Source organism: Chelmon rostratus, chromosome 3, assembly GCF_017976325.1.
Source record: "Chelmon rostratus isolate fCheRos1 chromosome 3, fCheRos1.pri, whole genome shotgun sequence".
NCBI classification, from domain to species: domain Eukaryota; kingdom Metazoa; phylum Chordata; class Actinopteri; order Chaetodontiformes; family Chaetodontidae; genus Chelmon; species Chelmon rostratus.
Window position 1 is genome coordinate 26,422,877 of NC_055660.1, and position 125,808 is coordinate 26,548,684.

Sequence of the window (125,808 nt, forward strand, 5' to 3'; positions counted from 1 at the left end):
GGTGCAGACACCAATACGAGCAGGCGAAAGAGGGAGAGGAGAACTCAGAGTCAGAAAGGAGCCCACATGCCACCCAGGAAGAGACAAAGAGGGAGCCAGGAGGCCACAGGTACCTTAAAAGTCCTCTGAGGTTGGCCTGAGCACAAGGGTGTGTTTAAGAACCAACAACCTCATGAGCAGAAAAAAAACACTGGTTTTCCCATCACATGAACATACTGTGTCAGGTATTTCATTGCCAAACAAAAGTCATAGCCACAAGGAAATCACGACCTGTACAGACAAAGGTCCTCATCTCCAAACTACCAACGTCTTCAATATCTGCCTGGTTCTGGATCTTATTGATTATAATTACCTCATTAAAGATGATGGTTTCAAAATATCTAATAATGTGAACTATTTGGGTTGTTGAGGCTGTTCTTTAAGTATGGAAATGGACCCTGACATGTTAAAATCTGATCATTTATTCATTCATTTATCTATTTAGATACTTATTTATTTTTGTCTGTCTGTTTATCCTGTTTGCTTATCTTCATTATTACAATGTGTAATATATATTTGATATTCATTTGCACCACCATTTGCACCTTTTTATATCACTCACCTTGCCTCAGACTCTGTTCAATGTTTAACTGAAAAAATCTAAATAAAAAGTTCATAAAAAAAAAAAGATGATGGTTCCATGTTGTTTCTGGACCTCCATAAAGCGCTCGACTCTATCGAACACAATTTCATTATTAATACATTTAAACACTTTGGGTTTGGTAACACATTTCTTGACATGATTGCCATGTTACACACCAACATTAATAGCTGTGTTTCCCTCTCAGGAGGCACATGTTCCAGGTTTAGGGTCGAAAGAGGCATCAGACAGGGCTGCAGCATTTCACCTCTTTTATTCATTGGAGCCACTGAATTACTAGCTGTAACTGTTATAAATTCAAACATTAAAGGATTAGACATATACAATCACAGAATAATTATAAATCAGATCGCAGACGATACAACAATCTTTCTAAAAAATGAAGAAATTCCACTGGTCTTGGATATAATTAAACTTTTCTCTCAAGCCTCTGGTCTACACCTGAACCTGGACAATGTGAACTTATGAGTAGCTGTTCTGATTCTTTCCTGTATGGTATACCTGTCAAAAATGAGATCAAATGTCTAGGAATTTGGATAACTAAAGATGCAGAGGATAGTGAAAAGAATATTCAAAATACTATTGACAAATGCAAAAAAAAACTTTAAACATTTGGCTGCAAAGGGATTTAACATTGTTTGGTAGGACGATGTTAACCAAGATTGAGTCTTTATCGAGATGAATCTATCCAGCATATTCCCCAGCTCTCCCGCCAAGAATTATAAAAGAAATCAATAGAACAAATTTCAATTTCATATGGAAAAATAAACACCATTATATCAGAAATAGAGACTTGACAAAGGACTATGAGGACGGTGGTATAAAAGCAATTGATTTTGAACTTATGAATGGAATATTAAAGATCAAATGGCTCCGATCCTTCTTAAGGAATGATGATGATATTTGGTTTTCACTGCCTTCTCTTGTTTTCAACAATGTTAGAAGTATTTAGTTCCTTTTGGTATGTGACTTTGAAATATCCAAACTGCCCATAAAACTTTCTAAATTTCACCAACAGGTTATGTTAAATTGGAAAATGATATTCAAGCATAACTTTAGCCCCATAATGTGCCATTGTGGAACAATAGGGTGATATTAAGTCGGGGAAGATCTATGTTTATGGAAGAATGGACGTCGAAACGAATATGGTCTGTGATGCATTTAATGGATGGGAATGGAAATATACTTGAACCAAAGGATTTTAATGCCAAATATGGCATGAGCTGCTCCATCAAGATCTATACCAAAGTCTCACAGAATATCCCAAAAGTCTTTATCCAATCTATAAAAAGTAATATCTTGAACATACCAACTCTAAATTTACAGAAAGTGAGAATAGATGAGCTCAACCTAGTGAGTGAAAAATGTAACAATACATTTTAAGGAATTAAAAAAAAAAAAACACCTTATATCCAGGTAAAAGCTCACTTTCTCTTAGAGAAAACAAATCTGAAATTTCAAACATTCAAACAAAATACTTAAAATTCCCTATTCCCCCAAAGTGGAAAGAAATTCATTTTAAAACTATAAAAAATATTTATCCTTCAAATGAATTCATGATTCAGGATGTCGCTTCGAGGATGAGATATGGGCCTATAGTCTAATTGTCTGGCGCGCTTCTCCAATGATCCACCGACACAGAAATAACTTAGAAAAACGTGCTTTAATAAAAAAGATTATCAACTTAAACAACGTACCAACTTAACAAACAGCGATCAATGGACTTAACGTGCATGGTGCGGTCAACAAAAAATACGGCGACCCACTCCAACCTCCTCCCTCGTGAACACAGGTGAACAGGTGCTTGAATCAACTAAGTAATACCGCCCATATTCCTGTGACCCAGATTCCACAAATCACTGCCACCAATCACAACAAAAAAATACCAAAACAAATCAAGAGCATAATCAAACCTTTACCCTGCCTTCATGGCTCCTACAATAGCTGTTATATTTGTAAAACGCCAGACCAGGGGTCGGCAACCTTTACCACTCAAAGAGCCATTTGGACCCGTTTCCCACAGTACAGAAAACACTGGGAGCCACAAAACCCTTTTGACATGTCAAATAAAATAACGCTGCATATAACGTTTTTTGCCTTTATACTATGTACAAACAAACGATAATGTGCTGCATTTATGAAATAACTGAACGACTGCAGAGAAAACAAAAGGACATTTCTGCGTGCAACAACATTTTGAAGTCCGACAAAAAGACGTTGGGTTGAAGGTACTTTCAAGTAAAATTCTCAATGTCTATTAGAGTCCTTCTTGCATTTATGAAAAAAACACCAAACTTAAATTCTCCACCGGCAGCAAGGTAAAAATACCGTCCACTCTCTGCGTGCCGTCAGTCTTTTACTGACGCGTGCAGTCAGCTGTCAACCTGAATAATAAAAGGACTATTTCACTGAACGATGAAAAAATATGAATATATGCTAAAGAATAGGCAATTAAAAAATTAATCAAACGTGGTTAATGTGATTTCTGCTCCTGAACCTCAGCGCAGAGCGTCTGCACATCAGCGCTGTGCGCCGTCACCTGCATCTTTACGCAGGATCAAGCTGTCATCTGTGAGCGCGCGATGTTTGTTTCAAAACGAACGAACTAAAATAAAACACATTTTAATGAAATGCCATTAATTAATTAAATGCTCATTAATTATTTTCAGGAGCCGCATCAGAGGGATGACGCATGCGGCTCCGGAGCTGCGGGTTGCCGACCCCATGTAGTCGGTGACTCACTGGCAGGTTGGCTAAGAACACACGACACGTGAACAGGACAGCTTTGGAGTCAGTGGGAGTCGCTACAAATGACGACCTACTGAATTTCAAACTGTCGTTTTTTTCCACTGTCCCGAAAAAAGTAATCACATTGCAGTAACACCTCACTAAGTAATGTGTTACCTCTAATAGCTCTGTTTGTGTGTGTGTGTGTGTGTGTGTGTGTGTGTGTGTGTGTTGTTTAACTAACCAACAGACAGACGTGAAAGATTTTGCAAAAAAACAAAAGTGCGACCAATAACTAACGACAGAGGTGAGGTGATGATGTCAGAGGAAATGTAACCCTTGAGGCAGCACACGGCCTCCTACAGCACTGCAGGACGGGCTAAAATCCACTGATTCATTTCCTTCATGTAGATCCACTCACTCTCCATCTAGAGAATTAATTATGAACCTAAAAGCACCTAAAGCAAATCATCAACAAGTGATCAACAGAGGACACAGAACATTTAGGCCTAAAAACATCCCTGTGAAGTCACAGTGTGTGTGTCATGGCGTGTGGTTGAGGGTAAAAGTTCACTCAGAAGGAGAAATTGAAATGTTTTTTCTTTATTTCATTCATGTGAAATACTACTGTTTTGTTTAATGCTGCAGTCTTCATCAAGTAAGACACATACATAAAATACACCATTGCATTTATCTTAATTGTGGTTTCAAAGCACATCAGGTACATTAAGCATCACAATGACATTTGTTTTCCTAGAGGCACCTGTGTGTCTCAACTGAAAAATGAACAATAAATCACTCTGTGTGCTTGACTGCTGACATGAAACACGAGTCTGCCTCCGGTGCAGGTGGGGATCAGGCGTTCATTATGTTTCACAGGTTCACAAAATATGTATGTAGAGTAAACACTAAGACTTGTACAATTTCCATTTAAACAAAGGTCATGCTGACATATATAAATCCCATAAAAAGACCAAAACCTGCTCACAGATACTGTCCCAGATGTCACAAACTTGTGTGCCCATTGTATCCCTGGAGACCCACACTCCATAACCACAGTGCTGCTGCCATCCAGAAGCCTTTGGGTGACATTTGGCCGTCACCTGTGCGACACATGGAAAAACTTCCCAGTGTTTGCCACCCATAGGACCATGAAATGGTTAGTTTCTGCTAAAAAGTGTAAAAATTTCATCTTATTTTCATCAACTTTATGTTTTTAAATCCTTATATGTGTCTTTTTATATTGCCTTGTCTTCTATGTTTTGTTGTTTTGTTGCTGTCTTTATGCTGTAGGTGGAGCATTTTGAATCACCTTGTTGTTCAAAGGTCCTCTATATACACAAATAAATCAGCCTCATCTTCTCCATGCTCAACCAACCAGCAGGAGTTGACATGATCCCTCCCCAGCTCCCGATCTACAAACACAATTATACATTATATGTTTTCTTGTAATGGTTTGCATATTTGTTGAAGTTTGTGTCTTATGGGGGGATAGTTGTTCCTTGTTTTCTCTCTCTTTCCTTGTATGTGTTGCACATTGTAGCACACATCTCCTCCATGCCGGGGTCCTGACCAACCAGTAGGATTCAGGGATCCCTCACTGACATCCCATCCACAAGCCATGCTCTGGTGTTATCCCTCTATATGAATCTACACCTGCTTGTTTGCTGTAGGTTTTGCAGTTACCTTGCAGTTCCCCTTTTCTTACACTTATACTGCTTATTCAGCCCACCACCTTCACAAAATGTCCCAAGTAATCTGTCCTACAAAATAATTTGTGAAGTTTCACGCTGTTGAATTTTATTTCAACACATCACACATTGGTGTGTGTGTGTGTGTGTGTGTGTGTTTGTGTGTGTGTGTGCGCACGTTTGTGGTGTTTGTGCATGCATTGTTGAAAAAAAGACTTGATGTGTAAAGAACGGTTTGTAACTCCCAAATGAACTTTGGGGGGCAAAATACGGCCAAAGCCAAGCTGGAACATGTAAAGTCTGTAAGCTACAATACTTAAATGACAAACATGTGGAAGATTTCCTGCTGAGATCCCTGCGACAGTATGTGGTGTGCGCTTCTGATTTTGACTTTACCTACCACATTTTGCTCAGTTTTGATGCACACTGATCGGAAATTTACCAGAGCAGACAGATTTATGTGGCGCAGCAGTGCTAAAAAATACCCATAATGACATCTCCTTAGTTTGAGTGCACCCTTTGAAAGGGAAAATTTGATTAATTAATTAATCAATTAGTTTATCCATCTCAGTTACTATGGAGTCCTTGCCTCATGTAACTGTAATGCTGCATCTGCACAAACTCAAATAACCGAGTTCTTCAGAAATGAAATCACAACTACTTTATACATACAAATAAATGAACAAATATACAAACAAATATATTCAATAATATAATATAAAACAAATAATATTGCAGGGATGTCATTTTCTTTTCAGTTTTTTTGTCTGTTTATTGATTTATTGATTATTGATTTATTATTGATTATTTCTCTCCTGTCCTTTCTGATTTGAGGTCTCCTTCTTCTTTCACATCTGTGGTTTGTGGATTGTGTTGTCTCTGGGAGCTTCTCATCAGCGGCTTCATGGATTCCAGGGTGGATGTTGTACTGGTGGTGGGTGGCTTCTCCTCAGCGCCTTGAGCATCTTTCATGGGTTTGAAAGCGGGTGCATTAGGGAGGGATCCCTTTGCGGTTCATTCTCAGGCTTCTCTTCATGCCTGGCTTTTTTTCGGGGAGGTCGCCCGTCTTCTCTCTCAGCCTGGAGCTCGGTGGAAAGCTCAAGGTTGAGTGAGATCTCAGCATTGAGCTGAGTTTTCAGCTCCTCCACTTCTTTCCCGAACGATCTCTCCCTCTGAAAGACATGTTGCTGCCACAGATTCGTCCCCTCCGCCATCTTTTGGCGAAGAGCGTCCTGTTCAGCCCTCAAGGCGTTGATCACACGCCAGCCCTCTGACACTGTGTCAGCGTGAGACTTGATTTCCTTGTCCAGGGAACACTGAAGGGTGTCAGCCTGCTGTCTCGTGGTGATGAGATCAGATTCAAGCTTTTGGCTGACCACATAGATCTTCTTCAGTTCTTCTTGGAGATGCTTGTTCTTCTCCTTCTCCTCCTTTAGCTCAGCAGCGAACCTCTGCTGGCTGACTACATATGTTTGTTGGAGCTCTTGGTAATATTTCTGAAGGAGCTCCTTCTGCTGGAGTTCCTTCTCCAGCTGACAGCGAAGGCTCTCAGCCTGCTGTCTGACAATGGTGGTTCGCTTCAGTTCTTCTATGAGATGCTTGTTCTTCTCCTTCTCCTCCTTTAGCTCAGCAGTGACCCTCTGCTGGCTGACTACATGTGTTGTTTGGAGCTCTTGCAAATCTTTCTGAAGGAGCTCCTTCTGCTGGAGTTCCCTCTCCAGCTGACAGCGAAGGCTCTCAGCCTGCTGTCTTACAATATTGGTTCTCTCCAGTTCTTCTTGGAGAGCCTTGTTTTTCTGCTTCTCCACCTGGAGCTCAGCTCTGATGTTGTCCTCACTGATTGTCTGAGTTACTTGCATCTCCTTATGATCTACTTGATGATGTCTCTTCTTCTTCCTTTTCTCAGCACTATTTCCTGCCTGACTGTCGGTCTTTGCAGTGTTGAGAGGTTCTGGTTGGCAGAATGTTACTTGCCTCTCCAGCCCTCTATTTGTGTCCTTTCCCTCCTTCGTCATGCTGATACAGACGAGCGTATTTGCGGGTTCGCAAACATCTTTACGACAATCCTTCCAAGCCCTGCGTGGTCTTGGAAGGATTGCTTTCTCGATCTCTCTTTTAATCTTCATTGTCTTTGGCTTGTTGAATATGTCTCAAAGAAATTATGTTGTCTCACAGATTTTTATTTCTCTCCCTTGTTCACAGTGTCACTACGTGATGATCTACCTGAACAGCTGCTTATTCATAGAGAGACCTAATGACGTCATAGATCAGAGCGGCAGCGAGCAGCTGCAGCGCATGCGCAGTAAGAGACTGATTTGCTTTGAAAAGGCGAGGGAGCCAGGAGTCTCGAGGAAAGAAGACAGCGGAGGAAAGAGGTAAAAACTGAGCAACTATCGATATGTCTATCCGTTAAGACATGTAGTTATAGTTAAAGCACAGTGCCAGTATAGTTGCAATGCTGATTTTAAGATAATAACAATGAGGTTGAAGAACGCTGTTTTGCTAACTATGCATGTAATGTTAGCTAGGTCTGACGTTTTCGGTGTAAAGTAGGCTACAAAAGCCTCTGTTGATTCACCAGGCTAAAATGCCAGTGTATGTTAACACAGTCTGATGGTTATGCTAGTTGTTATATTGTATAATTAGTTCAGATGTAATGCACTTTGAATCTTTCCCCCCCTCCATCTTTTAGACGTATCCAAGTCCAGGTTTGAGGTACCAGCGCAGCCAATGCGAGACAGTTTCCCTCAGACCCCCCAGGGAGGAGCCAGAAGAAGCTTCCGCAGCGACTGCTACAAACTTCATCCCTGGTTAGAAAACTCACAATCAAAAGATGCAGCTTACTGTTTTGCATGTGGGCATTTTTCCAGACAGAAAGGAGACTATCGAGTTTGGCTGCACTCAGCATTGAATCAAAACGCACAAAAGCATCAGATCTCGATCAGTTTGTGGAGCGTTTTGCAGAGCAGCATGGAAATCACCACGTTCAGCTGTTACAGACATGTTAACTTCATGTTATGCTCACTGGTGAGGCTTTACAAAGGTCTTAAAATGATGACCTCAACAGAATCTGCACTTTTTTCTTCGTTTTTTTCTGTATTTATATCTTTGTTTTGGTAAAAATCTGATATCACCTTTAATAAAACCCAGAGTGAGAAAAAAAGTTACAAATTTGACACTGGTGTAAATGGTGTAAATCCTGCTGAACAGGAAGAAGTGTTGTTGTTGTTGTTTTTCAGTGTCTCTTCTTTTGTATATACATTATAAAATTGTCCAGAAAGGCCCTGTATGAACCACCTCACAAAATAATGTTGTCAGTGAAGAAAATACAACGTCAAAATAATCAGTAAACGCCTCATCTATGAAAAAAGAAAATGGTCAAGCTACAGAGGGAGAAATGGAGAGAATGTGTGTTCTCAGTAAAGAATAAAAGTGATGTCCAGTACCTTGTTTGAGTGCCGGGACCTATTTTTTTCCACACAGTGTATTCATGCTCACCTTAGTACAGCTCAGTCCATCGATCTTCAAAGATTGATAGATAGATAGATAGATAGATAGATAGATAGATATACTTCATTTATCCCAAGCTGGGAAATTGCAGTGCAGCAGCAGCATTACACACAGTGAAATAAGTGAAAATAAGACTATAAAGAACAAACTATACATAATAAAAATAGCGAGCAGTAAAAAGATTATATACATAACAATAATAATAAAATAGCCAAATAGTAAACAGTAGTAAAAGTATTGCACAAAAAAGAATATCAAATGCAAATGAATATCAAAATAAGAATATCAAAAGCAAATGGTAGTGAAAATTAAGTGTACCGTGACTGTAAGAACAAACTATATACAATAAAATATCGAAATAACAAGCAGTAAAAAATTATATACATAATAATAAAATATCAAAAGCAAACAGTAGTGGTAAGAAGTATTGCATTATTATTATTATTATTATTTTCAGCTGTTATTGTACAGTGTAATGGCATGTGGCAGGAAAGATTTCCTGTATCTGTCCCTTCGACAGCGGAGCTGTAGCAGCCTGTGGGAGAAGGTGCTCCGCTGTCTGTCCACTGTGTGATGGAGAGGGTGCTGATCATTGTCCATGATGGATAGCAGTTTATTCAGCATCCTCCTCTCCACCACAGTCTCAAAAGACTCAAAGTCCAAGTACAGAGCCAGCCTTCTTGATGATCTTATCAAGTCTGTTGGTGTCTGATGCTGCTGCCCCAACAAACAACAGCAAAGAAGATGGCGCTGACAACAACAGACTGGTAGAAGATCTCCAACATTTTGCTGCACACATTGAATGGGTAAGTTTTTCACTGACTAGTTTCTTCTTGTACAAATGCTGCCTGCAACGCTGCCACTCTGACACAGTCAAAAACTGTTTGCTTCCTTCAATGTCTTTCCTGTGATAATGCCCCACCTACAGTAGTGTTACCATACTTCTATCTCCTAATACAGGGATGTCCAAACTTTTTTCACTGAGGGCCACATACAGAAAAATATAGGAGGGGCTGGGCCACTTTCTAGAGGTGAGGAATATATCCTCACCTTTAGTGTATTAAAGCTAGAAAAATCAATTCACAGTTGGTCAAATATGCTATATTGAATATGATTCCAGAAAAACTGCCTTCATTACAGCTGGATGTTTGCTGATTTATTCAGAAAAAGGGTTGGGTTGGATCATCCAGCTGATCCGATGCCACACCGGCCAAAAATCCGGACAAATGTCACTTTGATGAAGGAGCGATCGAATCTGCATCAGTTGAGATGAGCTGATTTTGCGCAGTGTGTGCGCTGCGTACAGCGACGTGGACTCTAAGTCTTAAGAAGAAACACGCATTTAAGAAAGTGATGCGCAAAAGCAGAGTAGTGACAGAACTGATGCGGCATTATTGATGTTTGTCGCACGTGTACCTGCACACTATGTGCATGCATGCTTATTAACACACAGATACTGTGGAATATATTTTTAACTCAGCTGAAGTGGGAACGGCATTGCACTCAGTGGGAGCAGTGATGCTGCCTTGAAGCTCCCACCTTGCATTTCTTTGGTACTGCCATGTTTGGTAACCTGGGGCAAACTTGTTCTGTGATTGTCCTTTTTTGGTGGGGTAGCTGCCTTGTTCAACAGTATCTCCCCCTGGTGTTAAAACTAAGAAGTGCAATGCAGTCAAGCAAAAGTTTCAAGAGCGGGCCATATTCTATTCTATTGCTAAAATTTCTTGCGGGCCAGACATCTCAGCATCGTCAACATTTCAGCTCATTCTGTAGTTCAGTCAGCAGGAACATGGTGACATCAAGTTTATTACAGCAGTTAACGACAGCCAGTCTGATGGACACTGCAGGCTGAGAACATGAACTGGTATTAATGTTAGCGTTAGTCATAATGTTGAGACGAGATGGTGGTTGAAAGCATATAAAGCGTATACAGTATACAGTATGTCATGGCCATTGAAGGAAACTCCACTGCAGGTGTCTGTCATTACCGGCTGTTAACATAATGAGGCTAATCATCACGACTGGCGGCTGCGGAAGCTGTGACTGCGACAGGTTGTGGCTGCAGTTTAGTGCAGATAAGAGCTTTGCTGTTGCTGTGCTGCGGCTGTCAGACAGGTTTTTAACTAACAAACCTACATGCAGGTGTGATTGGCAGGATTGTGCTTCGTGGGAATACATTCCTGAGCACATCATCCGTCACATCTGATAAAAGCACCAGCTTTGAATCCTGGTGGGACTGTCTGCCTCTACAACACTGTCTATAACACCCTGGTTTATTTAAATAACAAGGAATTTACAACAGTAAGAGTATTGTAAATATTGATGATGATGGATACTCATATCATTTTTGTTTTTTTTTCTTTGCTTCTATTAATCTAGATTAAAAAAACTACAATATTTTAGATGATTTTTTTCAGCCACTTGATGTTTTTGTACCTGCGATGTTGTTCAGAACGATGGAAATGACAGAGTAACCCTGACAGAGTGCAGTCATGCTTCAGGTGGGAGTGTGGTGCCGAGCTCAGTGTGAAGGTCAGGCCTCACTGCCAGTCTGAAGCTCAAAGCATGGAAACAAAGCCATCAAATTCCCAACACAACAACAACACACAGTACTTGTCTTTTATTATCAAGCAATCACAATTCAGCCCTCTTTAGAAAAATGGACTGCAGAGCTGACTGTCAGTTCTTGACAAGTGGTTGGCTCCTGTCTTTACCAAATAGATCTTTAGATACACAGTGAGGAAGCTGCTGCTGAGTCATCCTCCTCATTGACAGCGCTGCACCACCTTTGCTGTAAGAGAAAATGAGCTGTTGTTTTGTCCATACATTAAAGGATATGTTTATTAATTTGATGTTTATGGCTCACAGGCATTTTCACCCCGTCTTCATTTAATAAGCGTGTAATTATCTAAACAAGCACAAGTAATTAGTAATACTGTAAGTTGCAACACTGTATTTCATTGTTCACTGGTGTAAAGATAGTAAAATCACTTTTACTATCTTTACACCAGTGATTCATGTACTGAGCCGAGGGCTATTTTCCTCTCCTGTCTAAACAGTGTGCTCGTCTCAGGCTGTAACTAACGGCCTCTTTCACTTTGTTGGAACTTGTCGACTGGAGCTATGAGTCAGACAAAGCCAATGCATAAACTCTCAGGCAAATGCAGCTCCCTGGCACTGCACAGTGTATTCCTTCAACACCTGGACCTTATACACTGCAATCTGGTGAATAGGATAGACTCATAAAGTTTTTTTTTTTTTTTTTCTGCTGGGCACACAAGGGGGGAGGGATTATTTTTGCACAAATGATTTAACAGGTAAGCAAAACCCGCTGCGGTTCTTTGTTGATGATGGAAATGCTTTATAAAGGCGCTAAAAATGTGATTGCTACAAAGGAGTTATGCATACATTAGTTAAGACTGACCTATGATTGTAGGCTTTCAAGCTGTTGTTGCGTTGTTGCAACATAAATCATGCAGCACATAATAATAATAGTTATCTTAATAGTTGTAAATAACAGTTACAACCATGATAATAGTATTAGCCAGTAATTGAAATGAAAGACGTATAGCTTGCGTGTTATTTGCCAGAGCAGAAGCTAATAGATATTCTTTAAAGAGTGTTTGTAACAAGTCAAATTTTATTGATGCCACGCAGGTTAGTTGATGGGTTTTGTTAGAAATGACAGTAAAGATAAGTACAATATATATCTAATACATACAATATGAAGTCTAAAAAATGAAAAGAAATGGTACAATGCTTTTTGAAGTATATTTAGACACGTGCAAAAACATATATCAGGAAATAAAGCAGTTGCAATCATGATTAAATGCAGAAATTGCACTTGAATTAAATTTGCATTGTATTTAAAGCAGCACAGATACAAAGTGTTTGAAAGTGAGAAGATTTAAAAGATAAATTAAAGCCCAACATCATATCCACTACCTGCTTAGACTGAGGTTTGCACGATAGTTGCCGCCTAAGAGCAGCAAGCAAATACATTCTGTGAAATGGAAATGTAATAATGTGGGATATTCCTGTTATTCTGTCCATCTACCAGATTTTTTCTTACACCTCCCTTCATGTGGGAGCAGGCTGTGTGGGTGGTTTGGGGGTGGTAACATACAGTGTATGGGTGACATTACTAACACTATTCCAGCCAATCAGCACAGAACAAAGGGCGGGGAATGGTGGGAGCAAGAGGGACAGCAAGTCTGACGTGGTAGTGTGTAATCGCACCATAAAGACGGAGGAATGGCAATAAAAAAACAATCTCTCTCCAGGATGACTCATCCAGCTTGAAAAGGGCTGACCAGGAGAACCAAACAGAACCGTGCCTGTTTAATCGTTAGTTAGTCCTAAATGCTGCCTCTGCCTAAAAATCTGGAGCCCCCCAGTGGCAGTATGTAACACTGTACACTGTAACAGACAGCAGTGAACAGTACTAGCCCCAAAAAACCTAAGATCCAACCCAGGGACACTGAGATAAGAAGGCTGAAAGCAGCACAAAGACAAAGAAACAGCGCTGTGACGTCAGAATAATTTAAAATGCTGTAATCATGTCAGCATTTTACTCATAGTGTCCACACATGCCTTCAGTAATCTGTTATAGGTTCATTCCATCTGTATGATGGCTGGCCAAAGATTATCAGTCAGCCCCTCCAGTGACTGAAACCCCAGACCTGTTCCAGATGACTTTCTGTCTTGATGTGCTTTTATACTATAGGTCCTTCTTGTTGAAAGGAAAGCCACATTCATCAAGTGAACAAAGAGCTAAAGTCTATTCAGCTTCAGGTGAACCCTTTAAATCAATGGCCTGCCGGGCTCTAAAGAGCCCTTTAGACAGGAAGCACGGCCACAAAAGACAGAACTATGACCACATGAAACGAAAAAACATGACTCGTTCAAAATGACAGCGTGTGCAAAGATGGCCAAGGATATATTCACAATAACATGCCAGTTCAATGCAATCAAGTTTAGTCTTCCATATTTCACCAGGAACAGGAACCCTTTCCTCATAAAAAAAACAGTGCATGCTCCGTTTTGTGCACCAGTTAGCTTTGGATGGACAATCTAATTACAGCCGCGACCGTCAGTTCTGGTGGAGGAAGTAGCAAAGGTAAGATCTGAGAGGTGTTGGCCCGTAACTGCAGCTGTTCTGAAAGGCAAAACCAGCATTGCAGTGATGCATATACTTTTTATTGATCTATTTAATTTATTTTGGATTTTCAGCAGAAGCATTATTATAGTTTAAAGAAGTTCAACAAAGCCGTGAAATGGCACATGCTATCAGTGACAACAGGACAGCATTTCAAGGGCAGAAACAGTATAACAGAAATAGCACAAGAACATCAGTATACACGAGTATTTGTATTTAATAATTTAGATCTTTTCAGCTGTCACAAGATCAGTAGCATTGACGCGACTTACATAAGCTGTGCCTGCTCATCTTTGTACACAGCATACATCACCAGCCACACATATTTAGATGATTTGGTTGCAGGGTTACACACATATCGAATGGTTCATTGTGTGAAGTTAAAGCTCCATGATCAATATGTTTCATATTAACAATGGCTCAAATGATTATCAGTAATGTGTAAGGGGTCACTTATAGAGACAAACCCACAGAGGACTCTCACCCCACCCTGCTACCTTCCTCAGCTCTATGGATCTTCTCACTGCCTTTAGCTCAGTGTTTTATTTTCCAGCTGTTACAGTGTTGGTTCAGTCTCAGCGCTCTCACCTCGTTTCCAGGCGGGGCAGGCAGCTGTTCTCACTGGAAAAGCTTTGACGGCGAGTTAGCTAGTTAGAACATAATAAATCATTTAGCAGCTAAAGAGACAGAAATTTTTTCTTTGAAGCAAATGGCGACCAAAACAGAGCAAAAAACTGTTGATACGTGTGTGCATGTGTGTGTGTGTTTACTAGAGGGAGCCAGAGTCCCATCAAATGACAGCTGTTCATCTTAATAGGCAAGAAAGTTTGTTACTCGGGGCAGCACCAGCGGCAGCAACTATGTTATTAGGTAGTGTCATAAATCAGTTTCATATAGGAGTGGAACGTATAGAGTAACGAGACACGTCCAGGCATACGACCAGGCAGGCAGAGGCTTACCCTGGGAATGTTATTTTCTCAGAAAAAACGCTGAAATGGGTGTTGTAGTTGAAACTGGATTTAGGCGGTTAGATGTTTGCTCTCTGCAGCCCCAGCATGCAATGCTGACTGAATATTTGATGAAAGCAGCAGTATGTCAGCATACTTAACAGCGGAAATCAAACTTTTTAATCAGGCTTTTAATTGAATTTTAGTTATTTGTTTGTCTACTTATTTTTGTGTTTTTTATCTGACAGCTTTTCTGTCAGTTTTTATGGATTGTTATGTGCATGAATGGGGGGGTATTGATATTATAGTGTGAAGCACTTACCTTTTGTTTGTATGAAAAGTGCTGTACAAATAAAATCTGATTGATTGATTGATCGGTTGATGAAGGCTTTGATAAGGTGTGCCTTTTAGAGATGAGATGAAAAACACGAGGGTGACATTTCAGTGAGCTCTGTAATTCATCATAACGAGGTGGTAGCTCCTTTCCTCCTTCATGTCAGTTTCATGTCTTTTCCTCCAGGTGATCTGTCTCTCAGTGTGGACGGGTCAGGTGGAAGACTTGCGTCGGGAGGCTCCAGCAGCTCAGCTGTGATCACATCCAACAGCCCCCACACTGCCAGCTCCGGTGGATCCAGAGCCAACAAGGGCACCGGAGGCCTCAGTCCTCTGGGAGCTTCCCCTGCTGCGTCCTCAGGTGGAGGGAGTCTCCGGGCAGGCTTTAGGGCTGCTGGAGAGGGGTCCTCCAGCATGTCTTCTAGTTTTACAAGTGGTGGCAGAGACGGAAAAAGGGAAGGGGGTCTAGGTGCCGTGACAGTTTCAACAGTGACAAAGACCAGCTACAGTTCAGGAGGATCTGGGGAGGCAAAGAGAGGATCGTCCTCAGCAATTACTCATTCACCTGTTCCAAAAGAGAGGAAGAGCATGAGCGCCATGGCAACAGCTCGCTCAGAGGTCTTTGACGGTTAGTCACAGAACAAAGGTCAATGAACTCATGCTGCTTTACTCAGCTGTCTGGTCTTTTTCACATTGTTCATAGTCTGAATGAAGGGCTGGCAGTGCTTCTTCACAACATGTCAGTAGGAGAACATGAACTGTAGGCTGATATTTATTTTGTCCCCATGTTTCAGAGAGTTCAAGCACAAACTCTTCTCCAGAGTATATCAGGAAGGAGTACGGTAAGTGCTGAATCTCAGATCACACCCTGGGCCGTGCACATGCATTCAAATTGTCAGTTATTGTTATTTTGCTTTAGGCTCTTCAGGTTCTGCCAGCAGAGGGAGAACTCAGAGCAGAGGTACGGTGACAGCTGGACACCGAGCACTCAAAGGGACAGCGCATTACAATACAAATAATCACATACCAGTGTTGACCTTCACCTGACTTACCTTCACTTAATGAGCCATCTTTTGTTTTTTAGAGAGTGAGATCAGAGCCAGGCTTCAGAGCGCTTCTCCTACAGCAAGCTGTGAGTACAACTCTTCATGGCATCCCTGCTTATCCACATATCTGCACCGCTGGAATGTTGCTAAGTACATTCACTGAAGTACTATCAGTACTGAGGTATCTGTACTTTACCTCTACCTCTACTCAATATTTCAGAGAGCAGTAATGTCCTTTTTAATCCATTACAATTGTTTGACACCTATACTTACTCTACTAATAAAGAACTGACATACACAATGTACAGTATGAAGACCCTTTAAAACATTAGAACAAAAAATACAAGACCTACCCAACAGTCTGTAAAAACTGAATTTGAGATGTTGTTAATTGACTGATAAAAACAAACAATAAATAAAAATAAATAAACAGCAGATTAATCCACAAGAGAAATAATCATTATTTGCAGCCCAGTATAGAATAGTCAAGAATTAGCTTTACCTCAATCACTTACAACAGATAAATGCAGCTGAATCATCAATGCATGAGCAATAATAATCTAATAATATACTATGTAATAGTACTCATAATATAATATATCATTAGATATACTATATACAGTCACAGGGGCCAAATACATTTTCCTTAAAATACTTTTGTATGTTTTGCAGGACTTTAGCTTGTAATGAAGTCTCGTATTGCTGCTTTTACTTAAGAGAATACTTCCTCCACTTGTCTGGTCTTAAAGAAAGCGAGACTGTAATCATGAGATCAGGTCAGTTTGAGTTTGGCATAAACTGTAGCTGGAGGAGGAGTGGTCCTCTGTTTGGTGCCCACTGTTAGCTCTGCTGTGCAGGGACGGAGCTGGACGACGTGAAGCGTCTGCTGAGAGGAAGCCCCCCCACCAGCACGAGCCCCGCCCAGTCCCCCAACAACACACTGCCCATCCCCAAGAAGGCCAGCGTGGAAACCAGGACCTTATCTGAGAGCTCCAGCGCAGGTTCAGCCAATCAGCTGTCATATTATCAAAATTCATAGTCATGTGGTCTGCCCTCAGTTGTTAATCTTGTCTGCCATTTTTCTGTCTTCCACACTAGACCACTATGGCAGCATTTGGTCTGGAGGAGTGGGCAACAGCTACAGTTACAACACCAACCCCAACAACCTGTCAACTACCTCCACCCTCTACCAGTCAGGTCAGTCATACATGACAACCTGTAACATGTTGCCAGAGGAAATAACAGATACAACTACTGTATTTGCAGTAAGTGCAGTAGTACAGAAGTGTACCTCAGCACATGGGCTGTGTGTTTTTTTTTTAGTTTATTTTATTGTCAGTACGATGGATGCAAATTAAATGTTTTGTTTGTGCTGCTCAAAGCATTTAAAATTACACATGCAAAATTTCAATATCAACGTGTTGCCTGAAACAATGTCATGTTCACTCACAAGCTGCTGCTTTCACTGGGACTTTTTCCACAGCTGAAAGAAGTTTCAATGAAGACTTGCACTTACGTCTGTGTATTACCAATAACATTATTCCTAGGATAAAGGAGAATATTGAGTTTTTCTAATGACATTTTAATGCTTTGAGTAGAACACACAGGGTTTGATTGACTTCCATTGTATTGGCTTTCAATGGTTGATTTCTCAAAACCTCATCAAAAACTCATGTAACTATCTGCATGAAAACATACCACTTGAAGAAGATGTGTCTTTTTTTGATTTGGGTGAACTGACCCTTTAAAGCCAAAGGTACGACTTTCTAAAGAGCCTTTATCAACTGAAAAAAAAAATTTAGACATGAAGAGAATCGCTCTTCATATACAGCTTGATCCTGTTGGAAATTAATCTAGATAAATGTGGGGGAATATGCAACATGGAATAAGAATAACAACATCAAAATACACCACTGACAGCAGACATAAGCACAGCATGTATTGTACTAGTGCTTCTACCAAAAGCCCACTGTGATATTTCAGTCTATCAGTCTTGTTATTTACTGTTGTGTGATGTACCATTCGACATGACCTAAATGACATAAATGTATTTCTACCTGTCGTGTGACATGGTGGAGCCAGAATTCATGATGTTTTTACCTTATTTTCCAACGTGATGGATGGAGTAAGACTGTGCTCTGTGCTGTCATGTGCAGGAGGCGTTCAGAACAACCTGACACTCGGCTCTCCCTCGTTGAACAGTGGCCTCTCTGTTTGCAGCACTGGTGAGCTTCTCACCGTCATGTCACAGCCCACTGGGACGCAGCATCCTCAGCTTAGCACTGACAGTAGATCACCATGCTGTTTCTCCCTCTGCCGCAGTTCCTGTGTACGGTGTTCAGAATAACCTGGTCACTACCAGCCCCGCTGTCCTCTCTCCCACTGGAACCAACGCGCATATAGGTACAGCCTCTACACATAGTCTCCATGCATGTGGTGATATACAGCCAATATACAGATATACAGGCTTTTCTTCTAATCACCTGATAAGATCTTACTGCAACAATGAAACCGTAAGCTGTTAAAATATCAGATTTCAGGAAACGTTATGGTTGAGGAGAAAAGTTGTGTGTCCTACAAAGTTTAGTACTATAACTTTTTTGTGTGCCTGTTTGTGCCTTCATAGTTTACGGTGTGCAGAAAAATGCGCCCAGCACTGGAATTAGCACAACCACAGGTGAGGCATTAGATATTTAGACAGATTCATTGGTGTGCCATCATCATGCAGCCATTATTGTATTATCACTACTTCCTCTACCATTGTGTTACTGGATGCTAGTTATGTACTGTACACTCAGCAGCTCTTCGTCATGTTTGTGGTGTCATGTGTTTGTTCACAGTGAGAGCCAGCAGTCCCGCTCATAACGAGGCCTCGGGCAGAGACTTTAAGTTCGTGCTGATAGAGAAGGAGAACGCTCCTGTTAACAGGGAGACAGAGCGGCTGGTCGTAACCAAAGACACAGGGAAGCAGTTCATGGGTGCAGCACCTGCTAGTGACTCTGGTAGTACTGAATACTACCACTGCTGCAGTAATGCTACTGTATACTGTCACATATACTACTAACAGCCTATATTTCCCCGCTGCCTCAGCTACATTTATTGCTCCTGCTATTTTAAAATCATATACTGTACATACTGTACACATGGGAACTATTTTCTGTGTGTGATGCCATACTTGTATTTGTTGTGTCTTGTAGCGGCCTACGCTGAGGACTCACTGAAGAGAGAGAAACAGAAACTATCATCCAGCACAGCGCAGGAAGTGACAGATGCTAAATGTAGACGAATACACAACAAATCCTGTTGGGTTTTGGATTCATCACATACGTTATATCTCTTGTTCACCATGTAATTATTTGCTGTTTCATATTTTTTAAAGATGCAACCACAAAAGTTGCCACCAAAGACAAAGCCACCTATGCAGGTAGTGTATATCGTCCCAATTGTTATTAGAATTTGTTGTGTGTCCAGGTTTACAGTCAAATCCCACTTGACCCCCACCAAAAACTAAAAAAGAATTGTTGAAATAGCTCTTACATAAGAGAAATTTCAGCAGGTTATATATCTATTTCTATTTTTCACCATTTTCACCCTAGTTTGACATTGTGAGAAATAGTGTATTTGTTTTCTTGATGAGAGTTAGATGAGAAGATCGATACCACTCTGATGTTAGACTGAAAAAAGCCAACTAGCCTGGTTCTGTACATATGTGTGTATATATTATTACTCATGGATTAATGATTAAGATGCATTAGTCTCTTGTAGTTGGTGGAGGTAAAGTTAATTTTAAACTGTTTCGTTTAGGGTGCAACTAATGATCATTTCTATTATGGATTAATCTGCAGTTTATTTTATTGATCCATCCATCTATTCTATATTACAGTCACAATGAAGCTCAAAGTGACACCTTCAGATATCTTCTTCTGCTCAACAGTCCAAACCTTAAAATAATTCAGTTTAATGCAAATTGTCTCGTTTGAGAAGATGAAACAACTGTTTCAGGCAGTTTTGCATGAGAAATATCTTCAACGATTAATCAGATTTGCTAATTCATTTTTTGATAATTGAACAATCATGTAATTGATTAATTGACAAATCATTTAAGCTCAGTTTTTATGTACTGTTGAGTAGTGATTTTTTTTGCAATCCATCATATCTTGAAAGTTCTTTGTTGTGTTTTGTAAGTAAAGTAATTTGTAACTAAAAGTAATTGCAGTGGAGTGAAAAGTATAATATTTCCCTAAGCAATATGGAGTAGAAGAATAAGTGTCATGAAATGAAAAACTACAGCACAATACTCGAGCCATCAATACTCAAGTAAACTACACATAACTCAAATTTGTACCTCATTACATTCCACACTGGGCCATGTGTAGTGACTTCCTTTAATCGTGTCATCGTCGGGAAGTTGCCAGGCAACCAGAGCTTACACCATGAAGTAAATGCACGCACCCAAGAAATTGTTCAGCACATGACCTTGCTGTTCAACCATTCCCTCCTGTTTCTGGTCTTATGCTAAGCTAAGCTAAAATAAGCTAATAACGTCCTGTCTCCTGGCTGTAGCTTTATATTTGGCATTCAAATATGAGGGTAGTCTTGATCCTCTCATCTAACGTTATCTTACTGTCTCCAGATGGGACAGAGATGTGTGACTTGTCTGTAATGGTCTTTGTTTCTCAGAGATCCGAGAAGACAAATCAGGCTTTGGCTTGTGCTCCTGCTGCAGCTGGTGGAAGTGGCTGCTCGGCCTGCTGCTCAGCCTGCTCCTCCTCCTCGGCCTCCTCTTTGGACTCATCGCTTTGGGTGAGACAGCAGAAAAAAACATTTGTTCTCATGTTATTTACCTTCGTACCTCACTGAAGGTGATTTGCACATGTCCGTCCTCGTCCTTCTGGCCTCACAGCTGAAGAAGTGAAACGCCTCAGGAACCGCGTTGAGGCTCTCGAGGCCATCACTGGCACTGCGTCAGCCAGGTCCAGCCGCTTGTCGGCCTCCTCTGGCGTCAACATCATCGACCCGCTGGACTCGTCGTACATCCAGAGGAGTCCTTCTGGTTCCACCCTGACCCGCTCTGACAATGGGATCAACCTGGGGGCCGCCGGGCCGGGGGGAGGTGCAGGGAGCGGCCTGGGACAGGACAGCGCTGCCCTGCAGAGAGCCGTCCAGCAGCTGGTCAGGGCTGAACTCCGCTCGGACGCTTTAAGAGGTACACAAATATAACACACAGATGAATCGATCTGTCAGTCAAACAACCTTGGGGATATTGATTGATCCTAACTTGTTTCTCCTTTCAGAAACACTTGCATACTCACTGAAAGGGGAGAAAGGAGATCCAGGACCTAAAGGCATGTGTGCACAGATTGTAAAATAATTTGTGAGCTGTTATTTTGTGGATGTCATTATATGGCTGGCTGTTTCTTTACAGGCGATCCAGGGCCACTGGGACAAAAAGGTGAGGGATTGTCGTGTTTATTCATATTCAATGAATACATATGTATATCAATATCAATCTTGAGCAGTATGTGATGTAAGAATAAAGCTCTATAAACTGGAATCAACGCCTATGACCTGGTCTTTCGCAGGTGATAGTGGCTTCCCTGGCCTGCCAGGTAAGACTGAGAGCAAATGTGTTGAAGCTTTTTCCCTCCCACGGAGGTGACGAACACTCTGCCCGTTGCTTCTCCTCTCGTATATCTTACCTCCAAAGGTCCTCCTGGGCAGATGGGTCACCCAGGATCGGATGGACAAAGGGGACCAAAGGGAAGTGCAGGTACTGTTATGATCATTGTGATGAGCAGACAACAGAAGAAAAGAAATCATGGGCTTAGTTTCTAGGTCTTTGTGAACAGGTGAACCAGGTCAGGAGGGACCACCAGGCCAGAGGGGCCGGGAGGGACAGATGGGCCCCCGCGGTGAGGCTGGACCACCAGGTTTTGGAGAAAAAGGTAGAAAATGTTTGTTACCCATGTTGAATCATGGAAGGCTATTTATTGAGGTGCTCATGAAACCTGGTTTTGACAGGATCTCAAGGTGAGCCAGGACGTCCTGGTCCTGCAGGTGCTGCTGGACCCATGGGGCCACATGGTAAGGTCATGACGGAGTTAAAGGTCAGATAGCATTTAAAGGACCATACCAATGTTTAGCCTATTTACAAACCACTTAAACTTTACAACATTGACAAACATTTCACACGGACAAAATTTTTCATTTTTATTTGTCTCAAGAAAATTAAAAAAATTCTGACTAATATACTGAATGGAAACTGTTGCCAGGTTAGTAAAACATATCAAAATTAGTGATCTGCTGAGGTACAAGTGCTTTTCACTCTATAAATACCATGTTTGATGTAGTTGCCAGTGGAGAGCAGGGTGCTACAGGAAGCCCTGGTAATGACACTCAACATTATTCCATTAGTTGTCTGTTCTTTGCTCCTGATTGGCAGTCCTGAATTAAACCTCTTTATCTGTCTGCAGGCGCTCCGGGTCCGAAGGGTTTCCAGGGTGAAGCAGGAGCTCCAGGAGCAAAAGGTACCTTTCACTCTTTGTCTTCTTTTCATTTTCATGACCCACATATGAACTAGAACACTTACTGGTTAGTTAACTGCAGTTATATGAGAAAGGATAGCTTTTACTAATTTAGACAAACTTCCTGTTTGCTCCATTGACACTTCTAGTTGTTTTTAATGCAGGTGATCGAGGGACACCAGGGCTGCTGGGAGCCAAAGGAGACCAGGGAGAGAGGGGACCACGAGGACCAGCAGGTGGGCCCCAGAATAACTCATGCACATAATGCATTGTAACATAGCTCCTATCACAGCTGCTGTCTAATTTAAGAGTAGTAAAAATGTTTATGACCTTTTTTTTAAAAAAAAACACAGAACCCAAACTTTCCAAAGAATAGAAATGTGTGTTTTGTGTTTTTGTAAGCCTTTAATGGTGTTTACTATGTGAGCTTCAATATGCTTGTGCCAACAACATAAAAAAAACAAACTGGGTAGATGCTGACTCACATAAACAGAGAGTGACGGCATCACTATTAAAATAAGTCTCTGTAACTTTTGAAAGAAACATGAGCACTTTCATTCCCTCACAAATGAAGACTTGAATGCATAAGCAGAAAAATGCACTCAGTGTATTACTCTCAGAGGTTTTGCTGCTACAGTCTTGCTTGGTCTGGTGTGACCAGCTTGAGCTTTTGGTGGCTAATGTTAGCTAGCATAAGACAGCATTATGCTCGCTAGCTTTATGCTGAGCAACTCCCTTTTCTTTACGCTTTATATTTTAAGTATTCTGATGACCAGAAAATAGCACATAAATATCCTTCAGGAGGATATTCAGAAATGTGTTGCTGGCTTGTCCTGCTAACTGTTTTTGAAAATGAGGCTAATCTTAAAGCTGGAGGTTTTTAATCTGCTGTGTGTGGTGAAGTCGATGCCGACGAACCATACTGCTGTGGTTCATGTCAACCAGCAGGCTTTGGTCTGTCAGAGCTGAAGAGGAGAGCAATCATAGTGACGAGCAGGCTACAGCAACTAGCACGGTGGAGCCCATGGGCTTATAACGTCAACAATGTTTGTGTAATTACTCTCACTGCCACAAAGGGGAGACAAACACTCTGCACTGCAGGTTTAATTGAAAATAACTGTAGGTGTATTGTAAAGACAAACATGTTCACAGATCCTCAAATGCCGATCTCAGACACCACCAAAATAATCGAAATATCTGTATCTGTGTAATTATATTTTGTAAAATGTATAATAAGAATGGGTTAGGGCTACTGAGCTACATTGAAAAAAAAACTGAAAAATGTTGGTTCTTGTTCTCACAATTAAAGGTGAAACTGGACAAACTGGACCACAAGGCCCTGCTGGACCAAAGGGTTCTAAGGGGACTGCAGGTGAGGAGAGAGCTTCACAATAGATGTAAAACAAAAATATGAGATCCAGTCATGTTTTCCAGTTAGATGAGTTTATTCCAATGGTGCCCTGACAGACTTACATGCTTGGATAACCACTGACATGATGATGTTGGGTGCTAGATAGAAATGTGTGCTGTGTGAGTGTTAAGATGTATGGATTTGTCATTAATAAAGGCAAGATAAAAAGTACAGGGGAACTTGGCTGTAGTGATGCAACAGCACAGTGAGTCTGTTTATGTCAAAACTGGCTGGATCAGCCTGTGAAATAGAGCCTCTGTATAAATTGCAGGTGACACAGGTTCTATGGGACTTCCTGGTGTGAGAGGACCTGCTGGACTTCCTGGAGATGTTGGTCCCCCAGGTACCACATCACTGTACATGATGGCAGCATACATAATCAACTGTGATGTAATCATTCATTTTCATCAGATATTGCCTGGGGAATTTCCCATAGCTTAGCGTGTAAACATTTGTTAAATAGCACTGAATGCAAACTAGAGCTGAGGATGGCTGTCTTTCAGGTGAACCAGGATTACCCGGTAAAGTCATCGCTCCATGTAAGAACAGCAACACATGTTGTGCTAAGTGTCCTGTGCTGTTGTTTTTCTGCCGGAGGGAAACACAGTGTCTTGTAAGTTAACTGGTGCACATTTTGTTTCTAGTTGGGTCTGATACTGTGGCCATCCCCGGTCCACCAGGGCCTGCTGGGCCTCCAGGCCGTGCTGGAGCCCCTGGTCCAGTTGGTCCTGCTGGTGTCCCAGGACAACCTGGTAAATCCAAGCTCTTCACCATGTTAAGTGTCTGAGACGGGTCGACTGTTACGTGGATGTAAGCACTGTTAATACATATTAGATTCATTATTTAGGTGCTAAAGGGGAACAAGGAGAGAAAGGAGAAAAGGGGGAGAAGGGAGACCAAGGACAACCTGGCGAGCCTGGTATCAGTGTCACGAGTTCAGAAACTGTCAGTGCCACCAGAACACACAGTGAGTGCCTCTCCATTTCTTTATTAGTTACTTAGGCACCATGATGGTAGTGCCAAGAATGACACTGTACCTTCAGAAACACACACTTCTCCCGCCTCTGTGATTTCACTTCTAACAGAACTCTCCTCAGTGGCTGGACAGCCTGGCCCACCAGGACCTCCAGGGCCTCCTGGAGCACCTGGTCCTCAAGGTCTTCCTGGTATGTCAAAAGCTATTTGCAAGATATGAAGGCCATTTCCAAGCAACTGGGACACTAACTTAGATCAAACTAATGATTATTCAATTGCTGTTGTAACTCCTGTTTAGGTGAGACTAAGCAGGGTCCTCCAGGACGCAGAGGTCCTCCTGGACAGCCAGGTAAGCAAGTATCTCACATTACAGACAGACAGACAGACAGATGGACAGACAGTGTCAGAATAAAAAGTTTCTCTCTCGTGTGAAGTTGATTTGTCACTGCATTGCTGTCGTCACAGGTGTTGGTGTACCTGGACCTCCAGGAGCAAGAGGAGAGCCTGGCAGTTTTGTGCCGACCTCGGGTTGGTGAAAGAAACCTCCTTTCAGATGTGTTCTAGGGTTTTGGACACATGTCATATTTAGGCTAAACTATCTTTACTTGGCATATTTCATGTTTTTAGAAACCTTTTTTGCTGGACCACCCGGACCTCCAGGACCCCCAGGCCCACAGGGTGCAGTAGGTAGGTTTGACAAATCAGATGCTTCTGATCATCAATGTGCTAATCTCTTGCAAAGTTGTTCAGAGGAATATATGTATAATGGATTCATGCATTAGGAAAAGTAAATAACTAGTAAGTGAATGCAGCAAATCTCAGGCCAAGATAATTAGAATTAGGATACTTCTTTGACATTATTTAGAACATCTGGTGCATAGGAATTTTCTTTCATCCTATCATTCATGTCTTCAGGTGCCCAGGGGATACAAGGGTACCAAGGTGAGAAGAGTGCAAACCCAACTGCATCCATCCTAGTGTTAAGAAACTACAGACTGTTAGAACAGACAATCTGTGGCTAAACATAATGCTGATTGTTTCAGGTGAACCGGGTCAACCAGGTCTTCCAGGGAGTCCAGGGGAACCGGGAATTGGTATGTCAAAAACTTTCAGATAAGTTGTATTTTTACAAAATGTTTTATAAAAAACATTATCTATGGGGGTCTTGCTTCATGTAGGAATCACTATTTGTGGGCACTGCTTGGTGGAAAATGAGTTTAGACTTAAAAATAAATACAAAGCAGGTGACAGGAGGTGTTCCCCTGCGGTTCACCCAAAACCTTTGGGGACATTGTTACTTCTTTTATCTGCCATAGGCTTGTTGAAAAGAAAAGGGTCAAAGGAACAGTTTGCAACATTATTTTGACAAAAGAAATCATAGCACAAGGTCCACCCGCTGGAAATCTTTAGAGCTTTCAGCCACATAATGTGGCCTTCATTAGCAGGTGGAATTTATTTAGTTGTTATGGAGATGTTTGAAGGCTCAACAACAAACCTCCAAGCTCTTTTACCATGTGTTAAATCTGTGTTTTATATTTTCATATATTTTCAGGTTTCCCAGGTCAGCCAGGACTTAGAGGACCTCAGGGTCCCCCAGGCCCAGAGGGGCCACAAGGACCTAAAGGTACGCTCAGCCAAATGTTTTGAATGACCTTCTTCAAATCCTTTTTACAGACCTGAAGTCTGCAAACACTGGCATTCGCCTCTCATTATGTTTATGTGTTCGTTGTAGGTGATGCCGGAATCTCTGGAGTATCCGTTGGTAAGACAATAAATACATCTAAAAATAAAAAATATAAGACAAATATCTTACTCCGCCATGTTTAAAGAGAGTATCATAATGATAATCTTCACCAGTGCCGTCTGCAGTGTTATGTGCAAGCAATAGCAACTAAGGTTGAAAAAATACAATAAAACACCTGTCAGTCATGCAAACATGCTCCAGAAGATACATCTTATTATTAATTCATTCAGAAGTTTTTGACCAAGAGGGGGCGCTCTCAGTGAGAGCTTGAGGGACTCAACAATACTGATCAATACAAATAAAGTTGCAAAAACTGCAGTGCACCCAATACCCTTTCAAATTCCAGGAAGTCATTTGACAGGATGGAGATTTAATCTCAAGGGGGATCTCAACTGATTTTACACAGTGGTCTACTTACAGATCTTGTGGATGAAGACTACAAGTTTGAAATTGGCACAAATGTGGGGATGTGGAGTTAGAAATAAGTATTCTTACCAGATTTCTGCAGCCTGATCTTCATCTCTGCTTGAGGCTAGCTGCTCGAGGCTACATTAGCAAATTTAAAGGATAACTTTCGTTTTTTACAACCTGGACCTTATTTGTAGCGTTAAATACGACCATTTACTCACCCAGACAACTTTGGTGGTATTTGGAGTCATTTTGAAGAAATTAGCCCCAGAGGAGCGGCGCGCATATCCGCTTAAATGATGCTGATCATAATTAAACAGTATTGATAATAACAGTTATTAATCTTCTTTCCATTTGTTATTTAATTTTTTTTTCCATGTATATGACATTTTATTGAAGAATTTGTGTTGCTGTACCAGGTGGCTCATTTAGTCCTGGCCGCCCAGGCCCACCTATTCCACCTGGACCTCACTCTGGATCATCCGATATGGGCCAGTACATTTCAGAATATCTTCAGAGTAAGCTATGTATCTATTTACTTTGGTTTATAAAATGCAACAATCAAATGAAACAAAGAGCTAAGTTTGAGACAAAATTGTTCTGATGTACAGGTGGTGACATCAGGCAGTACCTGGCTGGACCTCCTGGTCCTCCAGGTCCTCCAGGATCTCCAGGGCCTGCAGGGGATGGGTTGGTGGACAGTGTGGCCAACCGAGTTATAGCCTACATTCAGAGTATGACCTATTACTTACAACATAACAGTGCTACATCTGTTACTACACTGGATGCCCACATGAGAATCAACTGTTCACTGTTTAACTGTGGCGAAAGCCCTCTAATAACTTTTGCCCATTCAGGTTCAGGTGGAGGGCATGATTGGACTCCTGGACCACCTGGTCCTCCAGGTCCACCGGGCTCCATCTCTGTCAATGACATCATCAACCTATTACAACGTAAGCCTTGTTTGAGGGTGGTTAATATCCCCAAATCCCTGACAGTGGCAGAGACTTCATGTTTCAATGGCACACATACACACTCTGATGCAATGCACATAACCAAGTTATTTCTTCATCATTTTGTGCAATTGGTCACATCGAGGCCAGCAGTGTTTGTAGATGAATTGTAAGGTTCTAAATCTGTCATGCTTTAAACCCCATAAAGTCAGAGGATCAAGAAGCCCCATTTTCATGGTCTGTATTCAAACTGAGAACTAAGATCAAGTGAGTTTTTTGCCCCTCTGCTCCACAGGAGGTTTCAGTCCTCCCTGAGCTCGCCTTAGGACACATGTGTGACCGGTGTCCTGCCCCAGTCAAACTGCCCACTGTCCCCAGAGGAGGTCATCTGGGTTATCTGATTCAAATTCAGATACATTTGAATGGGACAGCCTTGTGTCATGTCTGTCTAATGATCTGTGTTGTGTAACACGCCAAGAACTAGCTTTGTCAATAACTTGATTTCTTCAAATTCTTGAAGTTTGTTGAATTGATACTCAGCTCTTGAGAGAGAAGCATTTTAGACTTTTTGTCAAAGTGTGTCAATTATTTGTGTCCAGGAGAGGAAGTAAGGAGACATGTTTCTGGTCCTCCCGGTCCACCAGGACCCCCTGGAGCTCCAGGCCATGGTAGCTACAGGTTCAGCACCCAGGAGGTGGCTGAACGCGTCCTCAGCCTCGTGAATGGTGAGTGTTACAGAAGGCTGTACAGGTTATTAAAATGGTGCTCTGTTGATGGAACATGACAATGATTGACTGTGGGTCCTGTCTGTCACCAGAAAGGGGGGTTGTAGGTGCCCCTGGACCCCAGGGACCTCCTGGGCCTCCTGGTCTTCCTGGAAATTTGTTATCAAGTAAGAAAACAAAAGGGACACAGATGGTTAGCACCCCAGTAAAATCAGCTTTTTGAGCTCATAGTGTTTATGTTCATATCATATTTTCTAAAAAAAAAAAAAAAAGATCTGGTAGCTTTCTCAAGCTTACAGATGTTCATTGTAATTCTCCAACTAGCTGGGCATCAAGCACTCGTGGGCCCTCAGGGGCCTCCTGGTCCCCCAGGTATCCCTGGTCCACAAGGTCCACAAGGTCCACCAGGATTTGGAAAGTACATCAGTTCAGACCTTCATGACAACCTGCAAAGTGAGTCAAAACATTCCCTTCATGAGAATTCATCTGAGAAAACATATTGGACTTAACATTTGTCTGCCTCCACATCTGTTTCACTGTCTTCCCAAAGCTGTTTCCTTCAGAGGCCCACCAGGACCCCCTGGTCCCCCTGGACCTGAGGGACCCCCTGGCCGAATCCTGGGACTTGTTTCCAATGCTGGGCATGCCAACAGAGAGAGAGCAGAACAAGGAAACACTGAAGGTGAGATTAAAGGTGTACTTCACCAATTTCAAAATGTAGCTTTAAGTGTGTGACTTGTGACTCAGCCTGAGCTAAATCCTAGCATTAGACCTATTTGAGCTTAACAATGTTTACACAAAAGTTTTGGGGAAACTTTTACTGCATGCATGAGGCTTACTGTCAACAACCATTCAAAAATACCACTTTGATACTTTAATTCAGGCACAATCTTACCATAGACTACTCTAATTTGTCACTACATTATATACCTTCTAGTCACATACAAGTCAATATCAGCTAAGTCATTGCTTCTTCTGAAGCCACCTTTTGCTGTATTGTCTCCAGCTGACACTTCAAGAGGAGCTATGTTTGGACTTCCTGGTCCACCAGGCCCTCCTGGCCCCCCAGGATACAAGGGAGAGCCAGGTGTGCCCGGTACCAGAGACTGGTACCTGGATAATGGAGATTACTCCAGTATGGCTGTCAAAGTAACTGATTACATCAAATGTAGGTGAACTAGCGGAAGTTTGTCATAAACCACACCACAAACAGCACAAGGCCAACTACTAACCTGACTGTCGTCCACATGCAGCCCATGGTCTTCTTCATGATCTTGTGAGAGACTCTGAACGTGTTGTTCAAGGACCTCCAGGACCTCCTGGACGCCAAGGATACAAGGGAGAGCCAGGTGTGCCCAGTGCCAGAGACTGGTACCTGGATAATGGAGACTACTCCAGTATGGCTGTCAAAGTAACTGATTACATCAAATGTAGGTGAACTACAGGAAGTCTGTCATGAACCACACCACACACAGTACAAGGCCAACTACTAACCTGACTGTCGTCCACATGCAGCCCATGGTCTTCTTCATGATCTTGTGGGAGACTCTGAACGTGTTGTTCAAGGACCTCCAGGACCTCCTGGACCCCAAGGATACAAGGGAGAGCCAGGTGTGCCCAGTGCCAGAGACTGGTACCTGGATAATGGAGACTATTCCAGTATGGCTGTCAAAGTAACCGATTACATCAAATGTAGGTGAACTAGAGGAAGTCTGTCATGAACCACACCACACACAGTACAATGCCAACTACTAACCAGACTGTCGTCCACATGCAGCCCATGGTCTTCTCCATGATCTTGTGAGAGACTCTGAACGCGTTGTTCAAGGACCTCCAGGACCTCCTGGACTTCCAGGAATGCCTGGACAAAGCTCATGGGTTGGCTCTCGTGAAAATGTCATGGATGTGGTGGAATACCTAAAATGTAAGTTGATATGAGCTTTGTGTGCTTTTAGAATTGAAGGGGTGCCAATATGTTGCAGAGCCCATGATGATTGTCTTGCAGGTTTAGTGAGTAAAGTCTTGACCTCTTAGCCAGACTTCTTTGCTGATGATACAGTACAATTTTCTTCCAGTCTGGTAATTTAGATAGAATTTTATTGTGGTTGAACGTAATTAGTGACAAAAAAGCTTTCAAATGCAACATCAGGTTTTCTCTCATTTACAGCCCGCGGTGTGCTGCACGATATAGTGAGGGAATACAACAGTCGTGTCTTCCAAGGACCTCCAGGACCGCCCGGCCCTCCAGGTCCCCCCGGATACAGCCGATGGAGTGGTTCTTATGGAAACACCACAGATCTGCTGGAATACATCAAATGTGAGCCACTGTATTATGATGTCACCAGTCAAAACCTTCAATAAAACACAACTGGTAGAGGCACTGGTTGACTCTTCACCTTGTCTGTTATTTTCCAGCTCATGGTCTGCTACGTGACATCGAACGGAACCACCATGGACATAACGTCCAAGGACCACCGGGACCACCTGGCCCTCCAGGTCCCCCCGGATACAGCCGACTGTTTGGTTCCCAGGCGAACGTCACTGATCTAGTGGAATACATAAGAAGTAAAGAAGCATTTGGCAGTTAAAATGTCGCACTTACCCAATACAGAAAAAAAACTGTGAAAAAGCTAAAGGGTGTGAGGACATGTCAGCATGACTGATAACAGTTGAATTTGTCCTCTGACAGCACATGGAGCCATTGTGGGACAACCTGGAAGACCAGGACAGAAAGGGGACATGGGATTCCCAGGGCCAAAAGGAGACAGAGGTACATCATTAAGAATGGAACAGCAAAAATGTGATTTTATTGTGACATCAAACATGTTACCACCCTTCGCCCGACAAACATTTGACTGGCTATTTGGATCTGACCATAGCAGTTACTCTGAAATCAAAGTCAAAACTGCAAATGTCTCTCAGTAGCTTCTTGGTTTCTAAAATCTATAATAACCGTAAAAATCATGCTCAATATGTTGTTGCCAGTAAGCACTCTCCTCTATGTGGACACAGGTGAACGAGGCCTTTCTGGTCCTGAGGGACGCAAGGGACAAAAAGGTGACAGAGGTCAGTCGCCACATTAGGAGCTAGACCCATTCTTCATACATGGATAACTGATTCAGTGATATGATTGCTGAGGAGCTGACCGAAGTCTGGATGTTAAGCTTGCTTCAAGTTTAGCTGGATTTGCTGCCAGAACAACGGCAACTGGATAAAAGTGACACAAGTGCAGAATTATTCAGCGTTAGCCTTCTTAAACTGAACCCATGCATGAGCTCATTTAGATATAGTCAACAATAGAAAACTGTTCATATGACCATAATTTTACATGTATATCTGCACAGTGAAAATGTATCAATTTAAATTAAGCGTGGACAACAAAGTTTATTGTATAGAGCAGAATATAATTGAAGGAGAGGTTCACATTTTTCAGGTTGTCTTAAAGCAATAGTTCGGTCATCAGTCCGCCTGCTGACCACTAAGAGATCCCTTCATGGTGAGCGTTCAGTGTTAAGTGACGGGGGACAATCCACAGTCCTCACACAGTGAACAAAAATGGATTACAAAATGTATCTGAGGCTAGAGTTAGCTAACTCCAGTTAGCTGAATCCCTCTACTGCAGCTCAAACAGGAAATGCTGTCTGGGGAAACACAGATGGAATTTTACTCTAAGACTTAAACTTTGGAAGATATTTACTTGATTTGTCCAACTCAGACTACTGAAGCCTCATTAACTCCATAAACTCTGGAATCCATTATTGCACAGAATGAGGCCTGTGGATTTCCCCCAGACAGACATGAAAACTTGTGAACGTCTCCTTTAAGATGCTCCCTCTGTGCAGCTGCAGTAAAAACGTGCTCTTGGGGCCACGTCGGCTAGTCATAGCTACAACTGTATGATCAGCACTGAGAAAATCATGAGCGCTGATCGTGGTCTCAGCTCAGTACTCATGTCTGAAGAACAGTTTCTGTGAAGAAAGGAGCCCTGCGGCATAAAGTTCTTTTGAATGTTCGATTTTACGTTATAACAAGCAGGAGCCCAATGATCAAAGCCGCTTCCATAATGCAAGCTTTTAATCAATCTTTATGTGCTGTTTTTCAGGAGAGTTCACACTTATGACTAAAAGGAGGAGGAGGGACGCTGGTGTTTAAGAGCCAAGTTACTGAATATGTGGAACTTTGTAACAAATATCACATATTGTGTAATAATACAGAGTTTGGTGTTCATAAAGGAGGTTACACATAATGGATGTCTTTCACCAACTGAACTGTTTTTATAAATGATTTGTGATTTTATTTTTATATTCTTGAATATCTACTGTACTGAGCTGTCTGTTTACTACTGCTGCTGAGATCAGGGGCTGGATTAACAGCTGTCATTCAGACGGGTGAGATCTTTTATTTTGTGGGATTGAATGAAATGTTGACTTTCTCTTACCTTTTCATAATCGTGGGCATTTTCAGTTTTCATTTGAAGTTTTGTAACTCATATTTTTCATGCATAATGAAACTTTATTTCATATCTTTTCAATCACTGCCAAATAATTAAAAGTGGATTACTCGATGGAATAACATCAAAGATGAAATACAACTGTAGTGCAGAGGAAAACGTTTATTTACAGCAGAATGAAAATCTACATTACACAGGCAGTCTAAAAACTATACATTTATTTTTAAAAAATGCATTATGATTTTCATATGGATATCATTTTTTATCATTCAGAATTTAATCAATTTACTTGTTTTTTTTGTAGACTCTAACTGACCAACAGAACGAAAACCGACAGGATCGATTCTGTAATTATGTTTTTGTCTGCTGCAAACCTCCAATAAGAAAACTACAGCACAGACACTGTATTTCCATATAAATAGCTACTGAGAGAGTTTTGTGCACAGCACCCCTTCATTGCATTTTTTGTACAGAACAGTTCAGTTATTAAATACCTTTGACTAACTGTAACTCTCAAAGCCAATCAAGGAGGAAAATGAGATGATAAAATGAACCAATCAGAAATGAAGATGGCCTAAACCAGTCAGGTCCATTTTTCGGAACATGTTTGTAGATAAAACAGCATCAATACATCAGCCCAAATAAAAAAAACTGCAAAGAGCTCATGTTCTGTTTTGCTTTTTTCTGAATAGATGCAATCATTCTGAAATCCTTAAAATGCATCATACAGTAACAGAACAGAACTTTAAGTTAACGAGCTGGCATAAAATCTGGAGTCTGACCTTAAAGGGCAGTCATGCTACGTATATAGTATATCCTTACAGCTTTTCTGACGTATTAAGGCTATTAGCTAGCATGTTAATGACAACAGTATTATCATATCAATAAAAAGAAGAAAAGCCATGCAGGCCTACTCATGATACACCTGGCAGCAAAACATCATCAGGAGGCATAGGAAGAAAACCAAGTAAATACAAAGGAGGCATCATCATCTGAAACTGCAGCGGATTTTTGTTTCAACTAGTGGAACTGAAAGCTGTTGGTGTTTGAATTTGCTGAGTGGGCTTCATGACACTCAGGCCTAGGAAACTCAAAAAACTGTTACATCATTTCCAGAATTTATGGACATCATTCAAACATTGCATTTTTAATTCATCCCTGAATAATGCTCCTACAGATACATAGCTTTTTGCTTGACAATAATAAAGTGGTGTCATCTAAAAAAAACCAAACAAACCAACAAATACATAAATGCTAGTTCCACAGTCTTTCTGCCACCACAGTGATTTCCTTAGTGTCCAATTAACAGTGATTCTGTCTCTGTAAACACCGTCTCTACTGTCTCCAACAAACAGATTTCCATCTTTGCTTGTTGCTAAATAGTAATCTCAAGCCTTATGCTCGAGACAGGAAGGCATTCTGAAGAAAAAACAGAAAAGACATTTCTGCTGGAAAAAGCTCCTGAAGTTTACTTTGAAACCATGCATTAAACTGGTTAGTTTAACCTCTAATGTATCACAATCTAAAATCCTAACACAGATATGTAATTTAATAAAATATACTGTTTTATCATTCCTTCAACAAGAGTGATATTAAAAATGTGCTGTCTGCATTATCAGAAATACATTCTATTTCATGATCAATTCTAAATGATAAGATTGCTATTTATAGTTACCAAATTAAATCATCAACGTTATGTTTAAGCAGTATAAAAATGCTATCGTTTGTTTAGTGCAAATGTCTAAATGAGAGAGCAATTGAGCAGCAAATAATCATCAGAAATTGCTTGGATTTAAAAGCCAAAAACAACAAATTCTACAGGCACTGGATTCTTTAAAAAAACAATTCAATCATAAAAAGAGGGGTGGACAGAGCTGCTTCGCTTTAGTGGTTTTGTGGTGATGACCAGAACACACAATCTGAAGATCTCCTTCATAATTCTCCTTCCAAATGACTATAATCTGACAAAATGAGCAGAATAAGGGTCTTGCAGAGCAGAACTGCAGACTGAGGAACGAAGTCCAGAAACAGAAATGCTTCTTACACCCTTCAACAGTTTTCAGAGGATGAGGGCAAGGCAGCACAGGCTCTGTCTTTACTGTCGGTGTGTGTGCTTGTTTCCTTGTGCGCTGTGTGTATGTCTCTGCATATGTACGCAGGTTTCCCCTAGAAACCGGTGGAGTGGACGCTGGGGATCGGGTAGAACTTGGAGATGCGGCTCTGGGTGGAGGGGTTAAGGCACTCCGACTCTCCGCTCATCTTGAAGAACACTTCCTGTTCCTGCAGCTTCCTGGCAAACTCTTCCTCCAGGGCCTGAAGGACACACATGAAAACATGTTGGTTTCATATGATCATTTATCAATTTAAGGAGCCTTTTTAATGGAATGTTTTAAGTAATCTGGCTTCCTTTATACATGGTACTAGTATGTGGAACAAAATTGTCTATTAGCCTTCACCTGATAAGGAGTTGGACAAACAGCCTGGTTACTCCACTTGGTCTCAGGCATTAGTGACATATGAATGCTCCTAAATGACACCTTTTAAACAAGATAAACCCTGATTCTGCTGCTCTTCTGACTGTAAATCACAATTTCAAGCTTACAAATTTGTCTGTCAACTCAAACATATCTAGACCAGAGACTGTAATCATGTAGACACATCCACACTTGTATTTAGTGACCTGCCATACTGACATCTGAAATGAGTGATCACACAAAACTGCATGGCGATCCATCCAATATATTTCACGAAAAGCCAAAAATGTCAAGCCAATGGTGGCCCTGACTGAAAAATGAGGGGACTGTAAGGGCTGCAGAATTCATCCTCTGGGGTCAGTCTGGACCGAAGACCATCTGTCCCCATCCATAGAGCCATGCTGGAAGGAGCCAAAGTTTGAACTTCTCTCTCAGCTCTCTTTATTTCATTTTTTATACAACTATTACTTACTATCAGTCAGTTTTCATGCGAACAACACTGAGAAACACCATGAAAGCCTTCCATCAGGTACTGCCTGATATTCCTGCGTGGCTGTTTGGAAGAACTACAGACACTTTTGATTTCTGATGTGGCTCACTGTTCAAAACACTTCTTTCCTAGTATAATCTGGCCCTTACTATCTCCTAGTGAAGGTTTATCAGATCCTCTGTGCTACTTTGTGATGGGATGATAAACAATATTTACTACACAGACAGTGGAGGAGTAATGTTTTGTCTGAGTGCACTGCGGAGGCTGATATTCTCATCCGGGTGGAACAGATGTGGTACCTTCTTCCTGGGTCGTAGTTTCTCCCTCCACTCCTTCAGCTCCAGGCTGTGCTCCTCGTCTAGTTCCTTCAGCTTCTGGGTCTCATGTTCAATCAGCAGGTGGCACTTCTCGTTCTGAAACACACGCAGGATAAAAAAAGAGAGGGTTTTAGATGTTATTTGGCTCTGGTTGCATTTTAGGCTGGGATGAGTTTAAAACAAGACTGCTTTTAATCACAGCTTTGTGTTTGTGAACATCTCTACCTGCAGCTGCTGAAGCTCTCGAATATTGGCGTCACACTGCAGCTGTAGGTCTCTCATCTGGTTTTCATGTTTCTGATGCTGATGCAGCCTCTCGTTCTTCTGTCTCTTCTCTTCCTGGGCTGCAAACTGAAAAACAGGGACAGGATTAGACTTCATACGTTGATATCTTCTAAGTAATTTGGACTCTCTGTGTTTCGTTTGGCTTTCCATCAAATATAAGACATACGAAAAATGGCTGATTCCATTTCTAGCACATTGCATTCCATATTCTCGTCACCTGTTTGACTTTCTCCCTCTCCTGCTCGGGGGTGATGGCAGCTCCGGTGATGCGAAGGCTCTTCTTGAACATGGCCATGCGGGTCTTGGCCTCACTTCGCTGAATCTTGGGCAGTCTGGCTCTCTCCTGTGTCTGCTTGTTCTTCATCTCCTCAATCAGACGCTGGTTGTAGCGCTGCATCTGCTCCATCTCCTGTACAGGGCACATGCAAGCAGATGCAGAAGATGGAATGAGCTGCCACAGCAACTTTTTCAAACTTTATTTTTAATTTTAAAATTATTTTTCAGAAATTTCTTGAAGCCAATTTTTGACAGAAACAATAACAACCAAATGTAATCCTGAGATTGTCCTTAAGTGTGAAAAAGAGCCACAGTAAGTGCCTCATCCAGCCTGTACCTTCTCATGTCTCTTCAGCAGCTGGTGTCTCTGCATGAAGTACTGGTCTTTGAGTTGCTGTTTGAACAGCTGGTGTTTCTCCTGCAGATGGCGCTCTTCCAGCTCCCACATGGCAGCCTCCCGTGCTGTTTGCAGACACATGAGAGAACAAAAGACAAAGATAAATGACTACACAAGAACCATTCAGAAGCTTACTAGGGGGAAATATCTCCTCAACATTATGCCACATTTTAAGAACATTCAGCTTTACTAGATGGTATGCAGAGGAGAGAAATAATACGGAGCAGAAGACACACAACAACAGTTGTGGGCTGAAATTACCTCATTAGCAGCCAATGGCTGAATGCTAGATACTCATGTCAACCAACACCAACTTTACTAATGAGGATTCAGGTTTGAACTATCTCACAAGTTCTATTCCCAGTGAAAGCCTTTGACAAGCACAGTTACAACCTCCCGTGACTCGGTTCAGTGAGCATTTCTGAGAAGTGTTGTTTGTGCAGCTCCTGGCACATTAAGCATAGGATTAAGTCCCAGGCAGTGCTAGCTGCTAACAGGCTGCTGTTCACTGCAGTCGCTGTTACAAGGAATGTGCTCTGAGAGAGTTCAGGCTGCCTCTAAAAGGAGCTTGTTTACTGCTGATACGAGTCGCTACATATGGGATGTTTATGGTCAATGCTGTAATGTACTAAACACACCTATGACTGAAAAAATAAAAACTATAGTACAAAAATTATACAAAGATATGTGTCAATAATGTTTGCATAAACCTGCTTGAGGTAAGTGACTGAGCTGTACTGTAAAGGACCGGTGTGCCATTTTATTGTGTTATCATCATAATATTCACTGTCCTTTGCTTTGTTTTAGTCTCCACCTTATTTTTAGATAATATATCCAGGTCTTTAGCTAAACTCTCCACTATGCTTACCAACTGGTCGCTAACTTTGTCTGTTTGGTGGCAGGTAGCATATAGTGGCTTCCTCAAAGTTGCTCCATAGAGCTGAGAGGATCTGCAGAGTGGGGTGAAAATTGTCTGAGGGTGTGAGCCCATGAAAGGTCCAGTGTGTAGGATTTAGTGGCATCCAGCAGTGGGGTTGCAGATTGCAACCAGCTGAACACCCTTCAGCTAACCCTCTCCTATGACGGCCGCAAAAAAACGCAAAGGCCCTCTCTAGAGCCAGTGTTTGGTTTTTCTGTTCTGGGGTACTGTAGAAACATGGCAGTGCAGCATAGTGGATTCTGTGGGTGAGGACTTGCTCCCTCTGTAGTTATAAAGAGCTCATTCTACACACTAATGAAACATGACTGTGAATATTAGGTTACATTTCAGCCAATAGATCCCGCTAAATCCGACACTGGATCCTAAACATAACAGAAAATTTTTTGATCCATTGATAATACAAAAATACTGATCTGTGCAGCTTTTTTTTGCATCTGTATTGTCTCTGAGCATCTGCAGCTAAACCTGTTCAAATGAGAATTAAGTAGCAGGATTTTAATGGATTAAAACAGACCATTTGTTGTGTCATGATTCATTTATATGAACCTTACTGCATTTATGTACCGCTATATGTTGGTATATAATGTATATAACAACGTGTTATTTTGTGCCAACTATATTTCTGATGGTCATATCGTACCGCGGAGAAGCTGCTGCTTGTGGTTGAGGCAGTCTCTCTCGATAGTGGCGAGCTCATGTTTGTGTTGCTGGATAATCTTCTTCAGAGCGCTGTCCAGATCCTGCTGCTGCTTCTGAAGGAACTCTTGTTCCTGGACGAAGGATGACAGAGATTATAAATGACGTGAGGAAAACAGGTCCAGGCATTAAACTCTGAATCTACAATACATAAATAATGTGAAAAAAGGCAGAATTTGAGAATCACTGAACCTCCATCCACAACACTAAAGGATCCATCTTAGCTTGGTTCATGAGACACTTCCACACTGACAGACAGAGAGCATCATCACCTCTAACAAAAACCTTTATCAATAAATTAAACAGGATAGGCCTTATGAGGCCAGCTGGGTGTATGAGTATGTCTGCTGGCCCACAGGCTTTGTGCCAAGTTCACTTCAAGCTGAGCATGACTTGAGCTGATTAACCAGACGCAACTGACAGAAAAGGCTGTTTCACCTGCTTGTCAGTCACATTAATCTGGCCTACTTGGCTCACCTAACACAGAGGCAACTGCCATTTCACAGGCTAATGTAGCGTTCAATGATATACAGTAAACAATTTCCAAGCTTTCCATTATCACACGTCTCCAAAAGTCACAAATTATTCTGCAGAATATTTATTGTGGGGGAAAAGGTAGAACAGAAGGAGCAACGTATAAAACTTTTTCAATGCCAAGTACTAAACTTTAAATACTGGTCCCTTCCTTGTACTGTTCTGATCCAGTAGAGAACAATACTTGTGTGCAAACACAGCAAAACATTTTATTTTCAGCAAAGATGTTTGAGAAATTAAAGATTTGTTGATAGCATAACACTACTTTACTATAGACTTGGTGTTGGCTCTTCTGCATGTATGGATGTAAAGAAAAGACAGCACGTGAAGTCTGAAGAGGAAGGAGTCATGCTTTAAGAGACACAAGAAAGAGGCCAGATTCAGCGGTTTCACTTACATTCTGCATAGGAGCATTGCACAAGGTGCAGGAGGACAACTGAAAGGACTGAATCATAACATGGGCCACTCCCTGTGGATCACAGTACACTACCCTCTTACATGTTGCACTAAACCAGTGCTTCTCAAACCTTTTCTGACATGCTGCCTGCAGAAGCTGAAAAGAGTTAGCAATGTTATCAGTCACTAACAGCGATAGTGGACGCAACCAATAAAAACATCCATGTTGAATTGTAGTGAAATAAAGGCAAACTCTTATATGTTTACTCTTTTTTCCATGCATAAATCTTCACTCAACTTAGTTTCACCCTATGCTTTTCCCTTGGTCATCTACATGTCCTCTACAGTAGCTCTATGCCTCCCAAGGGGAGCCCGTCAGCTTGAGAATCACTGCACGAAACACTGCACACACACGTACACACATACACTCTGAACCCGTGGTACTGGCACTGCAAACTCATGTAGGTGTAGAATATGAAAAAGTGAAAACACGTCATAAAAACTGCATCAAACGGTACAATAAATAACTGTTGGATAACTTTGTGCATGTTACGCTCACACAGTTTGAAGTCTGTTCCACCAAAAGACATGTAGAGGAGAGCTGACAGGAAGGGAGTGTGTGTGCCAAAGTTAAAAGTTCACAGCAAACCAAGCCCTTATTACCTCGTCTGGCGGGGCTTGGATAATATCCTCTTTAATGCGTTTCATGATAGCATTTGTCACATGCTTTGGAGAAAGTCCCACTTCCTGTTTGCCCTGTGTCAGGGCAGCCATGAGCAACAGATGGAAATAAAATGAGACAACAACTGTGGATTGATTGGTACTATGTGAGAAAATAAATGAGAAGTGGCAGCACAGACGGATTTAGCTCCTGCGCAGCTAAACGGTGGTTATGTAAACGCTTATAAGACAGATCAGAGAAGAGTGTGTGTGTGCATGTATCTAAGTATAAAACAACCTGCTATAAATAGGAGCTTTATAAGCTATCCCATCCTCCTCAGGGACAACATGTGGGCAAGGGAAGTGAAGGAAATGAAACGTGATGTGGTCTACATGCTAACCTCTTTCTTGCGGTTTTTTAGCATGTTCTGGTACTTGGAGAGTTCTTTGTCCTGCTCGGCTTTGATGCGTTTGGCCTCGTCCCTGAGCCTGTTGGTGTGCTCCTGCTCCAGCCGCTCGATGGTCTGCTTCTGCTGCCGCTCCAGGTTCTCCACCTCCTGGTCGTACTGACGCTTCTTACTCTGGAGGACACAGAGGGTCACATTATATCAGTAAAATGAATTGTTCTTTCAGTGTGGCAAATCTTAGAAGCCAAATGAACAAAATCACCAAATGATTAAAATCTGAGAATCCTTTTTCTAAATCTAAATCATCAAAATTCACAGGTAAAGGAGGAAATATGCACAACTTTTCCAGAAGCCTGACAAAACGACAAGGGCACTTGAGACCACAGATCTCCACTAAGGCCAATAGTCCACTCTCCTATCATATGGAAATCTGCGTGTGCAAACGTAATGGTCAATTTTTTTGCTTATTCGTGTGAAGTATGAAGTTCAAACATTTTTCATAACCACACCTTCATAACCACAGTGTTACAAATGTGGCAATGTTACAATTGTACTGGTCCTCCTGTGAAACTGGCTGTCCCCAGTGCTGCATAACAATTGCTTTCTGTATGAAAGTTGAGCAATAAATGTGTGAGCTACCCCTGAGGATTACTGGTTCTGTGAATCAGGCTTTTGTTATTGGAGTCATCATATTTCTGTTTTGTCACAACTGAACTTAACTACTATCTACTGGATTTTAAGATGTATGGCATTTAGTCCCTTTCAGAATGTAAACACAAGTGACAAATAATTTGTGTATTGGCTCTGTGTTTCGATCCTCCCCTACTCCTACTAGGCACTGCATGAATTGCTGATCAATTCAAGCACTTAAATACACACTGCAAATTACTTAATGCAATGGATGTAAAATAGTAACATGCGCCAAACTGCATAAGTTAAGTAAGAACCACAAAATCTGGATCTCTCTGCAGAGGAAGGCAGTGAGAGACTCAGATGAGTCATTGTCTTTTATACTTTTTTCTACATCTGGACGTGTTTACGTTTGTAGAAGGTCAAAGCAAACCTTCATTTAACAACCACAGAATGAGCTGCTTTTTTGTACATCCATGTGTCTTCAACATTACAACACTATTGCACAATAATGATACTTCAAGAGTGAAAAGCACTGAACCACCTCTCAGAAAAATTGTATAACTGACTGTTCAAAAAGCTGTTTGGCACAAAAACACTTTCTCTTCAGGGAAAAGCCATCAATGGTCTTGGCAAAATATATACAACAGATAGTTACAAGGCCATTTTTGTGTGCTCAGTTCCCTTAAATGGCTGTTTCAGGGCTAAGACTTCAAATCAAGTTTAGGTAAGGGTTGGGGTATGACTAAGGTTAGAGGTTAGGGAATACAAGGTTAAATAAAGTTTGGGAATGGCTGTTCTACTGGACACAGTAATTTGTTTGCACTTCAGGAGCCACTGTAACAACTGGTTCTGACTGGGCCACATTTTCCTGCCACAACCAGAAATTCATGAGTAGACCATGATGTAAAGCGTGGCTATGGAAGGGCTTAGAAGGTCAAAAAAATGTGCCAACCTGCAAAAGAGTACAGAGAAAATAACTGGTCGCTTAAACCTAAGACTGAAGTCACAAGGTTGCCTGCCATCCAACAACCTGTGGACAAGGTTGTTGGGTGGATTTGAGCTTGTAAGTCACTGATTTTATGACAAAGTTAGTCACTGCCTTGACATTTCTCAGCTGAGTGACTCACTGTGGTCTCCTGTTCAAAGCGCCGGTAAATCTGTTCTTTTTGCTGTTGCAGCTTGTTGCTGAGCTGCTGTTGAGCCCTCTGCTCCTCCTTCTGCAGGAGACGCAACTCCCTTAGCTCCTGGCGCCTGGAGAGGTGGAGGAGGAAAGAAGTAGGAAGGCGAGGGCAGACAAAAATGAGATATTGTGTTAACTATGTGTCTTTTTTCAGCCTAAAGCAAGTCACACATGAACACACATAACCTCTAACTGAGTTCTGACATGGTGTGCAAAGATTCAGTAGAGAGATTCATTTCACATAGTCAGGTTGCACACTAGGGTTCCTGATGCCCAGGATGTATTCAAATGAAGGCAGGTGAATACCTCAGGAATCTCAACTCCTCATTCTTGGTATCGTTGTCAGTGATGATCTTTGATGTAGTCACACTAACTTCCACTCCATCCACAATGAATTTGCGAGTCTTTTTCAATGTCTTCTTCTGACGCCTGGTGTCCTGTAAAAAACAAGAAAGAAGAGTCTATGCATCTGTAGCTATGTGAGGCTATAATACAGTTTCTAATAATTGAGTGTGTGGACTGTGTGTGTTACCTGTATAGAAACAGATCCACGCTCTTTTGTTTTGGACAGAAAGCTTGAAATAGACAGATTCAGGTCCACACTGCTGTTATCTGTGACTGAGCCACTCCCCGAGTCTGAATCTCTTTCTTTGTCATCCTTAGCTTTGTCTGGAACTCTCTTCTCGTCTTCTGCTTTTATTTGTTCACTTTCTGTGGGTTTCTCTCCATTCTCCTCTTTTGGAGCAACTTCATCTTGCTCTGGTAGTGTCACTGTAACTTTTAGATGTTTATACCGGTCCTCCTCCTCCTCTGCCTCTTCTGCTGCTGCAGTTGATTCCTCCACAACGGTCATCTTTTCTTCCTGAGGAGCCTCAGTGACCTCTGAACTCTCTGTGCTGGCCTTTGTATTGGCTGGAACTTCGGCGGTGTCCACTTCCTTTTCATCTTCAACAGCTAACTCCAGCTGCTGCATTTCCTTAGCAGGTGCCTCTGGTTCAGCCTCTGGCTCTGGGGAGACAACATCTACTCCTGGCTCTGGATGTTTTTCCTCCTCTGGTTTGTGTTCTACCTCTCCATCGTCAGCTAGTGTGTCTGCAGTTTCTTCTATGTGTTCCCCAGCTGCAGGGGCAGCAGGCTCCTCCACAACACTAGTGTTAACCACATGGTTGGCCACAGGCAGCTCAGTTGAAGTGGGCACGGGCAGAATTGGCTCAACCTTCTCAGGGACTGATTCCAAGATGGAGGGAGAGAGGGGGATCTTCTCATCTTCAGAGCTAGCAACACTGACGTCAGAGGGGGCACGTTTGTGGCCCTGAAGAGGACATAGAAGTGACAGCAAGAGAAGTCAGGAATGTTGGTTTCTTCAAAAGCCAGAACAAAATAGGGATGCACTGATGATTTTTCTCTAATTTGATTGATCATTAATCATTCTGAATATAAAATGTCAGAAAATTGTAAAAAAAAATTAACTGACAATTATACAGAGCCTTTGATGACATATTCAAAATTTCAAGTTTTCTCCAACCAACAGTCCAGTTTGAATTATATAAAAAACAGAAAATCAGTCAACCCTCCCATTTGAGGAGCTGGAAATACTAAAACTATCAATCATTGATTAATATAAGTGACTTACCATTTCAACTTGAGAATAAAGTCATAAATATGAGGCATAAGGCAATTTGTGGCAGAACAGGCATATTATGCATGTGAAAATTCAGCATGCACTGCTTAATCAAAACAAAACTATAAAAAATAAAAATCCCCAACTGTTAGCATTTTCCCCTCAACAGTGCAAATTCCTGTAGCAAACCTTTTGCAAACTGTTTTTTGCAAATGTTTACACACCAGATGTGCTTCTGTCTCCTCCTCCTCTTCTTCTTCTTTGTGCTCTTCAATCTCTTCAGTGACCTCAGCCTTTGCCTCAGCTATTAGCTCCCTCAGTGGCTTGTTGTCTGCCACACTGGACACAAATGAATGCTGTACAAAATACAAAAATAACATGACCAGAAAATAAAGATTTAATTCATATGTTAACGCCCAACGCATAATATATGTTGCGATAAGCTCAACATTTTCCTTCTGCAATAAAAGAACTTTCAATATATTTGGCAGCAGAGACTGGACACCCCAATGGCAACAAATCCTATAGATTTTGAAATATTCATTTTTCACAGTATATCAAACTATATTAGGGGGACATAAGTACATCCAACAAACACACATTTAACAATTCTTTCCTGCATCCTTCTGTTACTCTGTCTCTCTGTGGAAGTATGTCAGTCTGTCTGAGTGATTTCATGATAAACAAGTCAATCAGGAAACTTCTTTAAAGCAAAAAAAGATAAGACTACACACTGCATGTACTCTTGAAAGCCTCACCTTCTTCGGCTTAGAAATCTGCTGCACATATTCTATCGCTGGCCTGAGAATATGGAGCTTCTTCGAGATCAAAACCTTCATTGGTGGCAGACTGCTATTTTGTATTTTCAAGCCCATTGACTCTTCGTCTGCGCAGATCAATCCTTCAGCCACAGTATTCCCTGCGTTGTATGAATGTGTCCTATTGCCTCTGTGTAAGCAAGTCGCTCTGACTTGGAGAGCACTTTAAACCTTATGGAAAAAGAAAAGCCTGTACTGCTGACGTCAGCTCAAGCACAAAGGGATGAGCGTCAGTCTTGCCAGGACACATGGTTCAGTACCTGACACCAAGCAGGTAAACAGATGTCGTCTAGGTCTGTGCTACTTATACTCTGAATGGCAGGTGGTACGTGGGTATGGGATGGGGAACAAGGATTATCACTTGATTTAAGTGGCCAGATACAGGGCTGGGGCAAATTATGGATTGTAAAATAGGGGTTCAGAAAGGTACCTGTAGCAGCTGTGTCGGACTCCATCTGCTGTCCACATGCTTGTCCAGACATCGCCTTAAGAAATCACTGAATTCTGGGGACCTTAATGGTGGAGTGAGAGTGGTAAAAATCAGACTTCAATATAGTCTTGTCTTGAGTCTAGTCTATGATTAAAAAAATATACTGCTTTTGGATCTATGGATCACTGCATGTCTAAAGTGTCATGGAAACATGAAGGAAAACATTTACTCATTAGAAATATGCAAACTAATGCATGGTCATTCAAATCAATGACCTCAAGGCTGCTTCGCCCTCATTACTGACAGGCTGACAAAGATTCACGCTGTGACCCACCAGCGTGACGGCTGCATCAGGGTAGGAGGATCTGACTTGGCTATTTTCAGCAGGACTCTCATGGGGTTCATCTCATGATTGGGTGGCTCAATCTGTGCCAGCTCAATCAAGGTGACCCCAAGGGACCAAATATCAGCCTTGTAGTCGTATGGACGGTCCTTGGACGTCTCACACATCACCACCTCTGGAGCCATCCTGGAAGGAAACAAGGGAAGTCACTTTAAGGAGATGTTGAGTTGATGGATATTACTTATATTTTGTGCAAGGCAGGCAAAAAGGACAGTGGGCAATAGTGTACTTTTGTCAAAAAAAATTGGGTTTTCTTAACTATGAAAACATTTTTTGTTCTATATTCAACTCACCAGTAAGGTGTTCCAATGAAAGAGTCTCTCCTTTGTAGCGTTTTGGTGTTTTTGGCAGACACACCAAAGTCAGCTGGAAAACATGTGATTCAAGGCAAACCAGCAATTAGCCAGAGGAGCACCACTGTCATCATTTATTTTCCTAATATAGCCACACAAAGCAAACACAATTCAACTGCACAACTGCTAATCTCATCTGTGCATGAAATGAACACAAAGTAACACAGCCCAAGAAACCATTTGCTGTTATAAGACACTGACATCATGCTTTGTTTGGATCATGTGTGGGTAACGGCTCATCAGTGTCCCGGCAGGCAGATGCACAGGAGCCTCTGTGTGTGTTCCATCACTGGACAAAACGCTTGCTGTGTGTTATTTCACTGAGCTTGTTCCATCCACCAGCAGTGACTCATACCCCATACGTAATCCACGTTACTGCATCTGCTGTGGATAGATGTTTGTGTACACATTGAGCAGCAGCTGTAGGTCCAAACAATTGCTGATGTGCATTAAGGTCACTAGTTTATCTTGCCATGTCTGCAACGGTTATGCAACAGCAAGAGTGTGCAATCAATTTCACACAAGTGCAGTGAAATTGTCACAAAGAAATGTATCTATTTAGCCTGTGAAAACAGTTATATAATGTCTTCAGCAGCTCTGGAGGGAGCTTTCCAAAGTCAAACAAAATAACCCTCATGATGTCATCAGGGATGGATGGCGAGACATGTGGCAAAGATACTGTGTGAGATGAAAAAGGCAGGTGGATGTTGGTGTTCAGGAATTTAGTTAATGTAGTTTGGCCAAACTATTTGGCCTGCTTGTCAACATGGTTGACAGTTTAAGATACAATGGCCATCTGGGATAAACTTACATAAATCCTAATAGAAATATATAAGAATAAGTATGCCCCCTTTAACTCCAGAACTTGCCTGAGAATCATCCTGTTTTAAAGCTTTTCTCAGTATCAAAGTAATCCAATGATAGCTGTCTGTACATACATACAGCGAAATAAAACTGCGAATAGCTTATTCGTAAAACCTTTAATGGTGACAATGAGCCATAATGTAAACAAATGGAAGCTAAAGGGTTAGGAGTTCAAGCTGTACTTCACAGCAAATTAAATGACTCCATGGTAAGATTCTACTTCTTGTTTACATTCCCCAAAACCTTCAAATTATGGAAATTGTAGTTCTTATAACATGTTAATCCCCTAAATAGAACTAAGACAAAGAATAATAAAAAAAATTACAAATCCATTAACTTCATTAATAATGTATTTTTCATGTTACATGTTCTTTTTATATTCAATTATATTTATATATAACTTTCCTCTTTCCATTCATATACAGATTTGTGCACTGTGTTCAAAACCTATGCACATAAAGACCCCCCACCCCACCAACAATGTGTAAGACTACGGGTTTAAGCTGTACACCTGTACAAGTAGTTATACGAGAAGACAGGATATCTCTGTTTCTGCTGTTTTAATTCTGATATCTATTTTTAGAATAATTAATTTAATTTCTATCAAGTATTCTATTATTTATTATTACTGGTAGGAATAATGGCCAACCTACGAAAATAAAACTGAAGTTGTCATGTAAACTTAAAAGCTTCTTCCAATAAAGAGCTTAAAAATGAGCACAGTAAACTTCAAAGTGGCAGTGTTGTTTTTCAGATCTATATGATACTACATAATACTTTGACCCAACACAGTTTTTCTGTTAGAGACTTGTGTGTGAATGATGAAAACCAACACTATACTTAGATAACAGAACCTAAGAATGTGTCTGGGCTGCATGTGTGAAAGTGGCTATAAATGGATGGTATCAATGTACAGTAAATTCCTGTGCCATTTCCAGCACTTAAATTATGAGGAAACATGAGATTAATACATGGAAAGTCTGGCCAAAGGCACACAGCCTACATTGCCAGACTGTGAACTCATTCATGACTTCCCCAAGGAAAGTAAAAAACAAACTGCATAACTGAATATACTTGTAAGGCAAGACAATTCGTCCCAGCAATTCACTTTCACTTACACCCTGTCTGTATTATAAAGATTACAGTTTTCTTCACTCATCTACAACATCTATGGATTATTACTATTATATTATGGGTTATTATCTCTTGGTATTACAGGATACAGGTTGAGGTAGACTCTGTAGCTACCCTGTAAGGAAATAATGAAGCACTTTCTGGTATTGGTAACATCAGGATTTGACTTTGCCCTTACCCAGCTTGACGTCACCATCCAGCGTGAGGAGGATGTTGCCAGCCTTCAGGTCTCTATGAATGATGTTGTTGTCATGGAGGTAGACAAGGGCCTGCAGAGTCTGCTTACATACCACCCTGATCTGAGGCTCTGTCAGTGGTCTCTCCAGTTCTGCAGGGGAATGAGGGCCACACAAATACATATGCTTACAATGCTTAGCATTCCTGACGGTAAAAAAAACTAATGCACCCTAATAATAGATGATAATAAGGGTTAAGCTACATTCAGTGTGTTGATGAATAAAGAATGTATCATGTGGATTGTCAACAGAGGCCTTTTGGTGTTTTTATTTAGTTTAGTGCTGTTTTCTGAACGGCTTCCTTTTTTGACGTTACAACCTGTATGCAAATTGGAAATGCTGACTCACCTAGCATGACTGCATCCACAGCCCCTCCTGCACAGAACTCAATGAGGATCTGCCAACAAGGGGAAAAAAGGAACGCAGAGTCAGCATGCTGTTCCAACATTGGCAGCACAGGTTATTGTTTTTGTAAAACAACATGCATCTCATATGGTCAAATATGGTCTTCATTAAGTTCTCATTTTTAGCAAAAAGCTATGCTATCAAACAGAACTGAGTGCAGGCATGGTGGTGTAATGCTGTGGTTGAAACAGTGACCTCTCACATCTATTGTGGCAGTCTGGATGGTTCTAAAATTCAGACAGAAATCCTTGTTTCCATATATTTAGCCTGCTGAAACATGTATTGTATATGTACAAAACACAAAGGGACTCATCATCATTATCATGTAACCCAACGACTCACTTAGTAAAGGAAATTTGAGAATGAAACCCAACACAGCTAGCCTGCATGAATGAAGCACTGAGACCTGAAAGGCATTTAGAAGCTTTCAGTACGGCTGTTGACGTAAGAGGATTGGCCCAGTTGGGGCCACATTGTGGAAAAGGTTTCACACAGCTGCTAGGTAGCTATATTGCCAGACCTTGGGCCTTATTCTGGAAATAGGATTAAAGTTTCAATGGACACAGCAGCTCAGGCAGGTGGGAGTATGATTATGGCTGCAAGTTAGGGTAAAGCATGTGGAGCAGTGTGTTTTTATTGAGCTTGGACACAACGCCAGCCTTATTACATGAAGCTAACTCACTCCTCTATCCTGAGATTTGGGGAACATTGGGCCAAATGTCACACATTAAGGAAGAGGAAGTAAAGCCACAGTTCTGCAATTTAGTAACCATTGAGAAACTAATTGTGGTTGTTTCGTTGGTTAAGGCCCTAGCTTTTGTTATAGGGTCAGCCGGCAATTAAAATGACAGTTGACAAGATCTTCTAAGAGCCTACTTCTCAAAAAAGACTAACTCCAACTTTTAACCAAGGTTCAATGCTACTCCATTATTCATTTGAGCTTTTCAAGACTGTTCTACTTAGAAGAACAAAGCCTTTACAAGACATACAATGCCTCGAGTCTCAGAGCAGTCTTGGCTATTTAACACGTGCACCATTCTAATGTTTCTCTGTAGGCGCGCTGTTGTTTTAGTGGCTCTGCTGTTGTACAATGGCTCCCACAGTGGTTCATGGTGGCAGCAGGCAGAGAGGAATCTCAGGCCAGGGTCGTGGCTTCCTCTCCCACTTGTTTATTTGACACACACAAATACATGGAGAAGTATGCACCCACTTTCTAATCCCTTCATGTGGTCCAGAGAGGGAGGAGTGTGAGTTTGTACATGATCTCACCCACATGTTTTAAGGCTTAAAGGATGACAACATTAGCATCAGCGCAGCGTCAAATCTGCTTAAAATTGTTGCGAAACACAGCAAAAGGGAAACAAAGGATAACTGATGATAAAATTTAGTATGCAGTTATAAAGTCACTTCCCGACCCTCCTGGGATTAGGTGGAATAAAGCCTTTCATCTCTAGGAGGAAATGTCCCGGACACTCTCTCCTATTTGCACGAACAGGTGCCACAAAGGCCAAGATAAAAATCAACATACAACCTCCATTGGGCTATGGCCATTGTTTAGAGGACAATGAGGAGGAAAAGGGTTGAGTGTTGATAAATGAAATCCACTGAAATCAAATACTCAGGTAATCATGAACGTTCATAATGACATGACTGTCTTTGAGTATGGACTCAAATGAGCCAAGGCACAGAACTTCCAAGGATCTTTCCACAACAAGGGTGGACACATGCCCTGTTTCTAAATATGCCTTTGGTCTGTATATGTTATCAGTTTTTAGTTATGGCAACAATCAAGAAAACAAAAGTAGATGCGGAGTATCCTGCTTTCCAAGAGAAATTGGCAAAATGATTATTTTTGGTCTAAATAAAAGTCAAGTTAGTGATGTTCTTGCAGTGTTGAAAAAGGCTTATCTTAAGATTTATTACATTTCGAAACACACTATACTGGATTAGCTGCAACAACTAATGCACTTGGATAATGTTGACGCTCTTTGCAGTTTGGATGCCCAACAAGCAGCTTTAACAAGACCGCATTCTGACAGTGTTAAGCAGGCAAGTTTTGTGGTGAAGGAGCTAGCAATAGCAATGGCTAAGAAGCTGAAATCTCATTCAGAAGGAATTTGTGATGCCTTGTTGCTGTTGCAGATCCGCTAACACTGGACAAAGTAAAACTGTTGGAAAGTGTCAGTTTGTCTGGACTAATTCATTGAGATAAAGGGAAAACCTGTGTAGAATTCAGTGAGAGTAAGTGGTTTTGTGATCTGGATGGAGGCACAATTCAAGCCACTGCAGAGGTTAGTGTCATATGTGTGTTCAATAATTTAGTATGGCCCTCAAAGGACCCTTGACAGGGAAAAGGTTCCCCACTCGTTCTATACAGTGCACAGACTCCAATACAAGTATTGGGTAACGGGTCCGATACTTTACTCATGTACTTGTAATTGTAATCATAAAACTACTGCAATATAATGGCATCCAACTCAACTTTACAGCTCTGTGGCATTAACTTCTTGGAAGTTGGCCAGGCAATGGGAGGAGGAGCAATCTCAGCAGTTTCGAGATATTTCAAGATAAACACTGACAAAAGTAAAGCAGACCACAAGCTATACTCTGCTAAATTGTCAACAGGAGGACTGAAAAGTAGCTCCTTTAACACAATTAATGTATGTGCGGCCAGCCACAATATCATTACCTACCACATATTGATTTTCTTTCTTTCTTTTTTATGATTTAAAATGGGTAAAATCCTACTTCCTTGTTGAACTGTGAACGGTGCATTGTTTTGCTTCTGCCCCTTCTTGCCCTGCTATCGTTCACACTCTTTCTCACAAACACATTGACAACAGAAACTTCTGTGAACAGCCCCTCCTCTTAGTGCACAATGAATCAGAACATGATCACAGTAAAATAACTGCAGTCAAGTAAGCTGTCATTTGCAAAAAGCTTGGATTTTGATGTGTGTCTGGTTGCACTGTTACCGGTGCGACACGCAAAGTCTTTACAAAATATACAAACTGAAGTAATGGTGCTGTATGTATTGTTCAGTTACTTAATTGTCACCTTGGCAATTAAAAAATTTGCAGTGGAGCACCATATATACAGTATTATTTAATGCTATATTTAAAAAAAACTGCCTCCTTCTGATGCTTTGGCATCAAATGTGGTGCTGCTGTGACCATGCTTCAGAAACATCTGGCCAAAGAAACAAACAGGACCATGTCATCACAACAATGAAGGGAAGCAATTAAGAGATGCTTCACTGACCCAGAAAAACTCTTACTCCACTGCATTACAACTGAACCAGTTTGAGGTTTCAACCTTGTGGGTGAAGACATTTTTGGAAGGTGAGGCCATTTTGACAAAACCTTCAAATGGCTATTTGAAAGCTCAGACTTGGTTTTAAGGGTAGAATTAGGTTTATGTTAGGGTAAGGCTTGGGGTTGGAATGGTTGTGTTGCAAAGAACAGACAAAAGTTTTCAAAGATAGGTAATTACCAAATGTACATGTTTTTGTTTGATAAAAGTGACTACACTGAAAACTAGAAGCATTTAAAAATGAGCTCATATCAAAAGTGGCTGGGTTATGAACTGGTATGATGATTAACAGCTCTAAAAGCTACTTGTTTCTGCTGCTCATGTGAACTTTGGCCTCAATTTTTGATAACAATGTGATCACAGGAGGAGAACCTGCATATACTGGAAAAACACTGCAATAACGGTACAGTGATGAACTATTCCTTTAAACTGGCATTGATACAATTGTGAGGGCCCACTCTGAGCCCACAATCCCATTACCGTGACGACTAGAATAAAGTGTTTACAAAAAGACTCAATGAAACAGTTTTTCTTCTGTGGTTTTAGAGAACTAATTTTGTGGGAGGAAGTTTACCTTTGCTACCACATTCACTCTTGGTTTTGTCCAAATTGTAATCTGCTCAAGCCAAACTGCTAAAAACATTTATTGAATACTCCATCCATGTATTCAAGATTGATCTAATTTGTGATTCAGAAGGATGTTCTGCTAAATCAAACAGCTATATTAGGTCCATATTTTCCTCTGCTTGGATGGCATTTTGTAAGAAACACTGATTACATTTTCACTCCAGAGACCTCTTTCCTCTACTCACCCAGAGTTTGCTCTCATAATAGAAAGCATCAAGCAGTTTGACAATGTTTTGGTGGTCGCAGGAGGCCAGAATGTCAATCTCCACCATGTAGTCCTCCAACTCCTCCTCTGTCTTTGTGTCAATAACTTTGGCTGCAGCTAGGATGCCCGTCTGTTTGTTTTGAGCCTGTGGGATAAGAATATCATCAGTGTTGTATGGCAAAAGGACTCATGCAGTTATTCAGTTCAATTTATGTTTTGCTGGTCTTGTACTCTGATCTAGTTCAGAAAATGTGTGTTTGTTCTCATTTTACTGCACCAGATGAACACATGTACTCTCAGAGAATGACAGAAAGCCAAACTTGGTTGATTGTCTTGACCTCAGACCTGCTACAGACACCTCAAATTGCCATTAAGTGGATCTAAAACAGCAAATAAACACTCTGCTTTGCTTTAGGTCTGAGTTAGCAGAACATGAGACATGCATTGTTGAAGTGGAAATTTCTCCTGTTTGTTTTGGCTTCTCTGCAAGCAGGATGTGCTCAATGAAGTCGCCATTGAGTGATATGGGATGCAGCCACTTCCTGGTGACCTGCTCGTGTTCCGTGGTCAGCCATACACAGCATTTAAGAAAATATAAACCTTCAAAATATACATATACTCATCAGTACTAAAGCAGACAGCTTCTACTTCACAATGAATCAATAGAGGATGGACTATCCCAGTGATGCATCAGTGCAGTGGGACATTACAATTGCTATGAGCTAAAGCCCAAACATGTAAACACAACACTGCAGTTTACTATTCATAGATCTACTTCAGCTTGAATCTGGAGTGCCCCTGCTAGTAGGACAAACACAAACTGCTTCCATAGAATAACTATGATAAAGGATCTATACTGGTACTGTTTTCTTTTCTGGAACAGTAGGTCTAGTTGATGAGAGCCTTGTTGTGGTAATGCTGCGAAATTGGCAACCTGTGATTAAATCATTGTGCAAGGAGATTAGGCTTAATTCAAGTATGATATAAAGCAACACCAGCATGAAATCTTAGCTAAGTCCAACTACTTCAAAGTGTCCAAAAGTAGCATTTGGCAACAAAGAACAAAACAGAAAAAGCTAACTGTGTTTGTGAGCCACATATTTCCTGGTACTAGACTTGGTAGAGCCCTCCTGTGTGATAAAATTTACCGTCACTCATGCAAATGAAGCTTCTGGCTCTAGCTATGCATTAGGGTCAAACGAAACAATGGCACTATTAAAGGGTTGACAAGGGGGTTGCTTTGACACCGGGTCAGCTATCTGAGGAGCTACCGAACAGATACAATATAAACATCAGCCACAAGCTTCACAAAAGCACATTTTGCTCCTGCTTGCAGAATGCTACATTACTGACACTGAGACAAGTTGGGGAAGAAGTATCTTTCCAGCAATGAATGGATCTGATGACATTTGGAAGTTTGTCATGTGTCAAAAAACTCCCTCGGCAGGGAGAGGGTTGACACAAGTATGTAATGTAATGTAGCTGTGGAGAGGGACCTCAGGACCCACATCTCACACCACCACTCTGTCACAGGGTCGGTGCATTGGTTTGAAGATGGTGGGAGGGTCAAACAAGACTGAGGTGACAATGCTGACATGTGTCACGCTTCAAATAGAGGATTGGTGGATACAGAGAGGTTACAGAAGAGTGATGGCTATTCTTTACAAACACCAGCACTATAGGAGGCAGTACCTACCTTGAACACTTTTCCAAAGGCTCCATCTCCCAATTCACCGATTATGTCCCATATTTCTTCTGGATTTTCATCTCTACGGACGTGTTCATACTGTTTCTTCTTCTTCTCGGCTCCCAATTTAAATATTTTGCGGAAATTAAAAAATGACATACTGAATCCTGTGTCATTCAATTACAAAGTTGACAAAAGGATTAAACTTGAAAACGCCAAAGTAGCGTCGGTCCTTAAACAGTTTACTTTAGCTTTGAAGTAACATAAGTGCCCCGTTAGTTATAAATATCCGCTTGGTCAATGCAGAGGGTAGCTTTCATAATAGTTACGACCAAAAACCTAACGTTAGCTTAGCCTTTGACACTGTTTTGGCCAGTCCAGAAAACGGCTCTTTCGCACATACTGGGTCATTGTTAACGCCTAAAATAATAACTAAATGTTAACCGAGACATGTCCCAGCATTTGAAATCCGCCAAACAAGACTTCATATCAATGTAAAGTAGTACTGTAAGATCGTCGTTATTCCAACTCCTGGCGACCCACTAGCCCGACAACCCTGTGGGGCTCTTTCCCAACCAAAAGGGGAAAAAAGATGAGTAAGACGTCCTTCCAAATAGTTGTATTCCACAGAATGATTCAGTAGTTTCCTTGAGAATAAAAGCGGGTACAGCTGGTCTGTACATTAACATTCATTAAAAGGGTAAAACAATCATCTTTCTCTTGTCGTGAGACGGGTTTAGTAATCTAGCGGATTTAGTGTCGAAGCGCGTCCACGAGTGCGCGCGGCTGCGGTTCTTTCTCTTCGTGCCCCTCGTGCTTGACAGTTGGCGGGGTAATGTCAGTCTTCTGCTGCCCTCGTCTGTACAGGAGACCAAACACACCAATATCGGAGAAGGGAGTCTATTCACGGCGACACCGTAACTTATTTTAATTGAAGAAAACTACTAATCTGCTGTATATTACTTATTCGTTGTTTTATTTACGGTTCCACGTCCATCGGCCAGTCTGCTCAATAGACAGCAGTCAGTTTTCTTTGTGTCCGTTAAACTGCATTTCCCATGCACCATTGCGAAACATGAACGCGCTGTACAACAATAAAATTATAACACAGCATTTTTAAAAATATAAACATTTTTAATACTTTCCCGCAACAGTACAGTTTCTGACATCTACAGCATATTGCCAAGCTACCGTAAATAACAAATAGGTAACGCGAGCAATTTAACAAGAGTTAAAAGCGCCCCACGTGACCAATACTTCTCAAGACACTCCACTGCTGTTGCCTAGCTTACCACCTTTGCTAGCTAGTGTTTTCGTGGGAAAAAACACGAAAAAGAGGTAACGAGCTGCTCTCGCATTCATCATGAAATGCAGGCAGCTACGATGGATCCAGCGGATGAGCCCCCATCGATGCTGTGGGGACAGGACCCAATCTTTTCTGCCTTCGCCAGGCTGTTTGTCAGAGACATTCTGCAGATGACAGAGTCCACACAGGTTCCAGGTAACTTAAATAACACAAACAAACATTGTTTTGTTCACCGACTGTGGCTGAGGAGCAACATTCTCAGGTATCACTATATTTGCTCCACAGCTAGCTGAACTATAATAATATGACTAAGCTAATCAACAAGTAACTTACAGTCCATTACTGTAAGTTACAGTTCATCTTAGCAAGTTAGCTAATTACTTTGTAAATACTGCAGCCAGCTTTATCACATGGTTTGCAATGAATCTAACATTTCTCTAACTTATATATCCTGTATGTTATCACTTCATTTACGATGTTATATGAATATAATAACTGTTATACCACATACTACTACTTGCACTACTTTGAGTGATAAGGTAAAAGTTGCCCGTGGAAGATTTGGTGCGTGATGTTGATAATGATGCTTGCTGATGCATTGAGATTATTATTTTCGTCTCACAGGTATCTACTTCTACAACTTACATCCAATCTACAAAGTTGATGTGCTTGGGACAGTGGTTTACAAGAGAGAAAGAGAGGACTTCTTCTGTTATGGAGGTAATCTGTGCCCCTGTGAAACATCTGCTGATATTTCAACTACATGTACAGTATGTATGCGTGTATGTGTCAGTTATGTACTGATCATGGGTCATTTTGAGATCCACAACGGCAGTGAGAGCACACCACTGTTACTGTTACATGTTTTCGAGAAAGCTTTCTCTGTCTCCATCTGTTACAATGCCCCAGTTTTAATTTTCCATGATAAAAACTGACAGATATACTCATGTGATGACTTCCCAGTTGCCTTTCAAGCACAAAGATTCTTTGTCTTTACTCCTGTTCACAGTGGATGATGGTACTGGTGTCATAAACTGCCTATGCTGGAAAAATGACCTATTGAAAGAGAAGGGGGATCCTACTAAATGTGAGTTTGCACTTCTATGAATGTCACTATACACTGACTTCCAAAAGCAAAATGATTTGTGCACTGATGCCAGCTAATCTGGGCTCTTTCTCTATGTTGACATTGGCTTGCTGCTTACTTTGCCAGAGGACTATGTAGCAGAGGAGCTTCAGCCATACTATTTCACATGAAATACTTTGCAAGACTTCTTGCATCCTCCTAGTTCTGTTTGTCATGTAAATAAAAGACAAGCATATTGTCAGTATCACCAAATATATTTTCATTACTGCATAGTTTTTGTCATAAAGATAGCCCTTAAAGTCTTCTTCTGAACAAGCACAGCCATGTTTACAGTAAATTTGTTTACATGTCTCTCACTGAATGTGTGTATCCCTGAGACCTAACAAACGTGTTGACGGCATTTCTATTTTGCTAAAACATTTGCGAAGCAGATCTCTGTTTAATACACATTTTGAAATAGGCCTCGTTTACATGCTTGTGTCCTAGCATAGCTAGCAGTCTTCTTGCCTTCTTTTTGCTGGCACTTCGTTATGTTTCTTAGCATGCTATAGCCTCCAACTGTTGTTCAGTGGAAGTGTGTGCTCTACGAGACTTCCTCTGTGAGTGTTAGTAGGCATCGGATATGAGCAAAATGGGACCCGCTCATGAAAATGTTGTTCCATAGTGCCACTAGTCATTAAAAACTCCTATAGTTGAAAAGGACCTTGGACTCTGCTCGTTTCAATGAGCTATCTTCCTGAAGTCATTGTAAAGTTATATATCACAGATGTCTTGATCTCAGAATTTAGCGTACTTTAGCTTGAAGCAAGATGGTGGAGTGAGTTACAATGTGGGGTGTGAATGTTCAGAATTGTGCCACAGTTTAGAAATGCTTTGTCCATAATCTTAAACAGTTTTCAGCCACTACAATGGAGATGCCGCTTTAAGAGAAGGAAACAGGGGTTGGGATAAACATGATAACTATGCACCATCAGTTTCTCGGTTCTTTAAAACTTGTTATCTTTTTGTCTTTATATGATTGGATCAGCATTATGTGAAAATCATTGACTTTGTTAGCAGGTGTGTTTCTTTCTATAGGTATTCCGTATCAGAAAAAAATGTTATTTCTTGTACTGAATATTGTGGGAGCCTTCTTTCGTTCTCTTTTATTTACCATATGGTGGCTGAAAGAGCTCAACACACTGTAGCTGAAGGAGACACAAGGAAACAGACAAAACACAATCAAACTAAGAGAACATCTTCATCAATATGAGAACAAATGATGTGCAAATATAGACGCACAACAAAATAGACAAATGCACAGCAAATAATCGAAACATAACTGAACGCCTTTTGTGTCACCTGGAAACAGATCCGTTGTTGTCTGTGCAGCGAGTTTCTATACTTGCTTGTGTTGTGTGTATTTGCAGTGCATGTGTTATTGGACTGATGAAGATGTTTTCTTAATTTGCTTGTGCTTTCTCTATTTGCATGTGTTTTCTGAAGTTGCAATGCATTGAGCCCTCTCAGCCACAGTATTGCCCACATCCTTGTATTCTCTTACAGCTGCATGAATTTATTTTTTTTTCCACTTGGGGGCAGTGTAACAAGCTTAAAACCACAACATCACCTCAGAAGCTGTTATGGCAGATGTGCTAGTAGTAACATATCCAGCAGTCACGCAAAATCTAAAATTAACTCTTCTCTTAGTTCTGTTTTGTTCTTGACTAACTGCTGAGAACTTTGTCTAACTGTTGTTTTGTACTGAGAACAAGGTTGATGAGAGCAGGATTTCTGTTCCATAAAACCAGCACAGTGAGCTAAAAGAGGCTTAAAAGCTGCAGAGTGGATGATAACTGCAAAATGGTGGTAATTCGCTGTTAGTTCAACACTCCAAGTGACCCATTTCACATTACACATAATCTTTTGATCCATTGTCTGTTTAAAAAATATTGATTCGTGCAGGTTTAAAGTCTGTATGATTGATGATTATTTGAACTATTTTCAAAGGTCCTTCACAAAGTTATTATTGTATATTATTTATCATCACAAACCACAGTGTAATATCCTGTATATGTCATCTCTCGCAGGGAGAAAGCACAGTGATGGGGCTCAGGGAGGCTTCAACCCAGTCGCTGAGCTGGAGAAGCTGAGACAGGCCCAGCAGAGTCGCTGCCGCCTGGAGATCGGAGAGCTGATCCGAGTCAGAGGACCGGTGAAGACGTCGAGACAACAGAGAGAAATCATGGCCGGCACCTACTGTGAGTGCAGAGGGGTGTCCTCTGCAGCCCCTTAGAGGCAGTTTGATATCTAAATTCATCATTCACCTTTACTAATTTACCAACCAGCTACATTTTAATATTTAAATACATATATATATATACATACAGAATATGTAATTCAGACAATAAACTTTCAAGAATACCACTAGCTCACGCAGTCCCTCACCCACACACACACAGTTGAAGTGCTAGCAAGGACATTTTTTATCTTTAGCACTGCAGGCTTGCTTTATGATGGCCTACACATGTCTCTCTGTCTCACACACAGATACACAACAACACACAGCGTATTTTTTATTTGAGAGTACACGTCATCTATAACCTCTGCCCATTCATCATCTGTGTGTCTGGCTCTGTGTGTGTTCCCAGATAAAGTCAACGACCCCATGATGGCGGTGCAGATAGCGTGGATGATGGAGGTTCCTCAGCTCTACAGACAGTGCTATGACAGAGCTTTCCGGCTGCAGTCTGTTGCAACGAGGTATAAACATCCATCTCTTAATGTACCATCATAGTACATAACAACACTAAAGCCAGGTTTACATCCAGTTGACCCTTCTCTAAGTCTGTCCTCCTTAGTTACTGTTGCTACGCTTGTCGAGCTTTCCATTCTCGCACCTCTCATACTGTATCTGGAGTTTAGTGTGATAACGGTGGCAGCTTTACCATCAAAAATAAATCGGTCATCACCAGGGCTTCAGTTCCTCACAGGAGTAAACAAAAGCAGGTTTTCTGATTTCTAGCTGCCAACCATGGATGAATGCATCATGATAGAAGCCTCTCTACAGTTTGCAGAAAATAGCCTAAGTTCAAATGCTACAGCATACATGTCACGGTTTCAGATGATGTATTGGAAACATACTGGCTGTGTCATCATTGTTCAACACCGGGTGCACTGCACTGACAGAAGTAATGCAGGATGTGCACATCCAAGGAGAAAATCAACACTTTGTGTCCTGATGTGCTAACAAGCGTTAACTCAAAGACGTTATTGCCTCCGGTTGGAGAAACAGAATGGTGACATCATCCTCCTTTATAGCTAGCTACCTAGCTAAATCCATGAAAAATAGTGACAATAGTGACAGAAAGATGCCCACAAACGTAGAATCAAGCAGATGAGATAAAATTGACACCACAGTAAGTTGTAGTAGTAAGGATGCACACAATGAAAAGCAGGCTCTAATTTTCATTTGCATAGACTACTAAACAATCAAATGCAGCTGAAGTCATTTCTAAAATAAGAAATAATAGTAACAAGCTGTCAAAGTGGTGCATGACTCAGCGATTATCAATTATTTCTAAAGATAAACAGTGTTTAAGCTTTGGTATAAGTTATATTAAGGCCAGATTCTTTGTCTGTTTTTCAGTGACTCAGACATCAGTTCGCTCAGCAAGGCAAAGAATATCATCAGGGATTTCTTTAAGCAGAAGTCGGTGACCAGATTCAGACCCTATGATGTTCAGGATCTCCTGCAGCCTCTGATCTCCAGCCAGCCTCAAACAGCATCAGCAGACCAGGTACGCCAGAATAATAATATGGGGAACCATTTCTTTTTGAAGATGTGTGGCGGTGGGATGAAAGGAAAATCAAACAGATTTTTTTGCAGTGTCCTTCTTATGTGTGAAGGACTAATGGAATAAAGAAATGCAGCCAAGATTTGATTTCTAGCATTGAAACTTATTTGTATTCTTTAGATTTGTTGAAGTTATTGGTCATAATAATATAAAGTACTAAACTTTTAAAGCCGCTGACAATGCAACTTGCACTTTTTGGGCAGCTGTCCACTGATCACAGGGCCGGCAGTTCAATCCTCAGCTCCTCCTGCCCACATGTCCAAATGTCCTTGGGCAAGACACTAAATCCCGAAGTTGATCCTGATGGTCAGCACCGTGTGTGTCTGTTCTTGTGTGTGTGTGTGTGTGTGTGTGTGTGTGTGAGACAGAGAATGAGAGGCCAATTGTAAAGTGCTTTGGCTAAACACACTGTATAAAAGCAGCCATTTGGCACATTTTGGTTTCCCTTATTCCCATAAAACAAGACAGTATGTCATCATGCAGCAGCACAATTTTGCAACAGAAAATAATTTAGGTATCTAAAACTGAAACAAAAGGTAGCAAAAAAGTTTGAGGGCTGTCGTGTTATCATGCTTCTCTGTTAAGGAGCCCGTGGCGGGTCCTTCTGCCTGCCAGCAGCTACGCCAGCTTCTGAAGGAGGCCCTGCAGACATTACAGGACGAGGGTACAGTGTACCGCAAGGTCATATCCCAGGATGAAGTCTATCATGTAAGAAACAACAGAGAAATCTTGAAAGAATTCTTTCTTCATCAGTATGCGATTATTGTCAGGGTTCGTTATGGACGTGCCAGTTTGATGCTGTTGTGCCTCACCAGGTTACTGCACATGACAAAGATCTACTCATAGCTGTCAAAGACATTATCAGGGAGGACTCAAAGAGAGAAAAGTGTGAGTACACTTATTTTCTTCTCTTTATTAAGAATCAGACTTGTTTTAGTCTGACTCAGTGACAGTCTCCATGGCAGTGGTGTTGTGTGGAGTGTAGCAGCTATTATCATTCAGATGAAGTAATACAGATTCAAAGATTTTTTTTTTACCTGTTTGTCAAAGATCAATTCATCTTATTAAAATAAATCTAATAGAAATGCAAAGTAATTAACTGAGAATATAGAAAAATTCAACTTCACCAGTCCCTCTTTTTGAAGTCTCTGCATGCCTGTGTGTTGACCTATGTGTCGTGGCTGTTTCCTCTTGTGCCTGTAGATGCGGAGAAGGGTTGCCACATCCTGCACATCCTGTCTGCAGTCAGGCAGCGCTACAGCATCAACATCAGCAAGGCGGCACTGGAGCTGGTCCTCAAATCACTGGAGTGCAACAGTGACATCGTCAGCACCAGCGAAAACCATTACATTGCGTTTTAACTTGAGCGCAGTGGGCTCTGGAACCCGGTTTTACTGCGTGTGCCATGTGTAGTATGGCTTATTGCTCCAAAGTGTGAGCGCCCAATATGTTGGAGGGGATCATGCCATTTCTATTCCTTTGAGCAACATCTTGTCAACAACATGCCTAAGAAAATGGACATGAGGGAAGCTTTCAGGACCACTGTGCTCTCTACTGTTGTAAATATGGAAGATAGCAGAAATTTGTAAATAAATACAAAATGAATAATGGACAAGGCAATAAAGATAAAGCTCATGCATTATTGGATTATTCTGTGAGGGGGGCCTGTGGCAAAAATGAGCCCCTGGGTCATCCTTATCAAACTGATGCCTGCGACTGGCTGGCTAGACAAATGACACTACATGAGATAGACATGAGAGATAGACATTAGAGAAAATTAGCATGAATAATTATACTAGTTATGATTATTATTATGTCTGTCACCATCATTAAATCATGCTGCTAATATGCAACATGCACCAAAATGTGGTTGACACAAAGAAGATATGTTACTCATATCAAGTGTGTCACATCATGCATTTCTGTCAGAGGTTAGGCCCCTGATGCTTCAAACTGTTGGTTACTACATTTCCCACAATGCAACTTAAGAGCGTTTGTCTTTAGACTTCCCCTGACTGGTAAGCACTCAAGCCTTTCAAACTCCACGCCCAGGTTTGTCATAGTGTCCAAGTCTGGGTCGCGATATCATCATCCTCATCATCAGGGTGTTTTTTCTTAGACTTTAGAGGGCCCCCTGCGGAGCTACTCAAACCAAACTGCAGCTGTTTTTACAGACTGAGTAGCACTTATCACGATGAGTAAATTAAAGTTTGTGTGTGAAATTGGTGGAGTGCCCCTTTTATTAGGAATGTGCGATTTCTTTGACTTTTTTTAATATTGATCAATTAATAGCCACAAAGGAATCACCTCACAGTGAACCTTTGGGCCCCCTGTGGGTTCTGGGGCCCTAGGGCCCTTGCCCTCTTTGCCTAGGTAATCCATTCTCGCATATTCCTGTATGCACATTCAATTACATCAGCACAAAGCAGTTGACACACATTAAGCCTGGAGCTTTCAGGGCCCCTGGAGTCCAGGGGCCAGGGAGCAGTTGCCCAGTTGGAATTCCAGCCTTGGGCTCCTGGTTTTAGTAAAGCCATTAAAATAAAAGTGGGTTTTGGTAAGTGATTTAAAAGATGCCAACGATCTGGCCTCACGGTCAACGCTCTGAATTCCTTTCAAAGGTCTTTATGCATCTTAACCGCTTCACTGTATGAACTGAACGCAGAAGGACAAAGGGAGTCAGCGTCGCCTCTGAATGAGCTTCTTAACCGTCTTGCTAATGTTGCCGCGTGCACAGGGGGGCAGTGTTTGGTCGGTAATTGGCTCTTTCATGTAGAGCAGGCTGCCGCTGATTGGTCGCCAGAGAAACATCTGTATCCATACTTCCAGTGGCTCGTGTCTCCGGCCAGAAAGCAGCTCGTGCCTCAGAGCCTAGCGGGTGCTCGCAAAGTGACTGGGGCGTCATTGTCACGCTGCCGTCTGTTGAACAGAGCAAGAACAATCAGTCAATAACATACAGTTTGCATAAAATCCAGGCTTACATACAGCACATATCTGTAGCGTATCATCCATATTCTTGTAAGCGGGGAGGAAAAGTTACGTGGCCCCGAGGGAAGACGAATGAGTGAGTGAGATGGTAAACCGAGTGAAGACTACACTGCTTCAGAATCGTGTCACACGACAGCGCGCTTCTCGCGTAGAAAGGCACAGCCAAACAGTTTTTTTCCTTCAGTGCTTTATTCCAAGTAGCCTTGAGGACGTGCGTGAAGCCCATCCCACTCCGTTCCTTAAAATTCACTGCGCCTGCTGTAACGCAGGAGGCGTTCGGCCCTGGATTTGCCGGCTCTCGCGCTCAGCCAGCCTCCGTAACCTCCAGGTATGCAGATGCCCCCTTTTGTAGGCATCGCGGCAGACACAAAGGAACTCGCTCCACTTTATTCCTATTTTTAAGGTGACCGACTTCACCGGCGCTCCGCCCGCCGCTGGCCAGCTCCTGAGGCTGTAGGCAACGTGAAAATCGCTCTCTGCTTGGATATTCGGCGGTGTGTGTTTCACCCAGAGCCAGCAGCACAGGCTTAAATGGACTATTGATAAGTTTCTAATCAGATTGATGATCGCTACGTCAACGGAGGGAAGTCTGAGCCGCCAATTTGGCCGCGAGCGAGCAGATCTCTTAATGGACCGCTGAATTGTTAAATGACACAGCGATGAATGTTGTGATTTCTCTCCCGTGATACAAGATAGCTTATCTGGAGCCGCGGCAGCCGCCTGCCTGACGCTTTTATGCATAGCCTTTGCAGGGTCAAGATGCAGTTTCGGACTGTGCTGGACGTGAAAGTCGTGGACGTGGAGAAGAGGCGCAATCCGTCTAAACACTACGTGAGTTGCCTACCTGCCTCGTCTTCATCCATGTCAGCTCATTCCCACCTTGTCCCATTCAGATGTGTCAGCGGTGTGTGTCTCTGGCCTGTTCACAGCCACAGCAGGACGCCCAAACGCGGCATTTAGTCTCCTAAATGTAGCCGAGCGTTAGCTGCTATGAGAGGACCACAGCTAGGCTAAGTTCAGTGTCAGACTCTTGCTAAGTGAGATATCCGCTCATGAATAATGAACGGCGCAAAGCCATTACAAGCAAACCCCCCAATGTATTTCAGCAGACATCGTTCGTCATTACAGGTGAGCTGTCATAACTGTGCACCGTCAAATCAGCAGTCCGGCCGCCATCGGCACTGTGACCCGGTAATGCAGGTGATCATGACTTTCTGGCATACTGTCGGCTCCTCAGTCAGCGGTGCATATACGTGGCTAGTTTACATGCATTTGTGTTGAGGGTAAAGTGGTCAAATGCTTGAGGGATTTATTATTATGATTAAGTTCATGAAATGCCAGCTCACCTGTGTTTCATGGAAGGTGGGAGAAAAACTTCTGCAGCCTTATTTTTAGCAGCACAGTGGTTCTCATTTATGAAGAATTAAATCACAGAAAAGAAAACAGAAGTCAGATCATCCGCACTGATAGTTTGTCAGGCCTCCTCAGTGTTCACAGCTACCTGTCCGCACTTCAAAACATGTTGGAAATGAGCAGAGGCCTAAGCTGTTTTTATTTCTATTGGTGTGGAAAAGCATGGCCTTTGATTGGTTTTTCTTGCATAAATCAAGACGAGTCTGTCTGTGAAATGACTGAATCCTGAAATGAGTTTGGCACAAATTCCATTTAGTTGTTCTTCTGGAGCTTTTGATCATATCACACCATCTTCATGAGCAGATGGCGTTTGCTCTGTTGTCATGGAGCTGTAGATGTTTTTCGCAGCACTTTAAGGGCTCCTTGTCCGGGTCGGCCTCAGAATTGAGACTGAAAGTTCATTGGCCTTCTTCATCAATACCACACTTGTTACAAGTGAGGGTCTGTATTTTGGCTCTGCACCTCATGGCCCCACTTCAGATCCTATTTTGAGCTCATAAACAAGTCATTAGAAATGTCTTGCTCATATGCAGTTACACTCCTGCAGACCCCTGGGCCGAATGATATGTGGACACAATTAGCACACTTAGTCTGCTTCAAAAGGAGGAATTCACAAACCTCTCACTGTACGTCCTCCTTTATCAGACAAACTGTATCTGCTTTACAAGTCACGAAAATATGATGTGAGTTTAAGAGTTTTTAATAACTAAACACTGTACTGTACTATGAGTGGATGTATTTTTAACTGCGGTGTCCCCAGTGAAAGTGATACCTACATTCTGACACTGTTGAAGCATCACTGTGCAGATCTCTGGGGCAAAAATGAGCTGTAGGCCCCGACTGAGAACCCCTACCCCCCTTCCCCCTGTTCTCTGGGTCTTGTGTGTACTCTGTTTCTGCATGCACTGTGCCCATCAAGTGCGGTGCACACAGCAGTCTCCACATGGCAGCTTAGTTATATTTCGCCTGGAGCTCTTGAAGCCAACCACTGCTCCCACACTGGAGTATTACCTGCGCCCAGGTTCACTGTGTGCCAGTTACTTTGTGTTCACCTGATTAGACTTATTCACACCCCGTTTAAGAACGATATCACGTGAAATAATAAAAGATGTTGACATGGCTTCAAGATTAGGCAATGATGCAAAACGTGCATCAAAGCACTTCAATTAATATTGTGCTTTAGTTGTGCATATCTGCAAACAAATTAGCGTGTTCATGTTGCAACAATCTGCAGAACATGAAGTCAACCTTGTAGATGATCTAACAGGCATGTCAAACTCAGTCCATAAAGGGCCGTGTGGCTGCAGGTTTTCATTCCAACCAAGGAGGAGCACACCTGGCTGGAATCAATTAATCAGCTGATCTCAGTCTTCAGCTGATAACTAAGTGATTCCTTGATGTCGATTGGTTGGCCTGGTGTGCTCCTCCTTGGTTGGAACAAAAACCTGCAGCCACACGGCCCTTAATGGACTGAGTTTGACATGCTTGATCTAGCATAACGTGTTAAGAAAACCTATTCAGGTCTGAGCTTTTGTCTGTGAAGAGCGTAAAGGACCGGTTAGTTAAACTCAATTCAGTCATGATCAAGATAACAAATCTTATTAAAACTATCAGGAAGTAGCACTTTAAAGTGCCTCAGAGGAATGGGTGTCCCTAACTTGGCATGGGGAACTTTTAGAGCTTACCTAGCCCGAGATCTGGTCTCATGGTTGGTCACTTTTAGCTCAGGTTAGGATGTCAAATATCTCAACAACTTAAATAGCATGGTCTTGCAAATGAAAACACCGGTATACTGATGCCTTCAGGATTTCAGAGACCTCTTTTGATGTAACTCACAGTGGTGAGTTGTATGAACAGGTTCACCTGAATTTCAACATGTTTTTCCTCTGCAGATACTTTTGGCTTAACTTAACAACAACCTTTAATGCCATGTAGCTCTTGTTCCTATGGATGTCAAATACACTTCTTGTAAGTCGCTTTAGACCAAAGCTTCTACCAAATATATTGTACTGAATACAATACATCTATTTCCAGGAACAATTGTGGTCACTCCACAGACTTAACAGTCTTCATTGGAACGACTTTCAAATAGCTAAAGTTGTGTTCAGTGGCTTGTTTCAGGACGGACACATTGTTGTTGATGGTTTTAAATGTAATGTTTCTGCTGCGAGCACCACAAACATAATTTCCATTAATTTCATTAAAACATGTGACCATATCATTGACTTATTTATTACAGGAATGGATTGACATTTTTGGATATATTTGCTTCCTTGTAGAGAGTGAGATGAAGAGATTGATGCCACCTTCATGTTTATGATTTAGTATGGAGGCAATTACCTACTTAATATCAAAAATGGAAGCAGGGGCTAATAGCTAGCTTGGGTTCAAAAGTATGCCTATTAACAACTCCATAGCTCCCTAACATGATGTATCTTGTTTGTTAAATTTGCACACAAACAGTAGTGTAAAAAACGTTCTGGTTTCACAGCGTGCCATTTGGCCGGAGCCAGGCTAGCTGTTTCCCCCCGCTTCAAGTCTTGATGCTAGCTAGCATACCTCTCGCTCCAGACTTAACGTGCGAGCACAAGACTGGTGTCAGTCTTCTCATCTCACTTTCATCAAAATGTCAGGCTATTTAAAAACACACGCTGGTACAGATAACTGTGCTCAGCGGGCTAATCTGACCAAATACGCTCACAGGCCTCCAGTGCTCAGAGACAGTGAATTAATGCTCTGCTGTGCACGTGCAGTATTGTGCTTTTAATGCAGCTCGGACTCTTAATGCACAGTTATTGCTACCACAGAGCAGTAGTGTAGCATGAACTCTCAAATCAGTCCAACCCTATAAGAAGGCTTGTTGAGTGGGAGCTACTATATGTACAGTTAAAGTGTAACAGGAGCCTCTCAGAGCTCCACTGTGCTTTGGGCTCTTCTGTCTCAGTGGGCCAGTCTGTGGCCTAGTTTCCCTAGCTACCCGGCCTCATGAGACAAGGCTAGTCAGTGTGAGAAGAAAAAAGAGGGAAAGAGGGAGGAAGAGAGAGAGAGAGAGGGAATGAGAGAGACACAATCTGTGGCATCCATTGAATCTCATTTGTAATGTTTGTGAAACCAGCTGGAAATGCTTATCTTGTGAGAGGGGGACTGAGACTTGGGGCTTTGTCAAAGGGAAGTGCTCGTTGGACCATAGGGAAAGCTGGACCGTTGAGTCGCAAACACGCATCACACACACGCACTCTCTCTCGATGATCTCTGTGTGGATGTGTTTGCAGGAGGAGGTGATAAAAGAGAGCGCAAGGTTGGACACGGCCATGTTTACTTTAAGCTTCTGTTTCCCCTACAAGTCCCAGTCCCATAACATTTCATTTTCTAGAGACTCCTGTGCTGCACAAAGGCCCAGCCTGGAAGACGGTGTTGTTATTTGGCACCATAAAACATCTCTTCAGAGAGCCGTTCCACACTCAAATATTTATTGGCCTATCAAACACGGAGTGATCTCGGTGAAAAGGGTCCCTGTTTTCAGATGCTCGCCCCTAACTGAGAGGTGCATGCTGGGGGCCAGAGGTTTGTGAGGAAGGCTTTTTCTTTTTTCTTGGATTTGCCATTGTTTGTGAAATTTTGACGACTAGCTGGAACTGCTCAAAGGCTGTGTGTGTGTGTGTGTGTGTGTGGGAAAGAGAGAAGGGTGAGTCAGGGGCATTGCTGACGTCAGTTAGTAAAATTGATGTTCTTAATGCTCAGTTTGCAGAGCCCTAACTCTGACATTGATGCTGACAAGAGTGTGTGCCTTTGTTGTATGAACCGGCGCGAGTGGTTGACAAAAGCGGCGGATGTTGTCGTCCTCGTCATTACTGGGACCTCACACGCATGCTGGGGGTTGTTTTCGTGTGTTCAATACCAGATGTTTGTGATTGTTGAAGGTCTTGTCTCCCGCACAAGTCTTACACACATGACAGCAGCTCTATTCTGATAGCAAGACGTCTCCCACACTCCTATGTCTGCTTTCATGGTACAAGCACATGTTGTTGTGCTTGAACATGGCCTCCGGCGCCCCGGTGTTGTTCTCAACAGCTTGATTTATAATTACGTCATCCAGTAGCGGCGGTACTCTGTGGAGAGACAGAGCATGTGTGGGCATCATGTGCGGCCTCAACTGTGCTGGCTCTGGCTTTGTTTTCATGGGAAAATGACCCCAGCTGATCGCTGATCGCTGGGTGTGTTGTTGTGCCTGGTCTGATATATGATTTTTGTGAGATGAGGAAAGACTGAGAGGCAGAGGAGGAAGAGAGATTGGAAGAAAAAGGAGATGGAGTTGTCTTGCTTGCAGCTCTCTTCATCAGATGTTTAGATAGTCAGGGAAATTGGGTAAAAAGTTAAAAGTAAAACCAGACTGGCTCGATTAGCATGACAAGATATTCTTTCACTACCAAGGCACTCACGGATGATTTATTAGAAATGTTTGATCCCGTTAATAATACATATTCACCAGAAAGTACATTAATAGTTAAACCGTGCTAAAATATTCACACAAACAGTCACAGGAGTCTCTGATTTAGTACAGCCCTTATGTATGGTCGGGTGGCTCACTGGAGACAAATTGAGAAAAAATGGTCAAAATCTGCAATGCAAATCAATAGCATCATGGATAGAGATGTGATCATCATTAGAGTAAACTCTAATAAACCTGGTATGTACTACTGCCCAGCACCAAGCAATAGATAGACACAAGTTAGCTGGTGGACACAGTGGATCATTTAGCAGCTAAACGGCCAGACATTTCCCTCAGAGGGTGGTGGAATCCACAACAGAGCTAAAGGAGAGAAGACTGGACTTACATTTGCTTTGCCAGTGGCCATAAAAGCTGCGTTTCCACTGCATGGTACGGCTCGGCTCCACTCGACTCTTGTCACGCTTTTCTTTTTCCCTTGTGGATAATACCTGGTACTTTTTGGCGTCGCCTCAGTTTAGGTTCCTAGCGAGCTGAGCAGGTGCTAAAAGGTGACGTGAAAATGCAGCCTGGTCAGAGAACCGTCACTCGAGTCATCAGTTGTGCGACTTTGAACAAACTTGGCATTTTTAAATGGCCAAGCTACCATCAGTAGTAACCAGGGCTTTGAACCGATTTTTTTTTCCAATTGGTTCGTTCCGAACAGAAACGGAATTTTAACGTTTCCGGTTTTGGGTTCCACCATTAAATAGACGTTCCCAAACCGCTTAGAACAAAAACATTTTGTTCCCGGAACGGTTAATTACGTTCCTGTCAGCTGTTTAACAAATGCTATAAAATTATGTCTCTTTCTCATCCAGCTTAAACCAAATGTAATAATGTTACAACCTTCATTAAATAATACAAGAATAATTCAAAACAATTATTTCAAATGTGTTATTTATTGTTGAAAGAAAGTATTTCCACACAAACGTCAACGACATTATAAAGTCACATGCAACTTATAAGAAGTCACCAAACCTGGTCCATATCCATCAGGTATCGTTAATCAACAAACATGCATTGCTGTCGGCGAGTGTTGTTACCCTCTCACGAATGTTGGCTGAATTAATTACGAAACCATTTCCAATTGCTTGTTGTAGTGGGTCAATTATTTTTCTAAAGCCAGTGTCCTCCATTAAGGAAAATGGTCTGCCGTTCACTCTGACCAGCTCCAAACACGCATCTACGAGGGCCTCCGATGTAATGGGTACATGGAGCAATTTTGGCTTCTTAACAGCGAGCGCATCTAGAGTACTTTGCCTTGTGCCAGGTCTTTTTTGTGCCGGGTCAGTAGAAGACTTGTTGAACAGGTCCGGATGACGTCTTTGGATATGCCTCTGCAAATTCCCCTCATGGTTGCACGCTATTTCGGCTCCACATCCCTCAATGTTGCACTTCGATTTGTTTGTTGCTGGGTCAAAGGAAAAATGTTGGCGATTTGGATTCTCAGTATGTCTTCCCATCTACACAAACAGAAAAAGTGCCACAAATGAAAGATAATTCGTGTAGTGTGTTACCAAGACTAGCTAGTCAGGCCCTATGCATTAGCAAACAGAGGTTAACGTCATTTAGCCTAATGTTTGCGAGCCCATCATTAGAGTGGACAAATATATTTATATCGTGAAATGGACGTTTTAAATAATGCTAAACTGCATTTACCTCTTATTTAAGATGTAGAGACGTGATAGCAGTCCACCTTCCCGCTCTCTCTCCATTCAGTCAGCGAACGTCCAGTGAATGTCACACAGGAAGTGAACCCCAGCGGGTCATTGTAACGTGTGCAAGAGAAGACTTACTTTTTTTATTTGTATGCTACGGAAACTTTGAGAAACGAAATAAAAACGGTATTAACCGGTTACCATTATTTTTAATAAACGTTTCTGTTCCAGAACATAAAAAATAATAACTTTTCTGGTTTCGTTTCTGTTCCATGTAGAATACAAATATTTACCGGTTTTCGTTTTCGTTCCTTGAACCGGTTCAAAGCCCTGGTAGTAACCATATTTTTTTAATTTGCTTGACCCAGATTTTAAAAAAATGCAAAAACTGTGGTCAATTGCAAATACATCAAAAACACTGTCCCTTCAACGTCCTCTGGGATAAGGGGAGCAAAGCTAGTCTGTGTGTGTGCTTTAAAATATCAAAGCAACAAGGATTGAGTTAACTAGTTCCTACAATAAGTGACTACAGTTAGGTGGTCAGAATCAGACACCTGGTAAATATGTTTACTTATGTATTGTATGAAAGATATATATCACTTAAACATTATGCTTCAGTTGTGACTTTGAGAGAAGCTACTGGCAAGAGAGACAATTGGTAGAAGAGGCTGATGATGAAAATAGATGAGAGAGATACTGTAAATACAGTCATTAGTGGAGCATCTTTGGCAGCTTTGTCACTTTTCCCATCATGTGTTACTCTAAAATCTGTGTGGCTGGTGGTTATTGGCTGGTGCAGTTTGAGTGAATGACTTTTCTTCTCTACATGTTACAACCAATCAGCTAATGTCCTCCCTACTGCCACCTGCTGTACCAGAGGGGAATTTAGCAAGCACATCAAATAGGCACACTATCTGATATCGCCGTGTTGGTGTTGTTCCTGTAACATCATAATAATGTTGCTCCAGGACCATCTTTGCAACTGACCACCTGTTTTGATATTCAAGTCTTGTGACTTGGGAAAAAAGACTGGAAAAATAAGCACACGGGAGAAGCCTTTCCAACCTGTGGTTGTGAAAGGGTCTATTTTAACCAAATCATGAGCCTTATCCGAAACCTGGATGTTGTCCTTGTTGTCTAAATGTAACCAAACTGCTACAGAAAACTAAAACAAAACAAAAAACAACAATTAGATAATTAGTGAACTAAGCCTAAAAATACCAAGTCAACAATGTAACGCTATGTTCCACCCAGGACATGAACCCTAGCCTCTGGGGTTAAAGTCCTGTGCCTGACCCATTCATCTACTGCTCCTGAAATGTACTTTGTTGCTTTTTGCTCAGTTGCAGTGATGGTCCTGGAGCAACAGTACTTATCATGTTGTTGGAACAACACCAATATGACCAAATCAGTTAAACCTACCTAGAAAGGATAAAATACAGGAGATTTATGGGAAAATATTTAAAGGGGAGCGAGAGAAGATTAATATACAGGAGAATCATGGGAAAAACAGGAGGGTTAACAGGACTGTTCATGTCTGTCGTCGACTATGAAAATCTTCTGTGTTGTCCTGCAGCCTCATCGACACTCCAGCAGCTAAACCCTGTGTGTCATGGTTCACTAAGCTTCATCACAAATGACTAAGTCCCTACTCATCATTGTTCTCTGTGTCACATGGTCGGACAGACTTCCTTACAGTCCAGAAGAAATAACCATCTCATGATATTCATCTGCAAAACGTTGTTGTTGAAGCCTCCAAACTACCTCATATCTCTTCTCCCACTAAAAAGTCATAACTGCAGCACACCATCCAGTAACTGCTTCACTTCAGACACCCCTAATGTTAGCAGAGCTACTTTCACGTACTGTGCACCTTTTAGAGGGAGTGAGCTGCACACTAGTCTCACGCTACAGTCCTACATTCCCCTTAAAGATGTTAAAACCTTATTGCCTGATCTTTTTATGATCCTTGTAACCGTTTTACACCTTTTTTATTGTCTAATTGTCTGTTTATGAAGACTTGTGACTTGGACTTGCCCTCAAGGACTTGAGACTTGACCTGAGAGTTCCACTGACAGACTGGACACTTGAATTGGACTTGCTTCAAATTGCTTGAGACTTGGCTTAAAAACAGCTCTGAGTATATCTGATGCATTCATCTTTGTGGTACAGGCTGTTATGTGATATTATTTGGGTACAACTTGGGCCTCTTTGGAGGTCTGTTAGGTTTCTCACGTTCCTTTGAAATTCACATATCAAAGTGCTTATAGCCAGATTTACGCTTGCAAAATGCAGTTAACTGGAATCCATCTTGTGAAGTTGTTTACACGAGCACATGACCTTGTCTGTCTGATTTGCAGTCACTTCAGGATTGTTCTTTTGTCGACGAATTGAAATGGTATCAAGAAGCCATCAGAGGTGGACAGGATATACCTGCTCAATAGACACTTTTCCTCAGCGCCTGATCGGCACTTCCTGTGCCCACCACAAAGGCTTGGAAGGCGGGATTGAACCAATTCAAAGTGGAAGTGATGACAGTTAAGGAAAAGTGGAGGCGTCGGCCTGGTGTGTGGTTAATAAAGGCCGCTGTTTAGGCAGCGGATACAGCAACTCTGTCTTTATGGAGTTTCCAAAGACCCCCTGCCAAAGCTTATTGTCCTCCAGTTTACTTCACTCTCGTGACATTTTTGTTGGCTGAGAAACAGCTGAGAAGAATTTGACAGGCTTTATTGTCATTTGTTAACCTCTCTGTCTAAACTGAAAGAATTACTGACTGTATTAGTCGAGTGAGTCTTGGCCGGTTGTGGTTCTGTGTGGAAAGACTTCACTCCCATGCAAAGAGAATGTTTCCAACCTGACTTTTTGTAGTCGGATCATTTGAAAGTATGATGCGTGTCTGTTTTATAGGTTGCTTTAAATATAGTAGTATAGGCGGGGTTCGCTGCATTTAGTGGCTAGGCCCACATTCTCTGCCCCACCAAGCAGTCTGCTCTTTTGCCTTCTTCTCTTGAAAACTGTGACACCGGGTCCTGGCGTTCCTCTGTAGCTGTAAGTTACTGTGTTTTCTTTATTCATATGCTCTTCACACTATCTCGTACGGCCGTTGAATTATGTTAATGTTCATGTTATTAGAGAAAAGCTTCCTTTAGGGGAGTCAGAGGGGGGGAAGTGAGCTGGAAACCTGACATGAATATTCATAGCTGTTTCAGAAGAACATGATGAAATAATCACAGGTCCAGTTTGTTCTGTCGTAAGCATGCATGTTCTCTTCTTTGCTTCTGAGCTTGAATGAAACTTTTGTTTTCATGTCCCGCTTCCTCTGTGGGAATAACAGATGTATAAGGTCCTTTCTTGCTATCTGGGACAGTCAAGCCCCCAAAGCCCTCTTTGAGTTGTTTAGTTTTCCCTCTTGTTTGTCTTTTTCCTGATTTGAATCAAAATCTATATTTATAGATATCAAAAATGGAGTATTGACATGTGACTGCTGTGGAATCTGAAGAGAAACTCAAGAAAAGACTTGAAAGGAATTGCATTTTTTCCGGAGCAGCTATGCACTGAAACAGTTGCACATCTGGTCAGACTTACTCATGTTAGGCCCTTCATAGTCATCTCTGGTGACTTATGGTGCAGCCTCCTCATTGTTTCCTCATCCCGCGATTCCAACACCTTCCTGTTTCCAAATGTAGGAGTGGTTATTAACAGCTGCGTGTTAGAAATCAGAAGATCATGCTTCGCCACACAAGCTTTTATGTCGCCTCCTCTCTCAAATATCAGCCCTCATTTTGGAATTGCAGCAATGCCCTATTGGTTCAGACACGCCTGCTGTGCAAGAATGTCTTGCAGCAATCACAAGATCATTTTTGACATTTTATCTTAATTTCTGTGGTTCTAAAATCCCCTCAAGAACTTGGAAGAGAAATTGGATACTTGCTATTAATGTTGTTGTGTTTGCAAATATCTGAACATGTCTCATGTTGCTGCTGTGGCTCCTTTTTGTTCCATTTTATGATGTGGAATTATCATTAGCATTTATAAGTAGTGTATACACATTCAATACATAGTTTATAACACTCTAAAATGTGGATGTGATCAGATATGTGTTTATTAATGTAGGCCTATTTGTGAACAACTATAACTCTTTGTGTGGAGACCCACAAGTGGATGCTGGTGTTTAAACAGATATTGTCATTCAGTATTTCAATAATATGAAATACTTCATTGCAGAAGTTATTTTTGTTGACAAATACTGTTCATTAACATGTCCTTATGCCTGCGTACAACTACATGACAACGTGTTATGAACTTTTCATTAAATGTTTAAATAATGGTAATAAATGCCAAATACCTAAAGGAAAGTGCACCTTTCTGATCCACAAAAGCTTGATAGAGGGCAACTTAACACGCGCGCCTGGATCTACTGCAGAGCTAAATCAGTTTGCACTGGCTTATTTTAGTTGTTGCACGAGTATGTCCCATTCCTCATGAAAAGGTGACGAATAAGCAGCTACCATGTAATATGCACAATGAAATAATCAGATTTCATGACAGACAAATCAGGAGACGCTTACTGTGGGGTGTTCCTTCATCTGTCTTGAGCGGCAGCGGCCCAGACTGTTATAATTTACTGCCTGTGTTAGTGAATAGAGTCTATTTTGGAGACTGGGGGGTGCATTAGGTTTGAGCTTGATATTTTGGGCATGGGCAGACCACGGATGGTTGTTGGTTGTGTTTTCCACTGCGGTTGCCATTGCATACCCATCTGCTTCTGGGGTTTTACTGAGTCCACATCTTCCAGCCTGGCTCCTATCTTATACCTCAGCTCAGCATGGATTTGCTTCTGAGTCGAATTAAGTGGCCCAGAGGCATGATGGGAGAACGATACTCTGGCATACTGTCGAGGTCAGAGGAGTTCATAGAGCACACACACACACACACACACAGTCACATAGTAGAACTGGAGTAAGCTCCACACAGATTTCTTAGTAATGTGTGAATACACACAAAAGCCAGAGTGATAACTGGACCAGGTTCATATATACTCGATACTCAATGCAGCTGCATACATATATGTTGACCAGGAAGTGGCAAGAAATCTAGCACTGAAATGCCAAAAATATGTATTACCACTATGCTAGCACTATGTGAGGTGGTACTTCATCACAGCAGTGCTTTGAGCTGTCAGTGTACAGAATCCATTAGATGTAGACAAGCCTTAAAGTTTTCCAGCACTGTGCCAGAATTCCTGTGTGGGGCTGGGTCGTAGATTCGAAAATAGATAATTATACGTCTGGAAAATACTCGTACAGATTTTTTTTTTTTTTAACGTTACAAAACATGAATTTGGCTGCATATGAGTGTAGGAGCACAGGAACCCTATATTTTGTACTGATAAAGTAGACATGCTTTCCTAATGATGACCTTTATTTACCCTGGCTAAGCCAAGTGTCAGCTCCATAACGCACATGAGCGCACTGCTTTGAAAGAGCGCTGCAGTGAGTGGGCTGTCCAGTTTGTTTTCATGTCATCGTTGTGATCTTTTGGAATAATTTCGCAATCATTTGACAACAGGAGGCCTATTAAACTCCAGACACTGTTTAGAGATCAACAGAGTAATGAGCGCTGAAAAGTTTAAAAGATGGCTGTATTGCCGGCATAAGTTATTACTCTGAAAGCTGTGCTTGGACCCATGAATAATTACCAGACTATGGTTTCTGGCTGAAGGAGAGTGAGGAGATGCATATTTAGAACTATTAAATTTGGTGTTCTTGTCTTTCTGAAACATGCGGCTTGTATGTGGCTTGGAGCCCACAGCTCGCTGTGCTATGCTTTAAGCATCTTCAATAAACATGTTTATTTTCAAATATTTAAATACATCATAGTGTGACCCCCCCTTTCTTCCATTCTTTCTCCTAACCCCTGAACCAGTGATGAGTGGATTGGCTCCAGTGTTGTGCCACCCACCTGAGCAAATAATTTTAACTGATTTTGAGACCTGGACTGCATCGATATTTTAATTCACTCTTGAACGATTAGAGATTGAGGCTGCTTTCAGTAATTCTAACGTTTCCATGCACACAGTATGGTCACTTCAAATATCATGGGACGTTTAAGCAGCAAAACTAAAAAGTGAATAAGTTTGACAGGACCGACAAATCCCTCCAGAATTCAACTTTTTGCCTCTGAAATAAAGTTTATTAGACGGCCTTGATGGAGCTCAGCATGTATCAGGAGGATGGCTACTCTACTCAGAACCATTTCACTGCATCAACTGTGTGTGACCTTTGAGATGTGTGGAACACAGAACATTGATGAACATTAATTCAACATCCCGGCAGATTTAGAGCCTAATCTATGAAGTTACGCTGCTGTGCCTTGTGCGTAAATATGCACAGCGTCTCTCTTAATGGGGAGAACAGCTTCTTGTTCTGCTGTGAGGGGATCGCTGCAGGTAATGATGTATTATTTCACCCATCCACATCCTATCAGCTATTAAAAGTATGTTAATTTTTATGACCCGGCCCACCCAATCTGTGATTTATCTAGTGCCCACAGATACAAATGCAGTCTGCTCGCTGCCCTGAGTGTATTTCAGGCAGAGGCACTTTCCTTGCTTTGAGCCCTGTGTATAGGTTTTTGTAAAAAGTAAAAAAAAAGTAAAAGTAAAAAGTTTGACCAACTGGTTGTGCTAGATAAAAACATTCAGAAACTCTGAGGACCATGCATGTGTGCACTTCATTTCATAACAGTCTTTTCAGTAGTTGTTGAGATAGTTTGTGGGTGGACTGACGGACTAGTGTGGATGAAAAATTAATATTAACCAATATATATATTTTTTTTAAGCTCTCAAATCCAAATTTTGGTATCTGCCTCAAAAATCCAGCATTGGTAGGCCTGTAATATACATAGACATTACTACTACACACACGAACAAGCTCCGACAAATGCCGGGGCAGCCCCCTCTGTTCACTCTGAGGCATATCTTGTAATTTAGACAAGTCCCTATCAGTGTTGACTGGTATGAACCAGCAGCATAAAGATAATTTAGGTATTTGTGACAGTGACGTGTAGTGTCTCGTAGTGATGAAGCATCACATGATGCGAGTACACGGAAGCCACCCACTCACTTTTCCATGTGCGACCTTATATTTTTCTGAAATGTAGTCTTTTTTTCTTTAAGAGATGCTTTATTAATGAGGAATTAACACAGCTATTTGTTATACTCACGAGTCATTGTTATGTTACAAAAGCCACAAAGACACTTTGAAACATGGCGGACTGTGGCTGCACGAGCCAGTTTTTGACTTTTTTCATTTTGTAGCTTGGCAGAACCCCCGGGAACACATTTTCATTGCAATTAATGCCAAAACTAATTGCTGTGGTGACACCCTACTGTGCTGAGAACAAGTTTGTCAGTGTAGTGTGACAGTCACAGCTTCTGGATGCCAGTAGCTGTGTTTGCATGGCAGTGAACATGCTGTGGTGGCTCCTCGCCAGCAGCAGCAGAGCCCCTTCCAGCAGCAACAAGGCCTTTTAACCTCCGGCTTTGTTGTGGAACCTCTTTTGTTTCAAGCTGCTGCCCTGCGTACGTCAACGTCAGGGTCTTTCACTCAGCCTCATTCATCCTGGCTCTGCTCTGGAGGCTCTTGGCAGGTACAGAGGGTTGGAGTGACAGTGTAAGATCACTCAGAAGGACGAAGCCTGCTGAAATAAGGAGCAGCAATGACTCACCAGGGAAACACGTCTTTATTTAATCTGAATGCTATACATGAGGCAAAGTCAGTCGTTTGTGTTCGCAGCAGCTTGATGCTAAGTAGATTTCTGTTTGCACAGTGTCTGGGCCACTTTGCTGGAATGCCTTGGCTGGGTGACAACATCTTGTTTTATTGGAAATACTCGATAACGACTATTTTAGCTGTACGTTGAGTACACCCCAGATGTATAGTGCTTTAAAGGGCTTAGTGGGTACAGAATATATGGAAATACCATGAATGCCTTTTGTAGAAGCTGTTGTGATCTGGCAGCAACAATTGAAAACCGGCAAATCTAGCTGTCAGTATGACAGTGTCTCCTCTGTATCCTAAATAAAAGCTGTGATTTTATAAAAAGGGCCGGAACACCAGTCAAGAATAAACTCTCAAGCACACACAGTGTTAGCAGGTTATTTGGTATACCTGCAAATTCTTGAATGTTTAAATAGTTGAATTAGAAATAGAACTGAAAAGATTAGAAAACACTCACACTCACTCATATGAATCATTTAGGTAACAGTCATATGCATTTTGGAAGGCAATGACGAGCATTGTCGTTCTGCTGATAACCACAGAGGCGCAGCAGAAGAAAACGCTTGGAAGGCAGTGGCAAAGGACCCAATTTGACATCTAGGACTTTCTTTAGTTGGGTTGCTGTTGTATAGCATTGTATCGAGAGTGGCCTCTCTTATTCTGCCTTACCCCCATGAAGGTGACAGAGTGTTAGAACAATATATAAGCTTTACAAAGTTTTCCTGGTTTGAATTAGATTCTGAGAGTCTTAGAGTTGTACACAATAAACTGGAGATCATGCAATTTCACCTTCAAAAGCATGAAGCCTAATGTTAATGTCACTCATCATATGAGTAATTTCACATCCACAGCTCTATTCTAAACAGAGATCACACCTGCTCTTTGTGTCTCTGATGAAAAATTCCTGGCCTCTGGATCTGTTACCTTGGCTATGTTGGTTTCATTAGATTAGAGATGATGGCGGCATCACTTACCCCCTCTTGATGGATAAATGGACTCTATCTCAATCTTATCAGGCCTCTCAGGGCTGCAGCATTGCTTTAGCCAAGGGTAAAGGCCAGCAGGTCAGTGCTCCGACAAAGGAGGAGTGATGTCACCATCTACCCTGAAGTATCAACCACTGACAGATTTATGAGTGGGTGTCATTGAACATTCATGTCGGGGGAATTTGTCTTGGGCTGTGTGAGCCTGTTTACCTCTCAGTCTGTTGGTCCTGCAAGCCTCTGTGTATACAATCAATGTATTGGCATCTATTGTTTCAACGACTGCTGTAGAGATTAGTCAAGTAGATTAGTCAATTGACAGAAAATAATTGACAATGTAATTGATTAAATGTCATTTATTAAGCAAAAAAAAAAAAAAGCTAGTTTGCTCTTTGGGTTTTGCACTGTTGTTTGGACCAATTCTCACTCCCAACTCATCCCCTCAGATGGTTGGTCAGAACTCACCTTTTAAGCCACTGGGTACCCTTTAGCATAATCTTTCAATGTGCAGAGTAGTCAGAGACTTATATAGACAGCCCGTTCTCACTCACAATGCATCAAATGACGCAGTATGAAGAGCGAGAAAAGTCCACGTATGGAGGAGGTTGAGGTGGTTGTTGGTCAAGCACGGACTTTAACCCAGGAGACCCAGGTTTGGGTCCCGTGTGAAACCAAAGTAAAGGCTGATTTCTTTTGTAAGTGAAGTAATATAATTAAATTAACGTACATAAGTACCATTAACAATATCTAGCCATGTGTTTGTTGCTGTTCTCGGCAAGCTTTATTTTGAAACTGTAATCAGACGTTGCTAACCGGACGTTTTATATACCTTCTTGCCAACCCGACCACAGAGCCCAGCATGTTGAAAAATGGTGCTAAAGGGGTACCCAGTGTAATAATACTCAAGCTTGTGATTACATACACACGCTTGTTAAAAATTAAAAAAAAAATGTTCTAACTTTGCTTTTCTTCTCTTGGCAGGTATATCTCATCAATGTCACCTACTCTGACAACACCTCCCACATCATCTACAGAAGATACAGCAAATTCTTTGACCTACAGGTAAACTTCCATCCCTCATACACTCTCCTGCATATGCCGTGTGGGGAGGGCTCGTATCGAAATCCCCAATTCCACTGCTGCTGATGTATTTTGAACATGTCAACCCTGTGAACTTGCAGCGTTGTTTTGTATAGATTAATGTGTAAGCCTCGCGACTGTTCACTGCCACCGTGTCTATGCCTGTGTTCTCCACACCTCGTCGCCTCAATGAATCAATGTGTGTGTTAGTAATTGGTCGGGGAGCAGGGGAGACATGGTTTGTATCCCTCAGCCTCGTAGAGACGCAGCAATACACTGCATCTCTCTCTCTCTCTGCCCTCTCTATATCTCTACCCCTCCCTCCTTCTCCCCTCTTCTTCCTCTCTCTCATCTCATCTCTGCCCTACCCTCAAAACGTCAAGGAGCTGACAGGCCTTTTTTATAGTACAAGCACGAAATCCACAGGGAAGTCAATTTAATATACCACGCTTTATAGCGGGTTGCTGTGAGATTCTCTAGTGCCACACTGCTCTGATTGGTGGATACTTTAAATATAGTCCTATATGGACTATATGGAAGCTGTACTCATGTTTAACATTGGGAAGCTCTCTCGTCTGACTTATTTTGGAACAGAGCTGAGTTGCAGTGAGACCCCTGCCCTGTGTCTCCCAGATTGACTGTTCCATGCTGAGGGAATGTTTGTGTGCATTTATGCCCCCTGCACCCTCGACTTGCTGCAAGCTGATACCATATGTATACTGGACCAGAGGTCTCTGGGTCACTAGTAAATGTGAAGGGGCTGCAGTGAGAGTGTTACAGGGGGCACATCTCAATAGCCCCAGTGTGCTAGTCCAGCAGGAAATTATGTTTCAATCAGTGGAGGAAAGGTCCTTTCTGAAAGGTCCCATTGATAACCAGTGGGGCGGTGTGAGGTGGAAAATAGACCCCCCCTGCAACTGATTACTCCCGCTGTGGAATAAAAGACAAAGGTGGAATAATAAACATGGCAAAGCAAGCACAGTGTACCTCTGCTCTGGAAAAGTCAGAGCTGTCGGCGAGCTGAGTGGACGTGCGTCTTCCTCCTGATATTTAGCCGCTCCTGTGCGCAAGCGAGGTCCTCAAATTGCCTGGGAGGAAACTAATGAACCTTAATGGTTCATGGATGGCTTGGCACAAAATCACTCCCAGCCAACTGTGGCAAGATTGATTTTGTTAGCTTTGTCAGATGGCGTGGGGCAAAGGTCACCTAACTTGGTTTGCTGAGTTGACAAAGAAAGCAGTTCTCACATGGCCAAAGTTTAGCCTGGTCGCTGCTAAGTGAGTTTTATTGTGAAAATCCCTTGCTACCTATTCCTGGCTTTTACCAGATGTCCCTATTATAGTGCGCTGCAATATATCACCAGCGCTCACGTCTTGCTTTGCCTGGTTCTTTGATGTTTCTATTTACACTGTGACACTCATGAATAAAACCACTGCTGGCAACACTGACAGACCAGCTTTCTAATACTCAGTAATCCTCTATCTCTGCCAGTATATGGACCGAAAGTAAAGTTCTCTCTGTCAGCCTTTGATCTTACTAGATGCCTTTGATGGTCCTGTTTGATCCCATTGTTTTCAGAGCAACCTGGAGCCTCTCCTGTCCAAACATTTATCTGGTGGAGGGACCCTGCTGCTCTCAGCAGCCCTGCTAACCCTAGGGGGAAGAAACATGGATGCCTGCTCTGAAACTGTTGGAGAGTGCTTTAACCAAGGCTTTGGCAAGGATAGCTGGGGATTTCAAGACTGTTTCCCAGTAATAAGCAGAACAGGGTGTTTTTCTGGATACTGACCCTGGGTCTGGGCTGGCGTCAAGAATGAGGGGGTCCACAGATGTTGACCAAAAACCAGCTCTTTATGTTCTGCATAGGATGCATGGACAATAAAGCTGGCATGCTTTAATGTTAGACACACATAAAGAGCATGTTGATGTACTGGATGTAGAACTGACCACTCAGCGTCTCTATCTGTCTCTTTCTGTTTTACCCGTACAAAACTTCATACATGTGCTTCTGCCAGTGTGAAGCCAGCGATGTAGAGAATGTGTTAAGGTAAAAATAATAGGAGACGTATTAGTGATATTTAGTGGCCCTCTGTGAAGAAGGAGTCATTTCCGGCTAATAGAATGAATATATTAATGCAAAATGTTGCCAGAATTGCCCTGTGGGGAGCCATTTCGTCTGTGAACTTTTATTCTGGTAAGTGTGGGTTGGATCTCACACGCTCTGCTACTTTGGGGAGAAAGTACCACCTTTCTCTCTGCCAAACTTCGCCATTAGTTCTTTATTTGCCGGTTGCTTGGGGGGCTAAAGCTGCCCTGCTGGAGCGAAGGTTTGATTTTCTTCATTACACATCAACAGTTTCACCTGAATACTGCTCCCACCTCAGCCCCCTACTAGCTCGTCCTTGCTCATGCACTGATGTGGTTTTTTGCCTCAGCAGGACCTGACTAATGAGTCAAACAGCGTGTCCTTTTGTCAGAAGTAGGCCAGCCCAAGTTACTCGTAAGAGGGGAGGAAACCAGGACGGGGAGAGGAACAGGTCAGCCAGGGAGGAAAGAAGCGATGAGGAGGTAGAATAGGATGATGATTGTATGGTGATAATGAGGCACAGGAGGACAGTGATGAAAGATATGAAAGCGATTATGGTAATTAGGATGACAACAATACTAGTGGTGTTGATGATTAAGATTCATACTCTGTTGAGTCTGATTCACATTCTGATGGTTCTGTTAATGCTGACGACACTGATGATGCTGATGGAAGAAATGAAGGATATCGTGGGTTTCTTCAGGGTCACTTATTACAAAGAAGCCTTCAGAGGCATGTTTCAGGAACCTCTGAGGAGTGGGTGATTGTGCCCTTGGTGTCCATTGGCAAAGAGGGTATATTTAAAGCTTTAAAGGACACGCTCTGACTCACGCTTTTTACGAGGGTCTTTGGTTTGTATTCTGTCCGCACACGCGCACGCCAACCCTCTCTTTTCTTTTTCCAAGTCTGCCCTCGTATGAGCCTCCCTACAGCAACTGAATATTTAGTTTGGGGGGATTTCAATGTTACATCTCTCTGACATCCCTTTTCTAGTGTTTAGCGTACCTTTGAAGAACCAAGAGGTGATATTTGTCTGGTTTGCTGAGAGATTCGGTCTCAAGGTCGATACTCAATCCTTTTGGAAATAGCTTTACGGATGCTAGCAGCAGGCTTTCAGCAAACAGCATGTTATGTTCAGAGCAGAAAATTATACAGTAGCTGTGGTCAAAGCGCTTAAAAGTAAGGTCACTGAATTGGGAATCTCTAACCTCTAAATGGGCAGTTTGATGGAAACATATGTCTAGACCACAAGGCATTATCGGTATGCCATCCTCGAGGATAAATTGCTGAATAGCCAGGCCTCTAGCTCGGCCTCTTTGTCCTTGAGGTGTTCTGTGGACGTACTGTAACTCAACTGAATGAGGTGGCCCATTGTTTCAGGTTGAGGATAAAGGGCTTCTTTGTTTTATTTATGCGTGTTCGTGTGTGTGAGAGAGAGTGAAGAGCTGGAGACAGCCCACTTTTTAGCCCCCGATGAGAGGCAGAGGAAGGACACCTACACGGCGAACACAGGACCTGTTCTTGTGAGTTACAATCGGGCACTTGACGGGACGGCCCGGGCCGGGTCCTCACTGGTCTGGTGGCAGAGGGGGGAAAGTATGCAGTGTTTCCCACACCCATGGTGAAGGGATCAGGAGTGAGGGCTAAATTTAGGATGAATGAGCACAGTTCAGGCGTTTGTGGGACATTTCCGTGGCTCAGCACTCTCACCAGTGTGACTGTGAGGTGACTGCGACGCATTCAGGGAACGACAGAAGGATGGAGAGCTGACACAGGAAAGGTTTCAAGTAAATTAGTAGCACAAGCTTTGATATAATTAAAGAAACTCTCATCAGAAGATATTAATAGAAAATCTAAAAACGGATCTGCATAAAAATAGACAGTAGTAATCCTACTGACAAAGACACAAACCAACAAATCGGACCTGCTGCATTGATCCCATATGTTTGAATGGGATGTTCAGGTTTGCCTCTTCAAGTGTTTGGAGCAGAGGGGAGGTGTTGTTCCTCTCCCAGCTCTTGTTCTTCGCGTCGGAGGTGGAGAGGCCCTGCCGGTGACTGGCAGCCTCTTCATGTAAGGGCATGAAGGCAGAAGATGGGAGTTCATGAAAAAGCAGCTGTCAGTTCTCTATTTTCATGTCTTTTTTTTGCAGACCTTTAAAAATGTCATTACATGTTTAAAATCTATTTTTACTGTGTTGTTTTGTTTGTCTGTGCATCTACGGTATGTTCTTCTCCTTGTACTTCCACCTCTGTCTCCTCTTCCTTTGACTTTTTCTGGTGGATTGCCATATTCGATTACGTACGGTATTTTTAACAGATGAAGTGTAGGCCTCTCCGTTTGCCTCTTCTGTTTCCACTGCTGCCTGTTATCTAGAGTTGCGCTGACAGACTCCTGCGATTGCTCTCTATCCATCTCCGTCTTGTTTTCTTCCCCTCTCTCCTGCGTGTTGGAATGGGCGGCCCTCATGTTTCTGATCGGCTCAAGGTCTCCTCCCCACGAATGGGATGGGATGGCGCGGAGCGTCGATGAGAACTTTAGAACACGTTGTGCTCCGAGACATCTTTGACAGCCCTGCCTCACACTGAGCCTTGAACAGAGAGGCTGCTCAAGGTTTTTCTTTTTCATTACTTTTCTAGCTAAGCCTCTGCTGCCTCCGTTCACCATTTGATAAACCACACAGTATTTATTTTATACTCCTACCGTGCATCTTGTTCAGAGAGGGCAGGGTTGTGTTCTTTGTATGCCCGGATATTGTCGAGCACAGAGCAGCTTGCACTATTGAATGATTGAAGGACAGATGATATCAGGGACGTGTGATAAAAAGAAATATGAAACTGTATAGTATGAAGTGAATTCATGTAGGTATTATCATCAGATGTGGAGGCGCAGATCAAGGAAAACGAGTCATTCTTTATACGTCCCTCTGTCATTCTTCCTCACTAATGTAGCAGAATTTAGTGATTATAAAAATGACATACTGACATCTGTAGATGAAATGAATTTCTGCTGGCGCGCAAGATCAACAGTAGCACGGTCATATGTCATTTATAGCTCTTACAGATGCTCAAACATCAACACATATTTGTCCTAAATACTCACTTTTTACAGCCACCATCTGTAGCTTTTGAACATTTCCAACGCCCACCACGCTCGTTAAAAAAATGTGAAAAGCATGTTTCAGATGCCGTTAAACGATCAAACAAGCTTTCCCATAAAACATTTGCAAAGCTTAAAAACATATTAAATCCGGGATCGTTTAGGTCCGGCTTTGTTAGCTGGCAGTCCTCTCCCCCACGGTCTTAGTTATTGTTATGTTTCTTGGTGGGCTACCATCACCAAGCAGAACGCCATGAAACCAGCAGGAATGTACAATGCTAACGTATATGTGCGTCCTTGTATGAAACAAAGCAGGGGCCCACCCAGGAAAACACCGGTTCACAGTGGTCAAAAGCTCCACAGAGTACCTTTAAGTCCCACACAAGCTTGACCTGAGAATGAGTCACAAATAAGCAGCAACTATTTTGGCTGAACTGTCTCCTTCTGCAAACAAAAAGTCATGTGTTGAAAAAGATGCTAAATCACGTACATTCTGCATATAGCAGCTTTGAATTTTTGGGACGCCAAAAGCATTTATGATTTATGTCCTGTACTCGTTTTCACTTGATAGATACACCATGGTGTTTGCACACACAATAAATGTCCCAAAGGCAATACCAGGCAAAACACAGGTACATGACAGTTAATCAAGCATACTTCTCTATGCTCTGACACTGTGTGTGTTCTTCTGATGCCTGACAGCCCACCCATCTGGGATTCCAAGCATCCAGACAATAAGACAAAAGACAAAACGTCCCTAAAGGCTTATTGCTGATAGTGCAGAATTCATAGATTACCTCTGCTTATCTGAAGTATCGGTGGCAATGGCCAGTCCCGTTTCAGCCAATGCCCTGCCTCGCCTCTCTGTCTGCAGGTTAATGAACAGTGATTGGGTAAACAGCAGGCAGGACAGGACATGTGGGACACCGGCTTTTTAATGCCACCTGGTCAGGTTGAAAGAGAGCGAGACGAAACCGAGAGACGCGCCGAGATAAGAGATGAGAGTCGCTGCTAGAATCCAAAGTGAAGCTCAGGTGTCTGTCTCCTCCCGTTCTGCTGTCCCCATCAGTCTTTCCCGATTTGTCTTTGTCTCCCTCCACACGCCTGACTCATCACGTCCTCCCCACCACCTCACACACTTCTTCACATTCATATCTCATTCCTACAATTTCTCACCCTATCTCTCTCCCCCCGCTGCTCGCATATCTCTCTCCTCTTGTCCATCTGTCTCTGTCCCTCCTCTGAAACCCTTCCCCGTCTCCCACCGACTCCCCCTCTGGTTTCTTCCGAGCTAGTTTTCCCTGGCTAATCTGCCACAACCTGCACGTTCCCAGGCTCAAGTTCATTAGCTTATGGAGGTACAGGCTTCGGTTATGTTTCTTTTTTTAATGTCAGGCTGTTTTTCATGCATTTATTTTATTTGTTAGTGTGTGCACATGTGTATGTGTGTGTTTGTCCGTGGATGGACATGTGATGCATTTCATGTCTTTCGAGCGCATGGTGATGGAGTTTTCTCCCTCTGGGTTCTTTCCATTTCGGTCAGATTACATTTTATGCTATAGTCATAGAAGGAGCTTTAAAGGAAATAAACCTTCAAATTAAAGCTCTTCTACAGACCACAGTACCGTTCAGCCAGGGTGATCCATGTCGAATTCATGTCCAAATAAAGAAATGCTAAAAACATACAGCTGCAAACCAGCAACCCCAAGCTATTACAAAATATGACATGTTAAAATGTGAACTGCAAAGAAATATGCATCCAACATCACAATCAAGTCACATCCTGCCAGGAAAGCTGGAAATTCTGCAGTAGACTTGTGACGCTCCACCTCCAATGGCTTGCACAGACACTTTTTTGCTTTTGCTAATGTGGAGGCTCATTGTTTTCATGTGTCAGCAGCGTTTTCAGAATGAGCTATCTTAGGGTGGAGTCAGTCCCAGTCTTTCAAACTGCACAACAGCAGTCAATGGTAGCAAACCGCTGAGCATTTTTTGAATCAGTGAAACACTATTTGTCATTTAATTGACTGGACATGACAGGGAAAGTGAATTCGCATTTGTCTTCTTTCTGACTTCTTCCATTTTCTTGCCAGCGTCTTTCATGCTTTCTCTACTTCTCCCTGCCCACTCATGGTTGTATTCCAAACCTCACTTCTCATTTCCCTTCCACGCCCTTATAAGTGTGGGCTGTGGAGTGCACTGAGCACCAAGTCAAACATGCACACAGGGAGGGCAGTGCCATCCGATTCACCCTTTCTGGGAGAGACTGTGGTTTGGCCACACTGCCCAAGACTTGTCCTGGCTGTCAGCATGGAAACTCTTGAGACCATCAGCATGGCTAAATTAGGTCCTATGCTACTCTGTTAGCACTGAACCCTGGCACAGGTGAGAGCCCTTCCTCTCTGCCTCGCCTGTAGTGAACTGTGAGTTGGCTGGCCTACTTACTTAACCCAAACTGCAGCAGTCCGCGTGAAAGCCGACTCTGTTCTTTTCCTCAGATCGAGGTTGCTGCCGCTCCTAAAAGTGAAGCAGTTGTTCGGTCGCTCGGGCCGAACTCGGTGGGAAGTGGCCTGAAAATGCCACTGGAACATTTAGCCAGTGCTACTATTAAATATGAAAGGAGGTTAAAAACTTTGGGCACAAATGAAGGCCGAAGCTCATGGGATAAAGTGATTGTTCTTTGTTTCAATGCAGTTGTGGACGGCCCTGTTCCTGTTTCTCATCATTTCAAAACTGTAATTTATTATTAACTAAATATAAATGGCCATGGACCTGTTCTGTCTTCAAGGATTTCTCACAGTTTATGCTGTTTTATCTCTTTGATTAATGTATTTTTAATGACTGTGTGTGTGTGTGTGTGTGTGTGTGTGTGTGTGTGTGAGAGAGAGAGAGAGAGTAAAGCATCCAGTTGTCTGTACTTCAACACCACTATTTCTGCTGGACTGAAGAGATGGAAAGAGAAATGTGTGGATTATCTCATTCATTTCAGAGCTCTGCGTTTCCCTGCCAAGGTTCTCCTCCAGCAGTCCATGTTTTGCTCCAGCACAGTGCTAACACAATTGGCAAACTGGCTCACAAGTCTTTAATTTGTTTCAGTGTCAGCACTTGGATAAAATGAAATTATGCGGTTTCACTGAAGTCATTCATCAGCACCCATCCCCCATCACTACAGTATTGACAGGAGGTGTTTGTAACGGCACGAAACCATCCGACTCATATCACTCATATGGCAACAGATGCCACCAGGTTTTAAGATAAGCTGGAATTCCCGTTCAGCCCCAGGAGAAAACGCGATCCCATTAAGGGTGTTTCCCAGTCCCTGGAGCCTTGCTCCAGAGGCCACAGCAGCCTGTGCCGCCTGCGATTGGAGAGTGACAGATGAACGACCGTGGACAGACCTGCACCTGTTGTTTTAGTGAAACAAGGGGAGCCTGAATCCCCACATGGGGCATAACACCCCGGGGTGTTGACATCTCCAGGAACAGAGCTGAAATCTTTAAACAAATCCAAACCCCGCGCCACTCCCACCCATGCATTCACTGCATAGACGCATTCCATCCAAATATAATGTGCCATGAGCAGTGTCTAGATCTGGTGCCAGGGTGCCACTTTATATTTAGAGGCACAACTGTGAGTGATTGTGGCTGGAAAGGAACGCCTTCCCCCCTCGAGCCCATCTCAGACATCTGTCTCTCTGAAACTGAATACTGCGAGGCACTAATGCATGTTGAGACTTGTGTTCCATTAGTTTCCATCCTTCTGTCTTTATGATTTGAGCTGTACTAAGAAAGACAAAGAGAGTTAAAGATGCACTCCTCACTTGTCAAACATTTGGGCTAAATTTTGCTTCCTGAGCTTTTGTTCCTCAAGATGAAAAAGGCGTCAGAGAGCCAAGAGAATGTGATGGCTCCTGGGAGTGAAAGTGAGAGGAAACAACATGTTTACATCACGGGGACATGATACATGTTGGCTTTGTCATTAACTCTAAGCTTGCTTGCAGATAGAAGTGGAACAGCAAGACCAATGACCTTATCATGTCATGCTGCGACACCAGCGAGAACAAGTTTGCCAAGTCTGTGGCCTTGCTCACTATCACCGCGTTGCCGTGGAAATGGCGCGAAGATCACATGGCTGTGTTGCCGTGCCGGTCATGAGTTCTTCCAGAGGATGAATGCGTGTGTTTATGTTTCTGTTACACGATTCCAGCCCGGAGTAAAGCCTCACGGTCACATGACCACCAACAGGAAGTGAGGCATCAATCCACTGCACAATAACAGTATGGCATCCCCCAAGTTTATGCAACTGACCCTCACAGTTCCTTATATGGAGCTCTATTCTTAGCACATGTGCACAATATGAAGACGGAGCTGCTGTTCCTCTCATTCTGAGCACAGTCTATTCAGCTCTGTTCATGTCCTCTGCAGTTTGGACCAGCTGTTCCGGTCAGTTGGACTAGGTTTGACTGTCCGTTTTGGATTTGGCTCTTTTTGAAAAAGACCCGTTTATGCTTGTTGGGATTGTGGAGGTTTAAGAACCTGTACATACCACTAGCACAAAGCATGGAGCGGGACCAGATTAATGTATGCTTACAGCCAGACACTAACTGAACGCCACTGTCATGTTTCGGTATCAGTTATGCATACAAAGAGAGCGATTTGCCTTCTTTTTCATAATTATTATTTGACCCTTGCAATATTGCCTTCCCTGTTTGTTTAAAGCTAATGCTCTTATCCAGAGCAATGTAGTCCAGCATTTGAATTAGCTTGAATTAAGTGTAAAAGCAAAAATCTTGATGTCCCTGAAGGCGTACTGTGCAAGAGCTTTGCAGGAGAGCTAAAGTATGAATTGGACATTACGTCATAGTAATCTGTACTCACTCTGACAAGAGATAAAAGAACCTCATCCCTTTGCTTTTTTTTTTCTTTTTTTCTTTTTTTACCTGACTCCCAACATTTACGCCAGTGGTCCAGAGCTGCGTAGCATCATCCAATCACATCCCTTCACAACTCTTCTTCACACTCTCTCTGTGCTGGTTACCAAGGAGACAGTGAAGTCTGGGAAGTGGAGCAACGGTTTGGCATGAGTGTTATTTATTTATTTATTATTTCTTTTATTTCTTTTCTTTATCTTTCGACATACTGGGAATATGGCATTACCACCTGGACTAATGATTGCGTGTTTGTCATATTACAAGGGGTTGAGTGTTTCCTGTACAGCGTGCAGCGTGTAAAAGAGCAGTCATGTCGCCTGATTCCCGCCGCCACACCTGTTCTCACCATTTTCTCTCTCTGTGACCCCACAGTTCCTGGTGCAATGCGAGCACACTTCCTCGTGCCAGGAATCTGTCAGCAGCGACAGGAAAGCGTGTGTTTTAGACCGATCTTGAAACAACCGGAGACCGCTTTCAATAATGAGTTGGCCTTGATCCAAGTGGGCCAGCATGGGCGGGACCAGTCTCTGAAGGAGAACTTGGTGTGTTAACTCTGGGAAAAAGAGCTGAAAAAGTCCGCTGATCGAAGGTGACGTGGGGCCGAGAGCTGACATGTCGAGCCTTCGAGGTGCTTCTGTCCTTTGCAGTACTTGCACCTGTGCACACTCGCACGCACACATATGCTTCCACAACCACACACTCTTTGGCTTTGACATTTCCCCACCTCGCATTGCACCTCATCATTCAACAAGGGTGCAGTCACATTTGAAATCTGCCTCTGCGCTAAATGTTTGGTTGCTGGGCCATCGTCCACCAGGCCCTGTGTGTCTTGGCTGTAAAATCAGCAGCAAAATCAGTGTGGGGGGTCCAAACAGCAGGACCTGCAGCAAGTCCTGTGCTGTAGCAGCAGAATTTATGGCATGAACGCAGCTAAAGAAAAATCTTCCGAGGAGGACTGGGTGTTTTCGGGGGGGGGGCTGGAGACAGGCCGTGAATCTGGATCATGACCTGTGTAGCACTGGCTCTCTCTCCTCGAGGCCTCTAACTCTCAGCCAAGTGGAACCAGGTGAAAAGGAAGACAGGAGTTCAATAGAGAGGTGGATGCAGATTGACAGATGGACAGAGGGAACTGGACCTGGGGAAGTATGTGTCAGGATGGGGAGTTAGGGAAATTGTGTGTGTGTGTGTGTGTGTGTGTGTGCGCGCGCGCGCGCGCGTCTAGATGTCTCCATACTAGATGTCAGGCTGTTTGCTCACTTAGTTCCCCGGGGTCTTTTACATCCCTCAGCCATCAGATACAGGCACAACTGATGTCTCTTCTCTTTCCTTTAATTATAATCCTTTCTGGACCTCCAACCCCCTACGCATGCACACACACACACACATTTTTCTTCACCCCCTCTCCGTCTCTCATTACTGTAGGAAACAGTTTGCTGCAGTGCTATACAGTATGTCTGCCAGCCCTCTGCACCTCTCCCGTGCTTTGCTTTTGCTTTCTCTCTAATTCCTCTCTTGAATGATTTATCTGAAGGGTAAAACTGGGTAAACACAATAGGGCTGACACACACATATACTCCCCCTGACCTCTGCTGCATCTCTCCTTCTTCTCTCCCATTCTACCCGTCCTCCCTCATTCTCCTCCTTTCCGCCTGCACCTTCAGCTCCGGTGTCAGCACTTCTCCTCTCACTGTGTCCACGTCGCCATGCTGTATGAATAAATCGGAGCTTGTTTGACTTGAACCCGGCGGCCCACCGTGCCACCGCTGCCCCGTGGGACCAAAAAAGCGTTGACAGGCTTTGATTTTTGGAATATTTGTGATATGCTCATGTGGATATGGGATTAAGTGCAACTGAAGGATGTCACCCCCAAAATGCTGCACATCCACTTACTTGATGTGTCCTAGTCAGAATAAATGGGAAAGGATTTTTGATTTGTCCACAGGAGCCTAACGCATTACTGAGCTTTTGCAGTAACATGGCCACTTTCAGTGATGAGTGGTATGAGGTGGTCTATTATTACTATTAGAAATTCAGTGAACATGTACATTAGAATGAATGATCATACTCAGTGGATAGACTGGTCCAGGATGTGTTAGCACCAAGATAACCACGGAATGAGTCTGTATCAAAGATGGCTTCATCTGTCCATCCAGCAGCGTCTCCACTGGCAGCTTTCTCGTCCTCCGTCTATTTAACTGGCAGGGTCGTAAAAATTCTGTTGTAATCTTTCATACCCATTGTTTTAATTTTCATACTTTAATGATAATGAGACATGGCCTATTTTGTAGCATTTAATTTTCAAAAACAAGTCCATCACACTAACATTTGCCATGCAGAACAAACTTACACCTTGTGCCCTTATTAAAAGCATGCTAAGAAAGGATGAACAGGGAGACCTTTTCATGACAGCACCACACAAAGCACATGAATGATTTTTTTTTCTTTCCTCAGTGACAGCGGAGGACACTAAAACACAGCCTCTGAGGCAAATACAAACAATGCGACTACAGAGTTAGAGACCAGTTACAAGAAATTCAGTTGAAATGAGTTGACCTGCTGTAGTCTAGCCTGAAGTGAAACCTTCCTCCTGGTCAACAAGGACTTAAACTGGGTGGGACACAGCTGCAGAGGCGATTGTCTTCTGCGTTTTTGTATCCTTTGGCCATTTTAATTTTGTTCTGAAGGCTGAACCCTCTGCTGCCACACTGGAGACTGAAATTTTGACAGGCGTCCATTTCTCCTGGGAAGTGTCAGAAGTCGGCAAGACACCCTGAATGCAGCATTTCCCGATCCTGCAAGCCCTCGCTCCATTGGGAGGCGATCCTGCAGCGTGTGTCTTTGCCAATGGTGGAAAATGTTTGGTTAAAGTGACCCCTGGGCGCAACCCCCTGTAAAACTACAAATTGTCATGTTTACGTTTTTCTCGGTACATGAATTAAACAAATGAGATACAGCGTGTTAATTAGTGAGCTATAGAGGTGCTGGTTGGCGTGTGAACTGGAAAGCCAGCCTATTTGTGTTTATGCTAAGATAAGCTAAGCTGCCCCCTGGCTCAAGCTCAATAATGAACATAAAGACATGAGATCGATATTGATCTTTTTTCTCTCGCAGAGAGAAAGCAGATAAGTTCAGTACGTTTCCCTAAATGTCGAGCTTTAAAAGCCATCAAACTAAAACATTTTTTTTCTCCTCTTTCTTCCTTAGATGCAGATACTCGACAAGTTCCCAATTGAGGGAGGGCAGAAAGACCCAAAGAAGAGGATCATCCCATTTCTCCCAGGTATTAGTCTGCGCCAGAGCTCCAGTTATCTGAACAGGCTTCCATATTAATAATGTATGGCTGGCACTAGCGCAGCGTCAATATGAGCTGGTTACTGATGCCTGCCTGTGCTGCATGTGTGTGTCTGTGTGTGCACGTATGTATAGATGTGTGTGTTGCCGTGTTCCTGCTGACAAGGCACTGTTTGTGACTTTCAAATCTCAGCTGTGTTTGCATGTCTGTACGTCTGCGGGAGCTTTTTGAGTGTTTAGGACGTGTTTGGATCAATTTGAATTTGTGTGTTGCTAAATGGAGTTATGATTATGCATGGATTTGATCACTGGATTACATGGATATGCAGTGTGTGTCCTGGTATTGACTGGTGTCGTGCCACACCGGCTCGTCTCTCTTGCTGTAAGTCGTCGCCTGACATTCAGGCTCATGGCGACCTACAGTACGGTGTGGCAGTGATCGATGATGGTGTTTGTGGCAGTTCAGTGTCGGGGGCAGAAGGGCTGACAGGGATTCTGCTAATCACACCAATGTCTTGTGTGGGGGTGTGTGTGTCTGTGTACACCTGTATGTTTGTCATGCAGATTTCTGTAGATTCATCTGTGCTCAGTGCAGTTTATTTGACTAAATGCTGTGTTTAAGCCCTGTGGCAAACACACGGTCCCAGCATCTACTGTAAATGCTCGCTATCTCCCCACAAGTCCTCCGCTGATCCTTTCTCTCGCTTGCTGACACACACTCACAAATAAAACCAATTTGGAAAACAACGAAGCACCTCCACCTGCCTCTTATCTATGAAACCAGTGGCGCCAGGTGCAAACATTTTTGACCATCTGTATTTATTTGAGGACCTTTGTTTCAGGATAAACTCCTCTGCCCTTGTCGTGTGACATTTATGGAATTCAGTAAACTGCAGGGCAATATTGAGTACACATTTATTACAGATATATTGGGCTATTAAATGAAAAACAATTCTCAAGAACAAGTATTATTTTGGTATCGGTAACATAACCGTTGTAGGGATGCACCAATATCAGTATTGGGTATCAGGTCCGACACTGTGCTGATCGTTATTCTAATCATAAAACCACTCTGATACAATGGCACCCATTCTACCGTTCTACAGCAACGTGGCATCAACCTCTTATCAGCGGCACAGACTCAGTCACCAACGATGAAATCGATGTCTGTCTCACCTTCATTCTATGTCTTCATATAAAAGGGAGCCGAGTACAACATGAGGACCATTAGTGTTAATGCACTGATCGCTGACAGCTTATTTACTTGAAATCAAGTTTCAGCCAGTCATTTAAGGCAGACTTGTAGTTGTCAGAAAGTTTTTTTTCTCCTTAATTTTAATTTACTTTTTTTTTGTGTGGATTGTTAAAACCAAGTGAATATGTTAAAGGATCATTGTGTTTACTTTTGGTCATATCACATAAGTACATCTTCTTAAAAAGCACCTCCAAATGAGCTGACTATGCAACAGACTCTTCTGAAACAGGATGCAGTGCATACATTTTGATTGTAGGGTCTGGGTCCTTGGTGGCGTGACTGAAGTGTTTCCTCTGGATGGGATGAGAGAAGGCCTAAAATGTATGACCCATGTGTGTATAAATCCTGCTTGTTATTTGGAAAGCCATGTCGCGGGCAGAGGTCATGGAATCCATAGGGGGACAGCTGGGGCCTTGAGTGTGGGACAGAGACAGCTTTGGCTATGAAGAATCAACACATTACTGACATCCTCTGGTCAGCCAGGGTATTAAAAGAAGTAGTCAGCTGAACAAAATCAGCTTAAAATTCATGTATTTTTAGGATGTGTCAGAAATTTACATCTCCTCTCTGTCTCCCTTTCCTTCCCATCTATCATCTCACTCTGTTTGCCTTCACCCTCTCCTCCCACATTTTGATTTTTTTCTTTCTCCTTTTCCTCCCCTCTAGGCAAAATCCTGTTCCGGAGGAGTCATGTGCGAGACGTGGCCATGAAGCGGCTGCGTTTCATCGACGACTACTGCAGGGTAAAGAGGCTTTGCTGTCGGCATCCTTCAGTTCCCCATCCGACTCTGGGGATTATTCCCCAGCCTGCGAGGGGTCAAAGGTCACGGCCAATACTGTCCTTTCACATGCTTTAAACATGGGACGTGAGACATGAGTTTGCAGAGAGTCCTCGCAATGAAGAGCTGTATATGAGCTATTCTGAGACATCTGAAGAGTCTGTAATGTGCTCTGACACCTAACTTTTCTGGGGCTATGAAGGGCTCTGCTTCGTGGGGAAATGTTATGATCTTTGCTCTGCAGTTGAAGGGGTGTTTATTTTCATGTGTGCCACAGTCGGAGAAGCGGGGTGACCTAGTTGTGCATCAAACTCCTCAGTCATTCCCCTGCATGAAACACACTTTGAGCTCTTCCATTATTTCAAAGTCCCACTCGCTAACGACCTTAACCCCTCATTTGAAACCGTAAGGAAAAACTGCTCACTGCTTCCAAATTAGCGTCCCCATCCCAACAGAAAAACCTTTCGTCATTCTCTGATTCAAGGGAGACTGGCCTTATCACTTCCTGTTCTCTCTCTTATTGCTTTTTTTATTCATCCCGGCTTCAGATCCTTTCCTCCGTCATGCCCCCCCCACTTCCTTCCTTCCCCTTGGCACAAAGCCACATTAGCAGTAGGGAGATTGTGCATTAAATCAAATTTGGGCTCTTATGTTTGTCTCTATGCACACAATTAGTGAGCAGTATCGCTGGCCTGTATTAGGAGAGTTTAGCCACAGTATCAGCTCAGTAATTGAGACCAAAAGAAGTTTCAAAGCCAAAAGCAATTACGTACGTCTGAAATTAACCTGATCTTTAGCTCAGCGCAGGCAAAGGCTTCCTCATTACCCAAATACCCACTCTAATGTTTACCGTTGCTATAGCGAGCCTGTTTTTTTGCCCAGCGCTGGAGTGTACCGCACTGTTTGCTTCCTACATCCTGTTTATGAGGCAAACAACAGAGAGGAAGAGTAATTACCCAGTGTTCTCGCAGGATCTGCTCTCCGGAGATTGTGGGATGCCGAGTCCAGTTCGCAGTGGGTGCTCAGTGAGATACAGCCTCTTCAATCACAACCACAAGGCTCGTTCTGTGGTACAGGAGTAGTCTACGATATGCATATGTTGCTGCATGTCGTCACAGCCCAGCGCCTCAGTACTGTACGTTACGGATGTTTTTGGCGGGAGCTGGCCAGATGATTGCATTTAGATGGTTAACCAGACATGTGATCGGCTCGTGGTGGCTCTGTGAACGAACATACGTGGATCGGTTGATTTATTATCAAGTAGTCATGCACACCGAGATGTAATTATTTTCCAAAAAAAAGCCAAAAGTCTGTATTCGCCACAGCTATACTGAGGTGAATCATACAGACCTCAGTTGTAACACAAGAAGACATTAAAAATCTTTAAAGCTGCATTGGTTTATTTTTTGTTTACAGCTAAACACATCATTGACATGTTATCGCCTTATACAGTTGTTATGGCAAATGTGCTTGTAAACAGTTGGATATTTAGCAGACATAGAGCATTCATTTGCTGTGTCTCTGGCTGCCTGATACTTTTAAATTCATAAAAAAACTGTCTGGCCTTTCTTCATCACAAAGTTAACTTTATGTGCTTTTTGGTAGCTGGGCAGGCAGTGTACAGTGAGTTTATCTGAGCTTTCTTTCTCTGAAATCCGTTGTCTGCTGGATGTAGAAACAAGGTTTCAGGCTAAAAAATCCAAACAATTAGCTTGCAGAGGCTTAAACGCTCTGTGAAGCCTGGAGATATCTGGAGTGATGGGTGATAACTCTCTGTTGCTTTGTTACTTTGACCTGTTTGAAACCACACAGCAATTTGATCTGTTGTTAATATCAAAAACATTGTGCAACTTTACGTGACTGATTAGTTGTAGGCTGCTGTTAAACCCCCTGTTCTCTCTCTGACTTGCTCCTCAGGCACTGGTGCGACTCCCCCCTCAGATCTCTCAGAGTGAGGAGGTGCTGCGCTTCTTTGAGACAAAAGCTGAGGACATCAACCCCCCAGTGGAGTGAGTGTCACATACTGTCCTGTACTGTGCTGACACAAAACAATGGCAAACACATGCACATGTACTGTGTGTTTAGACTAATCCACCATCAGGCTCTTCAGTGGCAAAATCATTACTGCAGCGGCACAGTCAACTGAACTCAGGTATGGAATGGTCTTTACTTTTACGACCAGGAAACATGCACAAACTCTGTGGAATTAGAAGGAGCTGAAAGGACCACAGCACCATCAGCTCATTTTGGTGATTTACAGATGAAAAGACATCTTGTTTTGCTGTTGGACTAAAATTTGGCGTCAACATATAACCGTTTCAACTGCAATTTGATGACTGTGTGTCAGCAAGTAGCAGGTTGTGTAAGATCTCTACAAAGACAGCTAAACATTCAAATTTATTGCATAAATTTCAGCACAATTGCACAGTTTTATAGCGAGATGCCGCCACACTAATAACGGCTTGTTTACTTTTGCCTGCCACCTGGATTAGTCTATACAGACGCAGATGAATGCACACACAGATGCACACGCATGCATGCAGTATGTAAACTTGCTCGCACTAATTACATGCGCAACATGCAAACATGATGTTGGCGTCGAATCAGATCAGCTCGTTGATTTATCATTCTCCTCACAGTCACTCAGACGTTGTCGATGCACCACGCGCACATGCTTGACACACTGTGGATCTTGTTTTGAACTTAAGCATCTTTTGCATGTCATTGTTTCGCACATCGCCTCAGAAAAACAGCATGATTGTGCCTTGGCTAAGCTCATTAGCTCTCTGTCTGCTCCCACTTTCTAGTCTATTCCCAAATCTGCTCTTTCTCTCAGAGTTCGCTAAAACCTCCTGCCAGGCCAGGCAGAGGAGTGGGGGGGGGGCAGACAGTTGATGGATGTGAGAGTGGGAGGAGGAGAATGACTTGTTTCATAGCAGGAGATAGCCCCTTTGGGTAGTTTTTAATTAGAGAACACACTCTCCTCTCCAAACCTCAAATGCCAGTATCGCACTATTCATTTGTAATGTGTTCCTCTATGTGCCGAGACAGCTGCACCCGAGGCTCTGCAACCGAGTGCTCTTGTTAGACCCAGGCTATGTCTTTTCTTGTATTTTAATTACTTTTCTCAGTAATATACTCTCCTCTCCTCTCCTCTTCTCTTCTGCTGTCAGTCTGTAGTTTAGAGTTTTGCTCTCACCTTTCTTTCATGGATGAGAGGAAATAAGCGAAGCAGGCAGGATTTAGTGACCTCTGCCAGTGTTTTCCAGCACAGAGTAATAGCGTATCTCTCCACATCTTCCTCCCTCCTGTAATTCGTTGTATCTAACTCGGCCTCATAAATTCAAGTATGTTTAATTGACACGACAGCTCAAGGTTACAAACACCAACGCAGTGCAATCATTCTCTGATCAGCAGCATTTGTTTCCTCAGAGTTCATGCAGCTTTCCATCTTGCCTCCGTTCTCATCTCTCTTTTACCGTCTCTGTCTCTCGTCCTGCTTCTCATTTGACCTGTGCCCTTCACCTCTTTCAGTCCTTTTTGTACTTTCTCTCCATGAGCGTCACTCTCTTTGTTTTCTTTCTCCCACTCTCTTTCTCTGTCCTGTATATGCCAGTGTATTTTGGTGCGTAAAGAAAAGGCATCAATCATCTTGGAGTTATGAGAGATGTAACCATACATGTGTGTACACACTGTGCCCACCACCCAGTCTGTTAGCCCCCATGTATTATACACACGGTGTTGGACAGACTAATTTTAGATTTTTGATTTTCTCCCACTTAAATTAAACAGGAGTTGCGTATAATAGTTCACAAAGATCATGATGTCATCAAATAAATTCACAACATGGCCTACTGGGTCCTGATAAGAAAAGAGGCATGTAGAGGGAGAAAAAAACAGAGGTCCAAGGATTGACCCTTGAGGAACTCCACAGGCCAGAGGGGCACCAGCAGATACTTTGTCAGCAAGCGATACAAAGACCTTTCGGTTAGATAAATAGGAGATAAAAGTTTCAAGTGGTATTCCAGGTATCCAAACCCACAACCTCCAACAAACAGTGCTTGATTTAAGAAGCACTTAAGTACAGTATGCAAATAAGTACATTTTGTTCTACAAATTCCAAAAGCTACTTGCAAAAATTTTTGGAAATGAAACACTAGATCAGTTTTTTGTCTAGAAAAGGTGGAATTCTCAGTTGAGTATTTGAAGGAGAATTGCAAAAACTAATATATTTCTTGCACTGTTTTGACAATTATGTATAAATTCAAAGGAAGCAGGTACATTTTGGATTTGCAAGGAAGCAGGACAAGAAGAACATCCAGCCTCACAGCAGTTTCTGTTCATTGTCAATACATCTTGATTGACACATGACATTCTGTGGCACATATTTAAGGCACACTTTGATCCATTACATGGAAAAGCAAAATAAATTAAGTTAAAACAATAAGAAATTATTAAATGGTACAAAAATAGATCAAACCTCTACAATGTGCTGTACAGATTGTAAAGTCCCTTGAAGCAAACTTGTCATTTCTGATAATGGGATATATAAATAAAATTGACTTGACTTGTCTAAACAAAAGGGATCAGAGAACAGTTTTGAAATTCTCTGTTAATTGCATCCTGACTCATTTGTGTTCCTGATGCATCACGTTTTTTGAATCACAGCTTGAAACTGAAGCAAGTCGTAGGTTGTCTCCCTGAGTTGTTGTTGTGCTCAGTTAGATGCAGTTGACGTTCAGGAACAGTGATATGTAAAGATGTGATCACATGCAGATGCCTCTCTTTGTCCCTGCTGGCTTAATAAAAGGAGGAAATACTCAGGGGGGTGAACTGCACGCTCTCTGTTAAAAAAAAAAAAAGAACAAGACTGCTCAGTTATTGGTGAGTAAGACGTCATGATCCAGAGGACTCGACTTGTGTCGAGGCTAAATTGGATGGGTTCCTGCCATCCCCTACTCATAATGCATCTGCTAGATGAAAATGAATCATGGGGGAGTGTGTTCTGGAATGAGATTGGCCATCGATTTAAAGTCGTGATTGGAGAGGTTGTGTTAGCAGTGTGTGGGTTTTTTAATGTTTGTGTGTTCTGAGTGCTGTAGAGGAAGAAAAGTGATTTGAAACCCGAAGAAGGATGGACTGCTGCAAAGTAAATTAAATCCATCATGGCTTGTGTGTGTGTGTGTTTGAGTGTGTGTCCAGCTCATCTGACCTGATATTGACTTCTCACCTACATCTCCTCTGTTTGCTCTTTATTTCTTCATGTCCTCATGTACGTGACTCTATGCAGAGCTTTGTGTGCTGTTGGAACACCATGATAATGTGTTTTCAACCTTGGACTTAATAGATGTTGATCAACTGTTGATACTAATCCTTGTTAGAACTGGAGTTAGCTGTGTTTTTCATTGGCTGCAACCTGAAATTGAAGTGAGAAGTATCTGACACACTGAAAAAACTACACTAGCCTTCTTACTTTTGCATTCCTCGTTGTCATGGGCTTCTTCTTCCTGATTCCAGGCTGCCGAGTTAATAAGCTTCAATTATTACTCTGATATGAAAGTTTAACTGGCTGATTCTGCCTCCTGACACTGATGTAACACAGCTACATGGTTTCACTGTAGAACGCTCATCGATCCTTTGGCCTTGTTCAACTACGCGGCGAGTGGTGCTTCTTTTACCTCCAAATGGCCTTCGGCTGAGAGCGCACACCAGCTTGCAGCGACAGCCTTAACTAACTACAGCTGACATAATCTGTGATGTCTGTCATTTAAAGCAGTGAAAGCAATGGCCAAGCACTGGTTTAAAACTAGATGTCTGCATATTTTGCCCATTGCTACCAAAAAAGTGCTTTTGGCTAATTTCCTAGCTAGAGATCTTAATGCTGACAAAATAGTTCTTTTTTGTGCCCCAATCAGCCTTCTCGCTAAGGTCGTGGATAGTCGAGGTTTTCTATCCTCCTCTGTTAAATCTTCCTTGTGGAATCTGGTTGTCACTATGAACCAGCCATTAGCTCTTGGCCAACATGTTTGATTTGTTCCAGGTTTTTCCAGCTGACAAACATTGCAAAACTCAGGCCTGTTGTGTCTCAAGCTGAGATGGAGATGATTAGTCACACTTTTATTGTCTCAACTTGATTATTGTGCTTCCTTATTTACTCTCCCAGGATTTTCCCGAGGTTTCTGGAGGACTTATGTGCTTTCGCTGCAGTGGGGGGTCATGTGGTTGTGGGGTTTCCCAAAATTTGTCAAAAGAAAGCATATTGAAATAATTTTAGACTATTACCATTACAATATTAAAAGAAAACCCCACACAGGTTTTAGTTTTCCTCATTACGTCTGTGTGTGTGTGTGTGTGTGTGTGTGTGTGTGTGTGTGTGTGACTGTCAGGAGCTCAGCCCCGCCCTCGGTCAAACACACAGATTAGAGGACTGAGAAGCTAGTGTGACTATGAACGATGGGCAAATGTGGCAGATAACTTTTCTTTTTTCTTTTCACTCGGCTAAGATAAGTTAAAAAACACTTAGGTGCTGCTCCTTAGTGTTATAATGGAGTGTGTGAGTGGTTTGTGAGTGGTCCAAAATTTCTCCTGGCTTTGGACCAGGTCAAAAAGGCCTCATGTGACACTGATCTTGATTCCAGGTCCTTGTGATGATATTACAACCCCAGTTCCAAAAAAGATCGCTGAAATATAAACAGAATGCAATCATTTGCAGACAAACCAAAGACTGTGTCCTTGAGCCCCTTCAGCCCCCTATCCGAGATCTCGTTCTTTATAGATAGAGTATATGTCAAAAAGGATTTGCAGCACATTCTGCTTTATTTATGTTTTACACATCGTCTCTGCACAGTCAGACACCTGCTTACATTAGAGATTTAGTGCAGCTCTGTTTCCAGCAGGTCTCTAGGGTCCTCTCATCAGGGTGTGTTGGTCTCTCCTCACTCCATGCTTAAAGCTAAAGCAGACAGCTTTTGAGGTTGTGGCTCCAAAAAACCTGGAGCTCCCTTTAGACCTAAAATCTGTGGACACTGCAGACACCTTTAAAAAGCAGGCCAAGAACTGTCTGTCTAGACATGCCTTTATGTATGTTTTATTTATTTGTATATTACATCTGTCGCCTTGTTTTATTGTGATGCATTTTGTGATGTTCTCCTCTTGAGAGGTTGTATATAAGTAAACCTACTGACTTACATCATCTCCTCCTCCACTACCTCCTTCAGTTTTTCTCCTTCCTCTTTCCTCACCTTTTTCCCCTTCCCTCCCATCTTGTACTCATCCTCTCTTCTCCATTGTCCGGGAGTTATGAAGCATTCCTCCCTCTCTCTTCCTCCCCTCCCAGTCTCCCACCTCTTCCTTTCTCCTCCCAGTCATCGGTGCGTTCCACTCGTCTGCTGCGAGCAGGAGACGGGCGACAGACTCACTCAACCTTAATGGATAAGCTGCTCCATTCCCTCACTATTAGGATCAATAGCACTCACTGGAGACCGCACAGAACAACATGAGCAGTGCACAGCTGCAGCGTCCATGGGCTTAAACATTTACAGTGTGTCAGAGTGGTGAGGAGAGGTCAGTGGAGCGTGTGGTCTGTGGGAGGTCTTGTGTGTGTGTGGGTTCATGTACGTGCACTCGTCTGTGAGGATTTATCGATGTCAAGCGGAGCGGTCTCACACTTCATGCAATGAGATTTCAAAATGTTTGGGTTCAGAATAGCTGGACTAAATTGGCGCTGCTTATTGTGTGCGGCGCGTTTGCTGTTGTCAAGTTATTTCTGCGCGCCTAATGTCTGTCTGTTCGTCTACAGTCTCGGCTCGATTTTCTCTCTCGCCACCATCTTACATGGATGCACTCATTCACCCACTCACCCACCCACTCACCCACCCGGTGCGGCGTCTGACTCATTCGTGCTCTCTTCCTCACACGCTTACTCACAGGGTGTTGTCAAGGTGGGGTTCAGCTTGCAACAGTAATAGCTGGGAGGGCCGGACTGTACATGAGTGTGATGAATAGAGTGGGCCAGGACAGCTGTAGCTACCAGGGTGCTTGCTGCATCACTTCCTGGAAAAGGATGAAGGAGATGAAGAGGATGAGGGGATCCCTGGGGGGGCGGGGGCTCGGGGGGGTGAGGAGGTCAGGACCAGAGGAGTGCAAGGTCAATGGTGCACCACCCATCTCCTGGTATCTCTGACAAGCGACAGGAGATTTAACAATAATCAATACGCGAGGCAGCGGATGCAATATATTGGCATTCAGGTTAAATCAAGATTTACAGTCTGACCTCAGTGCCATTTTTATGACCGGATCAAACTGTGACATCTTATTTGTTTATACTCCCTCCATAAAATCTTCTGAGAGGAGCTATGCTTTGACAATAGCCAGCGCTTCTCCCACTCTGCTGCATAAGATTGAATTTTGTGACTGTGATCTGATTAGAAATAGGAGCCACGTGCCTTGCAGCGCTGCACGGGAATCAATCCCATCAATCAAAGCTCAGAAAGCACACAGACCTGAGCAGATCCCACCATCAGCCACAGTTTCCTCTCCCCTCTGCCTGTGTTTGAGAGATACTGACCCCTGTTGGCAGAGCAAAGCACTGCAGCTGACTCCAAGCTGATGTCACTCTTGTGCAATCAGCGGCTCCTCTTTTGAAGCAGGGCGCCCTTGATGTTTAATGTATTTTGAATGGACCTTCAGCTGGATCTCTGGTCTTTTTGTTTGCTATTAGATGTGTTGAAATGTCCTGCAGGACAAAGCCCACAGAGACATGGATCTATCTCCTGTGGTGCAAAAGCCTTATATCAAAAGACAGACTATGTCATAACAGCTTTATGGCATTTTTATGTGCCAAAACACATTTACACAGTTGGAAACATTGTAGCCAGTTGAATATACACACTTGAATACATGCACTCTAGGGGGTAAAGAGATGATTACCAGGCAAGAATATAAAGGAAAATGTTCTGGTATGTTTATTTGTTGGATTCCTCTCTAATCATTTCGTCTTTCTTTTGGAAACACTGTGTAGTTTGATCTCTTCATGTCTCCTGACACTCTTTTTGTGTTTCTGTCCTTCCACTGCACTGAGTAAAGAGTCTAGGGCTGGGCAATAATCACCTAAAATCAATATCACATTTGTTGCATTTCCTTCGGTAATGCTTAATAAGCAACAACTTATCAAATACACAACATTCTTTGTCTTTGGACTGAAAATAAACTGGAAGTCTAAAATCAAACCATTATCAAAACAATTAGTGCCATAAATAGGTCTGAATAACACGTATTGTATGGATTATTTTAACAAATGTTTATGTAACAGACAACAAGCTGCGTCCCTGTATTCAGCTGCTGGGAAACACAACTCAGGAACTCAGGAGGAGCTGGAGCATTTATTTTCTGACAGTCGTTCATAGTGAACAGCCATTGTTATATTCATGGTTTACTGCTGACCTGACTCTGCAGCATGCAGCACACCTGCCTCCCCGAGTGCAGACAATCCATACAGCCCTGTCTCACTCACCGCACTGAGCGCTCCCAATGAAGCAGTCGTTGCGACATTTTTTCTGTTCACCTTAGTCTTCTCCTGTATTGTGTCGACCGAAGCCAGACTGTGCCCACGTGACTTACATGACGCCATTTCTCCAACATTTGAGTTGTTTATATCCGAATGACTGGACCAGCACGGCACACTGCACTGCTTAAAACTGTTCCACACAGCAAACTCTAACTGGTGGTGTCGTTAGGCCTGTAACGTTAGATTAGCTTGCTGTTCTTAGCGGGTAGGTGGCAGCCAAGGATAGAAGGAAGCAGAAAAGACTGGGAGCCACTGCACTTGCATTAAACTACTTATAGCACAGTTAGGAATCACAGCTTTCCATCAAGCTCAATCTCTTATTCGACTCTCCAGTAAGTTTCCACATGGTGGCGTACTTCACAATACAACAGCCAAACCCCCAACTGTTCTATCCAGGTCAGGCGCTGGTCCAGTCTCTTGTCCACTGACGAACCTCCCCAGGGCTTCCCTTTCTCTATAAATGTATCCACTGTCTGGCCAGCTTCTCAAGCATTTCCCTGAGCTTTTTTCTCTATTTCTTTTGGTGTTTATGTCCATTTTGGCCCCCCACTCTTCCTGTGTGAGATCTATTTCCCCTGGATGGAATTTCTGGCCTCTCCAAAGCTTCCTAGACACCCCCGCCCCCTTTTCTCTTACTGTATGGGAGACTTGACTTTTTTCTTCTTCTCTTACTAAGCATTCCCCCCCTCATCTTGAATTTTTATCAAGTCAATTTGCATGGGACGTGGGCTGTGATTTGTTTTATCTGTCTGAGCCCCTGGTATGGCAATCATATAACTATCAGCCTAAATGGCATTATCTGCCCAATGCAGGCCATAATGTTGACAAATTTCTCTATTAATATGCGCATACCGCATTTCAGCCATGAAGAAAATATTGGCCACTTCCCCCATAGGCTACCGCAGTGTGAGACACGGGTGATGTTATCATCATTCATCATGCCCCCTCACAACCCTCCTCATGAATAACAATAGGGATCGACCTTGGCTCGTGCCTCGAGGACAGAGATGCTGCAAGATTATCAGATTATTGCCGGGATAAGTCATGAACTCGTGTGATTGGTCAGCTTTTGGGCTCTCGACAGGGGATTGCCTAAGTAGCGGGGGTGACGGGGTGAAGACAGATTTGGTGTTTTCGGGCTAATTAGGAATAAGTGGGTGATAATGTGTTTGTGTTACTCAGTGAGGGTGGTGTATTGGGCAAAGTGTTTCCAGCTCTTTCAATGATATTGACAGTAGGCTTATATTTAAGAGGAGATGATGTGACTTCTATTTAAAGAAGAAATAACAGTCTTCCTCCTGCAAATGAAAGGTTGAATTCTTACTCGGTGAGATGCACTCGAGGGTTTTGCTGCTGCAGCCTTACTTGCTCTGTTATGACCTGTAGCTTATGGTGGCTAATGTTAGCGAATATCATAATATATTTACATCAACACTGCTTTGTAACTGTTATTATTGAGCCAGTTTTGCTTAAGGTAGCTGCTGTATGCTACATTTATAGCATTTTCTTGTATTCTAGATTTCCCACTTATAGCAACTGTGCAGCAAAATATATAAAATCTCCCTTTAACCTTTTAAAACCACCAGTTTTCAAGCTTATCTCTGTTTTGTGTTTTAGTTCTACATGCTTGTACTGAGTAAGGCTGTGTAGAGCAGTAGGTTAGTACGGTTTAGGATCTAGATGTAGGCTGAAGTGGAAAAGTATTAATTCAGTGAAAACAGAAATGACATACACTGTCATTGTAGCTTCATGGTAATCATCTTTGGTGACAATCAGAGGGCGCGAGTGCAAGCTTTCGTTTGAATATAAGAGTGTAAGCATAGTGGAAAAAGGTAATCCTTGTTGAAAAGCAACATGCTAATATGGCCTTTATTTACTCCAAATAATAAAGTCATTACAGTAAACAAAATCATTTGGATAGGATCGTGAATGGAGCAAGTTGAGATCAAATTGTACTAATGCATCCACATAGCCCCCTGGTCCATGAGACATACATTTTGTCATCCGCTGGTGTCTGCTCATGTCAGTGCAGATGGTCCACATACAGCCCAAACTTTGTGACGGCTGTACGACGGCCATACACGCCGCCTGCACATGTGAACAAGTCTGCCCGTGCAGAAACCCCATGTAGTGATAAGAGAATAAAGCTGAGTGTAGCTGCCAGTTCTTTTGTGTATCTGCAACCTGTGAGTGTCTGCATCCACAGCCGCAGTCGCGTGAGTGTCGAGGTTAATTGATTCGTTCAACCCCATCTGTGGTGTTAATGCCCACAGTGGGCTCCAGCCTTGTCACAGCCATGGGGGCTAACAGACAGGGGATGGTTGAGGGTAATTTGGGGCCCTTGAGGGGCTTAGATTAGGTGGACCTGTCAGTAGGAGGGTTTGGGTTGAGGTCCGGATTTGGCAACACTCAGGAATGACGTGATGGGGGGAGAGAGAGGGATGATAATCTCTGGAAGTGTTTATTTACTGGTCTTGCAGGCTAGCATAGCAGGGGGCCATTGAGAGTCATTAACTTGCTGCCATTATGCTAATACCCGTAAACACATTGATTAGCCCTTTATCTTCCAACCCACTCATATACTCTTAATGAGTAAATCCATTGCTTTCATCACCAGTTGTTAAGTTTCTTTGACAATTTTAAGATACTGAAAGTTTAAATACAGATAGAGATCAGAGTTTACAATTGTATGTAATACTAATAACACTACTGGACTTGCAGGGAGTGTAACAGGATTCAAGCACTGACTGACTAAGAACAATTGGGAAAATAATGATTCAGATCACAATGTAATGCTGTTAAATATTTAGGATTTGTTTGGGTTTAGTATTTCGAGATAATTTCTTTTTGCGACAAAACTCTCCACAAAATTGAGTTTTTTCCCACCTTTAAACGATGATCTAAGCAGTTAAATGAGGAATGGAGTCATACAGTATGTGCCAAGTTCAAGCACTTATTTTTGAATGTGGATAGAAACTCAAATATCGTATCCAGCAAGTGATGTTCTTTAAAAGGTTTAACACAGCTAACAACCTCATTTTGTTTACCTGTAAAAGCCATCATAATCCCAGATCAGCAGCACTCACACAGAAAGACAAACAAAAGCCATAATTGACTCATTTTGAGGAATTGGCATTGATGAACAAACAGTTTGAAATATCTTGACACTTCTGTAGTCAGCTGACCACTGAGCTGACCTGCCTGACCCTTGCACCACACGGCCTCCCTCACCGTCCTCACCCACATCTGTTTTGGCTTGACGATCAACGTCGAGAGCTCCGAAGTCTGGAACTGATGCGACGTGCATGGAGGCCTTCCTGCTTCGCGGAGCAGTCAGTACACTGTGACGAAATGCCAGTATGTGATGAAAAGTGTGACGAAAAGTGTCCATGCCTGAGTGTGTACGTGTGTGTTCTGATGTATGCAGCTGACCAATCTGTTGATGTTTTTGTTCAGAATGTACATACCTTTCTTTAGTATGTCTGACAGATTTACACACACACACACACACACACACACACACACACACACACTAACAGATGCCTAGTTACCGTTTGGTCCTTGCAGCATACTTTCCAAAAACACTGCTGCTATCAAAATAACATCCATTTTTAACCATCAGCATCTGTGCATGTTTACTTCACTTCTGAAACAGGGAAAAGTGTCTATGAATGTTGTATGTACTGATGTGAGCATGGAAATGTTGGGCTTCACCAATCGCAAATCACTACAAGACTGTGAAATCCAGTATGTCCATCATCCTGGAAATATTCTTAAAAACTGTAAAAGCTCCTCTGCTAAAACCAGTTGTCATAGGGCCAGTGCAGCACTTCTCTACTGGCTGAAAGAATGGCCTTGAGTTTCCACAATCACAATCTTTGAATTCACCCCCTTTCACCCCTCTCCGTACCTGAGTCGTAGGAAAAGCTCGGCCCTCCAGGACTTGATTTCAGCCTCGGGGACTCGGGTCACTGGATAGAGTCGGGACCCCGTGTTTCTTCTCTCCCTCCGCATCCTCCCACCCTCACTCGAAGCTTTGCCCCCCCGCCTCGCTCCTCCTATGTGCCCTAATGCTTTGCAGATGCCTCCAAAACCATACCTCAAAAATATAGCCAAAAATAGCCAGCCCCTCTGCCACTGGTATGCCGTAATGTAATGCTAAATGTTTGCTGCTTAGCTAACAAGCGAAGCATCTGTCCTTCTTTGTACTTGGTTACGAAAATAGTCTCTCTCCTTGCTCAAAACTCGGTTCATTTTGGTGCTAATTATCTGCTATTGTAATCAGCCGCTGGTCCCTTGCATGGTTAATGTGCCTGTGTGTCGACTTGCATCTGCCTCCTGAGCCGTTTTAGTGGGCTAATGCTTGGATGTCATGCAGCCGTGGTGTTCTAAAGCCCTTTGTTAATGTTAAATGCTAATAACCACCCACACGTGATACAAGCTGACCTCCACTTTGACCCGCTTTCCATGACAACCGTGAAAGCACATGTTATCGATCCAGTCAGCAGTCACTCTATGTGTCAGGATTAACAAAGCGCTTCAACAGCTGTATTCACTGACTGCATCTGATCATTTATCAGGAACAATTAACCCCCGAGAGCCAAATGCAGCGCATGTTGAGCTTAGCCTTCATTTGAAGGCTGAGTGATTGTGTAGACATCTCCAGTTGGACCACAGTGCTCATGCCTCTGCCTTTCTCTTGACTGGGACTTGTTTATAGAGCTTGGAGGTTGTGTTTGCCTTTCAAACCATGCACAGCATGAATAGCTTAACAGGCTCCCTGGGAGTTTGCTACAGCAAAGTACTTTTCATGCTGCTGCTGTTTTCCACCAAACAAAAGTCATTCATTGGCCCCTGTCCTCACTTTCCTTGATAGGTTACAACCAGCCATTTCCAGGTCCCTGGCTCACACCTATTGTACTGTCACTCTCGTTGATCATTTACCGTTAGCGTGTTGAATTAACCCAGCAGGCGTCCAGCATGCGTAGAAAACATACATTCTCACTTTGGCTGATGGCGGAGCAATCCTTTTGCAGATTGGGTCACTTGTTAGCTGTCGTGTGCAGAATATACTGTACATTTCTTATACCTCTGAAAAAATGAATAGTAAATAGAGTGAAAGATGACTAAAACGATAAATCATTTCATCACTATTTGTCCTTTAAGGGGCAAATGGAGCTATAAATGCTGAGTCTGCTAGTTGCTGTAAAAGCTGTTGCCGGAGGCCTCTTGACCAGCTGCCCTGTTAAGTCCTGCAAGGGTAAACCAGAAGAAACGTATGGATCAGCGCTACAGGCTCAGTGCACAGCACTGTTTTATGTTGGGAAATGAATTACCAGCAGTAGAGGAAACTGTTTTCCTGTTCATGTAAGCTTCTGTGATGCAGGAGCAAAGTGTGTAATGTTCCAAGATTAGACCTCAATTTTCTAAAAGCAGACACGGAAGCACAGCTTGCTTTGAAATGAAATTGAAGGTAGTAGCTAATTTTAGACCATTTTGACAATGCTTTTGAGCTCGTAAAAGTTTGTGAGTGGGGAAGAGAGGAGTACCGGGCGAATGGAAATGTGAACACAGCAGTTAACATTCCCTGGAAATGTAAAACATTCCGTTGCGCCCGAACAGAGGATATCAGCATCTTTAATGCCACTGTGGCAAGCCTGGAGCGAAAAGGGCAAACATCCTGGCAAGTATCCTGCCAACTCTGAGGCTCGCTCTGTCCACAGCATACTTTCCACTGAGACGCATCCAGACACTCCGCAGTGCAACTCACTCAAAGTCGTCGGCCATGGGCTTGAATATGATCCATTCTCCGTGCATTTGAGGTCGTGTGTCCAGCGTGGCTCGAGATGGATGGGATGAGGCGAGGGGTCAAGTCCCGCTCTCTCCGTGCTCCACTTTGGTGACAATGAAGCATATTCTGGTTGCTTGCACACAGTGATCGCGGCAGAGAGGTTGGAATAAAGGCTTTATTCATCTGCTGTGGCCAGTCACAAAGAGACGGACACATCACATCACAGGGGAATGGATAAAGGGATGGAGGAAAAAGAGAGCTAGGACAAGCATAGCGATACTAAAGAGTCCAGAGCTGAGAAGAAACATGGCTTTTCCTCGCACACGTGAGCGGCCTCGTCTGTCGTCTTGTAAAGCACTTGCGTATCTGTGTGTATTCATGTGCTCGGCCGGCGTACGTGCCGGTGTGTCGCTTTATTAGCTTGAGTGCGGTCACGGCAAGAGCCAAGAGGAGGCTTTCATTAACCTCATGCAGTGAGAGGGCACCACCTTGACTGCCGGCTTCGCTGCCCTGAGCACTTTCTGCTCTCCTGGCACTGCAGTATAATCTTTTGGACCTGACAAGATAAGAGGTCCCTCATTAATGAAATGGGCTGTTTCACAAGGGCCAGCAAGGTCAACTGTCCCAATCAAGGATGCTCCTGCAGCTGGGTAGTTGATCCTGAATCTCAGGGGAACATCTGTGATCTATTACACACACCGCCTGACTCAATCTGACTGTTGGTCATTATTATTTAATTTATTAACACTTCACTTTCCTACTTTGATTTGTGTAGTAATTCATGCTTATATTTTTGTTAACAATTTGAATTGCATTTGATTTGTTTGAAAGGTGCTATATAAATAAAGATTGATTGATTAAACATCCAGAACAATATGCCTACTTACCTCGTACACATCCCTCTGTTATCTGGAGATGTACCAACAGCCATCTGCTGCAGTCTGGTACTCCTCTTGAAATGAGAGTTGTTGTCAGTCATCCACAAACCACTTCACCCTCTGATCTGCATATCCCTTGTCTGCATTTCTGTCTGGCGGTTGATATTAGGACCTACGTATTATTTAAACAAACGAGGGTATTTCACGTGGCAGAGAAGTTTCTGGTGGCATTCAGCTCTCCACTGCAGCACTCTCAGTATTCTTGCTCTGCTCGTGTCCGTTCCAACAACTGAGCTGCTGCAGGATGACGTGGCTAAATTCGATGTTAGATGAGGGTTTTGATTAACCTGACACACCAGATGGTTCGTTGCACAGAACCATCTGGGAAGTCGTCCATGAAAATTGTTTGGAAAAGGGCAGACACTTTCAGAAAATACTTGGCAGGTGATCGGATGGACCATCTGTCTATCACCTTCTATCACAGGCTATCTCCAACCAATCAGATCAACAAACCATATGACGTGATGAAATAGCGAAAGTGCTTGCCGAGGCCAGTCAGCAGAGGAGCGAAAACATCTTTTTCATGGAGGAAAGCCTTCAGTGCCGTTCTTTGCTCCTCTTTCAATGAAGAAATTCTCTCCAGTTGTGATATAGCTGATGCTAAAGCAGCATGTACGCTAACCTCTGTAGCAGACACCATTGTTGTTTTCTAATGAAGTCGCAGTCGCCACACCTAATCCACTCCTGTAGTTGCCAGTCGTTCCTCATAGGACACTGATTGGTCTCAATGACTGTGGTTCGGCCAAAAGCACACAACTTGAACCCCGGCGAGATGGATTCTCACGTCACGTGATCTCGTACAATCTTGCAATCTGGCGAGCCGCATCTCAAGGTACAGTTTTGTCAGCCCTGGGGAAAACTGAAAGGGCATATTGATTCTGAGTAAGAGACAAAGAATGAGGGGAGGGCGAACAGGGCGTGATAGATTGTCAGGTCTGTGGTTCTATAAATAGCACGTTCTGTCTTCACCTGATCTGTCCCTTCGTTTGTCTTTTTTAACTCAATTGCCACGCTGCCTGAGTCCAGAAATCACTATTGACAAGAGACACACACTCAGCACACCAATCCTCACAAGCGAGCACGCTCACAACTGTGTGCCCCCCCCCCCCCCGTCTATTGCTTAGCCTTGTGCCATAATCCCATTAGAATCCATTAAGCAAGGCATCTTAAACTGATCCTCCTTCTTTCAAACGCGGAGAGAGGTCGCTTTCTTCTCCGACAGGACGAGGGAGGGAGGGAGGGAGGGAGGAAGAGAAGGAGTATAGGAAGGGGATGGTGGTGCCGCTTTGGAGTCACATGACTAATTTGTGTCTGTTGCAGGGAGTACGGGCGGCTGGCCAAAGTCAAGCCTCCCTCTCTCTCCATCCTTCACTCTCTGTCTCTCTCGCTCTCTCGCTCCCTCAAACACATGCATTTGTTGGTGTGCTAAAGCCGACCGCCTGCATATGTCTTTGCGTGGGTGCAGTCTTGCCGTATAGGAGTGTCACATAGCATATGCAGCGACTGCATGCGTTGTTGTTGACCGAGCGGCGACGGCTGTCACTAACCATGTCCCTCTTGTGTTGCTTCTCCCTCAGGGACTATGGCTCCAAGCGCAAGTCGGGTAAGTCACCTGTTTTCCTTCACCGTCCTTCCCTAAAGCTAACTTCACCCTCCTTTCTCTGTCAACTTGTTGCTCTTGATAGAACTGCTCCAGATGGAAGGGAGGGTGCTATGCTGCATTGCATATGACTCTTACACTCTGTCTGTGACTTGTCTGTTATCCATATGATGTCAATGTGTGGTTGACTTACTGTCGACTGTGTTTTGGGGTGGGTTCAAAAAGCTGTCAGGCCCTCTCCTTCTGGCTGTAGATTTGCATCGTAGTCAAGGGTGGGGTTTCAGAATCGCCTGTTAGGTCCTTGGGATGTCAAAATAGAGTCATTAACGCATGTGTTGTAAAGAGACAGTGTTATTCTCCGATGTGGCAGTTGGGACGTTTGAAGGATTGTTTGCACTGAGTCTTCCCTGAAGTTCAAGGTGGGGCTTTTTTATGAAAGATGTTCTGTGTTCTTGATTAGGGATTGTCAATAAGGAAGAAGAGAGAATGACTTTTCTTTAGCAGAAATGCCTTTGAAACTACTGTATGTGCTTGGAAGGGGCTTTGGTTTTATCCTGATCTGTGCCGTCTAATTTCCTGGGACTTAAGAGGTAAACAAAAGCTGTAATACTTCCATTAGATGCCACAATACAATTCAGCAGAATAGAGTAAAGGACATCCTGCCATAGTCGATGCTGGACCTGTTCCACTGTATTTAGCTATGAATTACAAGGCACAGGCCAGCAAACCACAAACAGCTGTTTGTTTAGCTATAAGACCATTCATCCACTGTCAAGGATTTTTAGCCTCATTAGCCATCTTAGCAAATGTATGGTTCTTAGAGGGTATTAGCTGCAGTATAGCTGCTTAACAAAAGCATTGGTACATGTGAGTCTCTAATATATGCTCCTTGAAACCCTGTGTGTTGAAAACTAGATAGACTAAGGACATTTTAGATATACCACTTATGAATTATTGAAGAGAAAATGCAGGAAATAGCTTGTGGTTCATGGGGAATGTGATTCAGTTGCTACAGATGCCCTCAGACTTCTTTGTCTTGATATTTGAATAGCTTAAAGGTTGTGTTTGGGAATGGAAATATGTGGACAGAGCTTTTAGTAATGAGCAGGGGTACAGCAATGCAAAAAACTGTTCATATGTTGTGCCCTCTTGACCTCATTCACGAAAGTTTCGAGGAAGGTCAAAGCAACTTCCTTCAAGTAAACAACTCTTGAAACTGACGTTGAGTTTATTTTTGGACTGAAAGCACAGGAACTCTGCGCCCCTCCTGTGAGGAATTGATTTGTCGCAGCCACAGAGGGAGCTCACTACCAATTCAATTCCATCCACATTCCTCAAAGTGATTTGATTTCTTGGAAGCTGATTGCTGTTGCAGATAAGCCAGCTTGCGTTTTTTTCTCTATATCCCCTTAGTGTAGTGCATTATGCTTTGATACAGGTGGCTTCCATACCCTTTGCCACCCTAAATCTTTGCATGTTGCCCAGTTGGATGTGACTCCAATGACCCACTGATCTCCACTACAACCTGAAGTAACAATATGTCAGTCAGTGTGGGAAGGGGGTGTCTAACACCTGCAATATTTCTCTGAGTGCAAGATGTGCCCTCTGTACATGATTTCTTCTGTGGTTTGAGTTTTCATAGCTATCAATGTTAGTGGTGGTTTTGCATGTGATGAATTCTTGTCATCGCTGCTAGAAACCCTGCAGCAGAGCACGTCTCAAGAAGCAGAGGCCGTTTGGAGCAGCACACGGAAACAGGGTATTCTTTGATTCACATTGTGTGGAGATGTCACGATTTTGATTCTAAATGGGAAATTGATCGAAGTGAGCTTCCAACAAATGAAATCCAAAGCAGGAGCGATGATTCTCCGAGTATTTTCTTTTCCTCTCCACCAAAGGAAAAACAGAGCTGATGAAAGACGACACAGCGTAGCTAGCCTGCAGTTGTTCGTTTCTCTGCTGGAGTCAGAAATGTGTCCCGTTCTTTGATTGACCCTCGCTGTCCACAGTTGCTATGGTTATCCAGCAGCTAGCTTAGTGTTTCTGCTGATAATGTTTATGTGTGGTGAGTACTGTTTCACACAACTACTGTGAAGAATGCAGGAGGTTGCCATAGTAATACTGCATGAACAGGTACTTTTTATGTCTGGTTGCTTTGTGCAGGTGAGAAAAATCAAGCTGTTGTAGTTGTAAATGATTTAAATTTGACCGCTTTAGTGTCTAACAATTGTCCAGTCTAACGATGACTTGGCTGTCACTGCGGAAAAACAAAACAAAACAAAAACTTTAAAGCAAAAGTCATATTGAATTGAATGGTGACCCCCCCCTATTAATGTGTAAAAGTCAGTCTCAAAGTGGAAACAATGGAAGTAGTTGGAGTGGCCTGGTAGATGAGCTGTGTGCGTTTCACACCATGCAGCTGCAGTTTTCCAGTTTGGGTGCATTATGTTGCACATCATCCTCTCTAATAAAGGCCTCATGCCACAAATGTCATGACCCTGATGCAGGGAATTTTCATTTTAAGACAGCGTGACAATGGTGAGGCAAACGTGTGAAAGTGCAGTTGAAACAACTGAAGTCATCCCACCTAATAATTTAAAAGAATTTGACCTTTTAAAGATGAGCATTTGTTTTTCTGGTGCCTCCCAACAGAATCCAAACACTGATTCATCTCGCCTCAAGTTAGCGGGGGACATAGATGTCAGACATGTTTTTTTCTTAAACATAGGGTCAGGTCCAGGGAGTTTCAGGGGTCACAGCTCTGTGCTCCTCCCCTGCTCTGCAGAGTGCAGATGGAGCTCACTCCTCCATGTGAGGGCCAGATTCAGAGGGAATGGAGGAGGGTGCTGTTTGGGCTACGAGGCCACAGGGGTTGAGACTGTCAGACAGGCGCTAGTTTGTTTACGTGGCACAGTGGATACGGTTTCAGACTGATGCCAGAATGGCCGGTGGTATTTACTTGGAGGAGGGCTGTGTCTTTATGCCTGTTAGTGTAGGGTTAGTGGACAGGGGCAGTTTGTGTGTGTACACATCTGTTAAACTGTCTGTGCTAATTAGGATCTTAGAGCCAGGCAGCTTTTTTGTACCATCAGGAGCTCCTCTGTCAACAGACACATTTATATGGCACTTAACACCCTCCATTACCTGCCTCCTTCTTACCCCTGTAGGAATAAAACCCCTCTCCGTGTTGACTTTTACACAGTTAACATCACACTGCGCACTTAATTGTGGCAATAATAATAATAAAGTCTTATCACATCAATGCTGAAGATACAGTAAAGTGAGTATTGATTTAAGCAGAGAAATGATAATTATCTTTTCCAGCTTTAAAGCCACAAGGCATAGCAAATGCTATATAACGGAGGCGCAAGAGTTCTTCCCTGGGGAGTGATGGTGTTGTGTCTCTGTGGCCTGTCTCCATTAAATCTGAAGGAGGTGATGTTTAAAACAAGGGACAAACTATTTTCTAAATATAACTGCGAGAACAATACCTTCCACTCACATCTAAAGACCTCTGATGAAAGAGAACTCATTCCAAGTCTAATTCTAACTATTGTCTGTTAACTCCCCCTCCTCTTTCATTTGTTTCTATCTGTGAGATGTCTCATTCTTCTGTGACTCATTCTGTATTGAGGGTTTTGTCAAAGTGATTATTTGGGGTGCTTTAACTGTGTCCTCTCCCTCAAGCCTCTTTCTGCATGGGTAGTTGTTTCCTCTCCTGCCCTGCTGTGTGCCTGACTGTTACAGTCAGTAACCATCGACTCTGCTTCTCACAGCAGCACGTTTTGATGTTTTCCAGTTTCATTCCCTCATGGTTAATATCATGTGTGTATGATGTGCTGTGATGCATTGGCGAGGTACGGACTGGCCATTGAAGAGGGTGTGTGTGAACCCAGTGGGGCGTGGAGCATATCCTGCTTTGTCCCTATTCCAATAGCCTAAACGAGTAAAACATTAGTTACGTACTGGGACTCTGGATTCTGTGAGTATAGGTGCAGCCCCCTAAGCTTGGGGCCCCCACTGGTTCTGGGGAAAAACCTGATTTTGGGAGCCAATTGTCTGGGCTCATCTCAACTTATACACAAGGTGAGACCATGGTGGGTCCCACATAGTAAGCTTGCATAGACCTCATAGAAGCTACAGTTAGTCACAAACATTCTCGCCTACTCATCTTCAAAGAGCAACGGCCAGTAGGGAACCTCCAATGCTCAACTGACCAATGGTGTGACGTAATGGCTAAGTCAGTGCTGCTGGCCTGCTTTGCTGCAGTCCAGCCAGAAATTAGTGAGGTGAGTCAGAGTAGAGAGTGAGATTACAAGAAGAAGGGAGAGTTTGGACAGAAGTAGTGCTCACTGTGGAACAGATGTGGCCTGTGATGGGATTCGACCTCACCCTGAAGCGAGCACCCTGTCGCCGCCCCAGCCTGGCTTGGGAACTGTTTGTCATTGCTAACGGCTGTATTTTGCAAGCGTTGTGTCAAGGCTAAAGCAGAGGGCCCGTCAACTGTCACTCCCTCCACCACCCTGACTGCACACAAATGTCATTTGTCACCGTAAATGTTTGTGCCGCAGTCAGGGATGAATTGTAGGGTCTCCGTTCTCTCGTCTTCTTGCTAAACATTGCATCAATACTAGTTAGCTTCTGCCTGTGGTTTGACATTGTTAGCATTGGTGTCACTCCTGGCTGCTGTGCTTTTCCACAAGTGTCGAATCAATATTGGTTAGCTGTAATTTGTTGCTGGTCCCCTTTGTCTTGGTGTCAGGTGACAGGGCTTTATCAGTGAAGATCCTGGCTGTGTGCTGGCAGCAGCTGTACATGCTCTGTGGTGGACATGCAGGAAGGGCCGGCGCAGGCTTTTTTCCGGTCGTTTGACTTTGCTTACCTATTCATTAGGATCAAATGTAGAAGGGTTAATGTTTAAAGATGCACAGTAAGAACACGATGTTGGTGCTCAATATCTCAGATGTGTACTCCATCCAGATGAAAGGTTGTATGTTGAAGGTTGCAGTGAAATATCTCTCTACTTCTTTATCTTTCACTGTTTATCTCTCCTTCTCTATCTTAACCTTTCTCCTCTTTGTCAGCCTTACTTTTCAGTCTCTTTATCTGTCACAGCGCTTGATGTTGTCACAGTCGCCCATCACATTCCCACATCTACAGAGTTTCTCCTGTCTTGTTGCTGATCTTTTGAAAGTTGTGGAAACCAGTGAATGTTAGTGCGGAAAATTTTAGCCAAGGTAGCAATGTAGCTCATGGGATGGCGATTCATGGTCCCTTGAGGATGAATCCCTCTCTATATGGCGTCCCTCTGACTTTACATCTAGCATCACCATCAGGTCAAAATTTGTCCAATGCTTTGTTTTGTTACCAGGCACCTGCACAATTGACATTTCCACTATTGTGTCTCATATTGCTTTGTATTTCATGGCAATTAGCAAATGACAGCATACTAACATGCTAAACTAAGACGTGAACATGGTTAACATGATCATAGCCCGATCACAGCTGGATTTTTTTTAAGGCCAGTACTGGCATAGATCGGTTGATTTATTGTCTTTGTTCAAACAATACACTTACTAAACGGACACATTGTCATTGTTAGCATGTTAGCATGTTGACATTAGCATTTTGCTGAAAGTACAACAGTGTCTAAGCACTGGTTGTACACTCTTGTTTTCTTTCTTCTTTCTTGTCTTACTAAGCATTACCTCAATACATACATGTGTATGTGCTCAGTGTGCTTATTTTTTTCCCTCATGAGAAATTTGTGCACTTGAATTCAAACATTTGTTCAAATTATACATTTATTTGCTATATAATGATAAAGATACTTAAAGCTGTGGCTATAAAACACAATGTGGTGTTATCTTGAACTGATTAGACATGGTGAAGGTATATAGCTGCCATACACGAGAGAGAGAGGCACATGAAATAATCTGAGAGCATGATGCAGTAATTTTAGTGCTAGAAATATGAATTTAAGGGAACAAGACCAGCTACGTCTACCAGGCTTCACAGAGACTCAACACAGTTTGCAGTCATGTTTGGAATTTTCAGCAGCGAGTTGGAAGGAAATTTTGGCATTTGGGGACATTATAAAAAAATCAGGGAGTGTTTTCTTTGTTTCAGCATCAAGTCGTTTATGTGATCTTCAAAGCTGCATGCAGATGCTGAACAGTTTCAACAGACAGTTGATTCCTCATAATCCTCAGGCTGCAGGTCTTAGCCTGTTGATGCACTGTGGATTGTCAGGGGGCGTGTGTGGAACTTATCTTTCAAAACACAATCTACTAAGTCGGTAGAAAAACAAGACAGATGGCTAATAAGCCCCCCCCTATCCAAACCTCGAAAGAAGGGCTCCAGAGATGCCATTTCTCACAGTCCCCAGGCCCTCAATTGCAGGGTAATGTAGACGTTTGGGGTCAGAATTCTAGGAAAATTACCCACAGCAGCAAAGGGACAGGGAAAGCACTGCTGGCTCTGCTGGTTTGTGGCGTCATCATCCAAACCTGAAAGGAATTAAGCATCCCAATGTGTGTGTGTGTGTTGTGTGTATGGGGGGGGGGCCAGAGTTGAGAAGAGAGTTAATATCAATCAGATGTTGAGCCCTACGCTGAGAGCAGCCGGGTGGGCAATAATCACGGTAGGGCGTTAGTGAGCGGGCTTTGACCCTGGCCGACCTGGGACCAGTCCGTATCCCTCCCTCTGGGGCCACCATCAATCCAGCAAAGCTCCTGAGGCTCTGGTGGATAGCGGTAGGGGATTTGGCTTTTATTATCTTATGTGAGTCAACGGAGAGGAGCTGTCAGCTTCACAGAAGGGGCAGCACTTGCCGGGATCCAGTACAGCATGCTGTTCAAGTATAAAAACCTGTTCTCTTGTAGAGATAAGTTGATTATTTAGGAAACCGCCCTATTTTGAGATTGATGACAGCTCATTTTTGAAGACTTGCCACGAGTTTTGAATGTTTTCATGGACCCTAGAGCAGTAAAACGAGACGTGCTTGCTACAGGCCATGAACCTTCAGTCTCAGTGCAAACAGGGTCTTTTTCAGAAACACTATCCATTTGCCTCAACCATCTCCATTTGACTACATCAGTGTTTTTATTTACAGTGTATAGTGAGCCATAACTGTACAAAAGTAATGAGATGAAGATCTTAATGCTACTCAGCACAGATTTAAATCCTTCAGTGCCTGAAATCCACACTATTTCACAAATAGGAGTTGTGAGGTGGTTTAGTCATGGTGTGTTTAGCCTGCCTGGAGCATCCAGACTGAAATGTGTTTGAAAGAGAACCTCCCATTTTGCTTGTTTTTACTACTAAAGTCCATATACATCTGCACACATTTAAGCTTATGCTCCTATTTCATTGATTTTCATGCATGAAACAGAGTTGATGCCAAACTTTTCTTGAAACAAGTTCTTGAAACAAGATAGTTGCTTTTCAACAAATGAAGTTCTTTATTATTTCTGTAAAATAAAATAAAAAAACACAAGAGTTTAAGACTAAATGCAAGCACACATCATGAAGGACATTTCGTGTACATTCCTTCTTAGTCTCAATAGCCCGCCCTGCCGAGGTCCTGGTTCAAGGTCCTTCATGTTGTTATGTGTAAATGGCCTGGTTCTCCAGCAGTGCTGCAACCCTAATACTGGCTCACTTCCAAAACCAGTGACAGCCAGACACTAAAATATTACTATGGTCTGATAGATCTCAAATCAAGCTTCAAATCATGGCTTCCCTGAAATATACCAAGGTAGCTCAATCTGCTGCAGCCCAGATCTTGGTCACCAGCCCCTCTGTCCCTGTCTTCCCTGATGCATGGCGTTTAATTTCCTGGTTAGGGGCTGGGATGTTTTTTAAAGAAGAGGGGGTGGGGAGTCAGGAATGACTTTAGAAGTGGCTGACGCCCATCTCAAACATTCCAGGAGGTCCAGATAGAGGGATGGAAGAAATGCATGAAGATATGAAGAGATGGAGGAAAGGGGAAGGGTGGAGTGAGCATCATGCAGTGTAAAGGAGGGTTTGAGTAAGAGATTAAAAATGAAAGGGGTGTTTGCAATATTCAGCACCAAAACAATGGCCAGTTACTCAGCCACAGATGCACTTTATTCTCTTCAGCATGGGAAAACACTTAGCTTAAAAACACTGGCCACGATTTCGTGTATCATACCCAGATGAGTACGCCGAGACTTTGGATCCAGTGCTAAATTTGCAGGAATTTATCTCTGCCTCTTCATATTTTGCGTGCAGTTGGTGTGCTAAAGGTGTGCTTTGCCATACTTTTGCTTCTGCATGCTGTCAAACTGAATAATCTCTCTCTGCTTCTCTCCTTCTCTCCTTCCTTCTCTTCGTCTGCAGTATGGATGTACGGCTTTACAGACAGCCCGAGGAAAGAGGCCTCAGGTAGCCTTGTGTGTCTATGTCAACATGTTGAATATGCATGCACTACTGTGCTCGTGTGAGAGTGACATGCCAGCTGCATCCCTTTTGGTTTTTGTAGTTTATTTCCTTTCACAATTCAGCTCTCTCTCGACATCTGCTCTGCATGTGCTGCCACCTTCCTCTCCTTACACCCATCTGCTCAAATTCAGCCGCTCTGCCTCTGCAGTCTGTCCTTCCATCTCTGCAGACCTGGTTGGCCAACACACTCGCTGGGCACAGAGCCAGAGGGCCAGAGCATGGACTTAAGGTCTGCATGTGGCCAAGTGTCTTAGACTGAATGAGGTGTCAAGTCTGGTTCTTTACATTTGTCTGCAACACGGCTGTAGATCACTGCCCGTGACCTCATTCAACTTCGGGTGTACAGTATAGGAATGATGTGTCGAGAGAGAAGAAACGGAGTTGAAATTGTCTCTGTTGTAAATAAACATCCTAGAGAAGAACATTTCTCCTGCAGATATAAACATTTATGACAAATGCAATTACATTTTTCTCCATCTGGGGAACATTGTCTGAGACATTTAACTGTAATTGAGGTGTTGCTGGGGAAAGACACACACATGTTGTTTCCTTCCATCGGTGTGTCAGTATGAGTTAGGACCAACAAAGGCATATCCCCCTTTGAACAGACTAAGGCAAACAAAACATGACCACATTTCTAGTGGGAACGAAGTGTATGGAAGTTGGAGAAAACCACTCTCCCCTAATTTAAACAACAAATCTCGTGCAATAAGAGTATTAGAATATTGAAGGCAGAACATAACAGGTCTTTAGGATTCATGGCATTTCTCAACAAGGCGTGGTTGCCATTACAACAGCATAAAGCTTTTAAATAGCTGGATCTGTTTATTACCTCAGGCTGACTTTGATTGCTCCCTGCACGTAGGCTGCTTATGTTCTCCGCAATATGTTCCTTTTCTTTATTTTGCCTCCAAGGAGAAAGCTAAAGAAAGACAGAGATGAATGCCCAGCCTCACCCAGCGGGGAAGTAAGGTTATAAGCAATCCCTGGTGTTTGCTGCCTGTTTATTTGAGTAGCAAGAGATGCTTAATTATGTTTTAAGCACTGCACAAACGCTTTGGCCTACATTTTATTCTTCCAGGCTGCTTAAATGCATGACTGGCCTGCAACCTGTTTCATTCTCATAAACATATTACAAGGCCATTGTGAAGATGTAGTATTTATTTGGGAGCTGCACAGTAAACGTTGCACTTGATCTTAGTGATGATTGGTTCTAAACTAGTAAGGTGAACTCTCTTTAAGAACAGTGGCATGTAATGTGCAGGAGAGGCACATCTTAACTCTTACAACACAACTCTTGTTCAAGGTCTTATCCCATTTCCAAAATGACAAAGGAGCTGACAGCACACAATTCGCTGTCTCGGATGCAGGCGTAAGTGGGAAGATGGAGAGATTTGCTGACAAAGTGTGATTTCTTCTCAGCCGCAGTAATTAGCCAGCGCTCGTGTTTCTGCTCATCAGAGACTGTTTTCTCTGTAGAATCACCGCTTACGTGCCTTTTCCCTTTATGATGTTAGTTATTTTTCATGTAGCCTCTTCCACCTCTCTTCACCAGAATGTGTCTGAGATGTGTCAAAAAAGCAGCTTGCAGAAGGCTTTCTGCTCAACCTGCTGCTGCAAATTGAGGTCCAAGGTGTTTAAAAAGTCACTACGGGTCACCTGTGTTATTGGAGTTGTTCCTATCATTTGGAAGGCTGGCGGCTGTTTGCCAGGGATGGTTTCTCTCTGAGGTGATGATGACATGCATTAGCTGCTAAGGTTTGACTAAAGTTTTCATCCCGACAATACTGCGCTGCAGGATTTACACGCTAGGTCAATGTTTAAGTTAATTTTAGGGTGCTTTGCTTATGCAGGTGCGTAAACACATTCACGTTTGACACCTAAGACCAGGGTTCACGTTCTGTCTTAGAGCAGCAAGTAGTGCTACCTTTTTTTTTTTCTTTTTTTTTTGTTAATTTTGTAAAGAGCCAGTGTTGCCTTGCTTTCAGTCTTAATGCTAATCTAAGATAATCACCTCCTGGCTTTTGCTCTCTATCAGTCTTCTTCATTTACTTGCAACAGGAACTTAGCTAAGTGTCGCTCCTCAAAATCTTGAACTCCTGCTTCAGTTAGTAGCCTTCATACTAAATCTACTGTTTTCAGTTAGTAAATTATGTGTAAAGTCAATTGATCAATTGATTTTTTCCCCCCCAAAGAAACCAGACCTACAAAACCCATTAAACAATGTTAAAACAAGAACAAATCTTCTATCTTTAAAACTGAAAACTTTTGCTTTTGTGTGGAGGCTGTGTTCCAGCTGAAAGGGGGTGTGAAGTTGCCTGTTAGTGCTGATAATGTCACTAACTCCCTAGCCATCTTTTAACT

The 125,808-nt window shown here is 42.7% G+C and overlaps 3 protein-coding genes across 3 annotated transcripts; 2 read left to right on the forward strand and 1 right to left on the reverse strand.

The window, feature by feature from the left end:
- Window positions 1-11,060: 11,060 nt before the first annotated feature.
- LOC121604675 (collagen alpha-1(XVII) chain-like) lies at window positions 11,061-35,546 on the forward strand. The gene is made up of 53 exons (XM_041934253.1): window positions 11,061-11,069; window positions 11,807-11,885; window positions 15,194-15,634; window positions 15,801-15,848; window positions 15,926-15,967; window positions 16,091-16,138; window positions 16,910-17,053; window positions 17,151-17,249; window positions 18,209-18,277; window positions 18,375-18,455; window positions 18,679-18,729; window positions 18,893-19,054; window positions 19,250-19,330; window positions 19,432-19,476; window positions 20,733-20,855; window positions 20,956-21,258; window positions 21,347-21,397; window positions 21,478-21,504; window positions 21,635-21,661; window positions 21,760-21,822; window positions 21,902-21,997; window positions 22,074-22,136; window positions 22,526-22,579; window positions 22,741-22,812; window positions 23,886-23,948; window positions 24,259-24,330; window positions 24,491-24,526; window positions 24,632-24,739; window positions 24,835-24,954; window positions 25,073-25,153; window positions 25,261-25,311; window positions 25,428-25,490; window positions 25,590-25,649; window positions 25,878-25,904; window positions 26,006-26,056; window positions 26,515-26,586; window positions 26,695-26,724; window positions 27,534-27,632; window positions 27,726-27,848; window positions 27,972-28,067; window positions 28,667-28,792; window positions 28,885-28,959; window positions 29,117-29,245; window positions 29,343-29,474; window positions 29,799-29,960; window positions 30,046-30,222; window positions 30,308-30,484; window positions 30,570-30,716; window positions 30,960-31,109; window positions 31,208-31,357; window positions 31,482-31,562; window positions 31,805-31,858; window positions 32,895-35,546. The coding sequence occupies exons 1-53, from the start codon at window positions 11,061-11,063 to the stop codon at window positions 32,942-32,944; spliced, it is 5,040 nt and encodes a 1,679-aa protein (XP_041790187.1). The 3' UTR covers window positions 32,945-35,546.
- slkb (STE20-like kinase b) lies at window positions 33,392-55,781 on the reverse strand. Its single transcript, XM_041964597.1, has 18 exons — window positions 55,032-55,781; window positions 53,316-53,480; window positions 49,135-49,183; window positions 48,729-48,878; window positions 46,493-46,565; window positions 46,131-46,325; window positions 45,797-45,878; window positions 44,773-44,904; window positions 43,460-44,239; window positions 43,234-43,364; window positions 42,875-42,998; window positions 41,109-41,288; window positions 39,062-39,191; window positions 37,422-37,546; window positions 37,026-37,217; window positions 36,749-36,874; window positions 36,506-36,619; window positions 33,392-35,555 (listed from the first exon to the last, which is right to left on the reverse strand). The coding sequence occupies exons 1-18, from the start codon at window positions 55,179-55,181 to the stop codon at window positions 35,409-35,411; spliced, it is 3,045 nt and encodes a 1,014-aa protein (XP_041820531.1). The 5' UTR covers window positions 55,182-55,781; the 3' UTR covers window positions 33,392-35,408.
- A 503-nt stretch (window positions 55,782-56,284) lies between these two features.
- Window positions 56,285-63,403, forward strand: stn1 (STN1 subunit of CST complex). The gene is made up of 9 exons (XM_041933979.1): window positions 56,285-56,523; window positions 56,953-57,048; window positions 57,338-57,415; window positions 59,485-59,655; window positions 60,046-60,157; window positions 61,044-61,194; window positions 61,837-61,959; window positions 62,067-62,139; window positions 62,455-63,403. Exons 1-9 carry the CDS (start codon window positions 56,391-56,393, stop codon window positions 62,610-62,612), a joined length of 1,095 nt encoding a protein of 364 aa, XP_041789913.1. The 5' UTR covers window positions 56,285-56,390; the 3' UTR covers window positions 62,613-63,403.
- Window positions 63,404-125,808: the final 62,405 nt, after the last annotated feature.

What these genes read in the sequence shown, in the direction of transcription:
- LOC121604675 (XM_041934253.1), top strand. An exon ending in AGGGCCACTGGGACAAAAAG is followed by an intron (nt 21,505 to 21,634) that starts GTGAGGGATTGT and finishes GGTCTTTCGCAG; the next exon opens with GTGATAGTGGCTTCCCTGGC. An exon ending in GGGACCAAAGGGAAGTGCAG is followed by an intron (nt 21,823 to 21,901) that starts GTACTGTTATGA and finishes CTTTGTGAACAG; the next exon opens with GTGAACCAGGTCAGGAGGGA.
- slkb (XM_041964597.1), bottom strand. Translation starts at nt 55,181, where the DNA reads ATGTCATTTTTTAATTTCCGCAAAATATTTAAATTGGGAGCCGAGAAG. An exon ending in AGAGGGAGAAAGTCAAACAG is followed by an intron (nt 36,875 to 37,025) that starts GTGACGAGAATA and finishes CCTGTTTTTCAG; the next exon opens with TTTGCAGCCCAGGAAGAGAA. An exon ending in GAGAGCTTCAGCAGCTGCAG is followed by an intron (nt 36,620 to 36,748) that starts GTAGAGATGTTC and finishes CGTGTGTTTCAG; the next exon opens with AACGAGAAGTGCCACCTGCT.
- stn1 (XM_041933979.1), top strand. Translation starts at nt 56,391, where the DNA reads ATGCAGGCAGCTACGATGGATCCAGCGGATGAGCCCCCATCGATGCTG. An exon ending in AGAGTCCACACAGGTTCCAG is followed by an intron (nt 56,524 to 56,952) that starts GTAACTTAAATA and finishes TTCGTCTCACAG; the next exon opens with GTATCTACTTCTACAACTTA. An exon ending in GGACTTCTTCTGTTATGGAG is followed by an intron (nt 57,049 to 57,337) that starts GTAATCTGTGCC and finishes TCCTGTTCACAG; the next exon opens with TGGATGATGGTACTGGTGTC.